This window comes from Ambystoma mexicanum, chromosome 6q (genome assembly GCF_040938575.1).
Source record: "Ambystoma mexicanum isolate Mex_15411 chromosome 6q, UKY_AmexF1_1, whole genome shotgun sequence".
NCBI classification, from domain to species: domain Eukaryota; kingdom Metazoa; phylum Chordata; class Amphibia; order Caudata; family Ambystomatidae; genus Ambystoma; species Ambystoma mexicanum.
Window position 1 is genome coordinate 708,850,094 of NC_090937.1, and position 144,179 is coordinate 708,994,272.

A 144,179-nucleotide genomic window follows, 5' to 3' on the forward strand; every position below is an offset into this window, starting at 1 on the left:
CATTTGAAGTGTTGATCTATGATGATGCAGTTAGATGTAGAGGTCTTGGATGTGATTGGTGGATGGTCGTGTGACTTCTTAGCTATATCCAATGAGGGAATAGCACAGAAAGTGAAATGAAAATGGTAGAAGGACTGTCCATGTTACGATATGTCCGCGGACATGGCGGTAGTCCGCGGATATCATGTGTTACATCCAGGGATTTTGGGGTGGGGAGGCATGCAAATGAGAATGAACAGACCAAGGGATTGGTCAGTAAAGTTTAGTGGGTGTGTTGTGCCAGGAGAGAGTTTCTCAGATACTCTTTTTGCTGAGAGAAGAACAGATAGCTATGTCTGTGTGTTTCAGAAAACAGATTGTTTGGATGTTGGGAGACTTGTGGATACATTGGTTGAAGGTGCATGCAGAAAGCTGTGGAGTAGCTGTAGATCTTGGATTCCCACATGTGGAAGTGCACTGGCATGGAGTACGTGGAATGAAGTGGTTGGACTTGCTACCTCTCTGTGCTACTTTGGAGACAGAGCAACACATTCATTGTGGAGGGAACAGTTTAGGACATGTGTCTGGAATTTCTTTGCAATTTACAATGAAAGAAGGACTTGGGAAGGTCATGGACATGTTTCCAAATTCTCAATTAATTTTTTCACGGATTGCACAGAGACAAATGTGGCTTCGTTCTTCTTCATTTGGTCCACAAATGGAGAATTAAGGCACAATGTCAATAAGGCTGTTTGTGCCTTTCTAAGAGATTTTGGCATGTCCTCTTTTCACAATGAAAATATTATATTTCGTAGCACATACATTTTTCGCAGAGATGGAGTCCATCTTACTTATGCTGGTAATCAGATTTTTCTGAGAAATGTACAAAAAATGTATTGCATCCTTTTTTGGAATTACACCATCCATTTTGTAGTAGGTGTTGAGCATTTCAAATTTTTCAAACACAAACAAACACCACCAAAAGGCTCTTTTCAGAGCCACCACTTCCTCTCAGACAAAACTGCAATGGTTATGATAGGGCAGCACCCCAAAATTTTAGATGGTCGTGGACTGTCCGCAGACTTCTAAAAAATACACAGGGCCTTGCTTTATTTATTTTCACTTCGATTTTTAAACTGTGAAAGGCGGCTCTGAAAAGAGCCTTTTTTCTTTTAGAATTTTGTTGTTTTATATATTTTTTGGTTTTTTATACACGACACACTAGGAGAGGAGGGAAAAGGAGGGTAACGGGGGACACCAACCACGGGGATAAGAAAGGGCGGGTGGAGAGAGGAAGATATAGAGTGGGTTTTACTTGGGTAGTGAGCAGATCTTCTCATGATCTGAGACCAGAGCCTCAAAAGCACTTTGAAGTCTCTCCCCCCTGCAGAGTACTGCGTCGCAGTACATACACATAACTGTGTCCCTCGAAAGGCCTGTGAGGCAGTTTGAGGAATACGCTGTCCCACAGGAGTGTTCCTTGTGGTGACAGGATCGGAAACGGAGGATGAAGTAGAGGAAGTCAACCTACTACGCTCCTCGCAAGGTACAACCTTGTGAATGGCCCCAGTGTGGAATGACTTTAGGTGTCGCTTCATGGTAGTTGTCCCAAAGCTGTATGAACCAGGCCTCCCATGACTGAGTACCATTTTGCACTCTTTGCAGGTGACTCGGTTCGCACGCGCCTTAGGAACATTACCATGAATGGTAAATAACCACCACACCCAAGACTCACGCCGAGTGCTGGTAGTAGGGAGTTCCTCTACCTCATTCTCGTCATCCTCTTCATCCTCCTCTGCATCCTCTCTCCTGTTCCCCTCTTCAGGCCCTTGGGGAGGTGGTGGTGGTGGAGGAAGTGGATGTGGTGCTGAGGCAGATGTAGCACAGGTGGCAGTACTGCAGCCATGGATGCCATCAGGTTTCAGGTTAAAATCTGGAAAGTTGGCTGGATAATGCACTGTGTTCTGTAAGATAGCCAGAAACAAAATGAGAATGAGCTTTAGGGTGTGGCCTTTTATAGGGGTGCTTGTGCGTGGTTAGAGGACATGAGCGCTGTCCGCAGACAGATCGAACACCAAAAAAAGGTTTAAAAAGTTCCAAAAAGTATGTAGAAACTCAGGATTACTATGTGGGACTTGTGCTATGGTGAGTTATTATTAGCTCTGTTCCTAGAATAGTTTCAACTTGCATGCGAACATTATGGACAGATATAATATCCTTAGGACGCTCCCATTTTCATTTCTTTACGGACATTCCGGACACCTGCGCTGTCCGCGGACACCTGAACTGCTTTTTAAAAAAAGACAAGAAATGAATTAGGACACAATATAATAATTTTACTTTATTTTAGTCAGTCAACAAGTTTATTCGGATTCCAAAGAAAATCCACCAAACACAAAAAAACATCATACAAAAACAATTACATTCAATATTCCAAGAAATAATAACGGCATGCACCCCATCAAAAGTCATTGAGGACGAAAATAAGTAAATCCAGGAGCCCCATTATCATCAAGAAATCCCCAATTACAAGGGCCTATCCCCCAAGGGGCCTGACCAATGACGTCCCAAAGGGGTGAGGTTAGCACCAGACAGGGGGGAGGGTCTCATAGTTAACCTCGAGGGGCACTCAAGGTCTATTAGAGGATGACTACTGATTATAATATCACTCCTGCGTGACCAACTAGTCCCCCCACATTGTCCTAGGACCGCCTTTGCCACTCCCCGGTCCCAAAATGCAAGTTCCACAATGTCACCCTGCTGATTGTCCACTCTTGGCATTCTGCAACACCCTGCCAAGGATTCCCTGGACACAAAAAAGCAGCCTCTTACGGACCGCAGCCAGTGTAAGCTTTTGTTGAGGAGGGCAGCCCTTGACTCCTTCCTATCCTGTGCCAACCTGGGTACGCCATGCAGGTACACGGTAGCTTGTCCGGTCCGGCCTAGGACATAGGGTGGAGGTAACCTCTCTCTACGCCGCGAGCCATAGGCTCTCTCCTCTCCAGGAATGGGGCATGTTGGGCCCATTTTGCTTGGTGCAGTATCCTCCCGAGATGTAGGTTTTCCCTTAGATTGGGGCACCCCATTGGACACTCTGGGCTCGACACAAGTACTGGGGTTTCTACCCTTGGCTGCTTGTAGATTCCCAAGCACCATGCTAGAGCACGGTTCAGTGAACGTGGGTGTCACAGGGGCCTGTTCCTGGGGGTGTGTCAGGGGGTGGGCCAGGGGTGAGACGATGGGCCCTTTGCGAGCTGTTGGAATGTTACAGGGCTCCCCCTCGCACTGCTCTTCCCCCTGCGTTCCTATGAGGACTGAGAGCAGATTTTTAATAACTGCCAACTCAGCCAACACTTGGATCCATGCACATTTACACACCCTGGATGTAAAATCACCCCCAATTGAGGGTCAGTGGCTGGTTTCACAGCGGAAGTGGGGTCATCAGGTTGTTGCTGCGGAGCCCTGAGTAAGGATAGATGAAAATGCGAGCTGACCGAAGGGCTTGACGGTGACAGGTAATCGCTCCAGAGACTGCTGTGGTCAGAGGGTATATTCAGCGGGGGTATGTCAATAGGTGGACTGCAGAGATGCAGGCTGCCCTCGTTGAGTGAGCAGTCAGGGGTGGAGCTGGACGGGGCCACCTCTGTGCAAGAGCCAAGGTTGGGGCAAGGGACTGGGATGAGCACCATGCTGGGGGTCCCGCGGGTAGGTTTTAGTGATGGACAGCTGCTTTCCAATGTTACAGTCCCGGCTGCTTCCCCATCTTGTTCCTCCTCTTGCTCTTGCTCAAAATAGAATTGACCGGATACAGAGGTCCCAATTGAGGCGCTGGGTATCATAGGGAGCTGAGGTGTGGGGAGCTCAACCTCATCAGAGTTCTGAAGGGCCGAGTTAGGGGGTTTAACTGTATGACACTGCTGTCGCTGCCTTCTGACAACCAGTACCTTGCGTTCCATTTTAGGACCATTAACATGGGGAGCAAACTTGAGGCCAATAGGGGGGGGGAGGGCAAAACAGGGGGGGCTTTCCCTGGCACAGCATGAGACTTTAGGGACCTTAGAGACTTTAAACAAGTCATGGCCGACGTTCACTGTTCCCCCTTGGCAGCAGTTAGAATTGTAGTTGTTTGATGACCATCCCTTATGTGGGCCTCGTGTGGGCACTTACGTGGTCTCCAATTTTCTGAATTCACGACCCGGACCAGGCAGGCCTCCCGCCTCAGGCCAAACCTTGCCCCGCCGTGGGCTTCACCTCGGCACAGTCCAGCACAGTCCAGATCGTTGAAGGCCAGTCTGTCTGGCCCCCCCACGGATCCGCGAACACCCCCAGCGGGCCACCAACACCCCGCAACCTTGACCCGCGGGCTTCACCCTGCCGGGCTTGGGTCGCAGGAGAAATATACGGGGGGCGTGGCCACCAGTAAGGAGTACCTCCAGGGACAAACAGCGTTCCCAGCGGGCCGCCAACACCCCGCGCCCTTGACCCGCGGGCTTCACTTTATTTTATATGGATGTTACATTTATGACAGAGAAGGTGAGGCGGAAACTGAAACAAAAACAGGAGAATTGGGGGTTTCAATAGGATTTATATGAGGTGAAGAAGGGATGGAAGTCTCATCAAAACGTTTTGGTTCATGGAGAGGGGTTGGGGATAATTGACTGGGATATGGTGAGGGGGGACAGGTACATGTGGGACAATGGTATGTAGTTGTTTGTTTCAAGTGATCCTCCACAAAGTTTTTTAAATTGTTAAAATTTGCCATGAGTAGGTCAACTTTTTCTTCTATGTGCTGAAGAGTCTTATCCAATACTTATTTTTCTTTAGTATTTTCAATTTTTGTATGGTCTGTACAAACAAAATGTATGTTAAATGTATATAAAATAATACGTATTAATTGGTTTATATAGTAAAGTGTCTACCATTAGGTTCACTATCTTCAGACATTTCCTCACGTGGGAAATGCTCCTCTAGCCACTCCAGAGTACTAGACATTTCTGTGAGAAAAAAAACATAATATCATTTTTTTTGTATCTAATACAGAAAGTTTACAAATATATGAGTAAAATGCAGTACACTTACTAGCTTCTGGTAAGGTGTGTTCTTACTGGTCTGTAGATCTGCTGTTGCTCTTAGTTGTGGAGTTTCTGTGAGGTAATCATGTTGGAAGACTATCTTTCTTCTTTTGGTATATTCCATTTTAGAACATATTGTATTTAAATGAATGGTTAATGTGTTATATATATATGGGTTACACTTGTTATTTATTACTACATATAATGTGTATGTGTGCTAGTTTGTGAATTTGTAAAATGTTCATATGTTATGATATAACAATTAAACATACCGCCCAGACTTTTTGGGTAGTGGTGCTGTTGTCCGCATATGTCTGCGGACTTTAGAAGAGTTCGGAGACATCAAATTCAGTAGAGGGGGTTCAGTATGTTCTATGTTACTTGTACATAAAGTCAGAGATATTATTGTTAAATTGTGCTACTAAAAACCTATGAAATTCAGTAAAAAAAACTTTGTTAAAGGGACGTTATGGTTAAGTTGCGCTACTAAAAACCTATGAAATTCAGTAAAAAAACTTTGTTAAAGCGACGTTGTGGTTCCAAGTGAAACCAAAAAACCCTTGAAATTCCCCAGTTATGGTAAGCTAAGCAACCATAACTCGCGCCACCACCGTGCACTGCTAAGACTAACACCCACCACATCAAAGATGACATCACAAATGTCATTGATGACATCACTGATGACATCACATGTGTATTTACTTTTCATGAAATGTGTGTACAAGGGATTCTTATTATAATGTTGAGAAAAAACTGTCAAGGATCATTGGAATAAATATCATGAGCTAATTAGTGCATTAAGTAATGCATTGATATAAATAGCATTCTATTATGAAGTTCTATCCAGTATACTAAGCTACTCATGTAGAAACATAGGCATTGTGTGCAGCATACATGATGAAGGTACAATATTCATAATGTTGATATGTTGAATAATGAAATGATAACTGTTTTCTTATTAGAGTTTTGCGTACTGTGAAATATGTAATAAGTAGCTAATAAAACCCACGTATTACATAATTGCATTATTACAAACAAAACACAAAGAGACAATAACACATACAAATATGGGTATATAAAAGGAAAGTGAAGTAAGCAAAAAAGCAGAAGTAGTAGCAGAAACAATTCATAACCTAACTGATTATCTTTATGCAAATAAATGATTGCTCTGTTCGAAAGCTGCTATTTACCCTATGTATATGTATCACATGATGTGACTGGACCCTAAGGAAAGTAGTGTGAGTGCAATGTATACAAATATGAGCATATACAGGGAAAGTACAGTATTAAAAAAACAACAGAACTATCAGAAAGTGCTGATAACTCTACTGATTATCTTCATGCACAGAAAGGATTGCTTTCTTTCAAGCTTGTGTCTTCCCCTATGTATATGTTTCACATGATATGACTGGACACTAAGGGAATTACTATAAGAACATACTTGAAGGATAAGTGTACAAATATAGTACGTTTACAATTTTTAGTTCCTGACTGTTACTGAAGAAAACTATGTGGCCTAGATATGTCAGTAAAGGAAAAAAGAGGGAGACAGACATGTGATGTCATCAGTGATGTCATCAATGACATTTGTGATGTCATCTTTGATGTTGTGGGTGTTAGTCTTAGCAGTGCACGGTGGTGGCGCGAGTTATGGTTGCTTAGTTTACCATAACTGGCGAATTTCAAGGGTTTTTCGGTTTTACTTGGAACCACAACATCGCTTTAACAACATTTTTTACTGAATTTCATAGGTTTTTAGTAGCGCAACTTAACCATAACGTCCCTTTAACAAAGTTTTTTTACTGAATATATATATATACATATATATATATATATATATGACTGAATCTTATTTTATATAAAGAAGCAGTGCTATCACTTAACATGGTGTGTGGACATTCCTTTGTGGAGGCTTTTGGGATTCACTGTACTTAAGAAACAGCCTGCATCACTTCCTGAAAGCTTAAGTCTGGCTACTTGTTCATTGCTACCAAATTGAGAGCCCTGGCTGGTGTGGTGTTCTGTGCCTTTACCCTACCATATAGAGGGCAGAAGTACAGATTCCCCCCTCCAGTCTTTACAGTGGGTTTCTACAATGTTAGTAGCCACAAATGGCTATTTGCGTGCTAATCACATGCAGGGATTATGTGGGGCCACATATGGCTAATTAGCATGCAGCATGAGGGGCTGCATATGGCTCCGGCAAGTATCAAGCATGTGAGGTGAACAGTTAGTTCAGGGCGGCGCTCCAAAATGTGACCATGGCTAATGAGACATTTGTGCATGATGGGAAGCGCGAGTTAGTGTTGCGCTCTGTTACGGGACATGCAGCATCTAGCTAGCACTTAGTTTTGCAGGAAGCAGGGTCCAGTTGTCTGGTGGGGCTGGGCCCCTTGCACGACCACCCTGCTCCCTGTAGTTAGTCTGAGCACTGCATCACTTATCTGTATCTTGCGAGGGGCCAGTATGTCGATCCAGTGGCGCATGGCCACTCGCATTCGCATATATAGGGCCGGAGCTGCTCTGAGGCATGTCTTCTCAGCAAGAGGACTCGAGCACACGCCCCATGCTTTTCCTTCTGCGTATACACACCGACGTGCCAGTCCCAAAGTGGCTTTACTCTAGTGTTGGGCCCAGGTGTTGCTGAGAAACTAGTTCGATAGGCGTTTGCCTGGCAGAAAGGGCAGAGAAGCCTTTTATATGGCTTGATTGGCCATTTTAAAGTACACTGTCTTTTGGGCTTGTCTTTAGCATAGCTAATGTTGTGTATTGTTTGTACCTGACCCATAGGTCTACCCTTCTTGGGTGCAGGACTGCACTTCTCACCCCCTAGCCCTGAGAGTGAGCATAGTCAATTTATTATTAATAATATTTTATAATTGTTCATTTATAACACACTTAATACCAGGAGTAGTTTCTAAGCGTGGGATCGAGATTCAAACCTGTGTTGTGCAGCGTTGTCTTGCTTCCAATACAAACGTGTTGCCCCTGAGGTATCCTTCCTCACCAATGGTGTTGTATAGTCACACTCCGAAACATCTTGAGAGCCGCATGTTGCAGACCCATATCCTTGTCCCTTGTTTATCTGTTTATATTCCTATCAACCCTTGAACATCCATGTGCTACTTATATTGAAAGATATGTTCCTTGCTCTGCCTGTGCCTTTCTTCCCACATTTTGTGTTAGGCATTGGCAGCATAGGAAAAGAAGATGTCTACAAACCTTGTGCATGATAAGCATTAAATATTGAAAAGTAGGTTTTCTGAGGTTGCTGGTAGTGGAACTGATATATATCGAAATTGGCTCCACCTGGAATATTACATCTGGGCGAGTACAGGAAAGCTGTGTAGGTGATATTCAGGTCATTAACTTGAACATTGCTCTGAAGAGGGTCATTTCAACATTGTTCTGATGGAAGTAAATGATAACCTGCTATGGTTCTGGTAGAGAAGAATGCCTATAATGTTTAAGCCAGTTACGATACACCTATTTTCAATCTCCTATTTTCTTTATCCGGTCCGCCCATGGGACGTATTTAGTGCTATTTGTATGCCTGAGACTTGCCTTTAATTATTTCCTTCTTGAACTATTTCTAGTGAATTTTCTTTTCCCCAGAACTGTATTTTTCTTATGTTTTTTTGAAGAACTGATCTTTAGCAACTGCCCTATAACATAGTGATACATGCTTCAGTATTAATTTACCACCGACCAGGGATCAACGTTCACGGATGTCATTTTTTACTCCAAAGGATTTGAGGTATCACTTGCAACATTTTGCTATTACTGTTTTCAGAGAGATCAATTGCAAGCAAGTATACCATTAAGGGTGATATGTTATCTTTAATGAATTAGCAATTTAAAATGAGGGAAGCGGTGTAATCCCTGTGTTTTAAAGACAATTGAGTAGCATAATTCTCATCATGAGCTCAAATACACAGTCAATCATATGAAAACGTGACGCAACATCTCCACTCAATTACAAATTCTCATCTGTAATAACGCCAAAGGTCTGTGCCAATTTAAACCTTTACAGTTACTAGAATTATAGGGACAGTCACATTCTCAAATTACCAATTTAATTCAATTGGTATACATACCAATCTTCACATTCTTGCGCAGTGGGATATTGTGTATTTGAAGCTCATAATATAATGACCGTGGAGTGTGCTCATCTCTAGTTAGCTACTGTAACTATGCCATTTTCAATTAACTTCTCTGTAACCTTTATTTCCAGGGTATCTATGGTCAGGATTAAGATGTTTTTACTTTTGGTCAATAGCTGGAGAGTTACTTCCCCTCTTAAAATGTGAATAGCTCTTTTTGCTTAATCAACCTACTTTTTGTGTGAATCGTTTTCCAACTTCTATCACTAAACCACCTCAAAATCAATATATGAACATCTCCTAATGGCCCCCACTTCCTACAAACAAATGATGTAATGTAAGTGAAGAAATTGCATAACACAGTTGTTATGATCATTTCCTCTACTGTTTCAAGAGAGTAAATCTATTTGTGTTCTTTTTTTTTATCAGAGCCCTGTGACCAACCATGGTTTTAACAATCCTAGTAAAAAGGTCCAGAGCTGGATTACCTCTAGGTTTAGTTAAACCTGTGGTCAGCAAGAAGACCCAAGTAAAACGGTCCCCATGTTGGGTCTTAAAGATGATCACGCTTTCTTCCCTGCTGCAGGGAGTGTGGGCTAGCTTTTAGTTTGAGCAAGAATGTGGTGGCCCGTTCATTTGTCTTTCATTTTATTTTCTCTGTTAGTTACTGTGCAATTGTTTTCCATGAAAAAGATGATGTCCATGCCATTCTGAGAAGACTGTCCCCAGTTCACATGAGGTCCTATTATGAAAATTAATGAAATGCCTATAATTAGCTGAATCATGCAAAACATTTTTGAAGTCAATCAGCCTCATTACATGTTTGGTGGTATCCCGACAGTAAATCTGCCGGGATACCATTAATTAAATTACCGTTAACTGCACTTGGTCTGCTGGAATTGTGGCAGATCACAAGTGTCGGTAAGGGCGGTAAATCCCCATTCCATGTCCGGGGATTTGCTGGGAAAACCGGCTATTTTTGCTGGATTTTTGCTGGTGGGGTGGCCGGAATTACCTCCAGTTTACAGCCACCCCACCAGCAATCTTGGAGTTTTGCTAGTTCGGAAACATGCCGGTACACAGAATTACCGGCACATTATATCTGCACCGGCAAACTCGCAATGAGGTCGGATGTTTCCTTTTCAGACAGTGTACAGACGGAATTAAGTGAATTAAGTCCAAAACCCTTGTACAATTTAGGAAATGGCTATTTTCAATGGGAAATACGTTAGTTATGTTTAATTTTCTAGTTGAGTGATTGTATTTTGGAGACAACTACTGTTTTCCCTGAGGAACATATTGTTATTCTATTTTATTTAATAATGTGGGGGCTTTTCTCAATTCCTGCAAAGTACCTTTTAATGTTCCATTTAATGAAACATTTAATTATGTTGAAACGCCACTATTGCTGTTCTTAGTGCCTATGAGGACCAATTCCAAAACCTTAATTAGTTTAAGCTATTTTTATCTTGTTGGGGTCATCCTCACTTTACAACACTTAACTCGATTTTGTAGTGAGTTATGTCGTGCTTTTTTCAAGGGCTTTATGTTATAGTGTCAAGCGTCATTAGTAACCATTATAGCCACCTTCCTCCTATCCACTCTCATTTGATTTGTTAAAATAGCAGAAACAGTCCTATCAGACTAAATTTTTTATTACAAATTTAAATTATTTTCCTTGCCTTAGATTATTTTTTTTTTATATAACATGATAGGTTGTTATGCATTTATTGATTTGTGTCATTACTGGGGAGTAATCCCAATAAGTGTACATTAACAAGGGCACTCGCTGCCATTACCACTTACATTTGTGTCAAGTCTAATTGAATAGCTGTCATTAGTCTCTTTATTCAGTCCTTGTTTCCCATCTATAATGGTATGTCAAATGTCAAATGACCCATTAAAAAATTAACTGGTGGCTCATTGTTTCAGCCCTCATTGCCTAAGTGATCACTCAATGCCATTTTGTGCCGTGATGTTGGCTCCAAGTCTTTTATCAAATTAAACAAACCGCCCACAGATCGGAATGCTGTATTGCTTCATTCAATGTATTCTTTGCACAATTTTGCTCTAGATGACAAAACGAATTCCAAGACCTTTATAGAATTTTGCATATGGTGGTTACATATGGATTGCTTGACTACTCAATGGAATTTTTCCATCACCCCATTGCTTTTGGGGTGATAGATTGTGCTCATCCCATGTTCTATGCCATTGTTTAATAAATAGTCTTCCAATTCCATGGATATCAGTTCTACTCCATTGTCTTTTAACAGTGCCACAAGATGTACCCCCTTTGAAATATTTGTACAAAGAACTCGTAACTTTCCAAGTAGAATATATTTTTTTGTAATGTTCCCTTACACCATCCTGGAAAGATGGTCAAACACCACCAAACAAAATTCCTGCTACAGACCTCTCTTTATGGGGCCTACATTATCTAAGGGCAATTTTGCCCATGGAATATCCAGGCCATTCGTGTCATCATGGGGGCTACTCTTGTCTGATATTTCTCACAAACCACACAGAACATGCATAGCTTCACTGCCCTCTAAATCTCTCTAGCTTCACCTGGCTACCAGAAATCACATTTAATCCTTTGCCTGGTTCTAGTCATTTCCTTGTGTCCTGGAAGACATACATACATGCCTTGGCTCTCATTGGACTGGAAAGAAAGGTGGCCATTCTTCATGGCCACATTTCTTTCTAAGTACACTTACTCCTATGCACATTTTTATTTTATTTCATCTTTCATCGTATTCCTATTTGTTATCATGTCTTTAAGTTTACATAAACATCTATTCTAATTCAAAGCTTCACTCCATTATACCTTGTCAATCTCACTTTGCAGGAATGCTAAAACACTGTCCCTTTCACTCCTAGAGCCTTTTCCTAATGTCCGCTTCTCCCACACTTCTACAAATAATTGTTGCTGCAGGGCAGTCCATAGCACTAGCAAGACAGTAAGTGATGGTGCATCTACTCTACAACAGCATTTCTACTTTTCATTTTTATCATTTTGTATGATGTGTGGACTCGGAACACTTACATGTCTATTCCCTTTTCTATCTTTTTCTGGAACATCCACGCACTTCATAGCGTGTTCCACTCTTTTTGCAACCTCCGTCATCTCATCATAATTAGGAATCCCTTTTAACCATACCTCATCTCTGACTTTGCCCTCACTACACCACAACATAAACTGAGATGTTACTCCAAGTTCCTCGCGCAATTTACATGTTGCAACTGAAGTTGAGGAATTTTATCACGCAAGACACACTTGCACTCTTCCTGTTTCACCATGTTCAAATGGTAGTGCTCTAATGCAGAACAATGTTTGGGTTATAATCCTTTTCCATCTCCTGTAAGCACATTTCAACTCATTCAGACCTGCTGCATCTTATTCCAACAAGTCACGGCCATTTTCAAAACTATTTTGGGCCCCCGTGCACAAAAAGTTAACAAAAAGATGCTTTCACCTTTCTGCAATAAAGTTTGAGCCACATGTACATAAAGCCCTTTTTCCACTGCTTACATATTATTCCCCAGGCAGAGGTAGAAATGCAGTGGGAGGAGGTACATTCTGCATGTTGTTCCCGTTTTTGTTTTTGTTTCTTTAAGTTACACTTGGACAGTTCTCCTACAGCTACATGTGCCCTAATAGTATACTTATGTTGACCTCAAAACATTGGCACCCAACAATCTACATATTTAAAATGGAAAATCTGTTTATTTGTTTGTTTCTCATACAATTCCACACTATCCCACCAATCTGCACCGAATTGTGCACAGTTACCTATTAGGACCCTCTGGATGTCACTGGCTACATTACATGTAGACACCCCACCCAGTTATTGGCTTAGGTATGCCAGAGCTTTGGGTTTTACTACAAGCATACCCGTTCAGCTCCCAGGGCCCAACAGCCCTCCCTAGTAACAAATGGAGGACTCAGCCAAGGGCATTTTAAAATTCCCAGAATCACACCTCCCAAGCCTGTGTTTTTGGTTGGGTGGTCGGAGTGGTATCCCTTATGGATAACCCCTATAGATCTTAGTTGATTGGCCCTTGCATATCAGGTGGCTGGCCTGCCCTTTCCCCACGACTATGGGCCTCATTACAACCAAGGCGTTAAGGGTTTAACGACGCCGTCGGCGCCGTTAACCCTTAACGCCTGATTACCATTTTAACGCCTGCTTTTAGCAGGCGTTAAAATGCAAGGCGCTAACCCGCCTTGGTGCTAATTACGGCACCGTAATTTACGGTGCCGTAATTAGCACCTTCCCCACTCCCATTATGCCCTATGGGGAAAAATGGGAATGGGGAAGGGTAAATGGGGAATGGGGATTTACCGCCCCAGTCACCTTGGAATGGGGCGGTAAATCCGCCATCCACCATGGTGTAAACAGAGTTTACACCATGGTGGTAAAGTAGGGAACTTACCGCCTGGGTTGTAATGAGGCCCTATATCTATTACTTTGGTGCAGGGTCGCAGGATTACCATTGCCCCTTGCCCTTTGCCATCCACCCCTGGATTTCTGTCCCCTGATTGGCTGGAACTGGTCTCCCCAGGCCTGGAACCCTTCTCTGTTCTCAGCGCTCTGTACACCTCTTCAAGATGATGAGAATGTAACTGGCGACACCACTTTTGCCTGTGAGAGTGCCTTTCAACGTTGCATGTTGTTAACAAGTTCATGTTTCACTTCATGTCTGTGTTGCTGAGAACTGCTCGTCTCCCCACCATTGGTGAATGGCCATTGCCTAGCTTAGCTGCATCACGTGGTTGAGGACCACGAAATCGAGCTCTTCTGGTCTGTAAGTTATGCAGATTTATTCTGTTTTTTCTGCAGATGGCCCCTTTTCATTTTAGGTTTGGAATGTGTTGATTGTCTCTGAGCTTGGCTGTGAGCCCCAGCCTGCTGTTCTGTGCAGCATGGTTCTGCTTTCCCCCTTCCCGCATCCTGTGGCGGATGGCCTCGTGATCCTCATTATATTTATACTATGATTTCTGCATCGCTATATTGTGCTATGGTTCCCATAGGTTAGTTGTATTTGGTCTATCCAGGCTCCTAATGTGATCCTGTAGTTGCATAGTGTTAGTTGCCATAAAGATCTGCAACTCTTTTTTGTCTTGCGCTCAGTGTTTCTGTACTTGGCTAATGAGGAAAATAATAAAAGCTTTTTACATTATGTAAATGTATCTGTCCTCTATCTACAGAACTGTGTAAGCATGTTCTTTGTGTGTTCACGTGTACACTTGTGTAACTACGTGCATAGCTGTGAGTGCACTTCGTGACTAACGTGGTTATATCGTGGTGTCACTAATGATATCAACAGCTTTGTTTTTCGGCATTAGTCAACATCATCCATCAAGGCATTTGGGCCCACTATCAATGTTGAAGCACCTGTATCCATAAAAACATTGGGCCTCATTACAAGTCTGGCGGTAACCATGCTGGTAAAGCCGGAAGGATGCCACCAGACTTGCAGATTTTACCGACACCTGGCTTGCCGAAAACACCGGGACATTACAGCTCCGGCAGTCTGGGAAGTCAGGCGCTAGTAAAATATTAATCCCCATTTCCATAAGTCTCATAACGGTGCCGGTGCTTCCGTGTAACTCTGCAGGTGGGTGCCGTTCCGCCAGGTCTGACCCTGGTGGGTTGGACACCACCCGCCCGCAGACTCGTAGTGTGCCGGTCCAGTAAAAAGGCTTACCGGCACCGTTGTTACCGGACTGGCACACTTGTAATGAGGCCCATTGACTGGATAAGGTGTGAATGGCTGTCTAAGAGAATATCTTTCTGCATATGTGGATGTCATTGGCCCTCCTGGGGGCTGTCTGAATAGTGAGTGGCTTTGTGTGTTTTTGCCTCCTCAGGCCTTCATGTTCATGGGGTTCAGGAGGAACATTCCAGGGACTCTCTCTTCACGGTTCTCTGGATTTCAGCCCCTGCACAAATGAGATGGGTGCCTGGAAGTGGCAAAACATCAAGGTGTCTGTAGAAGGACTGGACAGAGCTCATCAAGCATCTGGATGTGAGGAACAAAACTGCAAGGCCTTGAAAACCATGTTTCAAGGCCGTAGGGTGCACTGTGTCCGAGATATCTGCACCACAGCACAGTGCACCACGCCAGGGTGAGACGACAGGTTGGGAGAGCACACAAAAGGACCCATTATGCTGCAGCATGCCAAGTCTCACTTCCCCTCCACGTCTGCTCCGGGGTATGAAAGCCAGCCACATGCACCCAATCTCAGTGCAGTTAACTTCAGAGTGCAAAGCACATCAAAAGATAAGCGACTCCGAACAGGACCTACAGGACCATTGATTTTCAGAAGCGACTCACAACAGGGACCAATACAATTTCACACTGTTCCACCAATCTGCACCACATTTTGCATAGTTACCTGTGAGGACCCTCCAGATGTCACTGGCTACATTATATGTGGACACCCCCACGTTCCCTGGATTTCACCTGCACACATGAGACGGTTTCCTGGAAGCAGCAAAATAACAAGGTAGGTGTCATATTAAGCATCTTGTTCCGAGGAACAAAACCGTAAGGTCCCTCTGGGGCCTCGAAAACCACGTTTCAACGCGCTAGGATTTTCTGAGATATTTACACCGCAGCACACAGCACTGACTGAGGTGGTGGGGAGAGCGCACGACAGGTGGGGAAAGCATACAGCAGGTCCCAGTATGCTGCAGCACACCAGCTCTCACCTCCCCTACATGTCTGGTCCGGGGTATGTCCACCAGCCACACACGCCTTTTCTCAGTGCAGTTTACTTCAGAGTGCAAAGCACGTCAAGTGATAAGTGACTCGGAACAGCAACCTACTGGATCATTGATTTTAAAAAAATGTATGAGAGTATTATGTCTATCTACAGAACCTGTGCAGAGTGTGGGTACTTTTTTGTCTGCACCAGTACCCAAAATGGTACCCAACCACCTCATCAGCAAACGTACTGATGCCTGACACCTGCATTGGTACCGAACATGGTACTGAATGCCCTCTTTACAGTGGGCCGACTCAATGGCATCTAAAATGGTATCCAACCTCCATCTCAGGCTGTATAGCGTGGGTGCACACTATGGAATTCTCTGTGTGTGCTTGCTTTGCCTTGCTGTCCCTACCTGATCTACACTGTTCCAACACCAGCATCTGCACATGTGGAATATTTCATATTCTAATTGTCCTGTTCTATACCTTCTTGCAGGCGGAGCTGAGACTTGGTTGAAAAGATTCAGATGTGGGGTTCATCAAAGGTTGGTTTACTTTTTGTTCCTTGAAATAATATTGAATGACACAATTTAGGATCACTCAGATAGCTACAAAATATCGTTCTTTGCTTGTTATTTCTCTTAGAACATGACTGCAACTTTATATAGTGTTCATCTCTCAAAAAAGCGGCTGATGCTGACTCACACAACGCTGGATCCGTGTGACTTCACTACAGCCCATGTAGCATTTACAATAGGGAGAGCCACAGATTTGCTAAACGTTACTGGGTTACGACGTGGGGTTAACGTTACGAGGTTACGACGTGGTGTTTCATTGGTTTAGACGAAAGCACCTTTGAGAACACGTTTTGCAAACGTAACCACGCACTCAGTACAGTTCCTGTTATAAAAATATCAATAGCAATAACATGGGCCTTTATTTAGATCCGACCCCTGGCAGCCGAGCATGTGCAATCGGGTCTCATCTGCCCAGGCGCGTATTCTTCTGTCCTGCTTTGGCCGCGCTCCCACAATCCCCTCACCAAATCCCCAGCAGGTGCTCCCGCAGGCACCCTCTCACAGTCACTCATTGCTACTGCAACATGGATGCGGTCGGTGGGCATGTCAGTACTTTGCATTATTCTGCCTACTGTATGACGACCTAAGGAAATGTTATTTGCTTGATTGGCTAAGGGGGTGTGGAAATGTGCATTTCGATTTCTTCTTTCAGTTCCTGATACAAAGATGGCGTTTAAATATGCAGGTTATCTGCAAAATGCCCGGAAATGCAGCTCATCACTGGTGGCACTGATCTCTTGGATATTACTCCAATTAAGCCTATTGCTTTTGTCGCGTGTTATATGCACGCCAGAATCCCTGCCTCGTGTTATCTATTTGTAATATTGCCTATGTTTGATGCATTGATTTTAGTAAATGTGTTGTTTTATGGATGGTGTAAATCCGAATTAGACGGAAGTGATTGCCTCTGTCTTTGGTACATTGAGTTGGCATAAGATGTGAGGTGCTGCGCCTAACATCCACCTTCTTTCACTCGGCCAGCCTCAACCGTCATACTGGTTCACACGCCACTAAATACCACTTCCACCGCCATACCACACTGGCAAGGCTTTTTCTTAAGTCTGGGCTAAATGCAGGAAAGCCTGGGGGTGTGAAATAAACAAAGAAACTGGTCACTCCTCTGAAGAGGGCCACCTGGAAAGTGTTGTGAAGTTTCTCAAGTGAGCCTGCCACCCAAAATGCATCACGCGCAGAACCTGGAATATGAAGGGAAGAACAAGAGGACAGGGCTGTTACCAACAGGAAGAGGCACCGGTCATGGTGTAACTGGAACAAAGAAAAGTGGGAGATGAAATTGCCCCGGACTCAAACTGTACACCGCCAGCTTCCTATAGCCTCTCTCCCAAAGAAAAGAACTGCTTTACTCTGCGGGTAAAGTCATCTCCATCTCAACCTCAAATGCCACTCGGCCAAAATGCACATCACCAAACTTTTCTCAGCAAACTCGATTACTTCTCTTGCTTACTTCTTAGGCCCCTCTTCGAATCTTTCTCTCCCCTCAACAAAGCCGTAAACTTTGCTACTCACCCCCTCTACATCTTACCTCGATCCCCCACCGTCTCTACCCAACTCCACCATGCCAGATGACTGTTTATGCCAAAAAGCCCTGTCTCCTTAAATTTAGACTTCTCGTATATAAAATCACAAAAGTTACAGTTTGTATACCTTTTATCCGACTAATTTGAAATAATATGCTTAGCTGGAGTGGCACATGTCTATGTGTGGTTTGTTTTGTTGTTGCAGTGAAGTGAAATTTGTGCAGTTTGCTGCGTTTAAGGCTTGTGGTTGTGTTTGGTTTGTGTTTGAGAGGTGTATGCAGAGGAGCGAAACTGTTAGTGGGTTGGTTATTGATTCATGATTGCACGCTTGGTCTAGGCTTGGCAGGAGAGTTGTATATCAATATATCAATCACTGAATAACATCTCCATCTAGATGTGATGCAGGCTACGTTGAAGATTCCAACTAATTGCGACATATGCTGACATTTACAATTCTATCTAGATGTGGCGCATGCTAAGCTTAGGAGTTCCCTCTATGTGTGCACATGCTAACATTCACAATTCTATCTAGATGCGAGGCAGGCTTCATTGAGGATACCAACTAAGTGCGGCATATGCTGACATTTACAATTCTATCTAGATGTGGTGCATGCTAAGCTTAGGAGTTCCCTCTATGTGTGCACAAGCTAACATTCACAGTTCTATTTAGATGCGACGCAGGCTACGTTGAGGATTCCAACTAAGCGCGGCATATGCTAACATTCAAAATTCTATCTAGATGCGAGGCAGGCTACGTTGAGGATTCCAACTAAGTGCGACATATGCTAACATTCACAATTCTATCTAGATGCGAGGCAGGCTACGTTGAGGATTCCAACTAAGTGCGGCATATGCTGACATTTACAATTCTATCTAGATGTGGCGTATGCTAACGATTATTACACCTGTCATAGGCTGATCTTGACCGTTCTCTATAGGTTAGTAAGCATTGGCACTAGTTAGCATTGGATGTGCGGACCTATCAATGATATACAAAGCGCTATACAAATGCCAAGCAGCATAACATAACAGTATGTTAGTGCATAGTGTAGTGAAACATTTATGATAGTCAAAGTTATGGAGGGGTAGGTAGAGTGGCGAGGGCTTTCTGGAGTAGAGCGATTGCTCTACCCCCCCACCCATGACACACTTACAGTTTTTGTTGGTGTCTGTTAGCTGCTGGCTTCCTTTGCTTCCCCTGCAGACACCGGCAGAAATCTTGCAGCCGCCAGTGCAGGAGCCGCCCTTTGCCTTAGGGCCCTTAGCCGCAGGGCTGCCAGACAGAGGGCTGCCTTGGTTGGGTCAATTAAGACCAGACAATCAGTCAATCACAGGGGAGGGAGGGGAAGGGGAAGCCACTGGGAATGGGATTGGAGCAGGTCGAGGGGGTCGGGTCCGAGGCCGTATGGTGCAGGGAATGGGGTAGTGGTTCCCTGCAGCTCACCTGGGGTCGCAGTGCTGGTAATGGTGTTCTCCTAGGTGAAGCTGCAGGCACACAGCACGGCCCGAATGGCCAATCACAGGGGAGGGAGGTCAGGGAGGTGGGCTGAGGGAGGGGAAGGGGAAGCCACAGGGAACAGAGCAGGTCGAGGGGGTGGGGGGGCCCGAGGCCGCATGGTGCAGGGAATGGGGTAGTGGGTCCCTGCAGCTCGCCTGGGGTTGCCGTGCTGGTAATGGCATTCTCCCAGGTGATGCTGCAGGCCCAGGCACACAGCATGGCCCGAATGGCCAATCACAGGGGATTGAGGTCCAGGAGGGGAAGGGGAAGCCACGGGGAACGGAGCAGGTCTCAGGGTTCGGGGGGGTACCAAGGCCACATGGTGCAGGGAACGGGGTAGTGGGTCCCTGCAGCTCACTTGGGGTCGCCATGCTGGTAATGGCGTTCTCCCAGGTGAAGCTGCAGGTCCAGGCACACAGCATGGCCCGAATGGCCAATCACAGGGGAGGGAGGTCTGGGAGGTGGGCAGAGGGAGGGGAAGGGGAAACCACGGGGAACAGAGCAGGTCGAGGGGGTGGGGGGGAGTGTCCGAGGCCACATGGTGCAGGGAATGGCGTAGTGGATCCCTGCAGCTCACCTGGGGTCGCCGTGCTGGTAATGGCGCTCTCCCAGATGGAGCTGCAGGCCCAGGCACACAGCATGGCCCGAATGGCCAATCACAGGGGGGGGAGGTCCAGGAGGCGGGCGGTGAGAGGGGAAGCCACGGGGAACAGAGCATGTCGAGGATGTGAGGGGGGTCTGAGGCCGCATGGCACAGGGAATGGCGTGGTGGGGCCCTGCAGCTCACCTGGGGTCGCTGTGCTGGTAATGGCGTTCTCCCAGGTGAAGCTGCAGGCCCAGGCACACATCATGGCCCGAATGGCCAATCACAGGGGATTGAGGTCCGGGAGGCGGGCGGAGGGAGGGGAAGGAGAAGCCACAGGGAACGGAGCAGGTCGAAGGAGTCAGGGGGGCTAGAGGCCGCATGGTGCAGGGAATGGCGTAGTGGGTCCCTGCAGCTCACCTGCGGTCACTGTGCTGGTAATGGCGTTCTCCCAGGTGAAGCTGCAGGCCCAGGCACACAGCACGGCCCGAATGGCCAATCACAGGGGAGGGAGGTCCGGGAGGCGGGCGGAGGGAGTGGAAGGGGAAGCCACGGGGAACGGAGCAGGTCGAGGGGGTCGGGAGGGGCCCGAGGCCACATGGTGCAGGGAATGGCGTAGTGGGTCTCTGCAGTTCACCTGGGGTCGCCATGCTGGTAATGGCGTTCTCCCCAGTGAAGCTGCAGGCCCAGGCACACAGCATGGCCCGAATGGCCAATCACAGGGGAGGGAGGTCCGGGAGGCGGGCGGAGGGAGGGGAAGGGGAAGCCACGGGGATCAGAGCAGGTCGAGGGGGTCGGGTCCGAGGCCGCATGGTGCAGGGAATGGGGTAGTGGGTCCCTGCAGCTCACTTGGGGTCGCCGTGCTGGTCATTAGTTGTTGGTGGCATCTCATCTTAATGGTGACCAAATGAATGCTAGAATTCATATCAATATCAGATGTGTGATTGGGCGCATTGCAGATACATTGTCTAATTACGTTCAACAGCAGTTTGGCCAAAAGAAAAGAAGCTCTGAAATTAAAGACATTTTTAGTACTACAAAAACGAAATACTCTTCTAAAGAAGATTGCTACAGTAGAAAGTTGGCTGAGAGAGAGAGTGTCCTAACAGATTTGTGGGTGAAAAAACAGAGAACACGGACCTTAAAAAGGACCACCATTCTCATATGTGGTCAGACTTCCGGTGAAGATTGTAAGTAGAGACAATTCTGCCTGAAAGTTAAGGGATGCTAATAAAGTCTCAACTGTCATCTCAAGTTGTCATCCAGAATATGAATGCATGAAATGCAGACTGTTGCAGCTCAGCTCACTCTGGGCGTAACGAGCACAAAAAGGTGTAAACGCCTTTCTACATGTGCTTATTTGTCTACACGTAACGGCTCCCCGCCGCCAAATTATGAGTTCATTTCAAATGAGCTCCCTTAGGGTTGTCATTCCAAGAAATTTGCAAGGGACATCCACATTTCTATAGTAAAAATAAAACAGATATATGTTAAGCAGCACTATGTGCATTCCAAACATACACAGACTGATTCTCACAGATATTTGTTGGGGGAAATCAGTTGATGCCCATGGGCAGCTCCGATTTGCACCTGGTGACTTATACCTGAACCACAAAGCATAAACCTGGAGCAAATCCAAAGATGACTGGAGCATCCCTGAGATGCTCATGAGCAAATCTTGCGAATCACCTTTGAACGCAGGCATCTCCAGATCTGCTTCAGTTTTAGAGTTTGTGGATTCAGATTTAAGATGGCGATGGGCATCTGCACATTTGCTCGAGTGTATTTTATTGAGAATCAGGCACATGTGATTCTGAAAGGCAAAGATGGGTTAGGATAAGCATACTCCTAATGGATAGACCTTAGTCCAGAGGTCACCCATAGATGGTAAAAGTCACTCGGTGTAATCATTCCGAATACTTTGCAATTATTTTGGTTATAATGGAAAGAGTCAAATGTAAACATAAAAACTTGTCTAGTGATAGTCCATTGATATGTGCATAAATGACCCAAGCCATTGGGTTTCCCGGGTATCTCAATCTTCTACCTATTCTAGATTTACTTACTTACCACCTGTTCTAGCTACAGTTGTGTTAAGGGTAACTCCCCAAGCAGTTGTAAATAATGATGGATCAGGCAGACATGGGAGGACAGAACGCCCTCGCCAATGGATGAGGAAATAAAGGCAGTCAACACAGCATAAGGGATCCAGACACAATATCAACAAAAGGGAACATGCATACCTCCTGACGTCACTTCTTGACCCACGTTTCAAGATCTAATTTGCTTCTTACAGCGCCGTCAGAACTCTGGGAATTTAGCGGGAACTCTGGAAATTAATTTGGGTAATGAACAGAGCCTGCAAGAAAATGCAACAGCCCCTGTACCCATTGTCAAGAGGGGGAGCAGTGTTGATTAGTGATGTTTGTGCTTGGTTGTGAGACAGATAGCTGTACTAACTGACTGCTCATGACTGTCATATCAAGAAGAGGTGCAATAAGCTTAGGGGCCAAAGTGGAGGGGACAACCTACTTTCTACAGGGCAATGACCGCCCCCCATAACCCTGTTCAGAATATTTCAGGTGCTCCCCACACCACCAACATATGAATTGTTCAGGTTCTTTCCGCTACAAAAGAAGTGCCAACAAGTGATTTACGGGTTCTTCCTGCTACACAAGAGCGATGAAGAAATGAAAATGTTCTCAGGGTCTCCCTTCTATGCAATAGATACAGCTACAAATAACACACAGCCTCTTCCAGAAACCTGGCAGCTTCTTCCTTCCTGTTTCATCATAGAGTGGTTGACTGTCTTTTCTCCTGCTACGTACTCAATTTAATGGGTGTTGGTGGGGTGTTGGACATACAGCTGATCCTCAAAATCACCTTGGATAACATTGTGCATACGCTCCAGCCAGCCTTTCCACCACAGGGGTGCCGAGAACCAACACAGGCCTGATAGCTGTGACTGGTGCTATTGGTTGTGGTTGGACTGCTTTCACACACTGCTGCACCTTATGTTATGATATGGAATAAGCTGCATCTTCCACACCAGGGAAGGAGGATACAGTGGTTGGGGGAGAAGTGGATTATTTCATGCCACCACCAAATGTGTGGTTACACCATACAGTTATGCCCAATGCATAAAGCTTGCTCTTTCTTGCCCTGCCACACACTATTCATGCAGATCTTGCACACGACTCAACACCCTATGGCTGTTTCTTCCCTTCAAGGAGGGGAAGGCACTGCCATACGCAGAAGGATCCCATTGTAAAATATGACGGAGCAATGCCCTTTTGGTTGTCTAAATAAGTCATCATACTTGCACTCTTGACAGGATGTGAGTCATGGAAATCATCTAAGTCAGCTTCCTCCTCCTCATTTGGCTTCCACTCCTCTTCCTCCTCCCTCGTCAGCTCTTTCTCCTGCCTGATAATCATGTCTTCACTCTCCTCTGCCTGCCCTAAATACACCTCACATTCCACCTCTTGCTACCGTTCCTCCTCCTGCCCCCCATCTGTCTCCTTTTGTAGCTCCTCTTTCCCTGCATCCACTTGTTCATGTTCCACATCCTCCACCACATATTCTATGTGCTGTCCAAGTTCAGTTCCTTGTGTTCTTTTTCCACCTGCCCTGTATCCACCTTTTGTATAACCTCACCATTGTTTGCTCATCTTTCACCTTCTTCCACCCCATCTGCTAATTTCCCGGTCTTCCACATTGTCCTGCTACCTCTTGCATCAGCCTTCCACTGCAACATCTGTTGGAGTCCATAACATCACTGAAAACAACTACATCATCCATTGCCCCTCAACCATTCACTCTTGGATGGCAACAAAACAAGCTATGTCTCAACACAGGAAAAACAGAAATAATCATTATCGGCCAATCTCCGAACTTATGCCTCCTATTCATGTGACTATCCAACCGCGGAACCCCACCTCAACCCAAAACAAAAAAAAAGCGTGGGATCCCATTGGCATGTCCTTCAGGCCACAGTTCAATCTTTGGCCCACCGCCAACTTCATGTCCTGAATCAAATTCTCCCATTCCTGGGCACGAATCACAAAGTGCAAATTGTCTACAAAGTAAGCAGGCTGCACTATTGCAACATCCTCTATCTAGGCCTGCTGAAGTACCACCTTAACCAACTACATTCATCCTACCCATAGGTGACAGACTCGCGTTTGTTCAGCAGAAGCCCAACTTTATATCCACAGCTCTTAGATCACGCCAATGGCTTCTGATCTCCCAAAAAAATCCAACTAAAAATAACCTTTGCCAGACCCACATGATCTTCTGCAAGAAGTGCATATATTACCTAGTGAATCGTATAGGATGCTATTACTCTCACGCCACCTTAGGTCTGCAGCACCCAGAAGAATATGAGTCAACCAGGCCAATAAATTCACATTTGGAGGCGTACTGTTCTCCACGCAAAGCCCTTTCTCTCAAACAACCTTCCGATGAACAATCGCCCTTGCCCAAGACGTTTCTGACGCCAGTTGAAGAAATCCCTCTTCAACAATTCGATGACCACATACCCCCGCTGGATTAGCACCTCCACACTTGGAGGGCAATAGCCCCCATGGGCCCATGAGACTTTAGGCCTGATTCACAGAAGCGTTTTATAATGGTGCAATCCCATTGCAAAATGCTCTGTGAATCAGGCCCTGTGTCTCAGAAAAGACACCCACTAGGTTGTGATTTTTGATAATGTTACTTGTGCACTCTGAAGTAATTATAATTTTGCATGCAGTGTCTGTAACGCTCACCTGGTATCCACAGGGACACCCCCCGATCTGGTTGGACTGCCTTTTAACCGGATCCTTCTTCCCTGGGTTCCCACTCTGCCAAGGATCTGATCTGGAATACAGGAGTTTTGGATTAGCCCACAGTCTCCTCTTCTCTGGGCCCACCTCCCTCGTGAACCCTCGGATTCCCCGTAGAGCCTTTCTCACCTTGGATTCGGATATGGTGTGCTCTCCGTCCTGCAACTCTGTGCAGGGGTGCGTTGTGGTTGGGGCGCTTAGCAGCCGAGTTGCTTCACTGGCGTGGGCCCGTGAGTCCAGTCCTGCTGCGACTCAGTTCTTCAGGTAAGTCTTTTGCTTGGTTTCTTGGTCCTTGATTGTTATTGCCCCTGTTAATGTCTTGCATCTCCCTAGGTGCGGAAGAGTGGCGGAAGTGTCGAGCAGGGTGGGGCTGCGCCTGAGATGGTTGGTGACTGCGCAAAGTGCGGCGCTATGTGCACTTTTATGATGTGCTAACCTGTTCATCTCCTTCACAGGTCGCCGTGATGTTGCAGTTGATGGCTGGCGAAAAGATGCGGAGCGGTGAGAGGAAAATGTCCGGCTGCACCGTCGAGTAAGTCTGCGGCAGATTGTTGGAAGGCCAAGATGCGAATAAGCCCACAGCGACTTCTGTTCAGGTAAGCGTTTTTTGCGAATGATGGTTTAAATGAAAATGAAACGCTTACTAATATTGTCTTTCCTTTCCTTTCTTCCCTTCAGGTTGATTCCAGAGGGAGCATCTGCCGTGATGCTGGAGGTGCAGGATACTGGAGTGAACAACAGATGCTGGATTCTCGCAGGTAAGGATGAATAATGCTGTTCTGCTTCTTCTCTCCACAGGTACAGGCCCGAAATGCAGAGATCAGACCTCGGTGAACGTCACGCTGCAAATGCAGAGCAACGCAAAGCGTGTTCTGCAGCTCGAGCATGGCTTTTATAGTCTGTAAGCATCCCAGGTATCTTCAGGCCTGACCACACCCAAAAAGCTAGACCGCATGGTTCAGTTCTGGAACTGAACCATGTGGAGGCATCCATGTTGTGCTAGTGCCATTGGGGATTATGGCTTCTCTATTAATAACATGCACCTGGCGCCAAAAGCACCAGGCCCGACTCCACAAGAGTCTTTGGAAGCATGATTGGGCCCTTGGGGACCCGCATGAGTACTGTGATGTGGTCCTGAGGACCTGAATGTCAGGACCAGGGCCTGTGGTTGTGACAGTGCCTGTACAAATCAAATCGAAGAAATACAAAATAAAGCACAAGGCTCCTGATGTCATCTAGTGTGGCTCAGTTGTGTTCCTCCTTCTAACAGCCAAGCACTTGCAAAGAGAAGCAGGGAGTGGGCTGGCATTTTTCATGGCCACCAAACATCCACAGGGATCTTAGTGCTCTGTTGGGTGAAGAGAATCTCTCAGAGCATCAACGGTTCTGATTCATCCAATCAAGATGAGCCCCCATGCCAAATCCATGAGCAAGTTTAACCACGATGTTAGGCTTCCAATGGATCCAGTAAGATTTTGTAAGTCTGCTGAATATGTTATTTGTTGAGGTTTGCCAAGCCTCATCAAGGACTCATGGGCGGTGGCTTTCTAATGCTAAGTGGTGTCTTTGAATCTGCTAAGATAATTTCATGTCTATGGCTGTTGATGACTCCTAGATAGAGATGGGCAAATATGAAAGAAAGAACTAATTGAAAGTGATCTTTTTGACACAATGAGCACTTTTTACGAATACCCTATCCTGGCCAATTACTATGTTCTTGCATCTTTTTCTAACCTGTGTCCCTATGGCAAATGCTAAGGAAAGAGCCCAAGCAATTCCTGAACCCGTGAATCCAGCGTTACAGTAAATATTCCGACGTGTGACTGTAAGTTGCTGAATTAGTCTCTGAGGAGGATTCCTAGATTAACGAGCAGACAATGTTACGGATTTACAAATGCTATGTTTATTATATGGCCCATCCAAGTGGAAAACACTCCTTAATAAGAACGGACACATCCCCCTAATGAACTTTCACCAATAACTGAAGTTTGAACATCCTTTCCAACTCTCATTGCATGAATGACTTTAGGATGCTTATGGAAAGTTTGTGAATTGCTCTCCCATATCCCAGGTTTCATCTAAGAATTCATTCCAAAGCTGTCCTGTATAAAGTAATTTATCCTTGCTACAGATGTTTTCCGCTCACAAATTGGGGTCAGGATGGGACAAGGCCATCGGCTGGAGACTTCGCGGGGCCACACACACATATACATTCTTGTAAAGCCATTATGTGCGAGAGAGAACAATTTGCAGAGGCCGACTAAAAGTAACAAGAAAGATTGACACAAAGACACTGAGCGGTTAGTGCCAAATACAATGTGCAAAGCTAGAGCAGGCAACCTCGGGACAGACGGCCAAGACATCTGCAAGCCATACAGTTGTGTTTACATCCCCTAATTGTGCTTCTCCTGCCCGAAGATGTTGACGGATCTATTTATGGAGACAGGCGCAAGCACCATGATCAATTGTGCTGTGGTTTGTTTCTGTTGATACAACAAAGATTGTTTTTGTTTTGCAGAGGCGAGGCTCCCAATGGAACCTGGGCAAGATCCATCATGTTGGCAGAAGAGCTGGATCTGCACAAATGCATCAGGAACTACCAGTCCGTGAAAGGATTGATTTGTCGCGGAGGATTGTGTTGATATCTTTGCAATCCCATCTGGCAATGTCTGTCATGACTCCGCAAAGCAGCTTTTCACTTTGAGGATGGCCTACGGAGGGCCACTACCATTGATGCTTCCATCCCTTCCCACCGCGGAATCTTTATCTTACACATTCTGGGAGATGTCTTTCAAAAGCAGAGGCCCTGAGATACAGGATTCCCAGTCTGGAGTGTATCTCACTTTCACAGTTAAGTCCTCAAGCACAGCACCAAAGTTAAGTCCTCAAGCACAGCTCCATTCAAGTGAAAGCTGAGATTCTGCATCAACCTCTAACTTTACATTTAACTCCAGTTTGCCAAACGACTGGTGGCTAAGCTGCATCTGACATAAGCACTCACTCTATTTGATCAACAGTTTAGGAAGATGATGCAAGATTGTGTGTATTGGTACATATGGGAATGGGGCATTTCTCACACCCAGGGTAAAGTTTACACCATTGCTTAACATACCATCCTGTGCAGACCTGTGTTACATCTGACATGTATGCAGTAGATCAAGCACACTCTGGTGTTTATTTGGGGATTAAAAAGCTAATGTGGCCCTTTGATGCAGTAGTTGTGTATATATGCAACTGCAGACTGTGTGCACAGCAAATCACCGCAGTTCGCATTGTTAACTTTTCGTTATGAGCTTCTCTTAAATTTGAGCCTAACGCTCTGAATTAAATATGTTTGCTTTCTTTATGTCTTATACATTGTTAAGTTTCAACCCTGCATGTGCGTCTTCTCTGAAACAACTTGCATCTGGCTTTTTTTTGTTTACAGTTTGTAACATTGAGTGCTTAATTTGTGGAGGCGTTTGCCAGGGATCAGCCCTGGCACTTATTTCTGAGCCACGGCACTTATTGTATCATTCAATTGTGCTGTGGTGTTTTGGCAGCTCTATTGTTTTAACTGTCAGTCACCTAAGAAGCACCTATAATATCAGAGCAAAATGTTAACAATGATTGTGTTTGAAGACACAGTTAAGCATTTGACTCATGTAAACAATTGACTCATATCAAGGGACAACAAAAATGTGATTATATGTTACGTTGCTTGGAATTTGTAAAGCGCACATCTGTCATAGTCAGTACTTCAAGCAACCCCAATGAGCCAGTGGGAGTTGCAGCTTTAACCCCAGGCCTATTGGCACTGATGGCAGTAGCCAAAGGTGGTGGCAACAGTGAGTGGGAAGCCGTCCGTCCTGATGTGTCAAGGGTGTGGTAGAAAATACTTGAGCGTTGTCACTTATTTTTTCACAAATTAAGCACTGGTAACATTGTCATAATGTAGATAAAATGTTCCTGGCAAAAGCAAGAATAGTAAACTTTGCTCTTTTTAGGCTCATAGGCGAAGGCATGATTTCATACAAAAATCAGTTTCGACAGGGCAGGATTTCTGACAATATATATATGCCAGGAAAGCTTACTCTGAATGTGTGTTCTACCTTAGAAGCCTGGCTGTCACGACAGGCATATTAGGGGAGAATTTACAAATGTCCCAGGATGCAGGATGTGATTCGCATCCTGTGCCCACATTTCTCTGCACACAACATCCAGATTCCCACAATGAATGTGCACACGGGCAAGACTTTGGTTGCCAATCCCGTTAAGTAGTGGGTGCGTTCCCGACACCTCGGTGATGGTAGTCATTGGCTGGGTGACCCCATGTGGATGGGGGGCCCCTCTCTCTGTGCGATCAGCAAACACATTTGCTGTGGTCGGCTTTGAAGGGCAAGACAGTGTGAATGCTTTTAATGTTTCCACCTCCGTTTCACAGGTGGAAATGTTAATAGGAATGCTGACGACAAGCATGCATGTTTCTGTTCAGAGTGCAGAAATGCTGTCGGTAGGAAAAGGCCCAGGGTAGAATTGTGCTTCAGCATGTACTTGTCTTACAACAGTGGAGACAAGGTGCAGGAGAAAGAGCTGCCCACTGGATGCAGTTTGATCCCCTCGCATATCGGGCTGCCTGTTCGTTTTTGGGTTAAACTGCACAAAAACACCCGGACTTGCCATTAGTGGCCACTTTAATGTGACAGGCCACAGCTTACAAACATCGCTAACTCGGCTCCTCAGCCTTATAGACTAACCAAATCATTAACCCACCCCTGACCCATTCCCTCCCATCAAATATTCCTTCCCCAACTTTATCCAATACCCATCCTTCTTCCCTACCTCTTCCCTTTCTCATGACCGCTGGCTAACCTGTAGTCTGACCAGCACCAGCTATCACTGAACTCACTGTGTCCCAGGTACACATAAAATCTCTCCCCAGCGGGGCTCTTTCTGCCTCACCCCATCCTTCTTTTTTTTTTTAAATGTCCACCAACACTCTGATGTCCAAACGCATAGTGCCCATCCCCATAATAGTGAGGTGCACCTAATCTTCCTGAAACAGGTTAACTTCCTCATACCTAATATCCGGATGACATATCACGTTTACTCTCCACACTTACGAAATGTATTCATAGCCATGTTTATCTTTCTTGTTTATCTCCCAAGTCCCCCGACCCCTTATACGGCGTCCCTTCACATCCTTCGTGGCAGCAACTCAGTCCAATACAATACAACACCCTATACTCCTCCCCATCCTTCATGGAGATCATTAAGTCCTTTCTTCCTTAAGGAGGGCCACATCCAGTTCCTTAACTAAGTTATTCTCCCATGCATCTATTCATGATATATCCCTCTTCCATGCCATGGCCCTCCTGAATTCCCACCAGCCTCAACAACTGTTGATCGCCTTGCCCGTCCAAACTTGACCACCTCACCAAACATTTTAATTGCTGCATCCCTCTGTGCACTGAACATGCTCCGTCCCGCTTCTTTTCTTGCCCTCCTTCACCAGCAAATGTTCATATGGTCATATCTCCAGAACTCGTTCCTGCAACTGTACCACATTTCCGGAAAGAAACAACAAAGTGAGAACCATATAACCCCCCTTTACGCCATTCATTTCTTCTACATAAGGGTCCTCTCAGCCCCATCAACTCCTTAATATAACCCAGTACCTCCCCACTTTCCATTGCCCCAACCTTAAATCTCCCGCCCCTTCATCCCTACTCTCTTCCCCTCAGCTAAAACTCCTATCCTAAAGGAGAATGTCACAAAGCTGCCCCATCCGCCCCCCCAATGCAACCAACCCTTCCCATAACACCCCCAGAACCTGTTCCGCTGTCAACTTCCCCCCAGATATGCCTTGGCCCTTCTGTCCAAGAGGTCCAGGCCCTGCTCCGACAATCTTACATCCTCCCATACTAGTCCCTCACCCCCTTTGGCCAACACTTCTTTTGATATCATGAAAGCCCCAAATACAATCATGTAAAGCATACTTCCACAATTTCCTTTCCATGCCAATAAGCACACCCGAGCCAACACCCCAGCAATTTGTCCCGCACGCTACTGTCACCTCCGTCTCCTGGACCACGTCCCCCACTGAGCTATCTCCCTGTCCCCCAGCCGTGTTATTTTATGTTATGTTATTTGCCATTTATACAGCGCTCTATATGTCATTAGTGTGACATCAAAGCGCTGGTAAATTGAACGCCCTCGGGGACCGTAGTCCAGGTCAGTTGAGAGAATACGGTATCGAAGGGTGCTTGGGTGCACCAGGTATGTGTGCAGCTGGTGCAATTGCCTGATAGTAGCTGCATCCTAGCATTTAGGTGTGGTGTTATTGATATCAGTTGAATGTGTGCAGTCTAGCGGGTGGACACCAAGACTGGGTATTGGCTGTGTTACGCCTGTAGGATGCCTATGTGTGTAGCTAGGCCAGTTTGTCATGGGATGTAGCTGCGTTTTATCAGAATGATGAGGTGTTATGGGGTAATGTTCATATGTGAGCAGCTAGGCCAAGTTTGATCAAGAGGTATAGCCGTACTCTAAATGAGTGATGGTGTAGAGTAGAGAGTAAGCCTAGTGATATGGGGGGGGGGGTTTGGATTGAGTTATGATCTAAGACATAGGTAAGTAACATTTACAATTCTATCCAAGTGTGGGACATGCTGACATTCTCACTTCCATCCAAGTGTGGCACTTGCTAACATTCCCAATCCCATCTAGATGCAACTCAGCCCAATGTTCACGATTCCAACTAAGTCTGGCACATGCTATCATTTACAATTCTATCTAAGTGTAGTAATTGCTAACATTCATAATCCTATCTAGATGCGACTCAGGTTAATTTTCACGATTCCATCTAAGTGTGGCACATGCTATCATTCACAATTCCATTTAAGTGTGGCATTTGCTATCATTCACACTAACATCTAAGTGTGCCGCAGGCTAATGCTCACGATTCCATCGGCACATGCTATCATTCACAGTTCATCTGAGCATGACCCATGCAAGCATTCACATCTCTATCTAGATGCAACGAGCGGTTGTGCACACAGTGGCAGGGTAGTGGGTCGTTGGTCTGGGCGCAGTGATGAGATGGCCAGGACAGCAGTGAAACGTGGGACCTATGGGGCTGTGGGTGCATAGTCAAATTGAGGGGAAAGAGGGCTGGGCAGACAGAGAAATTACGGGGACCAGAGGGCAGGAGGTGTGCACAGAGGCGTTCGGAATACATTGATAGCATGTGGGGCCAGAGGGGTACCGATGCATATTCGGTTATCCAGTGACAACACAGGGACAGAGGGATTGGGCACATAGAGGCATCACAGGGACAAGATGGGCTTGGCCAGAGGGGTAACAATGAATATACAGGATGGGTATCCAGTGGGCAGGGGTACACAGTGGCAGCATGAGGAGAGGAGGGCTGGTGGCACATAGAAACATCACAGGGACAAGAGGGGCTGCGCAAACAGCGATAACACAGGGAGCAAGGGAATACGCAGCAATATCACCAGAGCAAGTGGGAGGGGTACGCAGTGACAATGGGGCTACAGGGTACACTGCATTATCACGGGGAGTCAGGGGGCAGGGGCTCATATTGACAGCATGGGACAAACGGGCCGGGGGAACAGAGTGGCTCCATTGGAAAGGCGAGGAGTTATGACCCATGGAGATCATTATTCTGTATTTTAGGGACACGTTGTTTAAGGCATATTCATTGGTGACAACTTCTTAAGGTTGAGGTTGGTGTTATGGAAAGAGCCACATTTTTAGAACCTTGTGGAAAGTCATAGTCTTGGGTGTGACGAATATGTGTGGGAAGCGAGTTCCACAGAGTTGGGGACAAGGCTGAAAAGCAGGATCCTCTGATCCTGCCAGAGTTAGTGGTTGGGATCAATAAAAGGAGGGCAATGCTTGATTTTAGGGTGCGGGGTGGGAGGTAAGGTTTTAACTTTTCTTGCAGGTATAAAGGGACGGTCTTGTGCACTGCACGGTAAGTGATGCACATGGTCTTGAAAGTGGCCCTTCGTCCGACTGGGAGCCAGAGGAGGATTCGGAGAGCTGTAGAAGTGTGGTCTCTTGGACCCAGGGCAAGGAGCAGTTTAGCGGCTGTGTTTTGGGGTCTTTGGAGTTTATTAAGGTGGTATGCCGGGATTCCTAGGTATAGGGAATTGGCATAGTCATGTCTCAACATTACAATAGACATAACAGCAGCAAGTCGGTTCCGGAAGGAGAGGTAGGGAAAGATGCGTCTGAGGAGTTTGAGATGGTAGTGACAACATTTAGACACATTGTTGATCTGATGGGAGAGGGTTAGGCTAGAGTCCATGGTGCAGCATAGGTTCTTAACTATGTCGGAGGTGGGGGGGGGGGGGTTGGCCCAGCGACGTGGGCCAAGGGAGTGGATGAAGGAGAAGCGCTGTGTTGCCGCACACAATGATTTCAGTTTTAGTGGGGTTTAAGAGGAGGTGGTTTATTGTCATCCATCGGTCAACATCTAGGAGACAGGCTTCGAGGTTGGGCTGGGGGTTGGTGGCTGAATTGAGGATTCTAAGGATGATTTGGGTATTGTCAGAGTAGTTGTAGCACAAGATGTTGTGCAAGCGGATGATTCCAGGAAGGGTGGACACGTAGAGGTTGAATAGGAGAGCAGATAGACATGCGCCTTGAGGTACTCCAATATTAACCAAGCGACCCGCCAAGGCAAAAGGGGAGAGGAGGGTTATTTGTTTCCAGTTGCTGAGAAAGGATGCAATCCACTTGAGAGCAGTGCCCTGGATTCCAAGGGAGTGGAGACGGTCAAGGAGGATTGAGTGGTTGATCGTGTCAAGGCTGCAGAGAGGTCGAGGAGGATTAGTGCAGCGCATCCTTCAGAGTCTGCAGTGATCTTGAGATCACTGCAGACGAGATGAGATCGAGGTCAGAGTGGTTTCGGTCCTATGTCGAGGTCTGATGCCTGATTGTGCAGGGTCGAGGAGGTTGTTGGATTCGACAAAGGCGTTTATCTGGGAGTATGCTTTTCGGTCGATAGTTTTACAAGGAATCTGGTGTTCGAGATGGGTCTGTAGTTTTTGGGATGAAGGGGGTCGCTGGATGGATTTTTAAGAAGGGGCTTGACATGGGCAATTTTGAAGGCATTGGGGAAGATGCCAGAGCCAAGGGTCTGGTCCTTGCATATTCTACTGTGCAGGTAGACTAGAATATTTATTTTAGGACTGGGGCTGGGCAGGGGTCAAGGGGGGAGCCAGATGGTTTGCTAGCAGACAGTAGGTCTAGAAACTCATCTCTGAAGATGGGTCTGAAAGAGTCGAAGGTGGGGAAATGGGGGGTTGGGGTGGAGGGGGAGGGGGATGTTGGATTGGTCAGTTGTTGGGGGGAGGGACAGTTTGTTGCTAAGGGAGGTCATACTGTCAAGAGCAGTGGTGTAGAAGTGAAGGGAGAGGGAGTCTCAGAGTTGCAGAACTGCAGAGTTCTTTGCTGCAGTTTTTACAGTTGAGAATTTGTTTGTTGTAATATGCCTTTTTGGCTTTCCGGATTTCAGCTTTGTAGGTGCATGGTGAAAGTGGATCTGCTGAGATCAGTTTTTGATGCTCGCCATTTGCATTCCAGAGATTTGTTACATTTTTTGGTGTTCCTCAGTTCAGGAGTGAACAATTTGGGAAATGGTCCATTGCGTGAGGAGGCAGGGCGTGAGGGGGTGAGCAGAATTAGAGATTCATTGAGCCAAGAGTCGAAAGAATTGATTATTAAGGGTCTGCCTCGGGCGGTCATTGAAGGGGATCTAAGAAGTAGGGCTTCGGCAAGGTCAGGGAGGATCTTTACTTTGTTCTAGCATCTGAGGTCTTGGGTTGAGGGCAGGGGGCTTGTAGGGGGAGGAGTGCAGGAGAGGATGGAGAAAGGGATGACAAAGTGGTCGGACCAGATGATTGGTTTGGGGGGATAGATGAATCAGGTCATGGGAGCTGAAGATCGCATCAAGGGTGTGCCCCTTAGAGTGGGTTGGACCGTTCATATAAAGGGAGAGGTTGAGCGCATCAAGGCTGTCGACTAGTGGGTGGGTCATGGGGTTGGTGGGAACGTCCAACCAGATATTGAAGTATCCTAGGAGAGTGAGGGAGGGGTGATTTACTTGGATTGGCTACGGAGTCACAGAGATTGGTTGAGAAATGTCTGCCATAACCAGGGGGTCTGTAGCTGAGTAGGAAGCTGTGGGTGAAAGTCGGCGGAAGGGAGAGTTTAACAAGAAGGGATTCACATGATGAAATGTACGTCCGAGATTCAACGAGTGAGACAGAGAAATTGGTTTTGAAGAACACTGCCATGCCACCTCCCCTGGAAGGTCTGTTGTGCGGGATGAGCGAGTAGCCGGGGGAATGCTTCATGTGTAACGGGCAAAGTCATTAGAAAACCAGGTTTCGGTGATAAAGACTAGGTCGGGTTTGTCGGAGGAGAGGAGGTCGAAGATGCTGTATCTACAGAGCGGGCATTAAAAAGGATGCAGTTGACTTCAGAGTGGGGAGTGGTCTTGGAGGAGATCTTAGAGGAGGTCAGCTGGGTGTGAGCAGGAGGAGCATGGAAATTGGAGGGTAGGAGGGGGGTTGGGACTTTCTGGGTCATTGAGATAGGGAGAGGAGGGGTAGTGAGGGGGTCGGGTGCGACTGGATTCTGAGTGAAGGGTGATGGGGTTACATCGGTCGAGGCAGGGAAGAGTAGGCGGTTGGAGGAGGATATGTGAGGGGTGAGGTTGGAGACGAGGAAGGGCGGGCGAGTGGACAGATGGTCAGCGGGTGTGCAGGGATTGAGTAGGTTAGAAATTGGAGTGAGTCTCAGGCGGTTCGCTGTGCAGGGTGAGAAGAGGGGGTGGAAGCAGGGCGAGGGCAGGGTGGGTGTGAAGGGGTAGGGGAGGGAGAGATTGGAAGGCCGGGTTGAGGTAGGAGGGGAGATGAGTAGGAATTTGAGGAGGGTGACCATGTTCGTTTTCTGTTTTTCAAAGGTTTTGGTGCAGTAGGGGTGTGGGAGAGGGTAGGGGGGTGGGAGGGTGATGGGGCTGAAGCTACCGTTCTTGCAAGGGTGAGGTGTGCTGATTTTAGAGAGGGGAAGGGTTATCAAGGGGGGGTTGGTGCAGGGGGTCGAGAGGGGCTTAGGGTAGGGGGAAGGATCAGCTAGAGGGGGTCAGTGGACATTTCTGTGATGGGTTGGGGGAGCGAAAGGAAGGGAGGGATGTTCATTGGAGGGTGTAAGCAAGGAGTGGGGGAAGATGAGGGATTGAGCTGTTTAGAGCACCAGCTGGGTCCACTGGCTTGGGAGTTTAATAGGGGGCGAGGTGACTTGGGGAGGGGTATTAGGGAGTTCTCAATAGTGGAAAGAGGGAGGTTGAAGTGTGATGAGTTAGGGTGGGGGGGAAGGGGAATTGGCACCTTCGGAGTGAGATGATTGGCGTGCCAGAGTGCACCTCTGATTTTGGAGATGGATGCGGGGTGGTGGTAGGAGAGTGGACAGCGTTGTTCGGCTGTAACGAAGTGTGCGGGTAGAATTCTAGGGTGGTGGTCAGGGGGATAGTGGGTGGGTTTCGAGAAGGTGGGTGCTAGAATGTGGGCCAGGTGCTGTGGGGGGACATTGAGGAGGGGCTAGCGGGGATTCTAGGGGTCGGGACAGGGGCGAGAGGGAAGTACATGCCGGCCGGTGTCTCCATCAGGTGATGGGAAGCTAGCGAGTGATGATGGGCGTGGGAGGTGGTTAGGAGGTTGCGATGAGGGAGGGCGCTTGGAGACATAAGCAAGAGAATTACAGTACTATCCCAGGCACATCTATCTAGATGCGAGATATGCTGACAGGAACAATTCTAGGTGTGTGAGATAGGCAAAGCAGCACAGTATTAACTAAGGCGCAACAATTCTAAGTGAAGTAAGACAGGTAGAATACAACACAGTAGTAACTAAGACTAGGGCACAACAATTCTAGGTGTATGAGACAGGCAGAAGCAACACAGTAGTAACTAAGGTGCACTACCTACACTATCTAGGTGGGCCATATGCTGACAGGCACAATTGTATGTGTGTGTGATAGGCAGAAGCAACACAGTAGTAACTTATGCGCAACAATTCAAGTGTTTAAAGCACACAAAGTTAGAAGCAACACAGTAATCTCTTGGGCGCACTATCTAGATGCCAGATATTCTAACAGGAATAATTCTATCTAGATGTTAGATATGCTAACAGGAACAATTCTAAGTATGTGAGACAGGCAGAAGCAACACAGTAGTAACCTATGCGCAATAATTCAAGTGTGTGAGACAGGCAGAAGCAACACAGTAATCTCTTTGGCACACTATCTAGATGCGAGATATGCTAACAGGAACAATTCTATCTAGACGTGAGATATGCTAAGAGGAACAATTCTAAGTATGTGAGACAGGCAGAAGCAACACCGTTATCTCTTGGGTGCACTATCTAGATGCGAGATATGGTAACAGGATCAACTCCAAGGGTGTGAGACAGGCAGAAGCAACACAGTAGTAACGCATGCGCAACAATTCAAGTGTGTGAGACAGGCAGAAGCAACACAGTAATCTGTCGGGTGCACTATTTAGATGCAAAATATGCTAACAGGAACAATTCTATCTAGGTGTGAGATATGCTAACAGGAACAATTCTAAGTGTATGAGACAAGCAGAAGCAACACAGTAGTACCTTACGTGCAACAATCAATTCAAGTGTGTGAGACAGGCAGAGCAACACAGTAGTAATTAAGGTGCACTATCTAGATGCCGGATATGCTAACAGGAACAATTCTATGTCGATGTGGGATATGCTAACAGGAACAATTCTAAGTGTATGAGACAAGCAGCAGCAACACAGAAGTACTTTACGTGCAACAATCAATTCAAGTGTGTGAGACAGGCAGAAGCAACGCAGTAGTAATTAAGGCGCACTATTTAGATGCCGCATATGCTAACAGGAACAATTCTAAGTGTGTGAGACAGGCAGAAGTAACACAGTGGTAACTAAGGCAGAACAATTCTAAGTGAGTGAGACAAGCAGAAGCACAGAAGCAACATAGTAGTAACTAAGACTAAGGCACAACAATGCTAGGTGTGTGAGACAAGCAGAAGCAACACAGTAGTAACTAAGCATCGTTCTCCCCATCTCACTCCCACTTTGGTCAGAAAACCCATGAACGGTAGCAAAGCAGCACTTCCCAGCAATTGTTCCCTTATCGTTACCCTAGATATACACTGCTGGAGCACACTAAGCACATTAGCAATAACATCGTCCACCTTTCTTTCGCCTGCATAATTCTGCCAACAACCTCTTCTTCCCAAAACTTCCCTTACCCTCTTCCACCCTGATGATAAACATAGCTACAAGTAATCCACTATAGCTTTCATGCAGCCAATTTGGTGATAAGCGCACTCCCTAAATATCCCCCATTCGTATGGCCCACCCTTTTTGTCCTAAACCCAGCGGGCCCGATACCACAACCTTACCCAAGGACCCTGCATAACCACCTAGAAACCATTTGCAACTCCTGCCAACCCACCTCCCTAAACCTGTTTGCCCCCACCATGACCTGTATCCCCATTTTTCCTCAAGTGGATCGGATCCCAATACACCCTGACAACAACCTTGAAATAAAGAAACCCCTACTAAATGGCCCCCTTACGTGACAACTCCCTTTGCTCATTATACAAAGTTCTCCCCCACACCACCAATGACACCATCCTGGCCGACAGCTACTGATGAGTAAGCATGCCCTGAACATGCATTTCATGCAGTGGCGTCGCTAGGAGGGGTCCTGGGGGGCTGCCCCCCCTGTGAAACCCTGTGCCCCCCCTTGTGCCCCCCTACCTAAGACAAGCAGTGACCATGTTCTCCCCCTACTTTTGTCTGTGCCCCCCTACTTTTGTCTTTGGCCCCCTCTGTGCCCCTCCTAAATTTTCTGGCGACACCACTGATTCCATGCCATCTCCTCGGGCCTTACCCCTGCCAAATCATGCCATTGACAACCCATGCTCTCTCTAATGATGCTCTAGCCGCCCACTGCACCCCCCCTTAAAACCAGGTGTCATCCTGTGCACCCTCTCCCTCTGTATCTCAATTTGCATTGCCGGCGACACTGTGTGCTCCCTATACATCGATGGGTGCCTTCCCACGCAGTATGCACTCGTCCCCAACTGCCCAGTCCTCCACATCGCCTCTCTTGTTAACTCAACCAAATGCTGCAGCTCTTGCCCTCTTAATGCCCAGGTGCCGGCCTGCGCACCTCCTACATGCATGCCTGTCTGACTGTCGCCCCTGAAATTGGGTGCCACCCTCTGCACCTAATCACTCCTCCTCGCACCCTAAATTATTGTCCCTTTGCCAGCCCGCTCCATTAACCATTTTTAGCCTCCATTGGATACTTGTTTAATTGCTTGTCCAAACCAATTATCACCAAATGCTCATTAGCTGACCTAAATTCTCTACCCACCTTCTCACCCCGGGATCCCAATAGCCCACCTAAAGCTCCTCCCGAAACTCATACCCCAAGGTACGCTGTCCCTCTGCATAAAACTGTGCCCATTCAAGCCCCTGGTGCCATCTTGAATGGTGAATGGGCCCTTAACCCTTCCCTTCCTCCATCCCCGTTCCAGTCTTACCACAAACAATGCGTGACAGGGTGCTGTCCTGTGCACCTACTGCAGTCGTGTTGGAAGTCATGATCGCCCGGAAGCATGCTCCTTCATTAAACTCTCAACATGCTGTTAACTGCTTCCCCCTGTCCACATCCCATCCGGGCAAGGTGGCCAATAAAGGGAACTGAAAGACTGGGGTAAATAAAAAGCTTGCCGTATGCAAAGTATGGGTCAGGCACATAGGCACCCTCCATTGTAGTCACAGATCCCTGTCTATCGCCCACTATATCACTCTCTGGTCCTGTCCTAGCCTTGCTTTAAAATCTTCATTGTACCTCACTTATGCAAATCTACTGTCATTCACCAATTCCTTCTCGATGACGTCAGTGTATCTAAATAGCGCCACACTCCTCTCAGGAATTATTCAGAGTAAACACTTGCACCTATAAATACTGAGGTACAAAATCTCTAAGGTCACAGTATTTATTTGCATTTTTAAAGCGCTCACACAGCGCAGGGTCATCGAGGCGGTTTTAATAAAAATGTTGTTGTTGTCTTAGTTGCATATTTATAACGCACTTGAATACCCAGAGGTTTCTAAGCGCGGACCCAGGGACCGAACCTGTGTTGCTTCCTGTCGTCTTGCTTCCAAGGCGAGCATGTTGCCACTGAGCTATCTTCCTGGGACACAGTACCCTGGCTCTTGTCGCCAACTCCCTCTCCTCCTCGTTGGCCCCTTTTTTTCGGCTCTCACCGCCCTGTGCATTAACTCACAGACATTCACAAACACATTGTTTCATCTTTCTTCCTTTGCTGCCCTCATTGCTTGTGCCGCATAATGGATTTGCAATGCACATATACTGTAGCTTCTTCCTCTTCCCTTACTCATTTTCCTTAAATAAGTGCTGGTTTTGGTGGGAATGTCGGTCAATCCAGCCATACTGGGACAAGATCCGTGCAGCAATGCTCAGTATATTTGGGAATCAATTGCGGTCTACACAGGGTTGGCCATCTTTGAATTGGGAGGGGTGCTGGAGACCTTACTGTCGAAAACCTAAAGAAATACCTATGTAATCTTGATGGTGGCAGCTACTCTGGTGGTGGCCCAGAAATGGAAACGGAAGGAACCCCCCCACTGAACATGAATGGGTCAGGAAGGTCTGGAATTTTTTGGTACTCCAATGGGTGACCTATTCAATTCAGAGGGACCATCAGAAATTCCTTACAGAGTGGGACATTGTGAGGATCTGGCCTTATCCTGCATCCTGATGGAATCTGGAGTGAGTGTCATGATTGACAATGGAATGTTACTGGTTAGAATGTTTACGTGTGACTGGTGTTCTCTTGAGGGAGTTGAGAGATGTAGCCTGAGAGAGAGGATGCCGGTGCTTGCCTATGAGATCTGGACTTTACCATCTGATTAATAATGACTCTAGAAACTGGATGTTAACACTTGAAACTGATTAAAGAAGTTACTCATCGACACCTTGATGTCGGAGTCATTTTGCTAAAACACAGAACTCCACAGACATAATTTTGAAAGACCGGGAACAGGACTCAAGAGATGCCTGGTGTCCGAGGAAAATGAAACTGTTCGAGCTGGTTTAGACACATGTCAAACAGGGGGAAATATCCAGCTCTGGAACTTCAATGGTAGGGGGAGGTGCGGGTGCGGCGGGGGGGGGATACAAGGTGGATAATGTGGGACGTGAACATCCGGAACATGAGCTGATTGGCCAGGGGAGGGTGGGATCGGGACGAGTTGGGGTGGGAGGCTGGAAGGGGGGAGTGTGAATCAGAAAAGGAATGTGTATAAATGATGGGATGGTAAGAAGGGGACAGGAAGGGAGGGAAGGAAAGAGGGGGTACTGTTGTTTATAATTTTTAAAATGCCAATAATATATACTTGAAAAAAAACAATAAGTGCTGCATGTAGTTTTCAAACCAGGGTACTCACTCGCCAGCATCTTCAATCTACCTACCCCGTGTACCTCCATGTTCACCCCATCCTATGCCACTACTTCACCCATTTTCTCCCATGCTCACCTCCTTTTCCATCGTTCCATCGTGGCCACACCATCTACCCTCTTCCTCTCCCCTATTAACACAGTACTGCTGCTGCAGAAAGAAAGAAAGAAACATGTGCTTGGTTGAACCATTTAATCTCAGAGTGGGGCGTCCACCCCAAACCTCCTGAGCTCTTTGCTGGGGAGAGCTGCCAAGCTTCCTCCCAGCTACTCTGTGTGTGTGATGGTGCCCCAAACATCTCACGTGACTTTTGTGGAAGTCACAGGGGCGTTCTGTTCCCTCTCTGTCACCTTGCCGCTGCTCTTGGGGGGTCACCATAGCCCTCCTCTGCTGCGTCTTGTTGTATGGGATGGCATCCCTCCCATACCTTCATTACTTCTAGAGCTCCCCGTATCACCTTACACCCTCACCTCTTCTACCTCGTCAAAGGCTAGGGCGTCTGAACCCATAAGCCCCAATCCTTCTACCTTCAACCCTTGTTACCTGACACTGACGTGCCACCTCACCGCCTCTTACCCATTCCCACAGCCCCACTTCACCCATGGCCCTCCTTATCACCCCCAAATATGGGCTCTATGCCCTACTATTGCCCTCCTGGCATGGCGAGACTTTCCCCCTGGGCCCCTTACGCCCTTCTCAAGATATACCTCAGTTCTGGAAAACACGTTTGGCATGAACCGCTGACTGCTCGCGAACCTTTGGCAATCTCCTTTAAATAGTCTTGGGGGGCACTCTGTCCTCCAGGGAGGTTAGCTGACTGCTGAGCTTCGTCCAGATGCACACAATGGAAAACGAGTGCTGCATGCCCCTTGTCCCCCTTCTGTTTTTGAGCTTATTGACAAAAGTGAAGTTGGTTGTGCGGAGCTAAGACTAACAACCATGACTTCAAAGATGACATCACAAATGTAATTGATGACATCACTGATGACATCACATGTGTATTTGCGAAGACTAACACCCATGACAAAGATGGCATCACAAATGTCATTGATGACATCACTGATGACATCACATGTGCATTTACTTTTCACGAAAAGCCTCTGCAAGGGATTGTCAATATAATGTTGGGAGGAAACTATCAGTGGTCATTGGGAGAACTATCATGAGATACATAATTCATTACACAGTGCATTGCTGTAAACACCGTTGCAGTACAAGTTCTGTCCAGTATATGAAACAATTCATGAAGAAACGTAAGCATTGTCTGCAGCATGCACCATAGAGGTGCAATAAGCACTTTTTTGCCATGTTGGATAGTAAAATGATGAATGCTTTAGGGTCAGAGTTTTGCGTACTGTCAAACATGTAATAAGTAGCTAATAACGCCTCACTTACTACAAATTTGCAGTACTACACGCACAACATAAAGAGACCGCAACAGACACAAATAAGCCCATATACAGGGAAAGTAAAATAGGAAGAAAAGCAGCAGTATTACCAGAAAGTATTCATAACCTAACTACTTATCTTTATGCACACAAATGATTGCTGTGATTCAGGCCCACTTCTTCCCTTTTCTATATGTATCATATGGTGTGACTGAACCCTTAGGAAAGTAGTGTATGAACATATAAGAAGGGCAAGGTCTACAAACACAGTACCTTTTCAATGTTTACTTCCTGCCTGTCAATGAAGAAAACTACATGCCCTACATATGTCTGTGAACAAAAAAAGAGGGTGTCAGACATGTGATGTCATCAGTGATGGCATCAATGACATTTGTGATGTCATCTTTGATGACATGGGTGTTAGTCTTATCAGTGCACAGGGGTGGCGCGAGTTATGGTTGCTTAGCTTACCATAACTGGCGAATTTCTGTGGGTTTTCGGTTTTACTTGTAAGCATAGTATGGATAGGTGGTTGTTAGTGCAAAGTAGCTGTAACGTTCCTGTAACAAACGTTTTTACAATGAAGTTGCTAGGTTGTTCTTAGGGCAACTGAAGCATAATGTCCCTTCACCAATGTGTTTTCACTGAAGTTGATGGCTTTTTAGTAGGCCACTGTAACCAGACCCTTTCTTTAGCATCGTTTTTTCAGTAAAGGGGATAGGTTTGTAGTAGTTCAACTTAACCATAACGTCCCTTTAACAATGTTTTTGTTAGTGAATATATATAAAAGTAGCTTGGAGAAGTGGTCTGATATTTGATGTCTGTTGGGATGCCTGATCAATTGCCATGTGTGGGTGGCTCAGCAGCTAGGTGTATTATGTGGTTGAACATAACATGTTAGTGTGGGGAGCATTCAGTGAAGGCCTCGATGGAGCTTAGGGGCATCCATCCAGATTGATCATGTTGACATCCTGGTAGACATGCACCTTGCGTAAGGTAATTATGAGCTGATGTTTCTTGCAGTGGTCAGAGTGTGGCACCTGGTCCCTGATCGCATCAGAGAGATACATGTGAAAGCAGGCAGTAGTGGGTCCCAAGTCAAAAGTGGAGTGAAACTGTGCCAGGAAGAAATCCCTGTAGGGACACCTACCAGCAGAATTGCAAAACATAGAGTAGCATACATGAAAACAATTCCAGTGGGACACATGGAAGTAAATCCCAGTGGGCAGAATCACAGTCGGACACATATCCACTAAAGTGGGACACATGGTAGCAGGATCAGAGGGGCACTTAGGCATGGGATCACAATGGGACACCACATGAGTACAGCATGATTCAGACGGTAGAATAGCGAGCAGGGTAGAGAAGGCTGCAAACAAATAGGAAGCAAAATGTAGCAAGACATAACATGGCACACCAAGGCCTGAAAACGCCATAAAATGGCACAAAAAGCATACTCAATCATTAAATGTGATAGCAAGGCTAGAAAATGCCTAACAAAGCACACCAGCCCAGACTCCTCCTCACAGTCCCACTGCTGGTCTCTGCAGAAAGCTCCCATTTCACTCTCTCACTGTGTCAATGCCAAACCCTGCATATATCGCGCTGTCTCTCTCTCTGGATTGGTCTGTGGATCTATCTATCTATCTATCTATCTATCTATCTATCTATCTATCTATCTCAATCTCCTCTCTCTAGCTCCCTACCTCTCTATGTCACTGCTTCTCTCCTTTTCTCTCTCACTCTTTCTCACTCTCTCACTCCCCTAAATAGATACACTGCATGCGCAACAAGAATCTGGGAATTGGCAGATGAGAGCAGGGGGTGACTGGGGTCTCTACTAATTGCCCTAAGCATAGTGCTAAGATAGGAGGCATTGACCTTTTGGTACCTAGAAAAAACTGCCGAGCTACGAAAACCCCAGGTGCTGATTTTACCTTCCTTAGTATTTTGGTTGACATATGGCAGCCACTTCAGACCTCACTCCGGCTTGCTTCAGTGCTGTGCCCAGTGGGTCCTCCTGGAGCTACTGCCCACCAAGCCAAAGCCCGTTACGCAAAGAACGTTGTTTGTCAAGCGTTCATCAGTCCATCAGGGCAAGGGCCAAAATCCTTGATCATTTCTCCTAGAGGTACACCCCAGTGTCTCAAACAGGCCTTGACCTCCTCTCACATGGCCCACACAACCACAGGCTAAAAGGAAATGCCCACCAGCCCGTCTTGAGACAGCGCTGCAACATCAGTTTGATGTTGTCTCAGTTCCTTCCTGTAACATTACAGCAATCAATGATTACACCTCTGTTGGGCAGCACTTCAGCTCTATTTTAGATCAAGACCTGTAAGTGCCACATATTTGACAGAAATCCACCGAAGTAGAGAAGTGGGCTTTGCATGGAAGGTAAGGGTGCAGCAAAATCAGTGGAATCTCTGAGGGGTGAAGATGTGGTTGAAATAGGTGCCACTGAGCCCGCCGACCAATCTAGGAAGATCCGATGGGATCCTACTTGCGGTTGCCGATGAGAATCACAAAACATTTTCTATGGCAGGATATAGGTCGTGTCAGTAGGAAAGATAATAACAATAGCCGTTGTTTGCTAGTATATAAGTTGGAAAGCAGCGCATTATGCTTCACTTTCTTTACTTTTCTTTGGGCAACAAACAAAAACTATTCAACAACAAGCTACCTTTCCCAGCAACCCTAGAAACTTTCTGTAGTTTCATCAAATATTTTGAGGTTCCAGGCAGCCATCATTTCTGTAGCCAATAAGGAGGCACTTATCCACTAATCCATCATAATCACATATGCTTTAATGTCCTTTTTCCTCTTTCTTTGCTGCTATTTCAGTAGGTAAGTGCTTCATAGCCTGATGTATATTTATTTATCATATGTGTACACATGTTTTGCAACATGCCATTCAGTGGTCTATTTGTCATATGTGTTGAAAGGTGTTCATCCTTCTATATTGCTTGATTTTCTAGGCTGTGACTGTTTTGTTTACTTTTCAGTGAACGCTCAGGAGCACAGCCTCCTTAGCTCCCTTTTCTGGGTGCACGGGCAAGCTTCGTGTAGCAATGGACCCACCTGCTCCTTCCCTCATTTCCCCTCAGGCGTGCTAAAGTGCACGTGATTTGGGCACCACCCAGAGTGTTCCCTCAGTGGCGCCACGTCTGGCTGGATTCGGAATTAGGACTGCAGGGACATTTAGTGCGTCAAGCGCAACGCATCAACATACAACTGAGAACGCGAAATATAAGGTTTGGACAGGTGTATTTTACAACACAAATAGGCCCACAGTATGGGGTGATCTGGTTAAGTGAATGAGGGAGTTCCCAAAAAAAATCAAAATGAGAAATTCCATCTTGCCTGGCGATCGTACTCAAATAGTCCAGCCCTCACTTCCATAGGTGTCAGCCTCCTGCCAGTCACTCACAACTGATGGGATATTACGTATTACCCGCGCTTCGTTCCTGGACTGGATCATTCTGTTTTCTGACATCACAGTAGTCATGATGCTGAGTTCTCTTTAGGGCGTCCTCCCCAGCAGCCGCACTTGTGAGTTCCGGCTTTGCCTCGGGTGTTGTCACACCATGGCTTCATTCTGCCAGATCTCATTGGGTCTGGGAAGCATTTTCGGGTAATCACCCCAATATACTGGCAGTTGATCCTGCCACGTCATTGTCAGTATGTGGGATGAACAGTCTCTGCTTCCGCAGGAATTCCTTATTCCCTTCTCCACTTTCTGAGCGTTATAAATGTTCTCTCTTATCTCCTTACTCCTCCTTGTTGATGCCTCGCAATAGTCAGGCCATCTTCACCTCAATCCTAATTTCTCCTCTTCTTCCCAATGTGATTGTGGCTTTTGAACCTGCTGTGTTCTTTCCTTCTCTTTCTCTCTTTACTTGACACTGGTTCTCACTTCTCTACTACATCATCTCCTCCTGACTCTCTTAACCGCTACAAAAGATCTCTCCACTATGTTGTACTGCCCCAGGAGGAGCTGGAGCTCCCCCGCCCCCCACTGCAGGAGCAGTGGCTTGCCTGGAGGCACACCCTGACCACAAGGTAGGCCCCTGCCCTACTGTGCTGCATTTATAATCTAGCAGCACAACATCGTGCATTTTGCACTTCCTCGCTGGAGCCCTGCCACAAATCGTTTTCAATACGTGGCATCTGAATGGGATTTCGTTCGCATCTGATCCGGTCCATACTACACAGGAGTGTAGCTCCCACCATTAGGGAACACTAGGCTATCATCCCCCTTCAAAATGGCCGCCCACCATCTCTGCGCCAAGTCCTTTGTGTAAAAGCACATCAGGCCCACCATCCTATGCTGACTAGCCCTACGCATCTACTTCAGAGCCAATCAAGAGCCGGCAGGCTCTAGCCGGCACACATTCAAAGGCACACATTTTAAGGCCGTGCTTCCTGTCGTGAGCCTGTCGGGAAACTTCGAGCCCAGGGCCACGACCACTACACCTTTCCCACAACGTACCATTGTGCCCCTGCCCCCTCTGCTAAGCCCCTCCAATCCACAGGATCCCCCGCTTTGCCGTTTATCATCTTCTTGCTGCCACTCCTGATGCCACTACTATGAACATGCTGCACCGGTAAGTACTATTGCATACCGTACCTGAGACACTGAATTTCTTTATTTTTTTCTTTCCGCCCACCTGGTACATTCATTAGGGCATGCCGCTGCTACCATCCAGTATCTGACCCATATCGCTATATGTTTAACTGATCTCTTTTTGCCATAACTTGTATGCTACCTGTAACTATTGTGTTTAATACATTGTCAGACATTTTATTTTGTAACAATCCTCTACAGACCTTTCTAAACAACTCCTCCCCAATTGCGGCATGTTATGTTATCTGCCCCACTTGCACATGTTCAGGCTGCATATCCCTCTAACGGTCTGGCCCCTTAGTAAAACTCTGTAGGTACTACTCCTATCTCCCCCTATGGCTACTAATGCTGCACTGTACTAGCCTTGCCCTACGTTGCTTGATGTGCCCTACTGCACTAGATGTGCCTCACAGTACTAGCCTGGCCCTATGCCTATTGATGCTGTACTGTACTAGGCTGGTCCTTATGCTGCCTGCTGCTACCCAGTAATAGCCAGGCACCATATTGTGTGCTACCATCCTGAACCAGTCTACTCCTATACCCTACACCTGTCGTTTACAGGTAACCTCCCATACCAACCTTGATATGACATCATCCATGCTCAATCTGCCCACGCGATCCCTAGTTATCCTTACCACATTTACTGCCCTATCTACAATGGCAGCTATCCACTATAGACTCCTGACAGTATGGGAACCGTCTAGCAAGACGTATACCCAGCCTCCCACCCAACAGGCATCAGAGCCCATCTCCCAGATCTATCATAGTCAGGTCTGCCTTACTACCCTAAGAAACCTTAGACTAGGATCTAGACTGCCTAAGCCACCACAAGCCCACCCTTCTCAAGGTCACCCTAAAACGGAACCCACACGAGTACCGCACGACCCCTCTAAAAGTAAAACTATCCGTACTCAGAAACTCTGTACTAAATCATCTGAGACCCTGATCACCACTGACCATAGTAGCGTTACTATGAAAGGAACACATAACCTTAAGGGTGGCCTCATCAACGTTAGATCCTTGATAGCCAATTCCTCTGAAATTGCAGATATCATCATCTGCAACCAGCTCGATTTCCTAGCAGTGACTGAAACATGGCTTCAAAAAGCAGCTGGTCCAGCCCTAATGCTCGCCATTCATCCGAACTTTACCATCTTTAGAAAGGACATAGAAACTTCCAAAGGAGGCGGCATAGCTTTCATCTGCAGAGCCGACCTCACTATCAAAGAAGTAGATCATATGTCCATGCCTTCACCAGAACTACTCTCCCTCAAACTAGACATCTCCGCTTCACATACTATGACTATGCACCTTATCTATAGACCTCCAGGCCTACTAGGTTCTTTTGAAGAAGACATAACCACCCTTCTTAACACCAATACTAAACCGGGGACACAAATCATCCCACTTGGTGACTTCAACCTAGGATACAATGACCCTAAAGACTCTAATGCCTCAACCCTAGCCAACACAATACTGTCAGGCTAGTACATTAGGGAAATGGGAGCCCCAACCAAGCTCCATCATTGTTCCCCAGTTTCAGAGTCTGTGACCTCCCCTGCTTCTGAGGAAGAGGAGGATAGACCTACTGGACCCTTACCTAGGCCTGAGAGAACTGGTAATTCTCAATGCTGGTGGAAAACCAGGAAAGAAAACTCTAAGGCCAAAAAACTTCAGACTGTTGGACCTTCTACTGAAGACCCCAACTCAAATCCTAATATTAGGGGGGAAACCCCTAAAGTAGGTAAGGTTAGATCTAAGAGGAAGGGGAAGCAGGTACATTGCCTAACCCTAACCCCTCCAACCAAGAGGCCTAAAACCCAACCTTCTCCCAACAGAGAGGTGGTGAGGACCTCTGGAGACCCCTCTAGATCTAAGGGAATCCTTTATAAGGACCCCTGGAAAAAGCCTAACACAGGTTCAAAAGTTGTAACCACTTCTGAGGGACTGGTCAACCAGATCCCCTATAACTTTAAAAAGACTGATGTTCCTCAAAGGGTTTGTAGGTCATATAACTTACAAAGGAAAACATTTGATTGGGCCATAGAACATAGGTCAAGGTGTCACCATCAAAATGCTTATGGACTTTCTAGGATCTATGTCATCGACTCGAGGTATGAGGTCATCCAGGAGTGGATTAAATCCTCCTGTCCCTTGGTCTGTGGGGGGGGGCTAGTGTTAGGGAGAATTCTCTGTTTAGGCTGAATTTCCTAACCTAGTGAGTCCCCCAGCAGCTTTGCTGGATTTTTGGGGTTTATGTTTTTCTCCTGCCAAGAGTGAGACTCTTTTACCCTCACTCTTGGGCATGATTTGAGTGTGTTTCTTTGACTCTAGATGTGTTTAATGGGCTATGGGGTCTTTTACTCCATAGGGCTTCATGTGTTTTTGTGGTGTGTGTTACACAGCACCCTCAGTGCAGTAACACAGGGGTGTCATAGTGACCCCCCAGTATAGACTCCATACCCTGGGACTGACTACTGTCTCCCAGGGCATGTAAAGTCACCATTGGCTTTACTAGTCTTGAATTCTGAACAGAACCAGTACAAACCATCATATTGTGGACGTACTGGCTGGGGCAATTCGATTGCCCCGGGGTCTGTTAGTCGAGGGGACACGTCTCCGTCCCCCCTGATCGAGTTTTGGCTGGTGGCAGTGGATACTACTTTTTATATTCATCCGCGAATATATTCCTATGGGATTCTTCCCATTGTTGGAGGCTAATACTTTTTCGCATTAGTCTCTAACATACCGCCGGTTTATTTGTCTTAAATAAATCCACTGGTTGGTATTTTCTGCCAGAACTCGGTTTTTTAAAATGGCGTATGTGTTCGCCTCTGTAACTCCGAACCAAAGGTTGAGCCCTTTGTTCCAGTTTTGGCGGGCTTCTGCACAGAAGCCCTCCAGAGTGGTGCCATTCTGTCTGGGTACCACAGGGGGTGTGGGAGAGGGTTTAGGCACCCTGGACTGAGTTGCCTTGCCAACTCAAGTCACACTCTGGTGTGATTGGCCCGAGTGGTGAGCCGCCCCGCTCACCACTTAGCATGTTTGACCAACAGCTAGGCTGAATGAATGGGGGTTTTCTGCATAAAAGCAGGGCTTTTGGGACTGGAACTTCAGAAGTCGCCACAGGACCTAAGAATCCGACAAGGGTAAAGCTGAGCCGACCTGCAACGACGACACCTCCGGTGGAGCCCTGCTAAACCGACTCACCACTTCCCAACGACAGAGGAGATCTCCCTGCTGGAGAGTCTTCTTCCTCTGACTGGTGGGAACAACCAGTCCCTTGCTTTTCTTCGCTTCCAGGACGTCTAGTGGTCGAATTGCCCGTGCTGAGTACCCCTGCAACCAGATAGCCACTAACCACTGAACCACGACCAAAAGGTGGTGCATTGTGATTGAGCACTCTGTGGCTGGTCTCTTCCCTGGTGATGCAACGATCCTCAACTTTCCTCGACAACGAGATCATCTCATCTTCTGGCAAAGCCCCGACTTGCATCCACCACCAGGAACAACTGCCCCCGCCGGAGCTGCCTCTTCACTCTCAAGGTACTGTGTCCGCCTGGCTTCCCTTGAAACGGTTAGCGTGAGGTGTCTTAAATCCTTACCTTTCCATTGGGTCGCCTCCAGACCGTCTTAAACTTTTGTTCTAAACTGGTCCAACCTTTCTGTGACATGTTGCTACAAAGACTTGAAGTGCATTTCCACTGTGATACTTTTGGGACATATCGCCCTGCCTCTCTCCGAGTGGGCCTGGCCTCTGAACTTTGTAATTTACAGTCGACCCTGCCTTGCTCGCCTTGCATTTGTTTCGTAAAAGTGTTGGTACTGAGTTGGTTTCATACCCTGCCTTTTTCTCTCCCTTTCTAACAAATACTCGATCTCAAAAACCAACTAGATGAGCGCAAAGACAAAGGAGACACATCCATTCTTCTACTCCTAGATCTATCAGCCGCATTCGACTTGGTAGATCGCAAAGTGCTTTGTAACCATCTTAAATCAGCTGCCAACTTCTCTACCAAGGCCACGGTATGGATAAAATAATTCTTGGATAATAGAACTATAAGAGTCTTTTCGCCCATCTCAGCCGCTGACCCAGTTCCCATCACCTGTGGTGTTCCTCTGGGGTCATGCGTCTCCCCTACTTTGTATAATTCTTTTACAAAGCCCCTCTTTGATATCTTGGACAAACTGGGTGTCTCATATACTAATTATGCTGACGACACCCAAATCCTCATCTCAATCCAAGGAGATTACGACAAAGACACTACCCTCATAAACAAAATCTACCAAATCATTCAAACTTGGATGACCACACACGGCTTATGTCTTAACAACGATAAAACCAAGCTATTAATCATTGGATCCACTAGCAAACTAAACAAACTCTCCCACCTATAAAAATGTATCACTATTGATGGTATCAAAATCAATGTAGCCAATGATGTCAAAATGCTAGGATTCTAGCTAGACTCAGCTCTCAACCTTAAAAAGCAAGTTAATGCCACAGCCTCAGCAACTAGCTACACTTGCAAGCTAATTCACACATGTAAACCATTTCTGTCTACGCACAGCTGCATCACCATAGCACGAGCCCTTATCCTATCAATACTAGACTATTGTAATGCACTCTATCTAGGCACCAGCAAACACAACACCCATAAACTCCAAACCTTGCAAAACAATGCCCTCAGAACAGCACTAGGCATTCCCAAAGGTCTACACATATCCAACCAAAGAAGACCTGCTAATTGGCTAACCATCAATGACCGTATCAAACTTAAAACCCTGAACATCACACACAACTGTCTTAATAACAAAGCACCTGCATACCTCACTGAGAAATGTATTAGGTACACATCGGATCGTCACATTAGAAAGGCCCAAATAAATAGTATCAGAATCCCAAATTTCAATCTGAAAAGAACTGGAGGTTCAAGCTTCCCAGTACTGACTGCAAATCTATGGAACTCTATTCCTGATCCACTTTGAGCCATTCCCTCCATTCACATGTTCAAAACTAATGTAAAACTCTGGCTACAAACCAATGACTGTTGACACCTCTCCTCTGAACGACAGGTCTCCTAGACACCTTTCCCCTCTCCCTATGCCTTCCTCCAATCCCCTTTACTTCCGTCAACTGTAAATATATCCTAATATACCTGTTTGTAACTTGTAAAATGTGCCTGCAACTGTAACATAAGAAATATAAGATATTCATAATTGTAAGATATGCCTGCAACTGTAACATAAGAAATGTAAGATATTTATGTTACATTTACCTGTAACTGAAACATAAGAAATGTAAGATATTTATGTAACTGTAACTTAAGATTTTCACAAGCGCCCAGTTGCCTAACGGCCCGGTGCGCTCTATAAATAAATAAACAATACAGTACAATACAACAATGTACCACCTCCTCCATTTACTTTCTATGCTGTCTAGTCTTCTCCTCACATCTGTCCGACCTTTGGCCCTTTTTGTTACCTCTCTGAGTCTGGTCCACCTGCTTTGCTCCCTCCCCTTCCCCTTTATCTATCCTAACTCCTTTGCTCAGTCTTCTCCTCTCTGAGTCTGTTCTACCTTCTTTGCTCCCTCCGCTTCCCCCATATCTATCCTAACTCCTTTGCTCAGTCTTCTCCTCTCTGAGTCTGTTCTACCTTCTTTGCTCCCTCCGCTTCCCCCAGATCTATCCTAACTCCTTTTCTCTGTCTTCTCCTCTCTGAGTCTGTTCCACCGTCTCTGCCCCCTTCTATCCTATCCAGATCTATTCCAGCACATGTTTTCCCTCTTCTTTCTCCAGGTGTATTCCACCTTCTTAGCTCCCAACGCCCCTTAAACCCCTCCCCACTGGCCCCCCACTTCTGCTGTTTCTTTCTGCTCACTTTTCTCTCTGTGCTCTGCTCACCGGCCTTCCTTACCTCACATCAATAATGTTGTGCTCCGTGTAGCACCCACCATGCTCTTAAGAAGTAATACACCGCTAACAGTGTACAGTGCTCCCCCACTCCCACTCAGTAGAGAGCGCTGTTGCCACTTATAATCGAAGTCCCTTGATTCCTTAGGAAATAAATACTGCCTACATTATGAATACATACTCCCTTGTACTCTTCCTTGGGGTGGGACCCAACGTTTTTTGCTCTTCACAAATTGTTGCTTGCAGTCCCCAGAAAGTCACTCCTACTGGTCAACATATGTGATCAAATGTAGTGAACTAGAATTAGCAGCTTGATAACCATGGCCACTGAGGAATTAAAGATGCAGGGCAAATGTTACTCCTGCACAATTTGTTACATGCAAACTGAAACTGACAGAGGGCAAGGGAGAAGGCAAAGGAGGCCAGTGTTGCTATCCAAATCCCATTTGAAGGTCTACGTTTCTGGGAGTAGGAATAATCGAGACATAATCGAGACATAATCGAGACATGCTGAGTGACTAAGCATCTTCTTCCGGTTAGTCCAGAATTGCCGCTGGCAAGAGCTCCAGCAATTCCATGTCCATGCTGTCAAGATCTTCTGCTTGATTTGTACCCACATCGCCGTAAGGAGGGAATGGCTCAGTGGATGGCAGCATGCCCGTGGTGAAGGTGGCAATACCCTGAGGTCTGTTCCTGTTTCCAAATTCATCACAACACACACGCTGTAATTCTGAGTGATCTGTGCTATCTTGCATGTAGCGCACGCTAATAAGCATTGATGGAAGGTGGACACAGGTCCTACGCGACACTTTGAGACAGTCTTCAGATTTTATTTTAGCTTTTGGGAATAGTATACCCTTAATGATGTGAAATGTGAAACTGCATATCCCAGAATAAATATATGAACAAAATAGAAGCAGCCCACTAAGAGGAAACATCAAGGAGGTTTGAGCTCTTCCCAGCGACCATTCCGGGCTAAGGGGCTAACCGGAATGAGATGCTCACTCACAGATCTGGCCACCAAAGCGTTGAACTCCTCACCTAACGGAATCCACTCGGTAAGGGAATGGCTACATTCTGGAAGGCGCTCAAGGCCTGACTCATCACTAGACCCTTGGAAACCCCAGAGTGCCACCAGGGAGGCACATGGGGAGGATCGCCCTGAAGCCCAGCATGCGCATCTAAGCCCGCAGCCGGACTCCCAGCCCTGCACATGGCTGCAGCATCATATGAAGAAAGTGCTCGAAGACTCACCTAGCCCGGCATTCCACAACGTCACATCGAGATCCTGCACAAAGTAGCACTGACTATTGAGAGCACCAAACCTACCAGCGAACACCAAGCTGTCATACCACAACCAGGACCCGGGACACAGGGTAAGAGCCACCAAAGACCCTAAGTGCCCTCCGCGCCTATAACCCCCCTGGCACCGTGCCCCAGTGATATACTTATGTTAGCCTCTATTGCCTCTCCACAACTATGGACTCAGCGCAAGCCACTAACTCTCGCCATCTTAACCGTGTGAACACCCACGTTCCTTGGCACAAACCTCTGCATAGACACGTCATCCTTGGATTCCCTAATCTGGCTGACATGGCACAATAATCCAAATGTTATGAGCCTGCCCAGGAATATGCCACGCAGCCTGGGATGATGGCGATCCAGCATGAAGCAATTCAACCACCCTGAAATCTGAAAAACACACATCTTCACACATTCCTTTAAACATGCTTACAGACCCCAGAACCCAGTTTCGCTGATCTGCCTCCAACCAACATTTTAGCGCCAACAACATTTTTCCTCCTGCATCAGTGCCAACCATGTCTGCGCCCTCTTACGGAAACCCAAAGCATGGAGGGACCGTGCTGATATTTGTCTCTGCATGTCAAAGCAACACAATCATTGTGTAGTATATTCAGACTGTGGTACACCACTGGATGGTACGAGTCTTAACAATGAAGCGGCTGCAGTAACAGATAACGTAAGACTGACAATGCTGAAGAGAGTCAGACAAACAGGAGTGGGAGACATTTTAAAAAGAGAGAACAAGAGAAGGAAGGGCGAGACAGAAAGGCAGGGAGAAAGAGAGAAAGGAGGCAAGAGAGCAATCGATGAGAAAGAGAGTGGGGAAGAGGAGAGGAAGAAAGAGCAAGAGAGAGAGCGTGAGGGTGTAACGTTAAAGCAGAGTGGGAGAAAACGTGTGTCATCCAGTATTCATCTGCATACTGGAGCTGACTTGTCCTCATCAGTCTGTACTTTGCATGAGCGTACAATGTAATATGGTAATTTACTGACACTCCAAACGAGTCCACCAAGCAAGCAAGCTACCCTGACTTTTTTGTAATCCTGTTCCAACACAGATTGACACACAATCAATCCTCGTTAACCATTTGAAATATCATATGTGATTTTCAGCACTGCAACGTGATGATGCATAAAGGCACTAACAAAAAGGTTGTTTGGTTCTGCCAACCCCGATTAGTATAGGCCACCCACCAACAGCCCCCACAGACTTCCACCAATTCCACTGAAGCATCACCGTCATGTAGCCATGATGGCCTGATCAATAAGGGCCCCGCTAGTAACGCTAACAAGACACAGGCACCAGGGTAGACAAGAAATCCCTTATTTAAGGTGTGTATGCGTCTCTGTTTTTAGACTGACTTGCCTTTTCTCTCCAGCCATGGCCTGGGCTGTGCCCATCCAGTCTCTCTTAGAAGCGCCTGGAATGGTGGTGCAAAGGAGCAATGGGACAGGCCTCTCTTACCAAGAGAAAGCCAGGATTGGCTAGGGGTAAAACTTTGAAAAATGGTAACAGTTTAAAATAATGGTGTGAGCTGGGCAACCCAACCCGCAAAGAAAACAGTAGATAGAGAAAGAAGCTGCCGTGGGTGGTGCGTTGAACAGCTCACTGAGGCCACAGGAACTTGAAGAAGTTGGAGGTCTAGGCTGCGTATGTTAGCTATGGCCCATCTTGAGCTGTGAGCCCCTGCGCTGCATACAGAGTGCAGCCCTGGCACCCATAGGGCCAGAAAGCATGTCAGCCCGCTTTGGGACCAGGCCAGTTGGAGCCCAGGCCGCATGTTCATGCAGTCTGGGAAGCAAAAGAAGCCACAGATGTGGCCTGCCCCAGACCCGTAGGGGCAGGCCGAAACATCTGTCTACATAGGAATGGTGGCGTGAGGGTGAATACGTATTGCCCCATATGGCCATGGGGTGATGCATCAGTCAATGGCAGAACCTGGAGCAAGCCAGCCCCTCACTGACAGTAGCAAGTGAGCGGGGGTCTCACTCCAGCAAAACACCAATAAAAGGTACTGTGTTTAAAGCCCAAGAAAGACCTGGGAAGCTCTACTGGGGCGGCAGATGACAGTAGTCACCCCCATGTATGTCAGTCGTTTTTTATATAATCAATAAATAGTCATAGGCACCCCTCTATGAGAATGAACAAGGCCAATTGGCCTGTTCTTTGGGAAGGTACCCACTCTAAAGTCCACAGTCACACTTAAGCTCACCGTACCTTTCACAGAAGGCAAACAACCATTTGCATATCAGTCCTTGTCCCGCCCACGTGGGCAGTCCAGCACCAAAATGCTATGGCAATTCTCTTCTGAACAAGAGTAACAACAGCAACCCCAGACACGTGTTTCAGCCTTGTTGGGCCTCATCGGTGAGGTGGAGCTGTGGGAGGGAGAAAGACTGATATGCATATTTAAATGTCTCCTCTGTGAAAAGCGTGGTGAGCTAAAGCGTGGTTGAGACTGTCCCAGGGGATCATCCACCCAAGAACAGGTCAGTGGGCTGTGTGTGTGCTGGTAGAGGGCTCCCAGACCTTCTTTTGCAGTTTTTTTTAATATATGTTTATGTTTATTTATTTATATATGTCTATGTATATGTTTCTGGATGTTGTGCAGGTGTATTTGTTACTGTTTTATTAGGGATATTATTAAGGGGCGTAGTATTTAGTTACGGTTGTTATAAATGGTGAGTGTAGGAGGTTTAGGGGGTAGGTGCCTGGCGTGTATCAGATGGCGGCCTGCCAGAGGCTGTCTGAGGAGAAAGAGGCTTCACACAGTGGCCACACTCTGGCCCCTCCTCTGAGTGGGAGGCACCGGACAGGGATACGGGATCTGTTCTATCAGTTCATGCAGGTGGTGCCTCAAAGACCCCTCTAAGAGTTGGTGGGCTGACAGAGCCGGTCTGCAGGCGGAATATCATACTAAGGCACTTAAAGAGAGTGCAACATTTAGTAGTAAAATAAGGAGATAAGAATGTTCATGTTTGTGGTTGGATATGGTTTACTAAAATAGGAGTCCCCTTTGGTGTCTGATGTCATTCATGAAGGGTAACAACAGGTGATAGTATAGTTAGGAAAGCAGAGGGTTGCCCATCTCCAGTTTGTGTAAAGTAGGGCGTTAACATCTTCCAAGTGCCCCATTCTATGCAGTTGGTCTGTGGGAGCTGGAAGTAGAGCGGTCCCACCCTCGCCTAGTGGTGATGGCCAAGCCAATGTGCCAGAGCTCAAATATAACTAGGGCTACACCCAACCCCGCTTCTCCATCAGCCGCCACAGAGTCCTCCACAAGTTAGGTATAAAGCAGCCAGAATGTAATAGACATAGTCCCTCTCCCAGACTCTCTGTGACCTCCACCACCATAACCTCTTATGGTCTTGATGGAATGGATTATTTTCAATTCCCCTGACAGTTATACATTAAACTGTATGACCAGGATACAGTTAATATGCATGCCAAAGAAGTGGCCATCAACTTTCTGGTTGGAAGTTTGTTTACATTGCATGTATCCAAGAGACCATGGTAAAGAGGTACAATGGGCTTAAAGACAATTGTAATTTCAATTTCCCTCATGGGTTATGAGACCAGGATACAGGGATAAGTGCCAGTTCCCCTCCACATATGGGTTATGGCACAAGGATGCATTGGCTGTGAATTCATCGGATGAGTTCATAAATTTGCTAATGGCAAGGTCCTTTTTTTATTAGTATCAATTGGTTTTGAAAACGACAAAAACACTAAAACCCCGAGTTATCACAGTTCAAAACAAGTTATCTAAACCAACATTCGTAGATAACATATTAACATTCGAATGTGTTTTTAAGACAGTTCTCTGTATTTCTCCATTCTCATAAGGAAAATAAACCTTAGAAATAGAATCTGCCTTCTGATTTTTCTTTTGCCAGGCTCTCTTTTATGACTTCATTAAATCAACAAAGGTAAAGTATGAGTGGCAGGACTACAAAACTACTTTTGTGGAGGCTAAAATGCTTGGGCCAGATTAAATACATTTAGTAATAGATATCATAGTAGATACAAATAAAGTCGCTTAGAATTTTGTAAGTAGAGGAAAGCCTTCAGCAAACCATAGTTCAGCCATAAAACTGACAAACGTGAATAGTCAAGACATACAAAAGAAGACAAGCCTAGTTCATTAAGAATCAAATCAATAGGAGTAGAGCTAAGCAGTCCCAAAATCTTATATTGTATCCATGTTTTTGCCATTTTACTTTGTTCTCTGCCCATAATTTAGATTCATATATACTTATGAGGATGATTTTCGTGTTTCACTTTATAGGCGGAGCAGAGCACGCCAAAACATTTTTAGTCACAGGATATGTTTTTTGAGGGAAGAAAGAATGTGCAAGCATTCTTAGTGAACCTTCATTTTATAGATGGAAGGTAGAGCCCAACAAACCATTCTTCATCTCAAATCATTTTATAGGCAGAGGAGTGCACAGCAAAACATTCTTAGGTGCATGTTTTTTTTGTAGGTGGGAAGAAAGCATGCCAAAACATTCTTAGCCACACTTTCATTTTATAGGCAGAGGAGAGAGCATGCCAAAGAATTCTTAGGCATGCATCACTTTGGTAGGTGGGAAGGGAGCATATCAAAGCATTCTCAGTCACACTTAATTGTATAGGTGGGGGAGCGTACAACAAAGCATTCTTAGTCACGTGTCATTTTATGGGCAAAGGAGAGCACATCAAATCATTCTTAGACATACCTCATTTTTCATGCAGGAGAAAAGAGCACACCAAAGCATTTTTAGTCACATGTACATTTATACGTATAGGAGAGCAAGCCCAAACATTCTTTGGCATATCTCATTTTTGTAGCTGGAAATAAATCACCTCAAAGCATTTTAACTTACACATTAATTTCATAGGTGGAAGGAAGAGCATGCCAAAGCATTCTTAAGCACATATCCTTTTTGTAGGGGGATGAGAGCACATTGAAGCACTGTTACTCGCACATTCAATTTGCAGGTGGAGTGGAAAGGCATGTCAAAGCATTCTTAGGTGCACAACATTTTGCCAGTTGGAGAGAGAGCATGCCAGAGCATTCTTCACCAGACGTTCATTTTCTGGGAAAAGGAGGCGAGCATGCCAAAGTTGTTGTTGTGAAGTCTGCAGATTGTACTATAGTTTATTTACATATATCATACATGAATCTGCTGCAGGGCCCACTTATGGTAGGAGATGGTGTAGAGACCGGGGGAGGTATGTATCTGTTTTATTTGTGTTGATTTTTCACCTTTTATAGTGGCAGCAGTATGCAATTTGGAAGTTCAGATAGTGTGTGGGGAGATGCACCAGCCACACAATTCAAGCGTGGACAAGGAACAGTACCATAAAGTCAAGTGAATCAGAAGCTTTGGCAAGACATGTAATCATGCATGCACTTGGCGAATGAGGATGAGGTAGTTGAGCCCACACTATCCGGGGCACAACAGAGAGAATACATGGCATCACCACAGGAAGAAAGAGAGAAATCCATAGATGACGAACAAGAGGGGATTCCTGTAGATTCACAGCTCTGATTTCCTTAAACAATGAGGAATTGGACAATGATTATGCTCTGTTCCTGATTCCAGATTGAGACACAGAGACATCTTCTTTGATGATGCCACAGTTAGCACAAGAGACAACGAGACAGAGCAAGAGGGTGCAAGCATTAACAGAGCCACGGTGCACTGGACTCAAGCTTCAGATGCGCCCCCATTCTACAATGTGCAGTCTTTTCCAAAGACAGTCAGAATACACACATAATGGTGGTTGCTCATCTTTTCAGGCAGTCACATTAACAGCACTTTCATCTCCATCAAAAGAAACCATATAGCATATACAGCAAAGTTCACTAAGCAATCCTCAAGAAGGAGAAAGCAGGCCCAAGGCCCATCTCAGCCCTCAGAAAACAACTGGTGTATGGAGTTATTTCACACCTGAAAAGCAACAACATATTGCCACCTGTCATGCATGTAAAAAAAAGGGTTGTGGGGAGGGAGCCAACAAGCAATTGTGGCACCTCTTCCTTTTGCACCCACATGAGATGTAATATTCCACGTGTTTGGCAAAAATGAAAGGTGAAATGTCAGTCTCTCGCCCATCTACTATTACATGCTATGGACAGTTTAGCACCGCCATCCTATCACACCAGTAAAACGTGCAAATACAGAGATTTTCAGAAGCCCTTTTGGAACATCATCTTTGTCAGCTGGCCCTTCAGCAAGCACACAATGTATTTCCACCTCAATACACCATCCCACAGTTGCTGAGGCCTCCGAGTGTGTTATGAAATATCAGAGTAGAAGCATTGTTTATTCCATGACAACCTTGCTGTAAAGTTAGCAATTGATTTCCTGTCCTACTCCTTGGTTGAAAACGGAGGCTTCAGAAGACTGCTTGGCCTGGCTGATCCCCGCTAGAAAATTCAGCGATGGCACCACTACACACGCACTGCAATCCATCCACTTCTGCAAGCATGTTCTAGAAGCAGTGGGAATGACAGTGCACACTCTCAGGGTAAGATAATTCACTTGACAGTGGGTATATGGACCAGTTCTCAAGACAAGATTTCATGGCAGTTGAAGAACACTGTTTCACCTTCCCCCATACCTCTCAACAGCAAAGTTCAAGAAAGCAGCCACCAAAAGCCATTTGCCAGCAGGCTACATTGTGTATGGGCGGTTTAGACAGTAAGTCACACCGGGGAGTTGGCCTCTCAGCACATCTGCGAGAACTGTGCAATACAGACACCTACTGTAGTCGACTTCTGCAATAGTCATAGCTGGCAACTGGATGGTGCCTGCCTAACACCTCCACAGTGGCACATGTTGGATAATATTTACTCCATAACACAGCATTTTGAAGAGAGCGGGTCAGCCTACAGGGTACGTCACTCAGCAAGGGGCTGCCATTGGTGTATCTGTTGGAGTTAGAGCTATCCAAAACAACAATGGACATGTCAGGCGATACAAAAGCAGTGAAAATGGCATTGAAACTGCATCTAACTTTCTCACAGGTTGCACACATTGTAGGCATTAAGGGAAATAAGGGGCATCTCCTGGACATTTTCCTTGACACACGATTTAAAGACAAGGTGGCAATGTTTATATAACATGTGCACAATACCAAGAATGAGGACAGCAGAGGGAATTGTCAACCACGCGCAAGGATGCACTACAGCGGTGTCTATAAGTCCATATGGAACAAGAAGAGCAAGGCAAAGGTCTGAGAACAACACCCCAGTGTGGTACACCCTCCACTGCAATGTAGGTTGTCAGACTGTGCACAATTCTCAGGTTCTGACAGTGCCTCATAGGGTACCATGACTGAGCTTCGAGCAGCAGAAAAGCATTAGAGACTGTTGGACACACTCTTTCCACTGTCGGGCTTGCTGTATGCACTGGGGTGCTGGGAATTCAGCGGGCCCACTGCAGACCAGACGGTTGATGTTTACGTTGTCAACACATTTCAGCTGGGTAGTGCTTGCTCATTGAGGAGCGGTGCAAGTAGCCCTTCCTTGGGTCAGCCCAATGCGCAGTCTTTTTTTGTGGAGGTTGCAGATCACACTGCCTGTCTCTGGTTTCACTCTCTGGGAAGCTGAAGTACCACACCCCTGACCAGAGTGACGGGGATGTCATATGTGGGGATGAATTCTGACCTGCGCTCGATTACTTAAGGCAAGTCTGAGACGGCACTGCCCCCACCCGCATGAGCTGTCACATTTTCAGTGGCTTCAGTCTCTTTCTCCTGAGCCATTTGCTCCGGGACTATGGGCCTCATTCCGGCCCTGGCGTTAACCAAGGCGCTATTAGCGCCTTGGTTGACGCCGTTATCATTCCGACTCCGCCATGGTGAATGGCGGAATTACCGCCCCATTCCAAGGTTGGCGGGGTCGGTAATTCCCCATTCACCATGGGCCCTTGTCCATTCCCATTTTTGCCCCATAGGGCTCAATGGGAATGGGGAAGGTGCTAATTACGGCACCGCAAAATTACGGTGCCGTAATTAGCTCCAAGGTTCCTTTGCGGGTTGGTTTTTTAACGCCTGCAAAAAGCAGGTGTTAAGTTCCAACCCGCAAAGGGAACTCGGAATAGGGAGGTAAGGGTTTAACGGCACCGGTCTCGTTACCGGTGACCGTTAACCCTTACCGCCCGACTCGGAATGAGGCCCTATGTCTTGCTCCCACCGCCTCATTGCTCTTAAATCTCCTGCAGCACCACCTCCTCCCCCTCCTCCTCCTCCTCCTGCTCCTCCTCCTCTTTTCCCTTCTACCCATTCTCTGGCTGAATCTCTGTGCCTAGGGCTCCATGCTCTTCAGGTACCCTCACCTTCCCACCAGAATTAAGGTATAAATACTACTCTGCACGCTCCAGACACTATTGCACTGACCCTGCAGCACTCCCCTTGATTTCTGGTAGCCTGCACCTCAGCCACTGTCGCCTCCTTCTCAGCCACTATGCCGCTCTCTTCATACTCTGTTCCCCCTTTTGGCTGTTACTGACTATCTCGTCCGACACAGAAGTTGAGTAATATAGCTGCACCCTTTGCCCACCAGCACTCCCCCCTGCAAGAAACGTGCTGCTCTGTGTGTGGCCTAAAGAGTGGACATACAATGAACACACAGTGGCAAAGACAAACAAATAGATTCACGCAAGACTCACACACAGAGACAGGGTTGTCACAAAACACAAACAGTAAGGATAAGGAAAGTGACTGAGCATGGGAAGTCTTCTCGGGTACACACAACACAAACACAGGAAAGGAGCAGTGTTAGAAAAAGGGTCAAAAAATGAAGTTAAGTGTGAAGCCCTAATACGCATTCACAGACAGTCAAAGAATAAAACAAAGATCAAGAAGCACAAGCAAAGAAAATACAAACTCACAAACTCCTTCAAAACACATCAGAGACCCTTTTGAACTTAAATCGACTGATGCGTTAAGGGAAAGGTGTTATACAACACATTTTCTAGCTCTGCTTTTAGTGTTACTGCGTTTTCTAAAAAAGCTTGGCTTTGTATAATGATCCGGGCTAGGTTTTAATGTTATAGTGATTGAAATTTGTATAAACAATTTTGATATGTAATTTTGATATGCATTATGGTTATCATTTTGAGAATGCTAGTGTAATGATGTGTGTATGTTATTAACTTTGTATGAAAACTGATTGCACAAATAAAAAACAAAATGTTAAAAAATCACATTTTCACATCACTTGTCACAGGCAATCAGGAGAAAGGCCTATTGGATGAAAACGGAGTGTGGCATGCGCCCCAGTCGTGTGCCTCATTATATGAGTAATTTATAAGCCTGGATAACTGCTTTAAACAAAACATGCCTACCACAGTGTAAAATAACATTTGGGCTTCTCGCCTATCATATGAGTCTAAACAGAGCATCAGTTTAGCTGCGTGTGTGGAGTCTGTGCACTGTGCCCCTTTTCTCTGCATCGCTGTCCTCGTCAGTACAAACCCACCCAGCGAGCCGGCTGCCGTGGGCGGCGAGTCAAAGGTGGTTCCACATGGTGGCTGCCTAGGAGTACGGAAGCCTTCTTGATTTAGTAAATGTCCTGGCATGATATAAATTAACAAGAAGCAGACGTCCACAGATTACGCATTAACTGCTTGCAAGAATTACTTTATTTTTAACTGTGTCTTTTGGTGCAGCGCTTGGAAAAAGCTATGAAAGTAATGTAGTGTTGGCTTGCCATAACTCGAAAATGACATAATGGATTAAATTAATTAAATGGAATCATATCGCCGCCTCCCCGCTTAGTGTTCCATGTATACACGCGATTTAAGCCTATGAGAGTTAGAATGTTCTGATATTAAACCGCAAAGAGGAGAAGGACTTGCAAAAAAAGTCTGCGCGCAGCTTGGGCCGCGCGCCGCTGCGCTTATTTGAGCGGTCTTGAACATGTGCGGGCCTTCTGTGTAGATGTTGACATTTTAACATATGGCGGTGGTGACATAATAAGTAACATTCCTAATTTGAGTTTACCTTTTAAAATTAAAAGAAAAATAAATCCAGTCATTGAAAAAAGTAAGACCTTAAATTATGAGCATTTGGAAAAGGCGAGCAGAAAGAATGATAAATGCGTCGAATGTGTCAAAGTAGAGGAAGGTTAAACTCTTAAAGATGACACAAATATTGGTGCTTTCTGTGTTTAATGCAAGTCTGACGGGAACCCATTACTCGGTAATTATTTGCTAGACAAATGCTTCTATGTAAGAAGAGGGGGAAGGGGTAGGCAGTGGTGGAGAATGCTATTCCCTTCGTGGGTCCCTTAAGATTTATGAGCCAACTTCGGTTCAGGGAGGTGTGTAAAAAACAAGGTCGCTCTATAAACTCTCATGCACGAAGTGATATATTTTGTAGATGTGGTCTGCAGTATTGTATCCAGTAATATAATAATCGGGTCACAGGTGACTTGTAGCCAGTGCTTAATTTGTAAAAAAATAAGTGCCAGTGCCCAAAAAATATTGGCCTCATAAGGCCGGGTGCCGCCGCGGCGCCGCCCTCAGCATGGGTGCGCCGGCCGCGCCAGTTCAGTGCTAGACCTACCTAGATCAGCGCACCACCAACCCATCACACTGCTGCTGCTCCATGTCACATGTTTGGCGCTGCAGCACCTGCTGGCACAGGCTAATAGTAAATACGCAACTAAGACATGCTCCTCCTGTAACTGCGCCTCGATGCCCCCGGGCTGTGTGAGCGCTTTAAAAATGCAAATAAATAAAAAAGCATTCTTTTAAAAAAATATATGTTATTGTGATATAACCAAATTTAGGTTTTTTACACAAACTTCTTAATAACATTTGCTCATAATTCATTATAACAAATTCATACAAATTCATAAAATGTTCACATAATAAAAGATAGTTGATCAATAACAATCAAATAAAATAAACAAACTGACACATTTCCTACTCACAACAGCAGGTAGTTTACCAGTATTGTTGTGGAATGAAACCTGTGTGTTGCAGTACTTTTATGACATTTACTGTCAATTTAGTCTCGTGGCCAGCAATCATTCTTTCCCAGAAGGCACTTGATGATAGCCGATCAAGTGTCCTAACTGAGTTACCCAGGTATTCGACTCTGATGTGCCAGGTACCTTTGCAGAATCTCAATAGATGCTCAAGCATTTGTTTACTTGGGTCCGTATACTCCATGCAGAGACTCCTAGTCGCTTCTGTAAGTCCCCATTTGGTCAAAATTCTCATGAAGTTCTGCCTTCCTTTTACATCTGGAAACTTCATTAAACACCTTGGAACAAAACCCTGCTTTTTCCCATACTTAAAGAAGGATGTAGGGATAGAAGATGACCTCACCATATCTGATGTGGTAATCCAATCTCTTATTGTCAGTGCTTTCTTGACCTTCAATGGGTTGGTGATCAATGCATGTTTATCTTGTTCACAATAGATCAATAGATCTTCTGCCACTTGCTTAAGTTCTCAAGGTTAGGGAGATGTCTAAATTCAAATTTTCCAGGTGGTCTTCCTACAATGTGTTTGTCTTTGGCACCAAAATGGACCTATATAAGGAAAGCAATTTCCACTCTGCTACGGTCTTAAGGGATTTTAAACCTAATTCGTATCTAAGTGTAGCCGTCTGGAGGCATCTGGGAACCTGCTTCCAGATATAGCTTTCCACTTTTTGCCAATCTATTGACCATAAGAGAGGTTTGGCCTTGATTCCATATAGTAGCACAGGAATAGTTTTTGCCACATAAAACTTTATTATTAGCATGATGGAAAATTTACAGTACAAACTCGAGATCTTCTTCATTTGTGCTGTTCATTGTGTACATTTTGCCAGTAATTCTGCATACTGTGTCCCAACTGTCGGGACCGCGTGCAGAGTGAATCCAAGGTATATCACTTCTTTTACCACAGGGATTAAACAACCTCCTATTGACCAACGATATCTGGCTCCTTTGATGCCCTTGCCTCCAAAGGCTACAACCCTTGATTTCTCTGGGTTTACCACCAGATCATTTGCTTTCATGTACAAATCGAGCACCTTCAGCAGTCTTTGCAGACCGACAGGAGTCCTGTCTAGCAGGACAATATCGTCTGCATACATAAGCCATTTAATAGCTAGTGAACCCACCTTAGTACTTGCCAATGCTGAGGACTCTATAAACTGTCCAAAGTCTCCCAGATAGAACTTAAAGAGGAATGGTGCCACCATACACCCTTGTCTGACTCCCCTGTTTACGCTTATATAATCTGACAAATGTCCAGCTAGATTAAGTCTAACTCTAGCTGAATTTCCTTCATGAAGACTTACTAGGATATTTGTCAGAGCTTTCGGCGCCCCTTTCTGCTCCAGCTTGAGCCAAAGCTTATCCCGATTCACCATATCAAAGGCGCTCGACAGGTCAACAAATGCACCATAGAGTCTACCGACATTGTTTTTATCTTTATAGTTTGTTAATGAGGCAAGTATTATACCATTCAAAGATGTCGAGTGGCCTCTTCTAAACCCTGTTGTTGTTTGGGAATTATGTTATTTTCTTTTTCCCAGGCTTCCAGTTCTCTTAATACTAGACTGGTGAACAACTTGCACTCCACATCCAGCAACGTAATTGGCCTGTAGCTCGTTGGATTTCTACGATCCCCCTTCTTGAAGATAGGGACTATAATCGCCGACCTCCAAGAAGGGGGAATCGATTTGTTGTCTATCACTCCCCTAAACAATGTATACAGGATTTCCGTCCACAGGGCCCCATTTCCTTTGAGGACTTGATAGGTGAGACCATTAGGGCCCGCAGATCTGGATGAAGAGGATTTATTGATCAGATTTGATATGTCCTCCCTATCAAAACTCAGCTCCCAGTTTCCTCCACCCCCTTTAAATGTTGGCACTCCCTCTGGTTTGTGATATTTGTCACCAAAATGGGTCAACCAGCTCAATTCTGGCACATTGGTCATTTGGACAGTGTCTTGGTCAGTTTTAAGTGAGTTAATAAGTGACCAGAAATTACGGGTTGAATTGTTTTTCAAAGCGTGCAACATTTTTTCTCCATCATTTTGCCACAGCTCCTCTCTATGATGCCTGGACCCACTCCTTAAGTTGTTTTTGATTATTTTTTTTGTCTCTATTGCAAGATCTGATTTACTTCTCGCCATCTTCCTTGCTATTCTTAATTGTCTCTGTGTCTTACATTTTATTGCCCATATTGCTTCATCAAAGTGATGTTTGTGGGCATACTGACGACCCTTCTGGATGTTCTTTGGGCTGTCAATTGACCATATGAAATCATGGAAAGTAAGTGGATTACAATATTTATATAAGACTTCAGGGCATTCCCAATTATGGAGTCTTTCCAGACCATCATTTAGACGAGCACTGTCTCTCTGATATTTAACCAGGCGGTTTTTCTGGGCATTTACAACTACTCGATTGTCCCATACCTCTATTGTATTTCTAAAGTACCAACTTATTTGTGTTTCCAATCGCTTATGGTCACTGGTACCTCCATCATTTACTGAAAAATGTGTACATTTCCCAAACCAGTTTGTCGATAAGAAGACATAGTCCAATGTTGACTCTGTGTTCCCCCATGTGGTGGCTGGTGGAACATCCCCTTCTACAGATCCATTTAGAAGCTTTAGATCCCATTCATCAAAGAAGTCCAACCACCTTCTGCCGTTAGTTGTTATTTCTTTCATTCCTCCCTCGACACACCTATGTTTAGTTTGAATACATTGCGAGTTTAGATCCGCTGCAACAACAATAAAGGCCCCAGGGTGAGTAATCCTGATATCACTAAGGACAACCGAAATTGAATCAAGGAATTTCAACAATTTTTTCCTGGCTGGGTTCCAATATAAATTGATAATGATTATCTGTTTAGATAATGCGCCACTGGGGAGAGTGACTGCTTTCACCACAAGATTTCCTTCTTGTTTACAGGGTATAACTGTTATTTCATTAAATAAGACCCTTCTACAAGGGATCAATAGACCCCCCATTGGTCTGCCCTTGGCTTTGCTATATGCTGATTGAATTGCCAAATTAAAACATCAATTTCTGGTGTATTAACTACTCCCAGCTTCTGGCAAACTTGCATGATTATTTCTGGTAACATCGGCCATGGTAATGGTTGTAGTCCCTCTTTGGAATGGCATTCTTTCATTGTTTACTGCTTGGCTTGTATTAATGAAACTTTTCCCTGGACAGCTCCGTTTTCCTCGGCTCCTTCAGCTCCTGTACCATAAAATGGCAATTTTTCATGAACTTCCAAACCCAAGCAACACAACTTTTCTGCCACGTTTAGGAAAGCTTTGACCCCCATTTTGGTAACAAATCCCACTTCCACTAAATTTGTGCGGCCCGGTTCTGGGAATCGGACATATTCAATATCTTTTGTTGAAAATGGATATCATTCTGGGATCTTTTTTACTAATGACAGAATTGCTCCCCAATTCAAAGATTTGCCAGACTGCCTGTTGTCTTCATTAGTAAACCATAGTCTCGGGCAGCGTAAGGGGCTGACTCTTCTTGACAGTTTACAGTTCTCACAATCTTAACTTCAGAAGATTGGATTATCACTGATGGAATCGTAGTTCCTTCGTTTTCCACTCCTACAAATTGGTCTGGCTTCTTAGTCTCCAGCTTGGATAAGGACTCTTCAACCTCACCCTGTAGATATTCTGTGTGGGTTTTAGGTGTTTCTGTTGGTCCTCCAATATGGCAAGAGCAAAAACTGAATATTGGAGCAATCTTCAAGCCGATCTCTCTCTGTGCTGAAGCTTTAGGAACAATTTTCTGTTGGAGTAAGAATATTGGTGCCAATTTAAGCAATTTCCCTGTTGTCTTTGAACTAACAGCATCCTGTTGATGTAGATTTTTATCTACATTTGCTGGTTTTTCTTCTGTCTGAGTACCCGTAGTTTTTATCCATTTGTACCCCTTCTACTTTTTCTGAGACAATACCTGTTTTTTGTTTTTTTCTTTTGTTGTTTTTTTTTGCTTTTGTGATCCTGTTCTGACCTGAACTTTCTGGAAGGGGGATTCAACTTCCAGGTTCCGGTCATTTATTTCCGCCTCCATATGATTTTCAAATTTCTTTCCCTGGTCCGTGATCCCCTTCACAAAACTATTTACGTTTGTTTTAGATCCCTTCATGTTTTTTGTTTTCTTATCTTGTCTACACCTAGACTTGGATGACATTTGGTCTAATTTTTGATTTTTGTTCGCCTTTCCCTTCTCCGTCTCTTGTATGATTGCTGTGTACTCCTCTTCCATGGTGTTATATTTTCAATCACTTCTTGTGCTGATATCTCGATTATTTTATCTTGGTTTTTCGGGAGGCTGTTCCAATGATAGGTCTGCGACCTGTGCTAGGCGTCAGAATTCTTCCATCACAGACTCCGATAGAGGAGTGTCATCGACATGTATGCTTAGTCCCGGCGGGATGTCATCTCTTTTAATTTCGATTTCCTGATGTTTTGGTAAATTTGTTGTTTGTCTGGAAATAATTTTTGATAGCAAATCCTTGATCTCCGAATCTTCCTTCAACCAAGAAGTTAGTTGATGTTTAATTTCAGTCAGTTCTTCACTTTGTTTGGAGAATCCATCTTCCATCTTTGACAGTGTGAGCAATACTGAACAATTTATTACGTTGCTTTGGCCTATAACTATAAAATTCAAATTGTTTGTTGTCCTTAGTCATTTCCATTAGGATCCCTGTGTGCGTCTGCACGTCCCTTTTTCGAAGTTCGAAAACCTTCACCAGTGAATTAAGAACATAGTTCAAGGCTGGTAAGGTTGGATCCCCCTCCTTAGGATCTTGGTTCTCACCTCCAAGGGCAGCCCTTGGCCTATGGGCTAATTAACTTGTTTTTAATTCATCAAATGCAGCTGACTCTCTTCTGAATGCCTCTGTTGAATTTAGTATCTCTCCTTGATACTGCAGATTTTGAATTGAATTTAACAGATGATTGGGGGTCCTTGAGAGATCCATTACTGACCCCGGTAGTTCTAGTTGTCTGTTTTCAGTCGTTGTGTTGGGCTCCTGATTTGGAGTTTGAAGTGAGAGCATTCAGGCTGTTATGTCTGCGCCTCTGGAAATAATGGTCATTAGTCCCTTTTCTGTTTGTTGATGACAAAGTAAAATCCTGTGATAATGCAGATGGGAGATTTTTTACTGAATCTCTGTGAATCTCTTCTGCTGATGTCTTATCAACTTGAGGTTCTTGATGAATTTGGACCTCCACTAAATTGGTATCATTTGGCAAGGTAATAGAGATTGGTGGACCTAAGTTGTTTGCTTCCACCTGCAAGGATTTTTCCATATAGGAGCCGTCCCATTGGGGAGCTCTTAAGTCATGAGCAAAAGGGCCACTCCTTAGATTGTAGCGAGAGGACATTTCACAAACATGTGAAATCCTTTGTTGAGTGTCGTAGTGGATACTTGATACAAGTCTGATGTTGTTTGTTTTACTTAAATTCAGTGTATTGATTTAATGTTCAAATGGAGTTCCACACTTTGTTTCAGAGAGTGAGGTGGTCTTAAGGGGAAAAACGGGATCAAAGGAGTGAAATCTCCAACAGTCTCCCATTTTCCCACCATTGTCTTTTTTTCCTTTTACCAGTAACTGAGGTGGATTGAGTCTGTTATTACAGTAGACTCAATCTATGGGCTTTTAGTGTTAGTGCTCAATATCCACGACTGTCCACCGTAATACAAAGCCCACAGCTATCTCCGTGTCACGTTTGTAGGGTGAATACAATCAATTTAGAAAACTGAAAGAGCTTACCGTGGTGGAACAACTTGTATTTCCCTGATCGCTGAGACCACAAATGAAGTTTCAGTATTTACAATCCACGGCACCCGCTTCACCACAGAGCCAAACAGCAGCAAAACAGGGCATTCTGTTTCAGTCACTGTTGCACTGTATTTGTCTCTACCCCTTCTGCCCCATCTCACCGTCTGTTAAAGTACACCAAGTATTGTTAATCGGTTACCTCCAAGAAGAGCACCCTCCCCTCAGCCCGTTCTTCAGTCACCTCATCCAGGCGTTTTGTGTAATCAATTTACGCTCAAGCCATTATCAGTCATCCCATCTCATAAATGCATCCCCCTTCACCCTTCCTTCAACCATGAGCATGGTATTATATAACTTGGAAAATGTCATTTCTGCAAGACATTGTTGTGAAATCAACAGCCTGTGCTACTTCTGCTTTAGGGCCTCTTTCCACCTTAAGACATATTAAAAAACTAAATATGTTTTGTCACCCAATGTTCAGGAGCTAGAGGAGAATGCATATTCGGATATCTCCTTCCCACTGACATGTTCTTGACATACTTCACTAAACTGCGGGGTGTAACAGACACCCACCTTCCTATCTGAGGATTCCTATCTGAGGATTGCATGTGCTCTCATTCGGAGCACATGCTTGGAGCATATTGTACCCAGGTTAAGGGGCCACATCTGGTGCATAAACCACAAATCAGGATAGAAAACATGCGCTGGAATTATGTAAATATGTAAAGAAAATGACAGCAAAAGACGGTTGAGAATTATACACGAATACTCAACTAGTGCTTTTATTTATGACAACAGATTAGTGGGCACATGCACTATGTTTATCCCCGTCTAGTTTTCATATGTGTATCTTTAAGCCTGAAATGGCATTTCAGAAGTTAGTCTTTGCATGGGCTTTTCTCGCGAAGTGCAGCCAGTTCGGGTCCGGCCCAATACGTGCACCGTTCCGGGTCCCCTCGCTGAAGCTCGTTTGTGAACTAATGAGGCCGATAACATTAAAAGGAAGAATGGAAACACCCAGGCAAAAATTCACAGTTCATGTTTCGCTTAGATGAATGCTATCCATGGTCGGACTGGGGCATACAATTGTCTCGAGCCGGGCTCGGCACCAATGGAAAAAGTGGCCAAAGTTGCAATCGACAATTCATTCCTTTTGTGAAAGACGCTAGTGGGACCACGCTGCTGCCCGTGCCCCGCCCGGTCCTGGGCTTTGCCCTGCCTTGCCTCAATCACTTAGGCTACCTTCCATGAGGCCACCACCGCCACGGCCATGCTGAGCCTGAGGATGACAAAAATAGGTGCGCGGCGCAGCGGCCCCAAGGAAGGTAAAATTATAAAAGAAACAACGTATATTTGGGCGGCTGGGGCCCATCACTTTAAAAGTGATGCACCACAGCCGCCACTCAAATTAAGTTATTTCTTTTAAAACCTACCTTCCGTGGGGCGGGGCCCCAGCCACCGGCCCCATGGGAGGTCAGGTTTTCAAAGAAAAAAGTAAAAAACATACTTTTGGGCACAATCCACAGGCCTGGCCGCCCACGGTAGAGTCATCCGACTCAGTCTGCGGCTGCTGGCAGCCCCTGGTCACAGAAATTGGCCTGGGCCTGGCACTGACTGCAGTCAGCAGCACACTGCACACAGGTCACACAGACAGAAGCCCGGCGTGGATGAGCCCTTGGTGGGGTCCTGACTCCTGGGCAGTCAGGACACCAGCAGGGGACTGTGCAGCCGCCCCGGCCCCGACCTGGGCCTTCCTTGCCTGATCACTTGACTGTGACAGGCTCAGGCTGCACCGCACGCGACAACAGGTGACTTATCTGCTGTGCCGGCTGGGACTTGGTCTCCTATCGGGGCCTCAGGGTGGGGGGGGGGCAGGTGCACACACTGTCACCCGCACAAATGGAAAAGCAGGCAGAGGGGGCCCCAGGAAGCATCTAGGCCGCACCACACAGTGCAGCAGGGCAGGCTTTCTCTCACAAGTCAGGACCGACGACGCCACGCTTCGACACCTACACTTCACAGTAACCCGTGAAATGAAGGTGAGGCCGCGCAGTCTCTTTTGGCAAAAACAACACGTCACCATGTAATTTCACTGGCTCAGAAGAACAGCCAATGAAAACTGCACATTCTGTGTTACTCTACAGAATGTATCAAATACTGCATAGTAACAACAGAATGGTAGTTTCCATTGGCTGTTGTTTGTAACAGTTTGTTGTTCATTGCTATTGCTGGCCCCTCCCAGGCCCAGACAGCCATGGCCTGCAACCTGCAAGCACGAGAGAGATCGAGATCAGAATGACAAATCCCAATGATTTATAATCGAAGCAAAGTGAAGTGGCGCAATTGCACGTGCTCTGGCTCTGCATGAGTTCCAGTGCCCAAAAAAGAGTGCCAGTGTTGGGCACTGGCAACCACCCCCACAAATTAAGCACTGCTTGTAGCAACAGGCTTTATTTAACTCAAACACATGCAGCAACTGGGATTACTGGAAAAAGGTCCATGCTGTTTGGAAACAGGATGCAGTCCCTGGGGCCCCAGGCTTGTTCTGGGAACCTTGTGGCATTCTTATGTTCCTTAATTAGGAGGAGCACCAGGAGCACGTCTGCTCCGTGTCGCTCGCGCCTTGCACGCGCGTTTGCCGCTTCGCGTAGCTCGGCGCGCTTCAGAGCAGGATCACGTGAGACTACGGCGATACCGCATCTCGCGAGCTTCCTACACATTCATTGGCTAATTGTGATGCCAAAGTAAAATGCCATGTCGTAAACATGAGAAAAGAAACTACGTGGTTTGGAACACAGGGTGGGCAACCCGTTCTGTTCCTTTACCAGCTTTGTGGAGTGAATCTGCATGCGTTTTGCGCAGCACAATGGCAAGAGGCATGGATGCCTATGAATTCTGCCTGCCATTTTGTGTCTGTAGTGTAAAGGCCATGAGTCCGCAGGGATCCATAGTAATGGCATGTGCCATGATATTTCAGCCACCATTACCTCTCACCGCCATGTGCCCAGGTACAGACAGCAGTGAACCCTACAGCTTATCTGTATGAAACCGAGTTTTAATAGAATAGAAACCCAGTGGGCGTTCCTGTGGCCTGGATTTCCATGCAAATATCCGGCAGATTGGAACCCAGACATGGACATGGATATGTTCTGGGTCCACTCTGTCAGCCAAGACATACAAAACATGAGAATGCCTGCCTTACAATTGTAAAGCGTGAGAAAGCTGACACCCTCCTGCTTCTCACCAGTATAGTGAGGGGACAGAGATGAGAGAAGCAAATTACTCAACAACGTGCCATTACCTCCACGTCCCTCTTCAACATCCGAGTACACAACATGAGGTGTCTCGCCTCCCCAGTGTTGTGGGGGCTGCTCCGGATCACCGGGCAGCCCCCATAGTCATGTCAGGGTCACCCGACGGGGCACACTGGTGCGGCAATTACGCCGCAGACTCATGGTTGAGGGTCACCCCACCCGCTCCGGATCACCGGAGCGCCACACGTGGCCAGGGGCTCCCGGCGCACAGCGGCCCTGGCTCTGGGGGCACCCAGGCAGGGGTCGCCACATTAGCCATGTTCACATGGCAGTGGGATCACCGTGGGATGGCGTTGCCCGGCAGGGGCACCGTCCGGATGGCGTTACCCAGCAGGGGCACCGTCCTTGAGCTGGGCCCCGTCCCTGGGCCCAGCGCACACGGTGAGGCACCAGCATGGTGCACCAGGAACGACACCAGAGCCTAGTGATGGTCAGACTCCCGTGCCAGAAGCGGTTTTGGACCTTTTATTAGGTTGGTCACATGGGTAACCATGTGACCACACAACAACACAGTGGGAGAGCAACACCCAGGATTCCTTCTTCTAGCTCTTTTCCCCTCCCTCCCCTGTTCTGCCCCTCCCTCAGGGATATGTTACGTTATGTTATGGTAACCAAAACGTATAGAGCATAGCATTCACCCTAGGGCATCTTGTCACTAGCTAGCAAGGTGAAGAGAAAATCTAAAACAAATTGGTTTTAAGTAACCACCTGAAACAAAGGTGATTCTCTGTTGCCTAAAGAGCACAGGTAATGGAGTTCGAAAGTCACACTGCAGCCACAGCAAAAAAGACTGGGACCAATACGGCATCCTTAAAACGAAGAACAGACACAAGCAGTCCTCCACCAAACGGAGAACCCTCGCAGAATAGCACAGAGTAAATGTAACCTGAAGGTACACTGCATGAGTGCCATAGAAGGCACAGTGAATTGGGGGAATGGCCAGCAGCCATGGTGTGAGGCTGCCTTAGGAGGAGCTCCTGTCGGATCCTATAAAAATCTGACATATTATGCTGAAATACAGAGCTGATGTAAGCAGAAATTATAGCAGGACCTGTGGGAACGTTGTACCCAAATATTGCCGTCCTGTGGAACGACTGAACACAGTATAATACTGTGTAGGAGTGTGCTGAAGTGGAGCGGTCCCCTTGGACACAGGAAACAACATGGCAGCCGAGATTGGCCACAATCCGTAGTGGCCACAGCAACCGAACTTCACCTAGTGCTTTTGCTGGTCCCCAGAAACATGAGGCAATCTGAGCGGATCAGCTGAGGGACAACAGCGTGATAAGCGTAGCGAACGCGACACCCAGAGATTCAGAGGTGAGGAGGAGCAGATGTTCCCTGGTGGCGGGTGGCTCAGGTCTTTAAGCACTGCACAGCGGTATGCAGATAAGCGCCGGCTGGTGGGGAGGCATAACGATTGTGAGCCGGCTAACCGTCCTCTGGTACAAAGTGTGTGAATTGCGCTGTGTGCCGACAGGAGGTGGATTACCCTCCACATGAGTACTGGCCCATCACAGCACATCCCCACAGAACTAGAGGGTGAATTGATGTTACTGTGCCACTTCTCGGCCGGCAGCACAGCTGGCCTATAGTAATGTCTCCCACGGAACGGAGCATACGGGGAGTATGAATTATATACATTGATCCTGCCACAGAGTTTGCAAACCTGCGCTTGTTGCTAATAGCAGCCCAACATCACTTGCAATTGACAACAACAGTGACCAGACATAAATAGAGGCTAAAGAGACAAAGTGGCGTCAGGAGGGGGCCAGAGCCTGGAGTGTGGATGCACACTGGGGGACCGCATTGTGGAAAAGGGTGCTGCCACAACCTATCTATATCTATATATATATTTTCTAGCTCACCTGGCCATAGGAATTTTAACATTACACCAACCAAGTAGTGGTTGGGCGGAGGCTCACAGCTGAGGGGCCAGCTGTGACGGGACCACCAACTAGGCGGGCGGCAACTCCAAAGCCCATTTGCATTGAAGCATTCCCCTGAGGAAGCAGTGAGGAGTACTACGGGTAAAAGGCTGTGGGAAGGCTGCAGAGTGTGCAAACAGGTGCGGGAAACTGTGGTGAGGGGTGGCAACAACTCCGGAACATTTATCACAACAGCGATAAAACCGCTATGCCCCAAGTTACTGGATGCCTCCAAACGCTGCCAAAGCAAATGGCAACCAGAAAACGTAGGACAATTATACAATTTCCCTGCATCAAATGCAGACAAGATGGTCACATCAGAGGATACCGCAAAGGATGCGGGAGAGGCCAACAACCAGATCCTCAGGGCCATAGCAGAATTTAAAACAAAGTTAGAAGCTAACATTGATGAAGTAATAGTAGACTTTGGGCTGTTGTGGCAGGATGTGAGGAAGCTGTCGGAAAGAACCACAGAACTGGAATCCCAAATGAAGGACAAGAAGGCAATGGCACAGAATAACGATGCATATCTTGCAGCAGAAGGTCAAACTCCTGGAAAGTAGGGCAGAAGACACGGAAGGAAGGGCACAAAGGAACAACGTCCGCCTGGTTGGCTTACCTGAGGGTGCAGGGGGTGCTGACCCCACCACGTACATTGAAAATCTATTCCTGCAAGACATTGGGCCAGGGAACCTTTCCCAAGGATTCACGATAGAGAGGGCCCTCGTCAGGAAACCACCACTTGGTGCCTGCCACGTCCGACAATAGCAAAATTGTTTGATTACATTGACAGAGAAAAGATCTTGTCTTACTCCAGGCAGGGCGGTACATTGAGCAGGACGTCTGCAAGCCTAGCGGTATACCAGGACTACACCTTCCAGGTCCAGAAAAGTGGGGCACAGTTTTCATTGGCCATAGCCCAGAGGCAGGACTGGTTCGGTTTGCTCAAATTGGCAGGATGCACACCACAGCTGTATTTGGTAGACTTGAAGGAACATCCCCCCTTTCAGGGCTGCTACTGACCCACTCTAGAAGTTTGGTTTCTTTTTAGTTCAGGGCACTTATTTATGTGCCCAACCACTGCTCACAACCAAGGGAACTTTCCTAGAGGCAGAAACAAAGAGCGGGCAAGCCTGAGCATGGGATCTACTGCTGGGCGATTGTTGTTTGTTGGGGTGAGGTGGGAGGATGTGGATGAACTTGTGTTGCCAAAAACAGTTTCAGAGTTACGGACCTTGTTATTGTTGGTGGGTCATATCGCATGTGTCAAGAGAGGTGGCGGGGGGTGGGGTCTGACTGCCTTGTTCTACATACGAAGACTGTTTGAGGATGGCTAGTGAGTTAAACGTGTTAAACCGGAATGTCTGGGGGCTGAATACCTTCGTCAAAAGGAATAGAGTGTACACCTACCTTTGTAGACATAAAATGGACATAGCCCTATTACAAGAGGCCCACTTGACACTGGAAAAACAAACATTGCTGACTAGAAAACGTCAGGGGGGTCAAAGGCTCTACATACTTGGCATATGCCCAGGGCGTACTCACTTGGATAGCTCCCACAGTTCCATTTAGGGTGGCACAGTCTAGGACAGACAACAAGGGTGGAATGGTGCTCGTGCATGGGCTCGTGGACAATGTGGACATGTACGCACCCAATCACAACACAGCAGCTTTTTTCCAGACACTATATCCTAGACTTGCTCCTTCCAGGAATGGCTCTGTTATCTGGGGGGGGGGCTTTAATTCTGTTCTGAACCCTTACATGGACAGATCAGACTCCAAGGCTCAGAAGCCCACCCTGCTGGCCGGAGCATTACAGTCCCTGTTCGCATCATTTGACCTGGTGGATATCTGGAGAGTGTTACACCCGGACTCCAGAAACTACTCTCATGCCTCCTCCATTCATGCAGTTCACACCAGGCTTGATTATTTTTTTGTGGGGAAAGCCAGCATGGATGACTCCATGACAGCAGATTATAAGAGCATGGTTCTGTCCGACCACACCCCTTTGCAGCTGACATGGAGGTATGTACCCCTGAGGCCCCCGATCCCAACCTTGAAACTGAGAAGTGAGGCCCTATTGGACCACGCTTTCCTGGGACCAGTTAAGAGATGGCATCAAGCAATACTTAAAATATAACATGGGGATTGTGTATAGTGCTGAAACCCTTTGGGCGGCCCTGAAAGTGGTTGTCAGAGGTAACGCAATTGCCAAATCAGTGGGTATTAAGGCCACACTTTGCAGAGAGTTGTTTGACGCGGAGGATGCCATGCAGGCACTGGCACAGTCCTACGCTGACCCAAAAGACAGAGTGGCGGAAGAAATGGCTCTGAACTGCTGGGAATGGTTGGGAAAACACAGCTACACTAGATATGTAGAGCGACAGCATGCTGAGGGGGATAAACCGGGCAGATTATTGGCATGGCTATGTAAGAAGGAGGAAAGGTGCACACCCATCCACTCAATACTATCACTGCAAGGCACTATGTGCAATGCTCAGGAAGGCATTAACACGATATTCTATGACTTTTATTGTGGTCTATACCGGGAATCGCCCCGACCCACTGACCCGTCATTAGACGAGATATTAAGTGAAATGGATCGTCCTAAAATGGAGGAGGACGTGGCTAGAGAGTTGGATACCCCAATCACGGCTGAGGAACTGATTCATACTATACGGTCACTACCCACAGGGAAAACCCTCGGCACAGATGGATTGCCCAGAGAGTTTTATAAAGAGTTTGTGGTGGAATTAGCCCGCCATCTTTTTAATTCCCTAAGTGGGGTGCAAAATTTCGGTCTCCTCCCGCTTAGCCTAAGAGAGTGGGTAATAATACCCCTACTGAAACCTAACAAGCCTCCACAGGAATGTGGATCATTTAGGCCCCTGTCTATGCTTAATCAGGATAGTAAGATTTTGACGGCAACACTGGCTAACAGGCTTAAGAAGGTAATACACACACTGATACACCCTGACCAGACGGATCATGTGCCGGAGAGGAATATGTCCTGGAACCTGAGACGATTGCACAATATCATGCATAGCTTGGCCTCCTGGCTGGGAGACACCGTCCGCTATTGCTGCCCTAGACACGATCAAAGCATTTGACTCTATTAGGTGAGATTGGTTACATGCTACTCTACGTAGGTTGGGCTTTGGCCCTTACTTTTTTACGGTGGGTAGAGGTAATATATAAGGAGCCGGTGGCTAGAGTAAAAATGGATAGGCCCTTCTCTAAGCCATGGGTGTTGGAAAAAGGCACTAGACAGGGGCTGCCCATTGTCCACGCTTTTGTATATTCTGGCAATGGAACCGGTGGCCACATATCTACAGTAGGAATACATTATGGCGGGTATACCGGTTTTGGGGACACATCATCTGATTTCTATGTACGCAGATGATACACTCCTATATGTGCAAAACCCAGACGATAACCTGGAAGTGATATTTGAGGCCCTGGACAGCTTTGCCCAGATCTCGGGCATCACAATCAGTATGGAAAAATCTTCTCTGTTCCTGCTAGCAGGGACTACATTTCGTTACTTGGGGGGTGGACATTTTTCACGACCCGGCCAGGGAGCATGACAACAGTACACAAGGGGTCTAGAAGGGATAAAAAAAAAACTCTATAACGTTTTGGAACAAACTCTCCCTCTCGGTGATGGGCAGAGCGGCAGTGTTAAAAATGATTGCACTCCCTAGGCTTTTACATTACTTTACGAATGTCCTGTTTAATATACCAAAGGCCTTCTTCAAAGTGCTGGACTCCCTGTGCAGGGAATTTCTGTGGCATGAGGGTAGATGTCAGGTTGCATTGGCCTCATTACAGAGACCATGCTAGGAGGGGGGCATCAAGGTCCCGCATTTCGAGTTGTTCTAAATAGCAGGGCAGCTCCAGTTTGCGGTGTGTTGGCTTGCCGATGAACCTACTCCCGACACACATCTCCTCTAACTTTGATACCTTGTTTTTTCACAAAAGCCATTTGTCTATTATCTTCTTTTCTTTACGCAAATATTGCAACTGCAACCATGAGCTTAACACATTCTGGTCCACTATCAGTTTCCTCACCAGCTGTGCTGAACTCGTTGGCTTTTCTTCCGCTGGAATCAAAGACAGTACCATAGCGGCAAGCTCTTTTCCCCACCCTTGCTATCAGTGCGGGAGGGCCCAGTGTTTCTGAAGGAGCTATTGTGGAGTAAGTGGCTACAGGCAAACCACCATCCTTAGCTGGTGTCATTGGGCATACAAATATGGGATAGAGCGATGACATTAATAAAACTGAAAGACCCGTTCACAGCACAGATCCTTCTGGCTGCCCTGGCTCCAGAGGTGTCCCAGGTGCACAAGGGGATTAGAATATTCTGGGAACCCGGGGGCATCACCTCAATAAGAGACCTGCTTACAGGCACCTCCTTCACACCCTTCTCGGAGTTGGTCAGCACCACAGGGTTGCACTATAAAGAACCTGATTGTGCGCAGGTGGACAGCGTCAGCAGAAAATTAAAAGCTTAGGGTTTATACTGGCTAAATGTCATATAGCGATGTGTTGGAAGTCCGCAAGAGGCCCTTGAGGACGACTGGTGGAGGGACCTCAAGAAACGGGCACAAGCAGAGACTATAGCCTGGCAATAATAACAACAGCAAAATAATAAATGCTGGTTGAGCTTGAAGTAGTACATGTTTTTGTTGCTCTTTATTCATTAAAGCCTAATTGTACACAGAAGTAATTCCAATTGTGTCAAACATGACAAAACATTATAATCTTTATATGAATGAAATATAAACTGTCTACTTTTGACGACAGGACGCCCCCTTGTGTCTATATAGTCTAGCAGAGGGCAGCATGAGTCAGCTCTACCGACAAAAAAGCTGAGATTATGACATGGAATACACTCATACAGGGATTGTTTTCATCGGTGTCGCCGAGCACTGCGGAGGAGGGGGGCCGGCGGTGACAGTACAAACTGTCCCGCCATCGCAGGACAAGTAGGGGGTAGTGAACTGAGATCTGACAAGCAACACAGATATGGGGATGGGGGGTATTTTGTATGGTTAAGGTACTGACGCTAGACATTTTCATTATTCTACACATGATGGTTAGAATGTACATGTTTGTTTAGCTAAACTAATAAAACATGTTAAAAAAAAGAAATAGAAGGCGCGGTGAACAGGACAAAGAGCCTTCAACTGGATACGTCTATACATGGGTAGCCAAAGAGGATGGCGCAAAATCAGGGAGATATGGGCAGAGCTAGGCATAGAGATGTTAATCTTAATGTTATAAACCTTTTGAAGGGTGCAACTCGCCCAAAGAACAAAGCAAATAAGGAAGAGTCTGAAACCGGGTCCACACCAAAACTGAAAGAGAAACCTAATCATTAGACTTAAAAAGAAAAGTTTTAAGAGATCTCTTGAAAGTGGAAACATCAGAGCACAACCGAAAAACAATAGGAAGAAGATTCCACAGACGAGGCGCAAGCGAATCACAGCTAGTACCACTGAACCGAGTCAGACTATAACGAGGCTGCTCAAGTCTCCTTGAAGTGGCAGAACAAAGAGAACGAGAAGTACAGGAGTACTTCACCCTGTTCTTCAAGTTAGCAGGTGCTTTATCCGTGAGACACTTGTCGGTAAGAAGCAAAGCCTTATAAGTGACGTGCTGTTTAATAGGAAGCCAATGAAGGGATTTCCGTGCCTTGGAGGCATGGCTACTCAAGCCACGAAAATCGCAAGGTTTGAAGTCATCGCAATAATCAAGCAGGTTGGGCCAAGACCAAAGAATTACAGTAGTCAATAGAGGACATAACAAGCGATGACACCACAGGAGGCCGTTACTCAGGAGGGAGAAAGCAGAGATCCTTACACAAGACTGTTAGTTGAAAGTACCCCTTCTGGCACACCACAATGATCTGAGATTCTGTAGACAAAGAAGCCTATATCTTTACCCCTAAATCATTCACAAACGGAACAGGGGAAGGGAAAGGGCCTAAAGAAGTTATCCAGAAAGAAGAAGTCCAAAAGGCAGTATAAGAAGATGGGCCCTCCACCAGTACCTCTGTGTTTTCCCCATTCAGCTTGAATAAACCCCACCAGTCGGATCTGTCTCCGTTTGATTTAATTTGATTTGATTTGTTTTCTTGTCTCGGGGGCGGAACTTACCTTCACTGGATCTTTCTTCCCCTCTCTGGCTAAGCCGAGGGGGCACCATTGAGCACCTTTGATGGGCCAACCGTGCCTGGCTCCATTGGTCCTCTGCAGTTCACGGCTTTTGGGATTCCTGCAGATCGAGGGGTTACGGTTGAGCGCTTCCGTGTACCATGCTCCAGCTGAGCTTCGAGTGTGGCCCTCAGTACATGCTGGTGACATCAGATGGGGCGGAAAGTGATGGCCCAATGGTGCTAGGGCTGCTGCCTGCTTTGTCAGAATGCAAAGCTCTGCAGAGGGTTCCATATGTTAATATCCCTGCAAAAATATTGTGATACAAAAATATCATATTTTTGCACGATACTGAGGCATGGACCCTGCGGGGGACACCCCCGCAACCCTGCATTATTTTTAAAAGTGCAGGGGACACCCCCACAACTCCCGCTCCCACAAATTATCCCCCCCAAAAATATCACCTATTGCGTTCCAGACGACCACATATACAGCAATATTTTTGGTTGGGATAACATGTGGGGATACCCTGCAGAGCGGTGCACCTCTGATCCGAGATGCAGCTCCAGTCTCTCCAGGCCTCAGGTAAGGAGTGGTGGGAGCCTATGGTATTGCCAGAGCTGCGGCCCTCCTCATGGGTTGGCCGGTTGGCCTGGTTACGGTAAACACCTGCAGCTGGGCGGTTGGCACGCTCCCTGCTCCATATTTATTCCTTGTCACCTTCGGTTCTGCTTTTGTATTCTGCCTCCAGTTCACCACCGGAACGGAGAAGCATGCTGAAAAGCGCAAGCATGAGTAGTCTTGCTCCCCAAGCTCATTGTCTCCAGAATAGCCCAGGAATGGGATTGTAGGTTTCTCAGGTAAGAGATTACTGCAGATCTTCAAGTTTCCCCCCTTGGAGTTCAGGGCAAGTCCACACGCGCAATGGCGGTATCCTGGGCGGAGGCAAACGGAGTGTCCCTTGGTGACATTTGCACCGCTTGAATCTTCACAGGGTGGGGGCAGGTACCTTTGGTGCTGGGGTTCTGGGAGTTGGTACCAGATGACCCTCAGAATCCTTTTCTTTATTGTATAAGAAAATGGTGCTGGGTGGTGTGCACGTCTTGCTCTCTTGTGTGTTCATTGATTCACTTCAGCACTTCCTTTGGTATACCTCATGTTGTTTACTGGGAAGAGGAAGAGCAACATGGAGATAATGTGGGGATTACTTACTGGTAATATTAATTACTCCTAGTCCAACTCTTCCTCATCCCAGTACTTACGTACTTATTTTCTGCCTCTCCCTCCCGACTGGCTGAATGGGGCTGTACCTTGATGTAACTGAGGCCTGTCTGGCTACTGCAGTCTTATATACCCAAAGGAGGGGCATAACAGGGTTAGAAAGAAATAGAAGAAGGGTTCCTGTGGAGGTGAGACATTGGCCCTCATTACAAGATTGCTGGTTTGGTAACAATGGTACCAGTAAGCTTGCCAGTACCGTTGTTACCGGACCCGCAAACTAAAAGTTCTGCTCACAGGTGTAGGTCTGACCTAGCAGGGGCACCGGCACCTGCGAGCAGACATTGCCGGTAGCATCGGCACCATTCAGAATGGTGCCGGTGCTACTGGCCTCCCCATTCCCATCGAGCCCTATGGGGCTCATATGGAAAAGGGGAGGGTCCACCAGGGTTGTAATGGCCCTGCATTTCCCCATTGCCAGGGGCCAGAAAAATTTGCAAGTTTGGCAGCAGTCTGCCATTTTACCGGCAAGGCTACCGCCAAACTTGTAATGAGGCCCATTGCATGTTGTCTACTGGGACGAGGAAGAGTTGGACTATGAATAATGAAGATTCCCAGTAAGTAATCCCCACATTGTGAGTGTAAAAGGGGGGAGTGTATGAGTGTGCCCACACCTGGTTTGCAAGTCAGACCTCTTTATTAAAGTTTAAGCAAATGGGGAAAAAGAGATATATGTAACAATAAACCCCCACAAATGTAACGTGCATGTTTTGGATTAGATATCGGGGTTAACAGTGGTCGCAATTGCCTTTTCATGCACCATTATTGCTCCCATTTGAGCAGCAACTATTACACGATGACCAAATGTGCCTGCAGTGTATCTATTTCTCTGACATTCATTTTTTATTTTTACAGTTATTCAGAGTTTTTGGGTGATTTTATCGGGATGAATTTGTGGTGTGAAAGAAATATCTGTGAGGATTTTGAGGGTGAAAATCATGTGTTTGCACTTTCTGAGATATTTTCAGGGGAGTCAAAATACTGGATTGAACAAATCTATTGATGCTTTACCCTAATTTCACACACCATATAGAAGGTAACGCAAAGGCAAACAAAGCCAATCCATTGTTAATAGAGATCCGATTGAAATCATCTTTTTCTCATGCTGGAGAAAAACCAAACCCACTTCCTTTGATTACAGTATGTATCAAAATGAATCAAGGACGCTAAACATAAGTATGAGTGAGCCAGTTTGAGCAAAACTCAAACCCCATGGGTTTCAGCAAGCTTCACAAAAGCCAGGATTTCCAGGCTTTTCCCTAGGCTTGAGGTAGGTTGTTTAACCAGTCGCATCCCTGCAAATATATATAAAGGAGCACAGGTTGAACACGATATAGTCAGCGGACAGTGTTTGACGAGGCAGGAGCAAATCCACAGAGTTCTACAAAGGCAAGGGAATTAGTCTAGTTAGGAGATATTACAGGATTGCAGTGTGAGTTAGGTTTCAGTAGTTTGAAATTGATAATAGGGTGTATCCAGAGTTATAAAATTAGTGTAGGATTTTGGGTGGTTGGTGATTGGAGCATATGTTGAAGGACAGCAAGGCATTCTTCAGCATATGTTCATTTGGTGGGGGGCAGGGATCATGCAAAACCATTCTTAGGTGCATTTATTTTGTAGGTTGGAAGAGACAATGCCAAAGAATACTTAGTCACACATTTTAAGGTGGGAGAGGAACACTAAAATATTCTTATGTGCAAGAAAGCATTCTTAAGCACACTTCATATTTGTAGGTAGGAAGAGAGCACACCACAGCATTCCTAGCCATACATTATTTGATAGACGAAGGAGACAGCTTGCCAAAACCTTATTAGTCATATGTCATTTTGGTAGTGGGAAGAGAGCATGCCAACACATTCCTAGTCACTTGTTAATTTTAAAGGGGGAGAAGAGCTCATGCCAAAGCATTTTTAGGTCCACTTCATTTTGGTAGCAGTGAAGCGAGCATATCAAACCATTGTTAATCTCATGTCATTTTAGGCATGGAGGAAAGCTTCGCAACATTTTTTACCTGTATGTCATTTTTGGAGGTTGGAAAAGACTATTGCAAGGCATTCTTAGTCCCACATTCATATTATAGGCGGAGCAGAGAGCACACCAAAGTATTCATACATACATGTCATTTTTGTAGTGAGAAGAGAGCATGCTAAAGCATTCTTAGTCACATTAATTTTATAGGCGCAGAAGAGAGCACTCCAAAGCATTCTTAGGTAGACATCATTTTTTAAAGCTGGGAAAAGAGGATACCAAAGTATTCTTAGTCTCATGTCATTGTAGTGGTGGAGGACAGCACACCATTCTTAGGTACACATATTCTTTATTGTTGAGAAGAGGGCATGCCAACACATGCTCAGTCATACATCATTTGTGTATTGGGAAGAGTGCCTGCTGAAGAATTCGTAACCACACATTCATTTTATAGGCAGAGGAGAGAGCATGGCAAAGCATTCTTAGATACATGTCATTTTTGTAGCGAGGAATGGAGCTTGTCAAAACATTATTAGTCACATGTTCATTTCTTAGGCAGAGCAGAGTGCACACTGTTAAGGATTTCAATCAAGTACACACCCGGGTCTCGCCTAGCGTGTACTCCACAAATGAAATACTTATTTATTATGTCTATAGGTTCCATATTCTGAGTGATATATCACTCATATCACACCCATCTCAAAATACCCCCCAGGTCACAGTGGACCAGGAATCAGGCTAGTTGGTAAAAGTAAATATGTATTTATTTAATTAATATTCAAATCAAACACACATTTTAAAATATATATATGGGGCAGCAATCGTCAAGTGGTAACAATACAATTCAGAAAATAAGTAAAGCAATTGAATTCACTTATAGTAATGCAGAATAGAAAACACAGGAAAAAAGAACAGTTTTGGTTTGTGAACAGATAGCGTTTAGGTTAATAGTTCCCCCTGCAAAGTTTTTAAGGTACAAATGAGCAATTCTACACAGATGTAAGTAAGCAGCAGATATTTAAGAAGAACATAGTACAGTGTTTGAATGCAATCTTCCCTCACCAAACAAGAGAGAAAACCATTTTTGGGAAATTGACACTTTTTAAACTGACTGTTGAGAATGGCTTTGGGAAACAAGGAAACATGTGCAAAAATGCTTAAATGTTACAGGAGCAACACTAAACAGGTCCTAACAAACATGAGCTACAAGATAAACAACAGTACACACTTTAGATCGGAATGGAAGTTTAAGAAACACTTTAGATGGGAAAAGACATGTGTAAAACTTTTGTAAAATGTAAATACGTGGCAAAATTTCACTATGCAGTTTTCAATAAAAACAGATCATATACACTGTTCCGCGATGTGTTTATTAGTTGTGGATGTAGCTAATGGTCTTAGGTTTCAGTGAGAGTTGGAAATTACGTTTCTATCTATAAAATTGAAGAAGTTATGGAAGTTTTAGTGAGAGGCGTTTTTGAAAAAATAGGCGCGAAAATAAAAACAGAAATCAGTTCTTACAATGACAATTATGCTCTAAACTAGGGTTTTCAGGCTGGTTACCAGTTTGAAACACAGTAAGCCCCAGAGTGGTCCACGGAAACCAGCCCCAGCACCTATGTGTCCGCCTTCGAGGACTCAGTCGGATTACCCGTGGGATGATATTAAGGGTTTGGGATTTCAAAAGACAAAAGGATTTTCAAGAAATTATTACTATTACAAGAAATCAAAGCAAGGTTTCAGACTGATGTGACACTACTAAAAGTTCTTAAGTTAAAGAGAGGATGGGTTTAGATTGGGAAAGGACAAGGCAATATACTATGGGTTACGATTATTCCTGTTGATACTTACAGTCCACTGTAATTAAGATTGGACCGTCAGGGTTCTGGTCATCGGATCGGGCCTACCGGCAGCAGGGCACTTCTGGCGGAATTTGATCAGCGGTGCAGTTCTTGTCAATTTGGACTGCACCTCAGACTGGATTGGATTGGCCCTTCTGGTCACTGGACACTGTAGATTAGCTGTAGCTGTATGGTGAGTTTACCGGGCAAGCCTTAATCGTAGTAAGCCAGACTGGATCAGAATTAATTCCCCTTAAGTTTGGGATGGTTGGATTTGGGCCTAGTTAAAAAGAGTTCAGCAAAGCTGAGTCCTGAGTTTTGCAAAGAAGTCTGGAATCAGCTGCAAGATGAAGAGTTCTGGAACAAAGCGCTGCACGGAAATCAGGATGTGATCAGGAAGCAGTGTGTCTATGTGTGGTGAATTTCCTATATTTATCCTACCAAGTGACATCACAAAGATTATGGTACGGGGAGAATTTCAAACCCCACAGGGCTGTGAGTGGTCAAAGGCACTTGCCTTGCTCTGATTGCAAGTCAGAAAAGAGCCATCAACTTTATATATGATATGGTTTGGGAATTCCCACAATGATTTGAACCACAATTTAACTTTTGAACAAATGTAAATTTCTAAAATTATGTCCCCTAATAAAACCAGACACATACATTACATATTTGATGGGTTAGCTTTACATTCAATTTATGTGAGAGCTGTCTTTGTCATTCTATGGAATTTTATCAATTTTAATCATAACAGTTCATAACAGTTTGGCCTAGCAATGTCTAATTCAGTACATATCTGGGTGATTATCACTAGAGCATGGGTATACAATATTAGGCTTGCAGCATTAATAGTTTGTCTACAATTAGGGTTTTCCTGTAACTTTGTTCCTTATGTAGTACAGGGTTCATTAACGTCTTCAAAGCAATGGCCTAAAATTAGATTAATAACTACCAAATTTGAGATTTGTCCTCCTTCATGTTGCAAAGTTAAAGAGTTTCAAAACTTAATCACAAATAGGCCTTTAAACACCAAAAGTTTCTGGGCAGTTTTTTTTTCTTTGTAACTTTTCTTTCAACATGCAACAGCTGTCACATTCCTTTGATCAGGGAGGGATGTCCTCTTCCTTGAAAGGGAAGCTCCCCTGTAGAGATCAGTAGGCAGCCTGCCATTGTCCTTGGCTCAGCCAGAGACGAAAGTCTGATGAACTCATTGTTGTCAACATGCGGGAACCTCCAGCATCCATTAGCCTTCCAGTAGCAAGGGAGTGTCATTTTTCCCAGGCTGGGCACTGTCAAGTCAGAATTAACCAGTTAACTCCAACTGGGTTACTTTAAAATTCACTTTAAGGTCTTTCGTTTAAATCATATAAAACTGAACACAGTTTATAAGGGATTTGGACTTTTAAAAGAATTAAGCCCTTACCCAAACATGCTTTTAAATAGGTGAATTTTGCAATTGTTTAATGGAAAAAGCACATTTAAATTGAGCCTTTTACATCTAATTTTCCCTTGCAGCATACACATCTATTCATCACCATTTCTGTCCTTGAGTGCTGGAATTTGTTATGCATGAAATATTTCTTAGCTACGGTCCGTCAGTAAGGCCCAATTTCTTCTGACTGCACTGGATGATCTGTGGTTTCAGCATATTTTGAATTTCAACAGTTCACTTGTAAAATGACTGAACTTAGTGCCAAAACAGCACTTTGAAGGTTGCAATTGATTAGAGAAGCTGCATTTTAAAGGGCATTTTCGGTTTTTAGCCCACTTCTGTGGCCTTGCTTCATGTTACATGTAACAGCACCCACTGGCCTTCTTCTGCAGTGAGTTCTGTTTTTACACCAACTTTGACTGTGGGTGGCACGGTTGTGCAGCCTTTTTGTGATGGTGAGCTCTGCACAGTTTTGCAGCTTTTCTGCCGCACATGGGTTAGCGCGGCCATTTCTGGCTGTTTCTTTCCCCATTGGCAAAGGGGTGCACTGGGGCGCATCGGCATGGGTAAAAATATCCCACAACATCAAAGCATTCTTAGGTGCACACCATTTATGTAGGTGTAAGGAGAGCACAGCAAAGCATTCCTAATGTCGGAATCATTTAATAGGCAGAGGAGAGCGCATTCCATTGCATTCTTAGACACACATCATTTTGGTAGGTGGGACGAGACCATCCAAAGCATTCATAGTAACATGCCAATGTATAGGTGGAGGGGAGAGCATGTGAAAGCATTCTTAGTCATGTTATTTGTAGGTGGTGGAGAGCACACGCTGAAACATTTTCAAATGCACAGTATTTTTGTAGATGGAAGAGAGCACATCAAAATGTTCTTAGTCACATGTTCACTCTACAGGCAGAGGAGAAAGCATGCCAAAACATTCTTAGGCATACTATATTTTTGGAGGTGTAAAGAGAGCACACCAAAATATTCTTAGTCACACATTACCTTTATAGGTGAAGAAGAACACAGCAAATCATTCTTAGGCGCATGTGAATTTTTGGTGCGGGAGTGAGAGTATGCCAAGTTAATTTCATAGGTAGAGAAGAGAGCATGCCAAGGTCTTCTTAGGCACACACCATTTGTTGTAAATGGTAAAAAGCATACCAAAGCATTCTACATCACATGTTCATTTTAAAAGGCAAAGGAGGAGAGCATAGTCTGCATATTGTACTATAATATAGTAATATAGGACATAGAGAAGCGCCCAAAGGCACAGAGGTAGCACTCGTCCGTTCCGCTCCACTGAACAAAATGCTGTCCACACAAGATAAATTTGCATTAAAAAATGCTGTTTTCTTTATTGTGGCATTAAATACCCTGCAGACTGGCAGCTATCCAACAAACATAGAAACGTGCTTCACGCTTCACACAGCGCTTGATCACACTCAGTGTTTAGGAGACAGTCCTAAAATAAAAAACGATACCTTTGTCACATGACTAGGTTGTATTTGACTTCAGCCCATGGCTCATGTTGGAAGCCTACTTACAATGTGGCCATCTTAACACGGTATAAGTTAACCAGCCGTAATGCCCAAAATGTATTTTCATTTGATAAAATCAAGCATCCATTAAATCTTTACACATTAAGGCATAATTATCATTGATTTTCAGGCCACACTGCATCCCAATTAATATTTTGACCCAACACGATAAGTGGGTAGAAAAACTTCAAAACTAAGAATCAAAATCTCTGCAAAGTGCAGAAAAAAACGACTCCCAACCAGCTTTGGACAAGTCAAACAATGATCTAGGAATTCCTTAATTAATAACACCATGTTCACACAGTGATATATTACAATGTAAATCCAAAATGTGCAAAAATAGGGTGAATACACATTCAGTATTTCGGATCACAAGTAAAAACGTGACAATTGATCTAAAATATTTTCACAAGGTGTAAATACTATTTCTTTTGGAAGAAAGACATTTCCACTTATAATGTACAATATATATATATATATATATATATTTATATTTATATATATATATATATATATATATATATATATATATATATATATATATATATATATATATATATATTATTTGGCATTTAGTATATTGCAAACCTCAACCAACCCAAAACAATCCCAATCAATTTGAAGAAGAGAAAAACAAAAGAAAAATAGAGAAACAAAGTACCATCAAAAATTTAAATCAGGGGGCAGGGAGGTTTGGTAACACAGGCAAAACCCAAGCAGGTAAGTTCAGGAAACAGGGCCGGAAGAGGAGAGGCCAGGATGTTAAAAAATAATGGGCCAGTAGCAGTCTTGAACAGCCAAGAACAGTATTGAACAGCATCATTTCCCCTCAGCTCCAATTCCTCTACATTTCAAGGCAGTTCACAACAAATTCATTTCACCTTTTCCAGTGACTTGATTCTCTCAAACATCACTTCAAGAAACTTTACAAAGGCATTGATTAGTCTGATGTTTTTTCTCCCGTAGAGTGCCTCCCACCACATTGCAGCATCAAGTCCGAATTTATCGTATATTTAATTGAATAGATGCAGTGTTCTCAGTCTCTCAGCTCAGCACAAAACAGAGTTAGATGTTTTAAGGATTCTGAATGTATGCCACACAGGCGACACTTGTCGTTCCCCGATTTGTTAACATATCTGAGGAGAGTGACCTTTGTATGGAGGACATTTAATCAGAATCTTAAGAAGCGATCCCTCTGTCTGTTACTTGGGAATCTTCTAAAGTATTCTGGTGTGACATTGGGAAGAGCAAAGATATTCTTTGAGAGCGTATGGAGGATGGAGTTTGATTTTCACTGTTCTGTTTCTCTCCAATCATCCACCCACAGGATCCTTTTCACGTATGTTAGATTTTTGCAAAGGGTATCAGTTGAGGTACCCAAATTTGATAAGATAGCTCTGCATTGTTCAAGCCACAGATTAAGGGGCCAATCGTTCATTCCTGACTGTCTTACCTTGATTACCCTGAATTGCGGTGGGGAGTCAGTGAGGTTCACCTTTCTGAACAGAAGCAGGGATTTCCATACAACCCTCATGTATAATGATAACAGGCCAACCTCATGTCTAATTTTGCCATTGGTACAGAGTTCGGAAGATGTAAGACCATTTTCCAGAATCTACCCTTGAGGTGCTCCCAAAGTTCCCAAGGGAGACCAAGGTAGGCTTTTGCTGCATAGCTGAGGATTGGGGTCACTTTTTGATATAAATGTTTATGACCGGAAGCAGCGATAATTTACCAAACGTTTGTCCAATCATAATCCCTTGGGCCATCAGATGTTTAACTTTACCCTTTAGACATTCTGCCCACAATGATATACAAGCACTCGCACTTATCATGGTAATGAGATATTTTATCTCAGTTGCTGGCCAGAGACGCTTTCCATTCAAGCAGATTTATGTTCCAACACTTTTTTCATATCCTCGATAAACAGATTGAACAGGATTGGTGCAAGGGGACCTCCTTGTTTCAAGCACTTGAAGGTGTACATTATTTTGGTTAAATGGCCCATCTGGTCCAGTTTTCTCTGCATTGAAGCTGCTGAATATCAGTCTTTGATGGCTAGAAGCTGGTCCTTGCGTTTTCAACTTCTGCCATAATAGTTTTACAAAGGTAGCGGGCGCCCCTCTCTCGCAAGAACAGACATGATAACCTGTTCAGTGGTTATTAACCACTTGAGAGTTCGCAGCCACTGCTTTTACTCACTGTGCCTTTCACAGATGGGAAATATCCATTTGCATATCAGTCTTTGTCCTGCCCAGGGGCAGTCCAGCACCGAAATACAATGGCAATTCCAATCTGAACGAGAGTACCACCAGCAACCCCATACACGTGTTTCACCCTTGTTGGGGATCATCAGTGAGGTGAAGCTGATGCCTCTCTAAGCACAGTGAGAGGGAGACCACGTCTGGTTGCCCCCAGGAGACCTAGGGTTACCAATCCCAGGTTCCTTACAAATTGTTTTACAAAGGTAGCGGGCGCCCCTCTCTCGCAAGAACAGACATGATAACCTGTTCAGTGGTTATTAACCACTTGAGAGTTCGCAGCCACTGCTTTTACTCACTGTGCCTTTCACAGATGGGAAATATCCATTTGCATATCAGTCTTTGTCCTGCCCAGGGGCAGTCCAGCACCGAAATACAATGGCAATTCCAATCTGAACGAGAGTACCACCAGCAACCCCATACACGTGTTTCACCCTTGTTGGGGATCATCAGTGAGGTGAAGCTGATGCCTCTCTAAGCACAGTGAGAGGGAGACCACGTCTGGTTGCCCCCAGGAGACCTAGGGTTACCAATCCCAGGTTCCTTACAAATTGTTTTACAAAGGTAGCGGGCGCCCCTCTCTCGCAAGAACAGACATGATAACCTGTTCAGTGGTTATTAACCACTTGAGAGTTCGCAGCCACTGCTTTTACTCACTGTGCCTTTCACAGATGGGAAATATCCATTTGCATATCAGTCTTTGTCCTGCCCAGGGGCAGTCCAGCATCGAAATACAATGGCAATTCCAATCTGAACGAGAGTACCACCAGCAACCCCATACACGTGTTTCACCCTTGTTGGGGATCATCAGTGAGGTGAAGCTGATGCCTCTCTAAGCACAGTGAGAGGGAGACCACGTCTGGTTGCCCCCAGGAGACCTAGGGTTACCAATCCCAGGTTCCTTACAAATTGTTTTACAAAGGTAGCGGGCGCCCCTCTCTCGCAAGAACAGACATGATAACCTGTTCAGTGGTTATTAACCACTTGAGAGTTCGCAGCCACTGCTTTTACTCACTGTGCCTTTCACAGATGGGAAATATCCATTTGCATATCAGTCTTTGTCCTGCCCAGGGGCAGTCCAGCACCGAAATACAATGGCAATTCCAATCTGAACGAGAGTACCACCAGCAACCCCATACACGTGTTTCACCCTTGTTGGGGATCATCAGTGAGGTGAAGCTGATGCCTCTCTAAGCACAGTGAGAGGGAGACCACGTCTGGTTGCCCCCAGGAGACCTAGGGTTACCAATCCCAGGTTCCTTACAAATTGTTTTACAAAGGTAGCGGGCGCCCCTCTCTCGCAAGAACAGACATGATAACCTGTTCAGTGGTTATTAACCACTTGAGAGTTCGCAGCCACTGCTTTTACTCACTGTGCCTTTCACAGATGGGAAATATCCATTTGCATATCAGTCTTTGTCCTGCCCAGGGGCAGTCCAGCACCGAAATACAATGGCAATTCCAATCTGAACGAGAGTACCACCAGCAACCCCATACACGTGTTTCACCCTTGTTGGGGATCATCAGTGAGGTGAAGCTGATGCCTCTCTAAGCACAGTGAGAGGGAGACCACGTCTGGTTGCCCCCAGGAGACCTAGGGTTACCAATCCCAGGTTCCTTACAAATTGTTTTACAAAGGTAGCGGGCGCCCCTCTCTCGCAAGAACAGACATGATAACCTGTTCAGTGGTTATTAACCACTTGAGAGTTCGCAGCCACTGCTTTTACTCACTGTGCCTTTCACAGATGGGAAATATCCATTTGCATATCAGTCTTTGTCCTGCCCAGGGGCAGTCCAGCACCGAAATACAATGGCAATTCCAATCTGAACGAGAGTACCACCAGCAACCCCATACACGTGTTTCACCCTTGTTGGGGATCATCAGTGAGGTGAAGCTGATGCCTCTCTAAGCACAGTGAGAGGGAGACCACGTCTGGTTGCCCCCAGGAGACCTAGGGTTATCAATCCCAGGTTCCTTACAAATTGTTTTACAAAGGTAGCGGGCGCCCCTCTCTCGCAAGAACAGACATGATAACCTGTTCAGTGGTTATTAACCACTTGAGAGTTCGCAGCCACTGCTTTTACTCACTGTGCCTTTCACAGATGGGAAATATCCATTTGCATATCAGTCTTTGTCCTGCCCAGGGGCAGTCCAGCACCGAAATACAATGGCAATTCCAATCTGAACGAGAGTACCACCAGCAACCCCATACACGTGTTTCACCCTTGTTGGGGATCATCAGTGAGGTGAAGCTGATGCCTCTCTAAGCACAGTGAGAGGGAGACCACGTCTGGTTGCCCCCAGGAGACCTAGGGTTACCAATCCCAGGTTCCTTACAAATTGTTTTACAAAGGTAGCGGGCGCCCCTCTCTCGCAAGAACAGACATGATAACCTGTTCAGTGGTTATTAACCACTTGAGAGTTCGCAGCCACTGCTTTTACTCACTGTGCCTTTCACAGATGGGAAATATCCATTTGCATATCAGTCTTTGTCCTGCCCAGGGGCAGTCCAGCACCGAAATACAATGGCAATTCCAATCTGAACGAGAGTACCACCAGCAACCCCATACACGTGTTTCACCCTTGTTGGGGATCATCAGTGAGGTGAAGCTGATGCCTCTCTAAGCACAGTGAGAGGGAGACCACGTCTGGTTGCCCCCAGGAGACCTAGGGTTACCAATCCCAGGTTCCTTACAAATTGTTTTACAAAGGTAGCGGGCGCCCCTCTCTCGCAAGAACAGACATAATAACCTGTTCAGTGGTTATTAACCACTTGAGAGTTCGCAGCCACTGCTTTTACTCACTGTGCCTTTCACAGATGGGAAATATCCATTTGCATATCAGTCTTTGTCCTGCCCAGGGGCAGTCCAGCACCGAAATACAATGGCAATTCCAATCTGAACGAGAGTACCACCAGCAACCCCATACACGTGTTTCACCCTTGTTGGGGATCATCAGTGAGGTGAAGCTGATGCCTCTCTAAGCACAGTGAGAGGGAGACCACGTCTGGTTGCCCCCAGGAGACCTAGGGTTACCAATCCCAGGTTCCTTACAAATTGTTTTACAAAGGTAGCGGGCGCCCCTCTCTCGCAAGAACAGACATGATAACCTGTTCAGTGGTTATTAACCACTTGAGAGTTCGCAGCCACTGCTTTTACTCACTGTGCCTTTCACAGATGGGAAATATCCATTTGCATATCAGTCTTTGTCCTGCCCAGGGGCAGTCCAGCACCGAAATACAATGGCAATTCCAATCTGAACGAGAGTACCACCAGCAACCCCATACACGTGTTTCACCCTTGTTGGGGATCATCAGTGAGGTGAAGCTGATGCCTCTCTAAGCACAGTGAGAGGGAGACCACGTCTGGTTGCCCCCAGGAGACCTAGGGTTACCAATCCCAGGTTCCTTACAAATTGTTTTACAAAGGTAGCGGGCGCCCCTCTCTCGCAAGAACAGACATGATAACCTGTTCAGTGGTTATTAACCACTTGAGAGTTCGCAGCCACTGCTTTTACTCACTGTGCCTTTCACAGATGGGAAATATCCATTTGCATATCAGTCTTTGTCCTGCCCAGGGGCAGTCCAGCACCGAAATACAATGGCAATTCCAATCTGAACGAGAGTACCACCAGCAACCCCATACACGTGTTTCACCCTTGTTGGGGATCATCAGTGAGGTGAAGCTGATGCCTCTCTAAGCACAGTGAGAGGGAGACCACGTCTGGTTGCCCCCAGGAGACCTAGGGTTACCAATCCCAGGTTCCTTACAAATTGTTTTACAAAGGTAGCGGGCGCCCCTCTCTCGCAAGAACAGACATGATAACCTGTTCAGTGGTTATTAACCACTTGAGAGTTCGCAGCCACTGCTTTTACTCACTGTGCCTTTCACAGGTGGGAAATATCCATTTGCATATCAGTCTTTGTCCTGCCCAGGGGCAGTCCAGCACCGAAATACAATGGCAATTCCAATCTGAACGAGAGTACCACCAGCAACCCCATACACGTGTTTCACCCTTGTTGGGGATCATCAGTGAGGTGAAGCTGATGCCTCTCTAAGCACAGTGAGAGGGAGACCACGTCTGGTTGCCCCCAGGAGACCTAGGGTTACCAATCCCAGGTTCCTTACAAATTGTTTTACAAAGGTAGCGGGCGCCCCTCTCTCGCAAGAACAGACATGATAACCTGTTCAGTGGTTATTAACCACTTGAGAGTTCGCAGCCACTGCTTTTACTCACTGTGCCTTTCACAGATGGGAAATATCCATTTGCATATCAGTCTTTGTCCTGCCCAGGGGCATTCCAGCACCGAAATACAATGGCAATTCCAATCTGAACGAGAGTACCACCAGCAACCCCATACACGTGTTTCACCCTTGTTGGGGTTCATCAGTGAGGTGAAGCTGATGCCTCTCTAAGCACAGTGAGAGGGAGACCACGTCTGGTTGCCCCCAGGAGACCTAGGGTTACCAATCCCAGGTTCCTTACAAATTGTTTTACAAAGGTAGCGGGCGCCCCTCTCTCGCAAGAACAGACATGATAACCTGTTCAGTGGTTATTAACCACTTGAGAGTTCGCAGCCACTGCTTTTACTCACTGTGCCTTTCACAGATGGGAAATATCCATTTGCATATCAGTCTTTGTCCTGCCCAGGGGCAGTCCAGCACCGAAATACAATGGCAATTCCAATTTGAACGAGAGTACCACCAGCAACCCCATACACGTGTTTCACCCTTGTTGGGGTTCATCAGTGAGGTGAAGCTGATGCCTCTCTAAGCACAGTGAGAGGGAGACCACGTCTGGTTGCCCCCAGGAGACCTAGGGTTACCAATCCCAGGTTCCTTACAAATTGTTTTACAAAGGTAGCGGGCGCCCCTCTCTCGCAAGAACAGACATGATAACCTGTTCAGTGGTTATTAACCACTTGAGAGTTCGCAGCCACTGCTTTTACTCACTGTGCCTTTCACAGATGGGAAATATCCATTTGCATATCAGTCTTTGTCCTGCCCAGGGGCAGTCCAGCACCGAAATACAATGGCAATTCCAATCTGAACGAGAGTACCACCAGCAACCCCATACACGTGTTTCACCCTTGTTGGGGATCATCAGTGAGGTGAAGCTGATGCCTCTCTAAGCACAGTGAGAGGGAGACCACGTCTGGTTGCCCCCAGGAGACCTAGGGTTACCAATCCCAGGTTCCTTACAAATTGTTTCACAAAGGTAGCGGGCGCCCCTCTCTCGCAAGAACAGACATGATAACCTGTTCAGTGGTTATTAACCACTTGAGAGTTCGCAGCCACTGCTTTTACTCACTGTGCCTTTCACAGATGGGAAATATCCATTTGCATATCAGTCTTTGTCCTGCCCAGGGGCAGTCCAGCACCGAAATACAATGGCAATTCCAATCTGAACGAGAGTACCACCAGCAACCCCATACACGTGTTTCACCCTTGTTGGGGATCATCAGTGAGGTGAAGCTGATGCCTCTCTAAGCACAGTGAGAGGGAGACCACGTCTGGTTGCCCCCAGGAGACCTAGGGTTACCAATCCCAGGTTCCTTACAAATTGTTTTACAAAGGTAGCGGGCGCCCCTCTCTCGCAAGAACAGACATGATAACCTGTTCAGTGGTTATTAACCACTTGAGAGTTCGCAGCCACTGCTTTTACTCACTGTGCCTTTCACAGATGGGAAATATCCATTTGCATATCAGTCTTTGTCCTGCCCAGGGGCAGTCCAGCACCGAAATACAATGGCAATTCCAATCTGAACGAGAGTACCACCAGCAACCCCATACACGTGTTTCACCCTTGTTGGGGATCATCAGTGAGGTGAAGCTGATGCCTCTCTAAGCACAGTGAGAGGGAGACCACGTCTGGTTGCCCCCAGGAGACCTAGGGTTACCAATCCCAGGTTCCTTACAAATTGTTTTACAAAGGTAGCGGGCGCCCCTCTCTCGCAAGAACAGACATGATAACCTGTTCAGTGGTTATTAACCACTTGAGAGTTCGCAGCCACTGCTTTTACTCACTGTGCCTTTCACAGATGGGAAATATCCATTTGCATATCAGTCTTTGTCCTGCCCAGGGGCAGTCCAGCACCGAAATACAATGGCAATTCCAATCTGAACGAGAGTACCACCAGCAACCCCATACACGTGTTTCACCCTTGTTGGGGATCATCAGTGAGGTGAAGCTGATGCCTCTCTGGGCAGGACAAAGACTGATATGCAAATGGATATTTCCCATCTGTGAAAGGCACAGTGAGTAAAAGCAGTGGCTGCGAACTCTCAAGTGGTTAATAACCACTGAACAGGTTATCATGTCTGTTCTTGCGAGAGAGGGGCGCCCGCTACCTTTGTAAAACTATTTGTTAAGGAACCTGGGATTGGTAACCCTAGGTCTCCTGGGGGCAACCAGACGTGGTCTCCCTCTCACTGTGCTTAGAGAGGCATCAGCTTCACCTCACTGATGATCCCCAACAAGGGTGAAACACGTGTATGGGGTTGCTGGTGGTACTCTCGTTCAGATTGGAATTGCCATTGTATTTCGGTGCTGGACTGCCCCTGGGCAGGACAAAGACTGATATGCAAATGGATATTTCCCATCTGTGAAAGGCACAGTGAGTAAAAGCAGTGGCTGCGAACTCTCAAGTGGTTAATAACCACTGAACAGGTTATCATGTCTGTTCTTGCGAGAGAGGGGCGCCCGCTACCTTTGTAAAACTATTTGTTAAGGAACCTGGGATTGGTAACCCTAGGTCTCCTGGGGGCAACCAGACGTGGTCTCCCTCTCACTGTGCTTAGAGAGGCATCAGCTTCACCTCACTGATGATCCCCAACAAGGGTGAAACACGTGTATGGGGTTGCTGGTGGTACTCTCGTTCAGATTGGAATTGCCATTGTATTTCGGTGCTGGACTGCCCCTGGGCAGGACAAAGACTGATATGCAAATGGATATTTCCCATCTGTGAAAGGCACAGTGAGTAAAAGCAGTGGCTGCGAACTCTCAAGTGGTTAATAACCACTGAACAGGTTATCATGTCTGTGCGAGAGAGGGGCGCCCGCTACCTTTGTAAAACTATTTGTTAAGGAACCTGGGATTGGTAACCCTAGGTCTCCTGGGGGCAACCAGACGTGGTCTCCCTCTCACTGTGCTTAGAGAGGCATCAGCTTCACCTCACTGATGATCCCCAACAAGGGTGAAACACGTGTATGGGGTTGCTGGTGGTACTCTCGTTCAGATTGGAATTGCCATTGTATTTCGGTGCTGGACTGCCCCTGGGCAGGACAAAGACTGATATGCAAATGGATATTTCCCATCTGTGAAAGGCACAGTGAGTAAAAGCAGTGGCTGCGAACTCTCAAGTGGTTAATAACCACTGAACAGGTTATCATGTCTGTTCTTGCGAGAGAGGGGCGCCCGCTACCTTTGTAAAACTATTTGTTAAGGAACCTGGAATTGGTAACCCTAGGTCTCCTGGGGGCAACCAGACGTGGTCTCCCTCTCACTGTGCTTAGAGAGGCATCAGCTTCACCTCACTGATGATCCCCAACAAGGGTGAAACATGTGTATGGGGTTGCTGGTGGTACTCTCGTTCAGATTGGAATTGCCATTGTATTTCGGTGCTGGACTGCCCCTGGGCAGGACAAAGACTGATATGCAAATGGATATTTCCCATCTGTGAAAGGCACAGTGAGTAAAAGCAGTGGCTGCGAACTCTCAAGTGGTTAATAACCACTGAACAGGTTATCATGTCTGTTCTTGCGAGAGAGGGGCGCCCGCTACCTTTGTAAAACTATTTGTTAAGGAACCTGGGATTGGTAACCCTAGGTCTCCTGGGGGCAACCAGACGTGGTCTCCCTCTCACTGTGCTTAGAGAGGCATCAGCTTCACCTCACTGATGATCCCCAACAAGGGTGAAACACGTGTATGGGGTTGCTGGTGGTACTCTCGTTCAGATTGGAATTGCCATTGTATTTCGGTGCTGGACTGCCCCTGGGCAGGACAAAGACTGATATGCAAATGGATATTTCCCATCTGTGAAAGGCACAGTGAGTAAAAGCAGTGGCTGCGAACTCTCAAGTGGTTAATAACCACTGAACAGGTTATCATGTCTGTTCTTGCGAGAGAGGGGCGCCCGCTACCTTTGTAAAACTATTTGTTAAGGAACCTGGGATTGGTAACCCTAGGTCTCCTGGGGGCAACCAGACGTGGTCTCCCTCTCACTGTGCTTAGAGAGGCATCAGCTTCACCTCACTGATGATCCCCAACAAGGGTGAAACACGTGTATGGGGTTGCTGGTGGTACTCTCGTTCAGATTGGAATTGCCATTGTATTTCGGTGCTGGACTGCCCCTGGGCAGGACAAAGACTGATATGCAAATGGATATTTCCCATCTGTGAAAGGCACAGTGAGTAAAAGCAGTGGCTGCGAACTCTCAAGTGGTTAATAACCACTGAACAGGTTATCATGTCTGTTCTTGCGAGAGAGGGGCGCCCGCTACCTTTGTAAAACTATTTGTTAAGGAACCTGGGATTGGTAACCCTAGGTATCCTGGGGGCAACCAGACGTGGTCTCCCTCTCACTGTGCTTAGCGAGGCATCAGCTTCACCTCACTGATGATCCCCAACAAGGGTGAAACACGTGTATGGGGTTGCTGGTGGTACTCTCGTTCAGATTGGAATTGCCATTGTATTTCGGTGCTGGACTGCCCCTGGGCAGGACAAAGACTGATATGCAAATGGATATTTCCCATCTGTGAAAGGCACAGTGAGTAAAAGCAGTGGCTGCGAACTCTCAAGTGGTTAATAACCACTGAACAGGTTATCATGTCTGTTCTTGCGAGAGAGGGGCGCCCGCTACCTTTGTAAAACTATTTGTTAAGGAACCTGGGATTGGTAACCCTAGGTCTCCTGGGGGCAACCAGACGTGGTCTCCCTCTCACTGTGCTTAGAGAGGCATCAGCTTCACCTCACTGATGATCCCCAACAAGGGTGAAACACGTGTATGGGGTTGCTGGTGGTACTCTCGTTCAGATTGGAATTGCCATTGTATTTCGGTGCTGGACTGCCCCTGGGCAGGACAAAGACTGATATGCAAATGGATATTTCCCATCTGTGAAAGGCACAGTGAGTAAAAGCAGTGGCTGCGAACTCTCAAGTGGTTAATAACCACTGAACAGGTTATCATGTCTGTTCTTGCGAGAGAGGGGCGCCCGTTACCTTTGTAAAACTATTTGTTAAGGAACCTGGGATTGGTAACCCTAGGTCTCCTGGGGGCAACCAGACGTGGTCTCCCTCTCACTGTGCTTAGAGAGGCATCAGCTTCACCTCACTGATGATCCCCAACAAGGGTGAAACACGTGTATGGGGTTGCTGGTGGTACTCTCGTTCAGATTGGAATTGCCATTGTATTTCGGTGCTGGACTGCCCCTGGGCAGGACAAAGACTGATATGCAAATGGATATTTCCCATCTGTGAAAGGCACAGTGAGTAAAAGCAGTGGCTGCGAACTCTCAAGTGGTTAATAACCACTGAACAGGTTATCATGTCTGTTCTTGCGAGAGAGGGGCGCCCGCTACCTTTGTAAAACTATTTGTTAAGGAACCTGGGATTGGTAACCCTAGGTCTCCTGGGGGCAACCAGACGTGGTCTCCCTCTCACTGTGCTTAGAGAGGCATCAGCTTCACCTCACTGATGATCCCCAACAAGGGTGAAACACGTATATGGGGTTGCTGGTGGTACTCTCGTTCAGATTGGAATTGCCATTGTATTTCGGTGCTGGACTGCCCCTGGGCAGGACAAAGACTGATATGCAAATGGATATTTCCCATCTGTGAAAGGCACAGTGAGTAAAAGCAGTGGCTGCGAACTCTCAAGTGGTTAATAACCACTGAACAGGTTATCATGTCTGTTCTTGCGAGAGAGGGGCGCCCGCTACCTTTGTAAAACTTTCTGCCATAATAGCTCTCGATCGATACTATCAAAAGCCTGCTGCAGGTCAATACACACAGGCTAAAGTTTGCAATCTCCCATTGTTGTTTTCATTTTCAGGAGGCTGATCAATAGCAGATTCAGGCTGCATCCCACCTCTTTGACAAATCCAGTTTGTCGGCAGGTGAAACACTCTGAGGATGTCACCCACTAGTTCAGATGTTTTAGGAGAAGAGCAGCAAATATTTTGCCCAAGACGTCAAGGAGGGCGATTGGTTGATAGTTCTTTGGTGCCATCCTCTCTCCCTTTTTAATTATGGGGACAACCACCGCTGCTTTCCATGACATCAGGACTCTCCCCTTAAAAGGGATTCTTCTGAATAGTGCCAGACAAAAGACATCCGAGGCCACTGGTGCTGCTTTTACCATGGCATTTCTTAGTCCATCTGGACCCGGGGCTCACGACCGACATGCCTTCTTAAATCAGCATCAAGATTTTTTCCCTTTCCAACTCGATCTCCCATTTTTGTCCAGTAATCTCTAGCGTGGTTCTCACAGCTTTGTCATGTGTTTCATAAAGGCTCCCAAAGAAACTCACCCTGATATCTTCTGGTACCAGGTTTATCTGTAGTGAGCAAGCTGATGCCCCTTTCTCTAGCAGGAGCCGCCACAGTGTTTTGTCGTTGTTAGCATTTAAGGCCTGTAGCATTGATTCAGCATCTCTCTGGTGGATCATTGCTTTGTGGGGTATGATCCAATTATTATATTTGTGTCTTCTTTTCCTTGAGAGTTCCACCATAACAGCACCTAGCAGACCATTTAACCCAGTCAAGTTCCTCCTTAGGCGGTTTTCTGGGCTACCACCTCTTTACCATATATATATGGATGGGATTCTGGGCAGTTTGCATCCCCTTAGCCTGTAGCTCTCTAAAGGCAACCAGGATGTTGTCATATTCGACACCTTCTGCATCCTGGACTTGCCATGCTAGAAGGGAATTGGCTAATTGAGGAACGTTAGGCAGTTTATTTTTATTTATTTTTTATTTTTATTACATTTGTTATACGCCCAGACCTGGGGGTATCACGGTGTAGTTACAGACAATGGGAGAATGCAATCTTAAATGCGAACACAGAAATACACAGGAATAGCAGTCAATAATATACAACAATATACAAAATAGTCAGCTATGTACAGTTAATTGGAGCGGATTGGTGCTCTGGTTCAGTTAGTACTTGTTGAATAGCCAAGTCTTCAAAGAGCTTTTGAATTTTGGGAAGGATGTTTAATTCATAATGTGGGTCGGTAGAGCGTTCCAATGTCTGGGAGCCAGTATTTTGAAGCTACTACCCCCTGCTTTCTCTCTTTTGTATCTGGGGGTTTCAAGGTATGCATTTTTATTGGATCTGAGGAGTCTGGTCTGGGGCCTCTTCATGACTATGTTGTTGAGGTATTTAGGTGCTTTGTTGGCCATGCATTTGTGAGTGATCCTCAAGGTTTTAAATAAGATTCCAGCTTGGATAGGGAGCCAGTGGTGGTCTCCTCTGGTGTTAGAGATATGTTCAGATTTTTTGATGCCTAGGGCTGCTCTGAGGGCCTTGTTCTGCATGAGTTGAAGTTTGGCTATGTTGGCTTTGGAGGTGCCAAGTAAAATGATATTACAATAGTCTAGCTTAGACAGTATTAGTGCTCTTGCTAGCGTAACGCAGTTATTGGCTGAGAGGAATTTGCGGCTAAGGGAGATGAGTTTGGACGTGTAAGAGGTGGACGAGGCTAATGTGTTTACTTGTTTAGACATGGATAGTGTTGCATCTAAGTAAGCGCCAAGGGTCTTGACTTGTTTAAGAACGGGGATTATGGTGCCATCGATGGTAAATTATTTGAAAGCGGGCTCAAGGGTATCGATTTTGCTGGAGGAGCCTAGTATGAGGAGCTCGGTTTTGTCATCGTTGAGACAAAGGCTATTATTGTTCGTGATTACCTGAGAGTGGAATGAGGATTTGGGTGTCATCGGCGAAGTTAGTATAGATGATACCCATGGCATCCAAAGCTGCGAATAGTAGTTTAGTATAGGCATTATACAGAGTGGGGGATAGGCAGGAGCCTTGCGGCACACCTGCAGGGACTGACACCGGGTCTGCTGATTCTTTACCGATGGATACTCTGGAGGTCCTGTCTGCCAAGAATGATTTGATCCAGTTGGTGGCATTCTGAGCTAGGTTGAAATTGTTCGCTAGAGTGTTACAGAGTTTATCGTGGTCAACCAGATCAAAGGCCGCTGAGAGGTCCAGGAGCATTAGTAGACAGAGTTTACCTGCTTCTCTAGTGGCATCCATTTGGATCTTCAGATCAAGGAGGGCTGTCTCTGTGCTATGGTTAGGACAGAATCCTGACTGACGGTCTCCTAACAGTTGATGGTGTTCCAGATGGTTCTGAATTTGGCAGTAGGCTATTTTATCAATTATTTTTAGGAGAAATGGGACCGTTGTAATAGGTTGGTAGTTGGTGGGTATTGACGGGTCCAGGGATGGTTTTTTTTAGAAGTGGTGTCACCCAAGATTTTCTGATACTGGTGGGGACTGTGTTTGTGAGGAAAGAGGCATTGACGAAATCGGTGATGATAGGTGTAAGGGTGGGGGCGGAGAGTTTCACTAGGTGGGAAGGGAATTGGTCTTCTTTACAGTTGGAGGCTTTGAGTTTCGTTATGGTGTCAAATAGTTCTTTGTTAGAAACTGGTGTGAATTGAAATGGGGGGCCAGTAGTGGTATTTGATGTGGTCATTGATATGGTGGGTGAGTTTTGTCAGCTAGGAGTGTTTTTTTACTATCAATTTTGTTTTGCAGTAGGAGGATTTTGGATGAGAGGGCGTTTTGTATAGTGGTGCACCAGTCTTTACTAGAGTTGGTAGGTGCTGAGGTTTGACAGGGGTTTTCAAGCTCTCTAAGGATGGTAAACAGTTATTTGCTGTCTGAGGACGCATTAGTAATATGGAGGTTAAAGGCATTGGCTTTTTGGGTGATTATAGCTGATTTTTATGTTTTGTTGGCTTCAGCAAAGGCTAATGCTGATTCTGGGGTATTGTTTTTCTTATGGAGGTGTTCAAGTGATCTTTTTGTGCATCTTAAGGCTACAAGCTCCTCATTTAACCAAAAACAGGATCGTTTGTCAGGTCTACGGGTTTTAGTGGTGATGGGAGCAAGTAGATCAATAGTTTGGGTGAGGCATTTTTGGTATTGTTCTGCTAGATAGGAAGGGTTGTTGGTACCTAGAACCATATGGGCAAGAGCAGCACTCAAGGCTGGAGTGAGTTTGTCAGATGAGAGCTTTTTTGATATTTCTGGTTTCAAAGGTGTCTGTTTTTTTGGGAGTGATGTGATCTGTACTAACATTGTCTATTGTGAAGTTGATTACAAGGTGATCTGACCATTTAACTGGGATGATAGAGTCAATGGCGACTTGAGAGTTAAGAGGGAGAAGCTAGTCCAGGGTTCTTCCTTTGGAGTGGGTGGGTTTGTCTATCAGTTGTGCGAAGTTCATTTCTGACATAGCTGTATAGAAGGTTGATGCATCGTTCAGGGGGTCATTGTATCCTAGGTTGAAGTCACCGAGGACTATGCATTTAGTTTTAGGCTTGATGAGGGGAGTTAGGAGTAGCGGGATGTCCAAATCGGGGGGTGTATTTTTATTGGGTGATCTGTACACCACTAGGAAGTTGGTAGTGGTTTTGGGGTTGGAAGTATACTTTACTAGTAGGAGTTCATAAACTTTAATACAGAGTCTGTTTCTTCCCCCTTCCACCTCCAGTTTTTGCTCCCAGGTATCGTTTTTTCTGTTACCATTCAAGACCACATCAGTGTTAATGGTTTGTGGTCACTATAGGTGGCATGGGATACTCTCAGACACATCACTTTAGGAAGTAGGTTGCCAGAGACAAAAAATGTAGTCCACTGTGGCACTTTGTTTCCCATTATACCTGGTCGGGGCTCCAGGGATGTCACCTTTCGCATTGCCATTCAGCATGTTTATGCCTCTCAACTCCATTTCATTCAGCCACTTTAGGCCTCTGCTTGTCTTAGATTTGGTATCTTCATCTGAACATCAAGCCTTCTTTTTCCAAGAAGACAAGCAGTCTAGGTTTAAGACTTCGCAGATTATCAACATTGGATCCGACAGTAGAGTTAAATATTCTGTCGATCCACCCTTTCACTTTGTCTGTGAAGGTGGCACCTTCTTCTGAATCTGGATTCCAGTACAAATTGAAACAAATCAAACAACTCTGGTACTTCTCCCGGTTCACCTCCAAATCTATGATCAGAATTTGGATGTATAGATTTGGATTCATCATTTGAGTTACCTACAAATTTAGGCCATTTCGTATTAATGTTAAAAGCCCAGAAGAGGGCCTGCTGCTTATGCCTGATTTAAGTGCAGGGTGAAACTATCCAAGAGCGGAGTTTCCATTAACCAAGATTCTTGAATGCATATTATGTCCAGTTTAGCAACAACTGAGTCCATTCTGTGGAAAAGGTGAGCAAAGCCTCGGGTATTCCACGACTGATCTCTAACCTCCTGGTGCCACCCTTCCTCTGGCTCTATTCTTAATCCCTCTGAGCCAGATCCTTGGCTAGCCAACTCCAGGAGTGCTCATCTTCTCGGGGCAGCTTCCCATCCATATCTTGGTGGACCATTCTCTTTGTTTTATTCTCAATGTTGGCTCCACTTATGGTATCTGATTTTTGGTGGCCTGGATCTCGCTCTGATTCGTAGAAGCAGCAGAGCTGGCCGAAAGATCGGACTAGGTTTCTGCAACCAGTCTGGGATTTTTCTACCCCTCATCAACTTAGATTGTTTAATATGTTCTGACTCTTCCTCGTTTGTGTTCTTCCGTGCTTTTTTACATTTCCTTAAGTCGAATCCCAGAGAGCGGAGCTCATCGCTTGCATCCAAAAGTAAAAGGCTCAAAGCGGCGCAGCCCATATGCAAATTAACACAATCATTTTCTTTCTCATCAAAGAAGTCGACAATCTTGATGTCCTCAGTGTTGATCACCCTTAGTCTTGGCATGTAATGAAGTAGGTGCATGATATTTGAACAGTTTAAGATTAGACTAGCATCCGCTCTTAATATCCTTTCCAGGATTACGATGTGACTTGCATCCGTTTGTTTATTACGTCCTTGAGTTTCAGCTGGGGTAGTTCCATAGGCCTTTGCACTGAATCTTATCACTCATTCTCGGAGTACTTGGGTACCCAGTGCCAATGTGTGATCCATTTGTTATTTTAAAAGCAAAATATCCATGACATTGGCAGCTTTGGAAGAACCTTCCCCCGGTCACTCTTGCCTCTTACTTTGTCTTGCCTCTCTGCCAAGGTGAGAAACTGCAGAGAGGAGAAGGCGGCTATTGCTAGTTGTACTCTCGGCCTTGAGTCTCCTTCGGTCTTCTATTTTTGGCTTGTGTTTGTGTCTTCATAAGATTCTATAGCGTCACTATCTTAATATACAGACAGCTCGAGCAGCTGTACCTCAACACTGTCCAGTTCAATAGGGTCAAGCCTGCCAAATGTGTTGACGGTAGGGCATCTGCGTGCGAAGTCTGCAAATGACTAGCAACATACGTCGGGGCATCTATAGAGTTAGAAGATCCATCAGAGACAGCCCCAATGATTTCTGAGCCCATTTGATTAACAGAGTGCTTAGCCTTCACCCACGAGTTGATTTCTCAAACTCCTTCGAGGAAAATCCCCTTTTCAGACCTGGCGTCTTGGATAAGGTCCACCAGTGATTTGAGAACAAGCCCCTCCATTTCCTTTCCCCTCATTCTTTTTTCCCTGAGCGATTCAATAAAGGATTCCATGTAAATTAATTTGGAGTACATGAGCGCTATCAGAGTAGTCTGACCTTTATAAATATCGCTCAGGTTTTCATAGAGTTTCAGGTATGGAGTTTGAAGTTTGAAGTTTTATTTGTAAAGCGCACCAGGCCCATGGGCAACCGGGCGCATAATCTTAAGTACAGGTTACAACAAAGTATATACAAAGGGCCAGATTTGCTGTTAATACATAAATACAGAATACAAGTAGTGAACCATACACTGAGGCCTATATACACAGATAAGGTATGTTACAGATACAGATAAGATATGTTACAGATAGGGACCGGCTAGTGGGAACCTTAAGCTTTCTGGGTGAACAGCCAAGCTTTGGCGTTGTTCTTGAACATTAGGAAAGAAGGTTCAGTTCTTATGTGGGTTGGCAAGGTATTCCACAGTTTGGAAGCTAGGACAGGGAAACTCACGCCACCCGCTTTTTGGAGTTTGAATCTAGGCAGGGTTAAGCTATGAACTTGGGCTAATCTAGTGGGGCGGGAGGAGGAGTGAAGTGCAAGATGTGATGTGAGGTAGGGTGGGGCATCATTGTTCAGGCATTTGTGGGTCAAGGCTAGCGTTTTCAGGGCAATTCTTTGTTTTACCGGAAGCCAGCATAGGTCAGATCTAAATGTAGAGATGTGGGACCGTCTAGGGATATTGAGAGCTTCCCATATGGCATTATTTTGAATAGTTTGCAGTTTATTGAGGTTAGTTTGGCTAGTCCCTAGGTAGAGAGCGCTACAGTAATCTATTTTGGACATGATGAGTGTTCTGGCCAATGTGGTGCAGTTGTGAGTGTTTAGAAATGGTCTGCAGGCGGTGATGAGTTTACATGTGTAAGCGGAGGCCGACCTGACAGCATTTGTTTGTCTGTTCAGAGAGCGGGTAGAGTCCAGATAAACGCCTAAACTTTTGGGTCTCTTTGGAGACCTTAATGTCGTTCCATCAATCGTGAAGGATTTATAGGCTTGGTTAAGTTTGTTAAGACGATAAGTGGATCCTAGAAGTAAGAGCTCCGTCTTATCGTCGTTGAGGCAAAGCTCATGTTGAGCCATCCATGCTTGAATGACCAGGTAGACATCGTTCAGGGCTTTGGTGTCGGCTGTATAATCACCAGTAATGGGAATGAGTATCTGGGTGTCGTCCGCGTAGTTAGTGTAAGATACACCCAGATAGTCAAGCACATCAAAGAGGGGCTTTGTGAATCGATTATACAAAGTAGGCGATACACAAGAGCTTTGAGGGATGCCGCAGAGGATGGGAGAGGGGTCTGCTGATGCTGAGGGTGAGAATACCCACATAGATCTGTTGCTGAGGAATGAATGGATTCAGGCATTAGCAGAGTCAGAAAAGTGCAGAGCGGATTTGAGATGTTGGCAAAGTATTTGGTGGTTGACCAGATCGAATGCTGCAGAGAGATCAAGGAGAAGGAGTAGCGCAAGCTTCCCGTTGTCCTTTAGTGTCTCCATCTGAGTTGTCAGGTCGATCAGGGCTGATTCGGTGCCATGTTTTGGACGGAAGCCTGATTGTCTTAGCCCCAGGAGTTTGTTGGACTCAAGGTAGTCTTGGATCTGCAGGTAAACTGCGCGATCAAGAATCTTAAGCAGGAACGGGACTGTGGTGATTGGTCTGAAGTTAGTTGGGATGTTAGGGTCAAGGGATGGTTTTTTGAGTAGTGGGATTACCCACGCATCCTTGAGGTTGTCAGGGACTATACCTGTTTTGAAAGAGGCATTTATGAACGATGCGATGAAAGGGGCAAGGTGGTGCAAGGTTTCCTTAATGATGGGGGCTGGGCAAGGGTCGCCTTGGCAGTTGGACGGTTTAAGGTGGTTTATGATTCCTTCTACTTCAGGGATAGTGAGAGGGGAGAAGGTGAATGGTTTAACTGATGGGTTAGCTTGGAGTTGGGGGCTAGTTGTAGATGTGAACAGTGGTTGGTCCAATTGTAGTGACATTTGTTTATCTCTGATTTTAGTATGAAGGGTGGCAATTTTACCTAGGAGTGCTGTCTGGATGTTAGTGCACCAGTTGCTATCTTTAGGACAGGAATCAGGGGGGGCTACCGGTGACTCGAGTTCCTTAAGAATTTTAAATAATTCCTTGGTGTTCGATTGTGCTGAAGCAATGCGGTTATTATATGAGTCTTTTTTGGCCTGGAGAAGAGCTTCTTTATAATTAAGGGAGCTAGTATGAGGCTGTCCTTGTGTGTGTCAGAATGGTGACTTTTCCAACGTGACTCTGCATTACGTTTCTCTTTACGTAGCACTCTGAGTTGCGGTGTGAACCACGAGTTTAGGTGCGCGTGTTGTTTGGGTCTTCTGAGTTTAAGTGGGGCAATGGAATCTATGGCTGTAAGAACTGACTGGTTGTAGATGTTGGCTAAGATAGTAGGGTCAGAGCAGGAGTTGGTGGCATTATTGAGGGTGGGGAGGATGAGAGGGAGCAGCTTTTCTGTGGTTATGTTCTTTTTGTTTCTGGTAAGGGTGGCTAGGGCGACAAGAAGCGCTGGTAGTGAGGCTGCTTCAATGCTGAAGATGATGATGTGGTGATCCGACCAAACACAAGGAGCACTGGAGAGAAGGCGGATGTTGCAGTTGGTGTCGCTGAGCCAGTCTAAGGCTCGTCCTTTATTGTGGGTAAGTTTTTGTATGTGGTGAGAGAAACCTAAATCTGTTAAGGTGTTGGCAAGATCGAGTGCTGCCGGGTCGTTAGGGTCTTGGTAACCTAAATTAAGGTCAACAAGGATGATAATTTGAGAGTTTGTTTTTGCTTTGTCAAGTACTAGAGTGGCGATATCATCCATGAAGGAGGTGGGGGGCCAGGTGGTCTGTAAATTAAATGGAAAGTGGCCGTTTGGTTGGCCGATAATGTGAGTTTGACCGAGAGTAGCTCTGCGGTTTCCAACTTATTACTCGGTAGAGTTCTAAGTCCTAGTGAGTTTTTGTAGATGAATGCGATACCTCCAACTCTGGTGGTGCGGTCGCATCTGGTAATGGCATAATTTGGTGGGATAGCCAGTGAAGAGCTGGGCCAGAGGCGGGGTGCAGCCAAGTTTCGGAGATGGCGATGAAGTCAAGCTCTTGAGTCTTGATGAGATCTGCAATGTCCAAGGCGTGGGCTGCTAGGGACCAAGCGTTAATCATGGTGGCCTTAATCAGGCCAACGTTGCTGGGTTTAGCCTTAATCTGACTGGTGTTGCCTGAGGCGGCAAGGTTAGTCTGTGGGCCTTGAGGCATAGGTGAGGTAAGGGTTTGTGGGGACAGGCTGGGCTCCATAGTTTTCTGAGATACGTTAGGGTACAAGGGGTGACTCTTCTTGCCCATAAGTCTAGAACCTAGTCGTAGGTATCTTAAGGCGGTGGCACAAGGTTGATTGGGCATAGGTTTTTTAGTGAAGTGGTCAAGCCATAGGGCTGGTGCATTAAGGTAGATATTGGGATGCTGGGGAGCAGCATCAGTGCAAGTGTCAACAAGTCTGTAGGTAGGAGCCATGGTTGCAGTGTAGGTTGGGATAGCCCCAGTACGAGGAGTGCTTCTAATAGCAGGAAGAGGAGGTTTCGAGCAGGTGAGCGTGGTAACATGGTACCAGAGTAGAGTGGAGTAGGGCACCAGGCCAATGTAGCGGTCACTAAGTGGGCAGAGCGGAGTACAGCAGGCTGGGTCGGCAGGCTCTAAGGCTATGAAGTACAGAGTGCACTGACGTTAACAACAGATGTCAGTTACATCAAGGTAAAGCAGTGCAGGAATGCACTTAAATCTAACATTAGGCGCATTGGGTCGAGCAGTGCAGGTATAGCGCAGCTAGGTTCGAATGACCGGCACCTCATGTAAGACAATGCAGAATACAGCACAGCTAAGTTCGAATGTCAGGTACCTCAGGTAAAACAATGCAGAATACAGCACAGCTAAATTCGAATGTCAGGGAGATTGTGACTGCGGAGAGGATGTTGGTTTGTAGTTGAGTAATCCAAGCGGCCTCGCAATGAGGATCCTCGCCTGGCTGCTTCTGGAGGTTCTGGGAGGCTGTTCATTTTATATTTTTTTGCTGGACTATCAGGAGCCGAGTCCAGGTTTTTGCCTATTTCCGAATCATGGTGTTTCCCCGTTCTCGAACTTCCTTCCGTGCTTAAGCACAAGGCCAAGTGCGCGATGTCTTTGGTGTGTCTTGCAGCCACGTTTGAATTTTCATATTGGCTGATCAGTATATCTCCAGGTTGAGGACCTTCTTAAGGTTGTCAGGTAGACTCCTGTTTCTATCGGCAGCTGCCGGCTCTCGGCCCCGTCATGCAATCCTAGATGGTTTTGGGTCACCAGATCGTGACTCATTGCTACCGATTCCTCCAGTGAGCTTGAGCTTCTAGGCTCCCTTTCATAGGAGCTTATTTCTTTCCCCAGCGATTCCCTAAGAGCCAGCTCAGTTGAACAGAGCTCAACATGAGGTTGTTGAGGATCAACAGTATGGTTATGCGGGCAATAATCTGGGTCCCAGATTCCGAGCTTCCCAGCATGTCTGCATCGGAAAAGTCACCCCATCCATTTGCCAAGGATTCAAAGGCAGCTTCAGTTAGGGGTATGGGCCCAGACGTCCCCTGACTTTCCTCCCTGCCTCGCATGTCCAGTTTATCCAAAATGGAGTTCAGAGCTGAGGTACGCAGCGGATTCTGGCGTTTGTAGTGCTACTTAAGCTTGCCAATGTCAGATACAGAATGGCATCTTCCTTTGAAAATATGGGCTATGTTGTTCCACAGCGGTCTCACTGCTCTTTTGGCTGTGCATTCTATTTTATCCATTATCTTCAATGTAGACAAAGTATTCCCACCCCCATCCCGCCACACCCCTATGTCTGATCTAGCTGTTATAGCATCAGGGTGGAGATTCTGATTTAGTGCATTTTTTGTAGTCGCTTAATCTCTTGAAGTATATTAGGGGGGATAGCAGAGCTGCTGGCAGTTTGAGTACAGATGGCTCTAGCACAGACAAGTCTGTTGTTGCACAGACAAGTCTGTTGTTTCACAAGGGATAGTTGTAGAGTTACCTTTAGTGCCCGATAAGTTTGTAACAGTAGTCCTGCAATCTGCCAAAAGTGGATGGGTGTCTCCCTATTCCTTCAAAAGGTGCAGACATCCCTATGGTCTTATGCGATGATGACAGCCAACATCAGCTGATGGCTGCTCCATTGAAGCGACTCGCCCCAGCTCCCACCTCTGCAAACACTCTGCAAACATTCTGCAGCGCCGGGAGGAGGTGTTGTGAGGTTTCAGGTGTAGCAAAAAGTGTAGATTTACAAGGATCACAACGACAGGATACTCTGCTAAAAGTCTGTTGCCAAGAGCCAAAACACTCTGCAAACACTCCGTGACGCTCAGCGTTGGGAGGAGATGGTTTGAGGTTGCAGGTGTAGTAAAAATCGTAGATAGACTTCCAAGGATCACAACAACAGGATACTCCGCCAAAACTCAGTTGCCAAGAGCCAAAACACTCTGAAAACACTATGGTCCTCATTACACGGTAGGCGGAGGACCAAGGTGCTATTAGCACCTTGGTCCATGCCGGTAAAATACTGGCACCGCCTTGGTGGAAAGGGGAATTACCGCCCTATTCCAAGGTTGGCGGGGCGGTAATTCCCCCTTCCCCCATTGCCCTTCCCCATTCCCATTTTTGCCCCATAGGGCATAATGGGAATGGGGAAGGCGCTAATTACGGTGCCGCAAATTGCGGTACCGTAATTAGCACCTTGGTCCCTTTGCGGGTTGGTTTTTAACGCCTGCTAAACAGCAGGCGTTAAAGTACCTACCCGCAAAGGGACCTCGTAGTAAGGCGGTAAGGGTTTACCGGTACCGGTGCCCTTACCGGTACCGGTAAACCCTTACCGCCGTCCGTGTAATGAGGCCCTATGTATGAATCTGCTGCAGTACCCAAACATGGTTGGGGTGGGGTATGGTGTGGGTGATGAATGTATCTTGTTCGTTTTTCACCTGCTACAATGGCAGCCGCGTGCATTGTAAAAGTCTAGATAGTACATGGGGCTTTACATCAGCCACACCCATGAAGATGTAGCCTCAGAGTTCTTCCGCTGCAAACAACAGTAGAAGCAAGTCAAGTGAATCAGGAGCATTGGCAGAAATAATGTAATCATAAATGCATCATTGTGACACTTGCAATTGTCTACAGGGGAGGAAGTTTAGGGAGAGGAAGTTGAGCCCCCATCACTAAAGAGAATAGAGAATAAATGACATCATCCCAGAAAGAAAAAGAGCAATCCATGGATGATGTACAAGACGAGATACATGTAGATTCCCCAGGTCTGAGTTGCTTGGAATAAGATAGCAATGTGGAATTCGACAAGGATCATGCTGCGTTCCTGATTCAACTTTGAGACTCAGACACATCTTTGGTGATATCACAGATAGTGGGCGATAGAGACAAGAAGACAGTGCTCTTGCAATGCTACAGACATTGTCAAAGCCATAGAATTGTCAGGTTCTTGCACTGTCAACAGGAAGAAAGCTCCAGATCCTACCGGTTCTTCGGTGTACAGTCTTTCCCAAAGGTGGTCAGAAAACACACATGATCGTGGTTGTTCTTCTTTGCAGGCAGTCACATTCACACCACTGTCCTCCCTATCAACAGAATGCATGCAGCATACACAGCAAAGTTCACTGAGCAGTCCATCCAAAAGAAGGAGGAGGCAAGGTTGGGGCTTGTCTCAGCAGCCAACAAAGGTCTGGTGTGTGGAACTATTTTACAGATGAAAGCAACAACCACCTATAGCCAGCTCATATAGGCACAAAAAAAAAAGCTGTGTGAAAGAAGCCAACAAGCACTTTGAGGATTTCTTCCCTGTAGGTCCACGTGAGATGACATCATCCACATGTTTGACAAAAAGAAAAGGTGACAGGTAAGCTTCCTACACAGCTTCTGTAAGCAATGGACACTTTAGCACCACCATCCCACACCGTTACAGCAGAGATTCTGGCCAATATGTATAGGTTTCAGAAGCACTAATGGAACACCATCTTTGCCAACTGGCCCTCCAGCATGCAGACAACTAATTTCCCCTTCAATGCCCCAACTCGCCATTTCTAGAACTTCTGACCATGTCATGGCATATCACAAAAACATGAAGAGGTTTGTGTTAGCAACCGATTTTCTGCCCTACTCCTCTGTAGAAAACTGAGGCTTCAGACACCTGGGCCTGGCTGTCCCCCAGCAGAAAATCCAGTGGTGGCCCTATTTCAGGTGCACTGCAGTCCCACGCCTCTGCACGTATGTCCCAGAAGCAGTGAAAATGAGACTGGACTGCTCTGATGGAAGAAGATGAAAGGGGAAGAAAGTTCACCTGGCACTGGGCAGATGCACCAGCGTTTAAGGTAAGGGTTTCATAGGTGTTGCTAGGCACTGGATCACTTTCCCCCACACCTCTCGATGGCGATGTCCAGGAGAGCTGCTACTGAATGACATTTTCCAGAAGGCCCTATTGTGTATGGAAGTATTAGATAGCAGGTCAGACAGAGGAATTGATCTCTGAGAGTATCTGCAAAGACAGTGCAATGCAGTCACCGACTACTTCTATAGCCACAGCCAGCAACCGTAGGGTGTCTACCTAACACCTACAACGTGGCAAATGTTGGAAAACGTTTACTCTCTATTGCAGCATTTTAAGAGGCCCTCCAGCAAATTAGTCTCTATGGGACATAGCTCAGCAAGTTTCAGGCACGGGTGTATCCTTTGGAATTAGAACCATCCAACACGTTAAAGGAACATGATATGTCTGACAATGCAGAAGCTGGGAAAATGGCCACAAAACTGCTTTCAACATTTTGACAGGATCTACGCATTGTAAGCATTAAGGGAACTATGGAGTACCAAGAGGACATTTTTCATGACACATGATTCCAAACAAGGTAGCACGCTTATATAAAATGTGTGCAATAACGAGATGAGGACAGCAGAGGGGGGGGGGGTATTATTTGCAAGAGGACATGCAAACCATATGCAAGAACGGAATTAAGAATTGTTTAAAAGCAGAATGCTCAACTTCTTACAGTACTTCAGGGAGCACCAGGATGAACCTTTGAGCAGCAGAAAAGCATAAGAAACTGTGGGACACTCCCTTTCCACATTCGAACTTGCTGTATGGACCAGGGTCCCAAGAATTGAGTGGGATCACTGCAGACCTGGTGGAGAATTTCTATGTTCTCGACACATGTCGACTGGTTAGTGATGGCGATCCACTGCAATGCTGGCCTGTCAAGTAGTCAGTGTGGCCACCTGTGCTTGTTCAATCGGCTGTGGAAACCACAACCTGCCCCAATCCTGGCTAGCATACAGTGTGAACGGATATATAGTACAGCTGCAGCCATTGTCTTAGACCACAGAACATGCCATAAGGGCATACATGTGATTGAGTTTACTTTCATAGAATTAGCAGGAATCTTTACTCTAAACAATACGGCAGAAGAGCACCCGCAGGAGTAGTGCTTGGGGAGACCAAACAACAGAATCATCAGGTGAAGGTAATTTGGGTTCCATGAGCTAAAGTTGACTTTTTCCTTCATTTAAAGCTGAAGTACCACCACACCCATGACCAGAGTGGCACAGATGTTATTGGTGGGTATGTCATCTGGCCAGCTGCTTGAACCTTCATTGCCTATGGACTAAGTCTGCCACTTTGTGTTTAGAAATGGCAGAAGTCTTTATGGATTCATGGTATTGGCAGGCACTGTGTATGTATATAGCATCCGCCATTACCGCCATGTGTCGAGGTGCATAGAACAGATGTTTCAAGGAAAATCAATTCAACATTCCTGTGCCCTGGATCTTCATCCAAACATCCTTTCTATGCAGATGATCAACGAAATCCGGCAGATCAGCACCTGGATATAGAAGTTAATTTGTCCCTGTCCACTCTGTCGGTTCTCTGGCTGCATCAAAAGAGAACCAAAACAGTCATAGGTACCCAACATAAAGTGGCCAAAACCAAGACACATAAAACATAAGAAATGCAATGCCCTCGATTACAATTGTAAAGCACGAGAAGGCTGCCACAGAGGAGAGAAGCACATTCCTCTCTATGCATTGTTAGCATTAAAGGGGAGAGTGCATGAGTGTGTGTACATACATGTGGGGCCACTTTTGACTTACCACCTACAGCAGCATGTTTGCAGGGCTTATAGGCATATAGGAGCCAGTAAATAAAGGCCTGCACTTTAAAACGTAACTATGTATAATCTTATTTTGGAAAAAATATGTGGACTTTTCTACCTAACAGAAAATTGTCTACCAGACAGTAACACCTCGGTTTTCACTTATCTGGTTTCCCCAAACTGCAAAATCCTGTTACATATCCACCCTGATTATAAAGGCGCCTGGGTTGCACTTATATACAAACAAGGTTGAAACATCACGCACGCCCATCCTCTATGCAACCATCTACAGAGACCATGCTAGGCAAATTGATTTGACCAACAATGCTGCTTTTGCCCTGCTACTGCTGTACCAATCACCTCATTCTAAAAATCTGTTTGTCTGCCCCTTACTAGAATCAGCTACTAAACTGCAGACCGTAACATGGCCTCATCAGGAGTCTGGCAGTATCCCGGCAGTGAAACCGCTGGGATACCGCCAGCGCAAATAGCATAACCGCTACTTGGTCCAACGCTATTAGCGCCGGATCACAAGTAGCGGTACAGTAATAAGTATTCTCCATTGGGTTCATTGAACCCAGTGGAATTGTGGGGCACTATTACTCCTGGTGTTAATTGAAACTGCAGTAATAGTGCCAAAAACTGCTGAAAACAGGCTGTAAGGGGACATTTTTACCTCCAGCAAAACCTCCCACTTACTGCCCGACTCATGTTTGCGCCAATGCTTAAATGCAACAGTAATAGCGTTACTGACGCATTTAAGGGCTAAGGCCCAACTCACGACGAGGCCCACGTGTTCCCACACATTACTGTACTGGGGAACGTGAACTTCTAGAAGAATACTAAAACGTATTTATTTTATTGTACATTTATGACGCACTACCAGCAATTAGTTTCGAAGCGGAATTGGGATTCGAATCTCTGTTGTGTTTTCTTGCATCCATGACAAACACGTTACCCTTGAGCCATCTTTGCTCCCTTAAAAAGTCATAGGATGATTTGGGTTCATGGACATCAATTGGGGACAGCTAAGAGTACCAGCTACTCCCACTGTCAATCTCTGTGTTACCCCTGGCATTGCCTCGGCACCCCCCAGTCTAGTAGCCCTCACATTTAGATGCCAAAGTGTGATTGACTGCTCAGTGAAAAAACGGCGGGGGCCTGAAATAATTCACTTTGTGGCACTTTAAAAGTGTTCGATCTCATTCACCTTTCAAAATGATGAATGTTTGCACAGTGGAAGCCACCACCATGAGTAATTCTTGAAGATGTGCATGCTTTGTCTATGAAATAAACCATTTTCAACAATGGCATTTGACAAGGCATCGTTAGAATTATTATTGTGCCTGGAACTGTATTCATTGTTTATTGTTCGCACGAGTGTGTATTTGTGTGCCCATACACATTCGATAGAGAGACATTTCTGTGTTTGCATAAGTGTGATGTGTATGTGTGATACTTCATTGTAAACTATGGAAAGCACTTATTTCTATATAATGTTGTGCTTTTAGGAAATAACCTTTTTATTCAAGTCATAGGAAGGCATGGAGATTGTTCACAGAATGATGTGCTTGCTGCTTGTAACGGTGTTAATCCTACATCCCCATCACAATAAATCATACTTTTCTTACCTAACAGGTTTTGGTAACGCTTTCTCCTTAATGTTCACACTGAGCTAGAATGTGGAGTGGTGATTCGAACTCCTGTTTTTTTTTCAACACAAATAATTGTTCTGCTCATGAAAGAACACAAAGCAGGAATCTTAGCTAGGTGGTATAGAACTAAACCTGGTATGATAGGAGGTATAGGCTACTTGCTAAACTGGACCGAGGCAGTACACCTGGGTAAAACTCCTGGCTTTTCCATTTGACCAGCATGGGTAATCATGGGGACATGAGTTTGTCTCAGAGGGCCTCATTTTCCTAAAATTGAGATTGCTTACAAGTTGAATAACGTGTGTGCAATAGGCGATTAATGCTGCCCTTGAACTATCCCACTGGGCTTTTGAGGCTGTAGCTTGCTCACAATGTCTATACACAGTATTTGATGCTTAACCTGGCATAAGATGGCACTAAATTAATGTATAGCTATGTGTTGAGCAAAGCCAGACATGAGCACTAACATTTATCATTTTAGGGCTATACCTGGCACACGAGGATACCAAATGACAGTAGCTGCCCACATGAGACTCTATTGGCACAGCAAAACAGCGCTCCTTTTCTGCTTGTATTTGCTAGCAAGTAGGTGGGTTGAATAAATTAGGACAACTACATAGGGAGGCCACATTGCTTGAGTTCATGCAGTGCAAGGAGACATTTGCCATCTCAGAAGCAGACAGATTCACTTACGCTTCATCATATTACTGGGTAGCACAAGGGGAAACTAGGAGTTTAAAAAGCTTTTGCATGGTATCATGGGTTGTTAAAAACACTAAACCTCAATAGTCATAGGGCCATTCTACTCTACGTGTCCAAGTGAGTGCACTGAAATGGTGTCACGATCTTGGAAAAGGCGTGGTCTCAGATCTGAGAGAGAGTTGCCAAATCACCCCATTGTGTCCAACTAGGGAATGACATGATGTGATTTTTATGCACTGATATATGCACTGATATATGACATCGGGCCAGCAACATATGATCTATCCAACTGCTACCTCTCAGTTTTGATGAAACTGTAACTTCCCCGGCTCTCTGTTTCATAACTGGTGACCATGTCCTTTGTTACAAAGATTTTGGAAGCCAATTATATCGCTAATTGAGAGAGTAACATTCACCTACCACTGGTTGCGCTCATCGTCGTTTTGGGGCCAGCAGACAAGGATGAATTCCACCCTTTGCTGTCTCCCGTTAACCAATTTATGAGCTACGTATACATCTCACATACCTATACAGCCAGTGTACATCCCTGTAGCCCATTGATGGAAACAGATATGTCTTACATACTGGGGCCAGTTATCCATGGATAAACTCACGTACTAAATGCAAAAAGTGTCTCTTAAATTCAGACATATGGTCAATGTTTATCTAATTTTTCTATGCCAGTGAAGTGTATAAGGCAGACCTCCAGATAACCAGACACAAGAAAAACAATCCAAACAAGATTTATTTGGTATACAAAAAGGAAAAAGGTGACAGAGGGCACTATACAACCCAACTGCCACCAAGCTCTCTGGTTTAGTACAAAGCACACATATCATTATAAGGCACATTATCGTCACTCATGATGCACACAGTACACAGTACTCATCCCCCACTCTCATTGGCTACCGCTATATACATACTATCAGTCCCTTATACTACTCCAACTGATTGGCTGCATATAATATGCTCTGGCCCCCTGACATGTAGTCCTCTGTCTCGCCACCTTGGATTCTGTTTGCATGATTGGCAGGCCTCTGGCAATGTTACCCTCCCCATGGCCTAGTCACGTGGTGAGAATCTGGTCATTGACATGAGCTCAGCGGATACTTTCGAGGTCAAATTGGCCCACTAAAATAAAGAAGTGCTTCTCATGATCCCAGACATGCTGGCACCCCTGTCATGCCCCCCCCAGCTAAGAACTGAATTTTTTGGCATCACCTCTTGAATCTCATAGTACAAATCACAGGACAGCTTACTCCGTGCTCCCCTTTTATCCACCAGGACCACACTAATCAGCCAAATTGTGATGGATTTAGATGATGGGACGACCATTATTCTGGTGGCGCTAGTGCCCTAAACCTGGGCTGGGTTGTTTGGCAGCTCATGACCTCTGCCCCGGCTCCCGTGAGTGTGTCCTTCGGGATGGCACAGCCCTACCCATGCTCGGCCTTTCACATTCCTTTATGGTTTTGCAGGCCTGCAACACGATAACATTGTATTTTAGCTATCAGGCTTAAAGATCTCTTGTTCAGCTCCCTTGCTGGGGAATGGGGTGGGAAAGTAATTTGGGACTCATTTGCCATATTGCGCTACTACTTCCACCAGTCTATGGTAAACCAGGCCTCACTCTAATATGGCAGTGCCACTCTGATATGATGATGCTGCAGTATTTCCTGCAGTGGAGACTGGGGTTGGCCGTTATATTAGCCTTCAATGTCCCTTAGCTTTTATATTCTTATAAAACACACACACACACGCACCCTATATCTGGGCCTACCTATAGTTCTACAACCTGCTACAATGATGACCTAAACATCACCCCTGTTTTGCATGTTTCACCTTTCTGAGATCGCAAACATCCATCCTTGTGTGCACTTAATATATGTTCCTCAACCTGAATCACCTGGGGTGGCACAAGAACTGGACATGCAAGAGAGATAGTTCCTAGCTGGAGATACTAATAGTAAAGTTCTGGTATAATTGTTATGTGTGTTGGTGCAACTCAACAATGTGTTATGTGTGTTGGTGCAACTCAACAATGTGTGATGTTTGGGTTAAACATGATCACTAGGACAGTGACCTTAGTATAAAGGCATATTGATATGACATACGTTTTGCATAGGTAGAGCTTTTTGAAACATGATATACACGGGTACAATTGTGTAACGTGAATATACATAAATCAAACATAAAGAGCCTTATATATATTCAGTAGGGACTTGTGGAACAAGATTACACTTAGTTTGAACGATTCTGCTTTTGGACTTGGTTCAAATAAAATGGGATAGTTCATTGTCTGAGTTGAGGCCGGCATGGCAGCAATCTGTCAGGCATATCCATTTGGCTTCGCATTGGCGTAGTTTCTTTTCATGGTTGCCACCTCTTTCCGGTTTAGATATTTTTTCTATCCCAAAAAAGGAAATAGCCTTTATATCATCCATAGCATGGTTTTGAAAAAAATAATTAGCGAGTGGTTATCTCATGTCCTTGTTTCTCAAAGATCTTAGATGTTCAGATATTTGTGTTCTCAGATGTCTGATTGTACTTCCTATATATATTTTCAGGCAAGTGTATATTATTGCATACACCACAAAGGTTGAGTTGCAGTTGATAAAGTCTTGGATGTGGTGTTCTTGTCCATTGGGTAGCATTATTGTGGTTTTTGCGTTGACTGAATAATTACATACTGAGCAGGATCCACATGTGTAGTTGTCTGTCAGTTTGGGCATATTCCAGAGTTGTGGCAGTCCTTTTGAGTCTTTTTTGTATTGAAAGTGAGAGGGACATAGTATATTTTTGAGATTGTGTGCTCTGCGATAAGTAATGTTGGGGTGATCTGACAGATGTGGTCTGAGGTCTTCATCTGATGTAAGGATTGACTAGTTTTTTAGTAGACTTTTCGAACAATGGATGCTTCAGGGTTGAATGTTGTGATGAATCTTATGTCTTGATCCTTTGTTGTTTTGATCTGGGGCTTGTTTTGCAGTAGCTCATTTCTTGATCATAGTAGTGTTTTCTGGTATGCTTTCTTGAGGCCTGAATTATGATAGCCTCAGGCACGAAATTTCTTTTTCGCTTGAGTCACATGTTTTTTGAATTCCTCAGTAGTTGTACAATTCCTTTTAATTCTAAGGAATTCCCCATAGGGGATGTTTGTTATAGTATGATGAGATAGGTTACTTGTTGCATAGAGAGTGCTGTTGCCTGCCGTTGGTTTTACATAGAGTGTGCTCTGTATAATGTTGTCTGCAATATATAGTTAAAGGTCTAGAAATTGGATCCTTTCTGTACTTTCTTGTATGGTGAGGTTTGGATTGTAAGAGTTGTTATTGAGGTACTGGTGGTATTCCCTTAATTGTTTTGATGTGCCATTCCAAATCAACAAAATGTCGTCGATATATCATCCCCAAAATATTATATTGTTATTATGCGTGAATGCCGAATGTTGCCATGCATGCTGTAGCTCGTAATGGCCCATGTAGAGATTGGCATATGATGGAGTGAATTTGGGCCCCATCGCTGTTCCTTGTTTTTGTTTGTAGATCTTTGAGTCAAATAGAAAGATGTTGTTATTTAGTACAAAGTTGAGCATCTCTAAGATCATGACGTTCTGCAGTTAGTAGGAAATTGAGCGAGTTTTCAGAAATTGTTGAGTGGTCTCGATACCCTTGTTGTGTAGTATGCTGGTATACATGAGGAGACATCTAGACTAACCAGTTTGAAATTGTCTTCCCAGTGTACTGAAGTAAGTTGTTGAATGATGTGTTTAGTGTCTTGTATGTAGGAGGATAAACTGGCTGCCAGGAGTTGTAGGTGTTTGTCGATGAATTCTGAAATGGCCTCTATAAGGGAGCCTATACCATTAATCATTGGTCTTGTTGGTGGTAGATCCAAAAAGGGCTTGTCAATTTTCGGTATGAAATGTGCTGTTGCTGTGATGGGGTAATCGGGTATCCTGTAGTCCCTTTCATCATCCGTCAATAGTCCTTGTTCGTGCCAGTTGTTGTTCATGAGTTTCCATTCTGCTGTGAGTGCTGGTATTGGGTTTTCCTGTATTTCTTCATGGCATTCTGTATCTTGAAGATGAATGTTCGCCATTGAGATGTAGCGCTTGGCAGTAAGTAGAACAATTTTACCTCCCTTATCTGCAGGTTTAAGAATAATATCCTGGTTCTTTTTCAGTTCCTTTATAGCTTTCATTTCCAGAGGTGTCAAGTTATACCTGGTCTTTTTATCCTGTTTGTGGTACTCATTCAGGTAGTGATGTCTTAGGTCATTGATGACAAGTTATTGGAAAATGTCTATTGAAGTTGTCATTGGAAGATTGGGATTAAATGTTGGGATAAAATAGTCCATTTTGCTTGATGGGCTAAAGGGGAGACCTTTATTGAGAGCCTTGACTAAATGGGGGGAGAGGCTTAGTCCTGTGAGGTTCATTACTATATTTTCTTTGTTTATTTGTTTTTCGACCTTGTGGAGACTCCTGGTCTGTCTGTGTCGTTTGGAGCTGCCCTTCCCCCTTGTTCCTCTCCTCTTTGATTTCCAGGTGTTGAAATGTTGTTGTTTGTTTTGGATAGTAGCGCTTTGAAGACCGGATATGTGTGTGCCAGTCTGTATCGTTGATATTCTTCTAAAAAAGGAGACAGGTTTTCCACTGTTGGTAGAGTGGTAAGAACCTCTTCGGCTGTTGGCATGCTTGGAGTGTCAGTCTCACTTCCGCTTGCTGAGTCTATATCTGAAGATAACGGGGTTGAGGTTGGTGTTTTGGTCACTTGTTTGGGTAGTTTGTTAGGTTTTCTGATAATTCGTGTTGTTGTGCAGGGTTTCTGGAATGTGTAGACTCTGTTGTGCTTTTAGTCTAACTCATCTCTGAAGAATTGTCGATGTTTTTTGGCTTTAAGTTCATTGGTGTAAACGTTGAGGAAACTGTCTAGTATCTGATAATTTTGGAAGGTGGCTTCTGGCATGTTGAGGTTTGTGATTAGTTGTTTGGTAGTTTCCATTTCTTTAAGTACAATATCATGAGTTTTTTTTGCTTGTTCAATGAGTCTGCAAATCATTTCTTTGGAGGTGTTTATAAGTAGTTGTTCCCAGTCTTTTAATGCCTCCACTTACTCTTCTTCAAATGACGGAAAGATACAAATGCGTAACCCTCTTGGTATTCTGTTTACTTCTAAGTATTCTAAGTACTTCTAAGTATGTTTCCAATGTGGCGATTTCCCAGCATCTTGATATTTCTTTTTTCAATTGCTGTTCTAGTTGTTCAAAAAGTTTCTTGAGTGAGTTTGTATTTGGACTGGCTTGTCCATTGTTGGATCCTTGGCTTGATGTAGTTCCCGAGAATGGTTGTTGTGCCTCTTCCATCCGGGATTTAAAATTCTGAGACGTATTTTATTATATTTAGGTGGGTGATTAGGTTGGGGTAAAGATAACTCTGCTCTGGTTGCTGTCTGAGAAACAAGAAAATACACAAACTTTGCAGCCTTAAGGGCAACCTTCGGCGAGTTAAAGGTTGTAGATTTTGCACATGCCAGTTGGAAGTAAGGGCTGCGGTCTATGGTGTTTAGCACTGAGACTGCCCAGTGTTTATAGGTACTTAATATTAAACAAAAGAAACACCTTTTCATGCCCTGCGCCCTTAATTTTGAAAAAAGGAAAAAAGTCAAAGTGAAGCCACTTTTTTTGTGTTTTTTTGTGTTTGAAATTTGTATTTGCACAAGTTGTAAAGCAAAATAGATAACTTTTCAAGAATTGCAAGTAAGTTCCTTGTTAATTTCACAGGTTTTACAAAGGAGCAATGTTGTCCGCTTGTCCGCAGATTTAGGAAAAATGAAAGACAATGACTTGTTAGTAGAAGTTAAGGTTCCCTTTTCTGAGTGTTGTTGCTCCAATTTGTTGTTCTCCTACTTAAGCTTATTTCTCTGGGGTACATATGAGATAGCTACACCCCCCCATCACCTGCTATGTCAACCAAATGCTTTACATTCCAAATGCAACTATTGGTATGAATATGACCTTGCCGTCATGAAACGCAAGTGCAGGGTGGCTGAGAGGATGTTAAGGGCCTCTGACAAACTGGCCTGCCGCCTGCTCCAAAGGTAATACACACTATTTGTCCATTCCAAGAAGAGAGCACACATTCAAACCTGTTTCTCTGCGGTCTCTAAAAACACAGCCAAACGCTTTAAAATCTGCAAGAAACTGGCCAATTCTGTTGAAATCTGTACCTCTCCTGTTACCTCCCAGGCCCTCTGTACGGCTCTGGACTTCCTCTCCCTCTTTGTCTCTCAGCCGCCCTTTGGCCATCTCTCCCTCGCCTCCTCCTTTGTCCTCTTTCTCTCCGACAACACCTGACAAGGTTTCTAGACAAGTCCAATCTATGAAAGTGTCATCAAAACAGGTGCTCCTCCAGAACCATCAAGGACCATATTGATAGCCTCACTCCAGCCTTGGCCAATTTCTGTAATCACTCTTTCACCATTAGAACTTTCCCCTCTCCCTTTATGCACTCCCTTGCGCACCTCCTTCTCAAGAAGCCGTCTGCCGATCCTACCTGCCCGGCAAACTATCGCCCCCTGGGCAAACTTTCAGAAAAACTGGCCATCTCCCAGCTTACTCTCCACACTGAATCTGTTGGTTGTCTGCATGACCATTAGCATGGCTTCAGAGCTGCCAGAGTCACTTAAACTGCTCTCCTGAAAACCCATGAAGATCTGCTCTCTAATCTTGACTCAAGCATTCCTTGATCTTTCCTCTGCTTTCGACACGGTCAACCACGCCATCCTGATCAATCGACTCTGTGAGAACCTGGGCATCACGATTCAGGCCCTGGAGTGGCTGACCTCCTTCCACTTGGACCGCCCCTCCCAGGTCCAACTTGGTCCCTTTCTCTCCACCACATCTCTCTCTCTACCTGTGGCATTCCCCAGGACTCTATCCTCTCACCCTGCTTTTTTCAACCTCTACTTGACCCCTTTGGCCCACTTGATCTCTACCTTCTCCTCAAACCTTCGGTGTTATGCGGGTGACACTCAGCTTTCCTTCAGCCTCCCCTCAGCCGCCTCTCCCCTCTCGCTAATTGATGACTGTCTATCTGTGGTGCAGGATTGGTGTGCTTCCAACAATCTCTGCTTTAATGCAAGTAGGACGGAGAACCTTCCCATTGGGACCCCTACCCCCGCTTTCTCTCTCTCACTCTGACCGCCCGCCTTGGGCCATCTTCCTTCGCCTTCCTGCAAAGCAAAAATCCTTGGTGTCATCTTCGACTCCACTCTTTCTTTCTCTCCTCACATCTTGGACGTCACCAAGAAGTCCCACTACCAGCTGTACCTCCTCAAAGGGACTCTTCACGGTCTCACTTTCACCCAGAAGCTCGCTGTCTCCAGAGCCCTGGATCTCTCTAGGCTGGACTACTGCAACAGAGTCTTTCTCATTCTGCCTTCTTCTACTCTCCACCCTCTGAAACTAATCCAGAACAGGACTGCAAGACTTATCCTTGGCCTCAAGCCCAGGGATGTATCTCTCCAGCCCTGAACTCTCTCCAATGGCCCCCGGTGGCTGCAAGGATCAAGTTCAAGACCCTTTGCATTATCCACAAGGATTTCTGGGGCCAGGGCCCACACTACATCTAACACTCTCTTCCATAATTCCTTCCTTCTCAAATCCTTCACTCAGTTACATCCAACTCTCTAAGTGTTAGATGCTTCTCTAGGCAGAGAGTAGGCTGTAGATTTCTTTCCTCTGCAGGTGCCCTCATCTGGAATGGCCTCCCTGCCCCTCTCAAACTTGAGCCGGACCACCTGAAGTTCCAGAAGCAGCTCAAAATGTTCCTCTTCTCCTCCGATTTCTCTCTCCCCCTCCCCAGCTAGCCTACCTGATCTACCTTTCTTCTGTACCAACTGGTTGCTTGACTACCCTGAGAGTCTCACTGGGACCAGGCTCTTTTTTAATCAGTCACACTTGCACTGCCTCTGGGCCTATATGCACTTAGGGGATGTAACTGTAACCCTGCAGTCCCTTGTTCTACTTGCACTACCCAGAGCTGCACTGCCCCAGCTGTACTTACTCAGAGCAATGCTGCCCTGTTTTTCCCTCCCCTCTCCCTTGCACTTCCCCCCTCCCTTTCCCCTTGCACTTCTTGTTCTCGCACTTGCATAATCTGAATGACACAAGGCCTAGTAAGATCGTTTGTCTTGTCCTCCCTTGTCTTGTCATGCCTAGAAACACTTGTGTACAGGCACGTTATAAATGACTTATCAAATCATATCATATAACTGTTCGGGAGCGTCTTTAAACAGCATCGGAGTATCATTTGACATGTGCAAAATATCACTAGCAAGAGTACCATGAGAGGGACTAAAATCCTCACCACTGCTCAGAGCCATGTTGCCACCCACGAGAACATTGTGTCAAACCAATCTTCAGCTTCCACTTCTGCTTCACTTCCCATGCCTGTCTTTAGCTTGTGAAGGGCCCCTCTAATGTGCGACAGGGACCCGTTTTCTGCATCCTTTTCAGGGGCATAAGTGCACCATGATAGTCTGATCTTTTTGCACATGCCCCCTTCCATGGCCGTCAGTAGGTGTAGGTAGTAACAGTTCTGGAGGGTCATCAAGCAGATTGCATGCATTTCGCTCTTGATTGCGTTCAGTCTATTTGGCGTGGACTGCGGCATGGACCTCTGGTACCATAAGGGAAGCGAAGAAGACCTCCTTCTTGATGTACAGGTGAAACTTGTCTGGAATTTCTTTCAGTAGTTTGGAGGAATCGTTGGACAGATAGTTTGATAGTCTCTTCTGTCTTCTCAGTGAGCGCTTCTTTCTTCTTACTTGCAGGGGCTGGGATGGTATTGTTTCGACTGTGTTGTGACATACCTGGGTCCTATAGTTAGATGTGCTTCTGGAACAATAAAGATGGATTAATTTAAGTTTTTTTAGCAAACATGTCCCTCTCCATGATGCTGGACGATGCATTTAGGCCTGTTGACACCACACCCAATAGATGTCCATGAGGTCTGCTGTGCCTTTGCTCAAATCAGGAATGAATAGTGTTTTATTGAATTTGCTGTTGGTTCACACCGGAACAGTTCAGTGTCCTCAAAAACAGAACTTGTATTCCTCCACCGCCTGCACTTTCACTGGTGTCACTTTTGTTTCTATCCATGTCAGTTTTGGAATATACATGGCCCATATTGTGAGGAAATTCCTGTTGACATGCCATATTACTTCGTCTTTGAACCCCGCCAAACCCCCTGCTGTGCAGCTCACTACCACTTCTTGCCATCTGTTTAACATGTACAACACACCGTCCATCTTTAGCAGTGGGTGTGGCTTGCACTGTGGGTCTTTGTTGTTTTTGCACATTTCTCTTTGTCTTTATCCATCAACACAATCTGTACTCCAGCTCCCATTCGACCTCTGCTTCCCCGCTGAGCGTATGTGGCTGTACTATACATTGCTAAATTCTGGATGGTGCTCATCAGTCTATGTATCGAATAGGACCACTTAATACTGGTCATAGTTTCTGTCTTCATCTACCCCCCCTTTTACCTTGATGCTTCCATTGCCATGAGGTTTGTGATGAGAAATCTGCAGGGGATGAGAAATAGTAGTCACAACATGCTCCATATTTACAAATGCAGAGATAACAGTTTGATAGCATTTAGCGAACATCACAGTAAGGGAAATCCACATCTTCTGATAATAATCTTATCGTCGCTGGTGGAGATGAGGTAGCAGCGATGTGCTGAGGTAGTATGTTCACTGCAAAAAATAAAAACAGTAACCAAGTGATTAAAAGCGAACCAACAAAACAAAAAGATAATCAATGGAAGAAAACAGTATGCTTGCGCAGGGTGAACAAAGGGCATAAAAGATGATCAATTTGGTGATGCAGAGTTGGGTGAAGGAGGTGTTGTATAGGGAGAATGCCGGCCGTACGAGAGGTGAATCAAATTCATCAGTTCTTTAAATCTAACCGCAAATGAAGTGGTGTAGACGACCGTGAATGGGCCATTATATCTTGGTCACTCCACCTGTGTACAAAGTTCTGAACAAAGACGGTGTCTCCTGGACTCAGTTGAAAGGGTGGCGAGCTCAAAAATCCCAGTGCAGCTGTATTTCATTCTTCTTTTCTTCTTGTTGCTAACTGTCGAGAGATAATTTATATTGACTTGGTTAAGTGAGACAGATACATCTTAAATTTACCACCCAAGATGGACGCAGCCCTGTGAACATCAGAGGCAGTTTGCATAGGTGAAAGTGGCGTGTGCATGCTATGCCCCATCACTATTTTGTGAGTGGAAAGGCGATGGTCCTTGCAGGGCACTGTCCGAATGCAGAATAGGGCCAAATGAAAACAATGGACCCAATTCCTTTTAAGGGTAACACATAAGACAGTTTAGCTTTCGAAAGGCAATTGATCCACTCAACAACGCCTTTGGCTTGAGGGTGATATATTGAGCATAACTTGTGTTTGATTCCTAGGAGAGCTGTAATTTGTTTAAATATTTCATTAAAGAAGTGGGAGCCATTATCAGATTTAAGTATTTCCCACCCTCTGCAATGGGGAAACATTTCTCGCACTAAAATATTTGCAGCAGGTTTAGCGTTTCTATGTACACAAGGTCCAGCCTCAACCCAATGGGATAAGGGGCAAACAACAACAATTAGATATTGAAAATTATTGCTTCGTTCTCCCATGCTGGCAAAATCAATGTGTAACTCCTTGAAGGACCAGCTGTGGCGTGGTAACATTTCTCACAGCATCCACAATGTTTGCCCAGTGTTGTATGTTTGACAGATAATACAACTCAAAATGAAAACATTTAGCAGTTCCTGCATATTTGGCATGTACCAATCCTCCTGTATGTCTGCAGTGATGTGTTACTTCGAAACGTAGGAGGGGTAGTGCAGCTGCTCGAATGCTACCATCACTAATTCCTGGGGCATTACCACCGTACATGTAATGACCTGTCTCCATATTAAATCAGTGTGAGATTGCCCACACCCCCTTTTCTGCAGTAGAAGCTTTTTGGCCTGTAGTGCTTGCCATTGTAACTATTATCTGGGTAACTGGCAGTGTGGTAAAAAGGACCTCTAATTGTAGTTGCATTTTGGCTATTCCTGGGTACATATCTGGCACTGGAAGGAAGGCCGCCATCTTTGCTGCCTGGTCTGCTGCTTCGTTCCCAAGAGAAATAGTGTCTGTGTTATCCGTATGTACGGCACACTTGACGACTGCGACAAGGGAGGGCCGCAAAAGTCAAAAAGTAACCTCTCCATCAGCATAGCATATTGCACTGGGGATCCGTCTGCTCTTCTAAACCCCTGTCCTTTCCGTCTTGACAGCTCAGTGAACCGTGGTAGTGATGTATGCTGAATCAAAGTAGATGATAACTCGACATCCCTGGGACACCTCTAGTGCTTCTATCAGGGCAATGAGTTCTGCAGCTTGGGCAGAGTAATGCATGGGTACTCTTTTGCACTAAAACCTCATATTCCCCATCCACTAGCTGCACCACTGCCACACCTGTGTGCCTTTTGCCGATCATCTGGTCAATAGTCGCTGAATCATCAACAAAGAGTACTTCCCCGCCATCAAGAGCACAGTCTTGCACCTTAGGGATGTCATTGTCAGGTCCTTAGTATGTGGCACAGTCATGTAACTCGTCAGTGTCAGTGATTGGTTCAGTCAGGAATGTGGCCGGGTTCACTGTCTAACATCGACCGATGTGGCTGGAAGGGCTAGACAGTATGATATCACATGACAAGGCTCTTTGTGTGCTCCGAGTAGATTTTGACCTTTCTAAGGTGGCAAATACTGCACGCTCGATATACAAGATCACTGAACATCCCATCATGATAGTGGCAAACTTCTATATAGCATAGGCTGCTGCAACAAGAGGTTATTCACACAGGAATTGCCCCTGCATTACTGAGTCTAACATGCTGCTGTAAAACACGAAAGGTTTGTGGCCCCTAGTGCTTTTTTGTATCAGGACCACTGTCTTCATTTGGCCGTCTGAATGTGAAAAGAGATAGAACTCCTGGGTGTAGTCAGGTGTTGATAGAACTGGGGCAGTGGCAAAGAAATTCTTCAGTTCTTGAAAACTAGTGAGCATTTCTTCAGTCCATTTGATGGTGCTCTTAGTCTTTTGTGCCTCTGAGTGCCTACAGTAAGAGGTGAATGTATGTTGTGTAGTTGAAAATCTATGCTGTGTAATAATTGGAAAACCCTAAGAACTTCTCCATGTCCTTAACTGTCACTGGTTGGGGTGTGCTGCACACTGCTGCTGCACGCTCTGTGGTTACTTTCTTGCCATTAACAGAGATCAGTTGGCCGAGGTACTGTACGTCCTATTGACAGTACTGCAGCTATGATCTGTCTACTTTATATCCGTTATAAGCCAGACATTTTAACAAGATAATGGAGTTGTCCCTGCACTGCTGTTCATTGCTACTACACACTAGCAAATCATCTACACACTGAATGGTAGTACTCAGCACGTTTATGGTGCCTAACTCTGCATGTAACACTCTGTTGAAAATACTAGGAGACTCACAGTATCCTTGTGGAAGCCTTGTGTGCTGGAATCGCTGCCCGCCATTTATAAACACTGTGAGATATTGAAAGTCTGGGTGCAAGGGAATGGAAAAGGATGAATTTTTCAAATCAATGACCGTAAAATATGATGCTGTGGTTGTACTGTTGCATAGCATTGTCACAGGTTTGGGTATAACTGGAAACTCTGACTGTACTCTATCGTTCAAAGGGCATACATCCTGAATCATAGTCCAGCTAGACCCCTTTGACTTTCGGTATATGGCCGTGTTTCAGGGAGAATTCAACTGAACAATAATGCCTTGGTGTAAAAGTGCTGTGATGGTGTCACTTATTCCCTGCTCAGATTCATTGGACAAGGGGTACTGTTTGACCCTGGGAAAATCTCCCCTGGTTTAAGTGTGATCCGTAATGGAGTGACACTTCGTAACAATGCTACGTCATGGGAATTGTTAGTGTACAAATTGTCAGGTACCTGCACTAAATCATTTTGGGCGAAGGGTGGGATGCTTCCTGCCAGTAGCATGGGACACGGAGCATGTTGATATTGTAACATTATTTTGAATGGGACACATACTGCTAAAATGATTTCCCCGTCATTGCCCTTGTCTTCAAACAAGTCCCCATCTGTTACTTCCTTTAAGGGCTAGGTTGGTCTATGCACAACACTGTACACCACTCTCCTACATGTGTATCTGCCCCAATTAGGACAACCTTTTCTTTTAACACTAGCACTCCTTCTAAATCCAGCATAATAATGGTGTCTGTATTTTATGTGTGCCCTGAGACCCTGAGACCTACAGGTGTGTTGTGCATGACACAAATTAAAATAAATAAATAAGCATGTTTCTGGGGCTGCATTGGCCTGAATAAGAATTCAGATGGTACTCTCCAGCACTGATTGGTCACGTGTGGCACTGCATTCAGCAACACTGTAACCCCATAGATGAACAGATCGGGGTGCACTGGTATTCCTCTGGCTGCTGCTTCACTCCCTAACATGTGTCTGACCAGCATTGCCCTTATGTAGCATATTCCTGAGGTGGAACACACCATTTCTCTCTCAGTAAACAAGATGGTCAAGTTCGCCTGAACAAGTTAATGGGGGATGCCGTTGAGAACAACAACGTGCCCATACTACCCTGTCCTCTACTTTGATGGCCAACATTTCCGTGAATGGAACTGATTTTATTGCCCCAGAGAAGCCCTGTGTGTCCATAACCTAATCTGACAAAGGGAAACGCCCCTCGGTGATACAAGATTTTGCTGTGCCTTTGTCTACCATGAAAATGAATGGTTTGTATCCTATCTCCATGCCCACCAAGGGGTACTCTTCTGGGTTGGTAGTGACTGACATGACTGGGCATGCTAAAATTCTCTGAAGGCTGTCCTAATCTGGGTAGGTGTTTTCCACCGGGAAGATGAAAGAGTTTCCCCCACTGCACTAACCCCTTGGTATTGTGTTACTTTGCCATGGGGCACTGCATTGCTGTTGGGCACTTGGGGGACCTGCTGTTGCGTGGGATGCACTGCATATCTTTGGGTGCTACTGGGCACTGGTGCTTGCAACTGTGGAAACTGTGGAGCGGGAGCAGGTGGGGCCAGGGGCAGTGGTGCACCATATGGGGATGCTGGAGGCACAGGGCATAAGACTGTGAATATGGGGCAGGAGCACCTTGCGGGTGTGGAAGCATTTGCTGATCTCGTGCAGCCCCCCGCCTGGTCCTACATTCCCATGTGAAATGAATCATCCTCCCGCATGTTCAACACTGCCTCATGTTTGCCCTCTTGGGCCCATTACTCCAAAACCACCCCTTCCACCTCAGGGGCATCCAAGTCCCCCTCTCCTCCATGGGTACCATCACGGGGGCCATCCTTGATATTGGGGTTCAGACCCACCATTCCAATCTTATCCGCCTCCCCAGGTAGGTGCTACTCGTACTTCTGCCAGGACTGCCCTGTGTTCTACTTGCGCGTCTTGTGGTGCCCCTAATATTGCCCCTTCCACTGTCATTTTTGCTAACTTCTTTTGTACTAGTTTCGCTTCATCTGTCTGTAGCCTTTGGGCCATTTCCTTCTCCTTTTCATTCAACTGTTTACAATGATGTATAATTGTAGACTGTATTTCCGCCCACCCCTTTGCTTCAATCCCCACTATTTTATCGAGTGATTTCTGTATGTCCTTGCGGAACTGTCTTTTTTAACCACGAAATAGTAAAAGGGGATAGGCCGATAGCATGACATCTCCTGTGTCTGTAGGATATACTGAGCAGGTTCCCCATAATCCCGCATTGTGCCTTGCATTATTGATTGGAGATCTGGTGCATTGCAGTGCCGCCAACACTCAGCCCTGGTATCATTAAAATGGCCCCCATTGTGGTAGTCATCCCTTAATTGCATCCCTGGGTACAGAGATGTTTTTATGGGAGGGAAAAAGGGGCACTTGCCCAGGACAAGGCTGCCTGATTTAAAGTAAGATTCCATTGTTCACCAGACTTAAATAGCACACACCAGGAGATTTTATGGCATGCTGCTGAGGCGCTAAACCTTGTGCCGGTCTGTTTTGACAAGTACATTCTGCCTTGATCAATTAATCATGCAATGCTTTCTGTGTTCACTGTGGAATACATAGTTTGTGTGTTCCGTAGGGCACAACTTCTGTAGCATTCTTTCCTTCCTGTGGGAAATATGTTGATCATGTGCAATAGCCAAAGTTGAAATCCATATTGATAGATTACGTGTTCAGAAGTTAGCTCAGTGTGCTAAGCACTCATTGCAGAGATGTGTGTTCATATGAAAGATTAGAAGAGCACATTCCAGCAACGCTGGCTGAACCTTTTCTATGTCTGAAGTTTATAAACCTAACCGCACATGTACTTGGTTTTGCAGCATAAGAGGTGCTATTGTCAGCAATGGTCCTGCACCAGATAGGGGTTGCTATAACAACTAACATGTCATTCTTATGGTGAAGGTCTAGAAATTGGTTTGTTCAGATGGGGCATTCTAAAACCTAAGCAATCCCCTCCAAAAGTAAGCATAAACTATTAGCCCAAGAGGTGAATACGTATCCAAATTCAAGACTGTAGAACCAAAGTGTTCATGCTTATATGCCTGGCTTTGCCAGCAGACGATACAATGATCCTTGTCAAATCATATAATATCTCTTGCATTAGTGTGCTGTCTTCTGTGAGGTTTGCCTTCTTGCATGCTGGCGGCATTGTTTAGCCTATTACTTGATATTTCGTCTTGTGTAAGCCATTTGAATGGAAAGGGTGGTAGACAGGAGTGAGTGGATCAGATGTTGTAGGCCTTAGGCAAGCATATTTTATGGTCTGCTCATTTGACACAAATCAAGTTTTGCTTTTTGTATAAAAGTGAAAGGTTTTTCTGCACGTTTATGAATGCCAATTTCACAGGCCATTGTTTCAGAGGTATTTAAAGCCATACCTATTCTAAATCTGTTAAATCACATTGATTGGTATACTGTTACGTATATACTTCCCTTGATGATGGAGAGAATGTAGCTAGAATCATTCCCATTTTGTGTAATACCCTTCTGTAATATTTTGGTTTTAAAAATTGTCAGTTTTGGAAATGGGATTTGTGTACTTTGCACGTCAGTTTTATAAAATTAGATTGTTATAGTACATGGTAAGCGCTGGAAAAGAAAGTGTTCACATGCAGAAATTGCATAGTTGGCACAAATCCCAGCTTCACCCATTAAGCAATGTGTGATCCTGGGCGTCTCATTTAATCTTGTATTGCTTAACCTCTCAGAATTACCAGTCCCTAAACCTTTCAAAATTGTCAGCCCTTCAGAATGATTTTCTTCTCATGGTATGATCTTCATAAAAAAACGTAATCATGGTTGCACTGGCTATAGGGGTGCTTCCTCTATAATAGTGAGCATTGATATACTGCACACCACAGGCACTTGTTCCCTTGATCTCTAATGGCAACACTATTTGAAAACCATGTGCCACTTCTAATCTTAGTCTGTCTGGATAGAGATACCTGGTAGCTTCTAATCTGCATTCACTATCCATGCTATGCTATGTGTAGCTTTCTCCTTCCTTACAATTGGTCTACTCTATCCATGCTTGAGCACGTTTGCATTCTCTGAGGCAGCTAATGTGAGTTCTCTGCCTAGTCTGGGTTACATATACCTTTTACATACAGTCCAGCATTAATACTACAGGCTGCATACTTTCCAGGATGCTATTGATAAAAAGTATCCTGTTTCTATACTAAAAGAGAAATAACCTCTTCTTAGATTGCTAATGTTGGCCTTCAAATGCTACTTGTCATTCTGATTAGAGCAAGAATGAAGAGGGTAAGGGGACTTAATGGGAGTAAACATGCTTATTGTGAATGCTGCGAGGAAGCATATCAACCTATAGGTTATGATCACAGTGGGGGGGAAGGTGCCACCATATAATGATCACTTAATTCCTTTGGTTTGGTGAAGGGGGGCCCAAAGATGTCCATGCCCAGGGCCCCAAAAATGCTTAAAATGGCCCTGCCGGGGTACCCTACTTTAACCCAAATGTCATCCACCTGATCTCCTAGTATTGTGACAAACAAACTTTTCAAGTCACCAACGGCCAGAGTTATACCTGCGGTCTGCTTTTCAAATGAATACATCCATTTTCCCGCCCCATCTGTAAGGGACGGCAGCGCCTTTATAAAATTATTCTTATCCATGTGCGGCCAATGGTAAATACTGTGCCCTCCCTGGTCCTTTGTGCAACAGTGAGAACTGTGCCGCCACCGTCTTTGTCACCTTCCTTTTCTCCACCTGCTTTACCTTGGCAACCATCATACACCCATACCGGTTCCTCAACCTGGACCCCCACAGACTCTGCATCCATGGCGATACCGTGGACAGGCCTCTTCCTCCTCCAACTCGTCCATCGTGTCCCACTCCTCGTCTCCCACTCCCATATCATCCTCAGACCACACTGTCCCGTAATCCAAGCTTCCTGTCTGTGGTCTCCGCTGTCCCCTAGTCTCCTTTCCGATATGGACATCTTGGGTTGCTGTGCTATCAATTCTGAATAAAATATCTGTCGCTCTCCACTAATCTTTCCCAATGGGTGCCTGCTGCCCATTCCGCCTGTCCGATCTTAACCTTGCCAGTTCTTCCTCTGCCCTCCTTAATGCTTCTTCTACATCCTTTTATGGCTTGCATCCAGACTGTTCTGTTCTGTTCTTGAGCGCGAGATGCTTCAGATGCTCTGGGGTTTGGGAGATTCTGACACTGGGCCTGTGAGGAAGGAGGGGGAGGAGCGTGGAAGGAAAGGGGACATAGGTTGGGTTTGTATACCCTAATTCCGTGAGAGTCTGGTAGCACCCTACTGGGGGCGGCTGCATTTACTGTGGCGGCTTTGTGGTTTGTGTCGCCCCTATTGGGGCAGAAGGTTCCTGAATCGCAGGGGCTGTGGTTGGGACACATGAAAGAGATGGTCTGTCCACTGACTTTGCAGGTGGCGCATCTTCTAAATCCTTTACCATTTTCCATAATTCCAACACTTCCTTCCTATTCTTCAACTTCTTCCCCTTTTGTTTTTGCTTCTAAAAATGTGTACATATGGCCTAGAACGTCCTTGTTGTTTATTCCCTGTTCTGTCTATGGCTTAAACATGGCCCCCTTGTCGCGGCAACCCGCTGCCAATGATATTTCATGATCTTATCCATTGGAGAGCCGTGTACATATACTTGTGTGGGGTGTCCGTCTCCATTTGAGCTGTCCCGGTCTTGGTGTTATATACTACATTTTCTTAATCAGGTTTGACAGCCTGTTACCCAACCCCCTTCCCTGTTTCTAATTAAAAGGGACGTTGGGGAATTGAAAAACACCAGAAATTTGCCAGTTATGGCAAGCTAAACAACCATAACTCGCGCCACTACTAAGTCTAACACCCAGGACATCAAAGATGACATCACAAATGTCATTGATGACATCACTGATGACATCACGTTTGAAATAAATTTTGATGAAAAGTCCCTACAAGGAGTTGTGTTTATATTGTTGGTAACAAGATGTCAGGGGTGATCGGGAAACCAATCATGAACTACTTAATCTATTAAAGAATGTACTCATCTAATATCATTATATTGGAGTGTTGTCGTTAATACAGAAAACCTAATCATATATAAACATGCAATGACTGCAGCATGCACCATAGAAGTACACTATTTATAATCTTTTAATTTTGGATAGTACAATAATGAATGCTACCGTATCAGAGTTTTGAGTAATGTTAAACATGTAATAACTAGCTAACAATTCAAGACTTACAGCACTTGTGCTGCTACAAACGATACTTATGAAGAACCACAATGCATACAAATCAGAGGCACATACAGGGAAACTAAAGTAAGGAAGAAAGAAACTCCATCATCAGAAAATGTTAATGACATTAAAGTGTATCTTCATGCATACTAATGAATTGTGTGTTTGAGGCCTGCTCATTTCCCCTTTATGTGCACCATGAGCTGAGACCAAACCCTAAGGAAAGTACTTAAAGAACAGATAACAAGGTTAACATCTAGATATATAGCACCTTTTTCAATTTTATTATTCTGACTGCCAGTGAATAAAACCACCTAGCCTATATATGTCAATAAACAAAAACAAGTGGGCAAGTTGTGATGTCATCAGTGATGTCATCTATGACATTTGTGATGTCATCGTTGATGTCCTAGGTGTAAGTCTTAGCAGTGCACAGTGGTGGCACGAGTTATGGTTGTTTAGCTTACCATAACTGGCAAATTTCGGGCGGTTTTCAATTTTACTTGAAACCATAACATCCCTTTAACAAAGTTTTTTCAGTAAATTTAAAAGGTTTTTATTAGTGCAACTTAACCATAACATCCCCTTAACAAAGTTTTTTCATTGAATTTTGAAGGTTTTTATTAGTGCAACTTAACCATAACGTCCCTTTAACAAAGTTTTTTCAGTGAATTTCATGGGTTTTTACCAGTGCATGCTATTTTCCTACAATTTACTAATATCATACTTACCCAATATAGCAATGTTTGTGCCCAATTTACAAAGTGCCACCTTAAAACTCTGCCATTTCCCACCTTCTGGAATCATTTTTAACACTTCTATATACTTTTTGCAACTAATTCAACTAGTTTTGCATCCGTAAACGTCTACAAACATCTGACTTCATAGCGGACCTTCTGGACAGTGCCACATGACCATACGCTGGCGTGCGGCAGGATGACGTGTCCGAGACCCCGTCCACACTTCACAGATAAGATCTCTGCTTCGCGGACAATTTAGAACTGCATTTTCTACTGATCTAGGAACTTTCAACTTTTTTTTTTTTTTTTTTTACACAGAAATTTCCAGTACTTTGGAATGGCTTGAGGAAAATGTCCCACATGAGGAAATGTCTGAAGACAGTGATACTAATGGTAGACACTTCTCTATATAAGCAAATTAGTAATCATTACTTTATGTGTATTTAACATATATATATTTTTTTAACAGACCATACAAACATTGAAAATAATACACCGAAAGAGACATTAGAAAATACTCTGCAGCGCATGGAACAGAAAATGGACATACTTATGGAAAATTTCAATCTTTTGAAACATTTTGTGGAGGACCACATAAAAGAAAAAATTAAATATCATTGTCCCACATGCACCTGTTCCCTCTCTCCATGTCCCAGTCAACTATCACCAAACCCTCAACACCAAGAAAAACGTTTTGATGAGACATCCATCCCTTCATCCCCTGCCATCCATCCTCTACAAACCCCTAATTCCCCTGTGTTTGTGTAAGTTTCTGCTTCCCCGTCTCTTTCCTAAATTTTATATCTGTATATAATAAAAATAATAATATGTGTGTTTCAATTTAGTCCTTTGTGTCTTATTTTTTTTAAAAAGGCAGTTAAGGTGTCTGCGGAAATCGCGGGTGTCCGGAATGTCCGTAATTAACCAAAATGGGGGTGTCCTGAGGACACTCTACCTGTCCGTACTGTCCGCAAGCAACATGGAACTGTTCTTAGAACACAATCGGTGTCCGGAATGTTCGCAATTAACGAAAATGGAGGTGTTCTAAGGACACTTTGCCTGTCCGTACTGTCTGTAGAACATCTACGCATATGCTCACCACACCCATAAATCCTATGAACATTGCGCCTGCCTGTAACTATCCGTATTACTTATGTCACACTTTTAATTAGTTGGAGGACCCGAACACTGTCCGCAGAACACCTGCGCGCATGTGCACAACCGTTCATGTGCATTTGGTGCCTTGCAGACAACGGTTCCCTTCGAGGATGTGTTCGCGACGTCATCGTGTGACCGCACCGAAGCTGAGCGTGTGTCCTGAATTGTGGACACTGTTCGGGACTGTGAACATTTTAAAAGTACTTTCTTGGGCAATCCAGGGGGGAGAGTCTTCGGCGTGCTTTCGAGACCACGGTCAAGGAGCTTGAGAAGGTCTGCCCACTACCTAAATAAGGCCCACCCTACATCTTCCTCTCTCCACCTGCCCTTTCTTATCCCCGTGGTTGGTGTCCCTTCCTTACCCTCCTTTCCCCTCCTCTCCTAGTGTGTCGTGTGTAAAAAACAAAAAAAATATAAAGCAATAAAAATCCCCCAAAAAATAAGGCTCTTTTCAGAGCCGCCTTTCACAGTCTAAAAATAGACATGGTAAATAAATGGAGCAGGGCCCTGTGCATTTTGTAGAAGTCTGCAGACATCTAAAATGTTGGGGTGCTGCCCTATCATAACCATTGCACTTTTCTCTGGGAAGAAGTGGTGGCTCTGAAAAGAGCCATTTGGTGTTTTTTTTTGTGTGTTTGAAAAACTTGAAATGATCAACACCTAATGCAAAATGGATGGCTGTAATTCCAAAAAGGTTGTAATGCATTTTGTACATTTCTCAGAAAAATCTGATTACCAGCATAAGTAAGATGGACTCCATCTCTGCGAAAAATGTGTGTGCTACGAAACATAATATTTTCATTGTGAAAAGAGGACATGCCAACATCTCTTAGAAAGGCACAAACAGCCTTATTTACATTGCGCCTCGCTTTCTCCATTTATGGACCAAATGAAGAAGAACGCAGCCACATTTGTCCTTCTCAAATCCTTCTTTCATTGCAAATTGCAATGAAATTCCAGACACATGTCCTAAACTGTTCCCTCCACAATGAATTATAATTATGTCTGGATGATGCTCTGTCTCCAAACTAGCACAGAGAGGGACCAAGTCCAGCCCCTTCATTCCATGCACTCCATGCCAGTGCACTTCCACATGAGGGAATCCAAGATCTGCAGACACTCCACAGCGTTCTGCATGCACCTCCATGAGTCTCCCAAAATCCAGATAATCTGTTTTCTGAAACATACAGCCATAGCTATCTATTCTTCTCTCAGGAAAACAACTTTCTGACAAACTCTCTGCTTACACAACACACCCAGTAAGATGTATTGACCAATCCCTTGCTCTACTCATTCTCATGTGCATTCCTCTCCACCCCAAAATCCCTGTATGTAATACGCGATGTCCGTGGAATACCGCCATGTCCACAGACATATCCAAAATCTGAGCGTGGTGAATGTAAATTTAAATAATGTGCCCTATTTCCCCTTTGACATTGGCTCTGAAAAAGAGCTGTTTTTTTTGGGGGGGGGTTGTAGAAGCTTGACAGACACCTGTTATTTTGTATTTATTTTTCTTTTCTTTTTCTTTTTTTTTTCCTTACTTCGCTCCTAAAATCTTCACATAACCTTCTCCAAAGCAACCCATACATTCCAGAACAGCATGGCATTTCCCATAAAAGATAAAGGGCCTCATTACATGGTAGGCGGTAAGGGTTTACCGGTACCGGTATTTTACCGGTACCGGTAAATCCTTACCGCCTGACTACGAGGTCCCTTTGCGGGTTGGGGTATTTAACGCCTGCTTTTTGAAGGTGTAAAAAACCAACCCGCAAAGGGACCCAGGGAGCCAATTATGGTACCGCAATTTGCGGTACTGTAATTAGCGCCTTCCCCATTCCCATTATGCCCTATGGGGCAAAAATGGGAATGGGGAAGGGCAATGGTGGAAGGGGGAATTACCGCCCCACCAACCTTGGAATGGGGCAGTAATTCCCCTTTCCACCAAGGCGGTGCCAGTATTTTACCGTGTAATGAGGCCCAAAGAAATGCCATCTTCTTTCAAATAAACAGCATTACTGGAATCAATATCCTCATTATTATAGAAGAACACACCAGCTGTAAGCATAAAAGCACACATGCCTCAGTTGATTGCACACCTAGCAATGTTTTGCTGAGGACAAAAAACAGAACTATTGTCCCATATTGCCCTAGGTACTTATCCAGAAAAAAATAAGTTTGGCATTTGGAAGGATGTTCATTACTGCTTGAACCAAGTGTTCCATATCTGCCAACAAAGTAGGGGCACTGACATAGCCCAAATGGAAAGCACCATAGTGCAAAACTACCACATGGGGAATGTTCATCCTGCCCATATCTTCAGAAACATGTACAATTCCCTGTACATTGCAATCAGACACAGTGCTCCACACCACCTCCACTCCTTTAACATCAAAATATTTTGCCACATGCCTGCATTGAGCATACTGCTGTAAACCATGCACAAACATATCTCCAAGCACCAACACCCTGACTTTCTCCACCTCTGCCATCTTCACTACACTCTCTTTCAACACAAATCCACAACCTCAACATCTGATTGGCTGATCCCTACAGTCCCCTTTCCATGCTAGATTTGCAGGAAAACCCCGGATGTGGCACACCCTGTCTGTGGACAACCGTGGTGTCTGCGGACAGCCTAACTCTTGGACAGCCCTTCTACCCTTTCCACTTCACTCTCTGTGCCATTCCCTCATTGGATACAGCTAAGCAGTCACACAACCATCCACCAATCACATTCAAGACCTCTACATCTAACTCCATCATCAGAGTTCAGCACTTGAAATGTACGGTTGATCACTCTGAGTACAAGTCTCATATCATTGGAAAGCACCTACTATAAAAACTACTGTTCAAGTCTCCAAGATTTCTACTTGCGGCTACAAGCATCTCCACATGCAAGAATACAAACTAC